The following is a 144,179-nucleotide window of genomic DNA, read 5'->3' on the forward strand; positions in this document are numbered from 1 at the left end:
ACCCAATTTTTGAATTTTTACAAGGGGTAAAAGGAGAAAATGTATACTTATATTTGTAGCCCAATTTCTCTCGAGTAAGGACATACCTCATATGTCTATGTAAATTGTTCGGCGGGCGCAGTAGAGGGCTCAGAAGCGAAAGAGCGACAAGGGGATTTTGGAGAGTACGTTTTTCAGAAATGATTTTTGGGGGGCATGTTGCATTTAGGAAGCCCCTATGGTACCAGAACAGCAAAAAAAAAAAAAACACATGGCATACCATTTTGGAAACTAGACCCCTTGGGGAATGTAACAAGGAGTAAAGTGAGCCTTAATACCCCACAGGTGTTTCACGACTTTTGCATATGTAAAAAAATATATATATTTTTTTCACTAAAATGTGTGTTTCCCCCCAAATTTCACATTTTTGCAAGGGTTAATAGCAGAAAATACCCCCCAAAATTTGTAACTCCATCTCTTCTGAGTATGTAGGTACCCCATAAGTTGGCCTGAAGTGCACTACGGACGAACTACAATGTTCAGAAGAGGAGGAGTGATATTTGGCTTTTTGAGAGCAAATTTTGCTCGGGGGGCATGTCGCATTTAGGAAGCCCCTATGGTGCCAGAACAGCAAAAAAGAAACACATGGCATACCATTTTGGAAACTAGACCCCTTGAGGAACGTAACAAGGAATAAAGTGAGCCTTAATACCCGACAGGGGTTTCACGACTTTTGCATATGTAAAAGAAATAATTTTTTTTCACTAAAATGTGTGTTTCCCCCCAAATTTCACATTTTTGCAAGGGTTAATAGCAGAAATACCCCCCAAAATTTGTAACTCCATCTCTTCTGAGTATGGAGGTACCCCATAAGTTGACCTGAAGTGCACTACGGGCGAACTACAATGCTCAGAAGAGGAGGAGCACCATTGAGCTTTTGGAAACAGAATTCGTTTGGAATGGTAGTCAGGGGCCATGTGCATTTACAAAGCCCCCCGTGGTGCCAGAACAGTGGACCCCCCCACATGTGACCCTATTTTGGAAACTACACCCCTCACAGAATTTAATAAGTGGTGCAGTGAGCATTTACACCCCACTGGCGTTTGACAGATCTTTGGAACAGTGGGCTGTGCAAATGGAAAATTAAATTTTTCATTTTCACGGATCACTGTGGGGCGTAAATGCTCACTGTACCCCTTATTACATTACATGAGGGGTGTAGTTTCCAAAATGGGGTCACATATGGGTGAGGTCCATTGCTCTGGTACCATGGGGGCTTTGTAAACACAAGTGGCCTTCAATTCCGGACAAATTTTCTCTTCAAAATCCCAATGGCGCTCCTTCTCTTCTGAGCATTGTAGTGCACCCATAGAGCACTTTACATCCACATATGGGGTATGTTCTTACTCAGAAGAAAATGGGTTACAAATTTTGGGGGGCTTTTTTTTTATTTTCCCTTGTGAAAATGAAAAATTTTAGTGGAAAATTTTTTTTTTTTCATTTTCCCATCCAACTTTAATGAAAATTTGTCAAACACCTGTGGGGTGTTCAGGCTCACTATACCCTTGTTACGTTCCGTGAGGGGTGTCGTTTCCAAAATGGGGTCACATGTGGGTATTTATTTTTTTGGGTTTATGTCAGAACCGCTGTAAAATCAGCCACCCCTGTGCAAATCACCAATTTAGGCCTCAAATGTACATGGTGTGCTCTCACTCCTGAGCCTTGTTGTGCGTCCGCAGAGTATTTTACGCCCACATATGGGGTATTTCCGTACTCAGGAGAGATTGTGTTACAAATTTTGGGGGTCTTTTTTTCCTTTTACCTCCCGTGAAAATAAAAAGTAAAGGACAACACCAGCATGTTTTCTTTTTTTTACACTAACAGGCTGGTGTAGACCCCAACTTTTCTTTTTCATAAGGGGTAAAAGGAAAAAAAAGCCCCCCAAATTAGTAGTGCAATTTCTCCCGAGTACGGAGATACCCCATATGTGGCACTAAACTGTTTCCTTGAAATACGACAGGGCTCTGAAGTGAGAGAGCGCCATGCGCATTTGAGGACTAAATTAGGGATTGCACAGGGGTGGACATAGGGGTATTCTACGCCAGTGATTCCCAAACAGGGTGCCTCCAGCTGTTGCCAAACTCCCAGCATGCCTGGACAGTCAGTGGCTGTCCGGAAATGCTGTGAGTTGTTGTTTTGCAACAGCTGGAGGCTCTGTTTTGGAAACACTGCCGTACAATACGTTTTTAATTTTTATTGGGGGGACAGTGTAAGGGGGTGTAAATGTAGTGTTTTACCCTTTATTATATGTAAGTGTAGTGTAGTGTAGTGTTTTTAGGGTACGTTCACACTGGCAGAGGTTTACAGTGAATTTACTGCTAGGAGTTTGCGCTGCGGCGAAATATTGCCGCAGCTCATACTTGAAGCAGAAAACTTATTGTAAATCCGCCAGTGTGAATGTACCCTGTACGTTCACATGGGGGGGCAAACCTCCAGCTGTTTCAAAACTACAACTCCCAGCATGTACTGACAGACCGTGCATGCTGGGAGTTGTACTTTTGCAACAGCTGGAGGCACACTGGTTGAAAAACGTTCAGTTAGGTTCTGTTACCTAACTCAGTATTTTCCAACCAGTGTGCCTCCAGCTGTTGCAAAACTTCAACTCCCAGCATGTACTGATCGCCGAAAGGCATGCTGGGACATGTAATTATGCATGTAGTCTCCCTGGTGCCAGGGTTCGGCATGTGGTGGAAAGGGTGGACAAATTACTAGGGGGGGGGGCTGGGGATGACCCAGCTGTCGTGGTCCATGTGGGAACCAACGACAGAATATATGGTAGGTGGAGGTCCTTGAAGAATAATTACAAGGAACTAGGTGCCAAGCTGAAGGGAAGGACCTCTAAGGTTGTGTTCTCTGGAATACTTCCTGTGCCATGCGCATCGCAGGAAAGACAGCGGGAGCTTAGGGAGTTAAATGCATGCTTAAGTCGTGGTGTAAGGGGGAAGGGTTTGGGTTTTTAGAGCACTGGGCTGACTTTTCATTGGGGTACAAACTCTATTCGACGGATAATTTGCACCTGAATGGAAGGGGGTCCGCTGTGCTGGGGGAGAGAATCCTGGAAGGGGGGGCAGAGTATTTAAACTAGGCGAGTGGGGGGAGGATAATAAAGCAAAGAAAGCAGACAGTGGGATGGATAGGTTAGAGAGGGATCAGGACATAATGGTGGGTGGAGAGGAGTCCTGTGGGGGAGGTTAAGAGCAGTGGATAAGGAGATCCATGGGTTACAAACCAGCCGTAAAAATAAATGTAGCCCGAAAAATTGTAATCCCAATAATTCAAAAAATTCCATTAGCCCCAATAACTCAATAACTACAATAAGCCCCATTAACTCAAAAAATCCCATTAGCCCCAATAACTTAAATAATAACGTTAGACCCAATAACTCAAAAAATCCCATTAGCCCCAATAACTTAAATTAGCCCTTATAACTCAAAAAATAACATTAACCTCAATAACTCTGAAAATCCCATTAGTGAGACTATATGTGTAAAACTTAATGGAAATATAAAGTGTATGTTCACAAATGCCAGAAGCCTAGCAAATAAAATGGGGGAGCTGGAGGCCTTGATACTGGAGGAACATATTGATATAGTTGGAGTCACTGAGACATGGCTGGACTTCTCGCATGACTGGGCTGTCAATCTGCAGGGGTTTACATTGTTTCGCAAGGATAGAATGAACAGAAAAGGTGGTGGAGTCTGTCTGTATGTTAGGAGTGGTATGAAAGTCAGTGTGAACGATGCCATAGTGTGAGATGATTCATTGTGGAATCATTGTGGGTAGAATTACAAAAGGAGGAAAATATTGAAAAAATAGTATTTGGTGTAATCTACAGACCCCCTAATATCACTGAAGAGATAGAAGGTCAACTGTATAAACAAATAGAGAGGGCCGCCCGGGCAGGTACAGTGGTAATAATGGGAGATTTTAACTATCCAGATGTAGATTGGGGCCGGGGGCTGGCTAAAACTACAAAGAGGAGAAAATTCCTAAATTTATTGCAGGATAATTTTATGGGCCAGTTTGTGGAGGACCCAACAGGAAGTGATGCCTTGTTGGATCTGATCATTTCCAACAACGCAGAGCTGGTTGGTAATGTAACTGTGAGGGAAAACCTTGGTAATAGCGACCACAATGTAGTTACTTTTGACTTAAAATGTAGAAAACAAAGACAGACGGGGAAGGCAAAAACATATAACTTTAAAAAGGCAAATTTCCCTGGGCTGAGGGCTGCACTACAGGACATAGACTGGGGGGAGGTGTTCTCAAATACTGATACAGAAGGTAAATGGGACATCTTTAAATCAACTCTAAATAACTATACAGCTAAATATATACCAAAGGGGAACAAATATAAACGATTAAAACTAAATCCTACATGGCTGACAAATGATGTTAAAAGAGCAATAAACAACAAAAAAATAGCCTTCAAAAAATACAAATCTGATGGGTCAGCTATAACATTTAAACAGTACAAAGAGCTTAATAAAATCTGTAAAAATGTAATAAAAACAGCAAAAATTCAAAATGAGAGACAGGTGGCCAAAGAAAGCAAAACTAATCCTAAATATTTTTTTAGATATATAAATACAAAAAAAACAAGGACAGAGCATGTAGGACCCCTTAATAATGATAATGGGGAGGTTGTCACGGGCGATCAAGAGAAGGCGGAGCTACTGAATGGGTTCTTTAGTTCTGTATACACTATGGAAAAAGGAGCTGACATTGGCCAGGTCAGTGCTGGTAACACATCATGTAATGTACTGAACTGGCTTAATGTAGAGATGGTACAAGGTAAGTTAAGTAAAGTAAATGTAAGCAAATCTCCAGGGCCGGATGGACTACACCCAAGAGTTCTTAGAGAGGTAAGTTCAGTAATATCTGTACCCTTGTTCATGATATTTAGAGATTCTCTGGTGTCTGGTATTGTGCCAAGGCACTGGCGCAAGGCTAATGTGGTACCAATCTTCAAGAAGGGGTCTAGGTCTTCGCCAGGCAATTATAGACCGGTAAGTCTAACGTGCATTGTGGGTAAATTGTTTGAAGGACTTATAAGGGATTACATACAGGAATACATAGGGGATAATAGTATTATAAGTGATAGCCAGCATTGGTAGAAGTTGTCAAACCAATTAATTTGCTTTTATGAAGAGGTGAGTAGAAGCCTTGACAGAGGAATGGCTGTGGATATAGTGTTTTTGGATTTTGCTAAAGCATTTCATACTGTCCCTCACAGACGTCTGACAGGTAAGTTAAGGTCTTTGGGCTTGGAAACTTAAGTTTGTAACTGGATTGGACACTGGCTCATGGATCGTACCCAGAGAGTGGTGGTCAATGATTCATACTCTGATTGGTCCCCGGTAATTAGTGGTGTACCCCAAGGTTCAGTACTTGGCCCGCTGTTGTTTAATTTATTTATCAATGATATAGAGGATGGCATTAACAGCTCTGTTTCTATCTTTGCAGATGACACCAAGCTTTGTAGCACTGTACAGTCTATAGAGGATGTGCATAAGTTACAAGATGACTTGGATAGACTAAGTGTCTGGGCATCCACTTGGCAAATGAGGTTCAATGTGGATAAATGTAAAGTTATGCATCTGGGTACTAATAACATGCATGCGTCGTATGTCTTAGGGGGGATTAAACTGGCAGAGTCACTGGTAGAGAAGGATCTGGGTGTACTTGTAGATCACAGACTACAGAATAGCATGCAATGTCAGGCTGCTGCTTCCAAAGCCGGCAGGATATTGTCATGTATAAAAAGAGGCATGGTCTCTAGCCACAGGGACATAATACTCCCCCTTTATAAAGCATTGGTACGGCCTCACCTAGAATATGCTGTTCAGTTTTGGTCACCTGTCCATAAAAGGGACACTGTGGAGCTGGAAAGGGTGCAGAGATGCGCGACTAAACTAATATGGGGCATGGAACATCTTAGCTATGAGGAGCGATTAAAGGAGTTACAATTGTTTAGTCTTGAGAAGAGACGTTTAAGGGGGGATATGATAAACGTATATAAATGGCCCATACAAAAAATATGGAGAAAAACTGTTCCAGGTTAAACCCCCCCCCAAAGGACGAGGGGGCACTCCCTCCGTCTGGAGAAGAAAAGGTTTAGTCTAAAGGGGCGACACGCCTTCTTTACCGTGAGGACTGTGAATTTATGGAACAGTCTACCTCAGGAACTGGTCCCAGCAGGAACAATTAACAGCTTTAAAACAGGGTTAGATACATTCCTGGAACAAAATAACATTAATGCTTATGAAGAAATATAAAACTACATCCCTTTACCTTATCGCCTTACACCCTTCACTTCAATTCCCTGGTTGGACATATGTCTTTTTTCAACCATACTAACTATGTAACTATGTAACAGCTGGAGGGGTCGCAACTACAACTCCCAGCATGCAGAGACAGCTGTTTGCTGTTTAGGCATGCTGGGAGTTGCAGTTTTGCAACACCTGGAGAGCTATAGTTTAGAGACCACTGCACAGTGGTCTCCAAACTGTGGACCTCCAGATGTTGCAAAACTACAACTCCCAGCATGCCCAGACAGCAAACTGCTGTGTGGGCATGCTGGGAGTTGTAGTTTTGCAAGATCTGGAGGTGCACAGTATAGAGATCACTTTGCAGTGGTCTCAAACTGTAGACCTCCAGCTGTTGCAAAACTGCAACTCCCAGCAAACCTAAACAGCTCTCTGGGCATGCTGGGAGTTGTAATTTTGCAACATCTGGAGGGTTACAGTTTAGGGACCACTATAGTGGTCTCAGACTGTAGCCCTCCAGATGTTGCTAAGTAACTCACCGGCTTCCGTCGGATCCAGGAAGCTGCGTCGCCGTCCTCTTCTTCCGCCGATCGTCGCCCGCTGCCGTCGCCGATGGGTAAGTAGATCTTCGGCGCCGGTCCCTTTCGGTTTCCCCATCCTGCCCCGCCTATTGTGGGTGGGCAGAATGGGGAAACGAAAGTAAACCCCTCCGCCCACGATCTGCTATTGGTGGTCGCGTCTAGACCACCAATAGCAGAGATAGGAGGGGTGGCACCTCTGCCACCTAACTCCTATCGCTACAGGGGGATCGTGTGTGTCTAGGACATCCGCGATCCCCTTTATTTTCCAGGTCACCGGGTCACCATAGACCCGTAATCGGCGCAAATCGCAAGTGTGAATTCACTTGCGATTTGGGCATTTGCGCGGGGTGCCTGCTGATAGATATCAGCAGTCACCCCGGCCCGGTCCCCGCCCGGCGCGCGGCGGGGACCGAAATTCCCACGGGCTTACAGGTACGCCCTTGGTCCTTAAGTACCAGGGAGCAAAGGTGTACCTGTACGCCCTTGGTCCTTAAGGGGTTTAATGGGAGAAATTGGGTTTCAAATTTTGGGGTCCATTTTTCCTATCACCCCTTGTGAAAATGAAAAATTTGGGGTAACACCATCAATTTAGTGTTAAAAATCAAATTTTCCATTTTCATGTCCAACTTCAACGCAAAGTCGTCAAACACCTGTGAGGTGTTAAGGATCACTATACCCCTTGTTACGTTCCTTGAGGGGTGTAGTTTCCAAAATAGTATGCCATGTGTTATTTTTTTTGCTGTTCTGGCACCATGGGGGCCTACTAAATGCAACATGGCCCCCAAAAACCATGACAGAGAAATTTGTTTTCAAAACCCTCACAGTTGCTCTTTCCCTCTTGAGTCATGTTGGGAGCCCACAGAGCACTTTATGTCAACATATGAGGTATTTCCGTACTCGAGAGAAATTGGGCTACAATTTTTTTTTTCACCTAATACCACTTTTAAAAATGAAAAAAAAAATGTGGCTACAAGAACATGTTAATGTAAAAAATGCAGATTTAGATTTTTCTCCTCCACTTTGCTGCTATTCTTGTGAAACACCTTAAGGGTTAACAAACTTTCTGAATGTCATTTTGAATACTTTGAGGGGTGTAGTTTCTATAATGGGGTCATTTAGGGGTTTTTTTTCTCACAGAAAGGCCCCTCAAATCCACTTCAAACTTAACTGGTCGCTGAAAAATTCAGATTTAGAAATTTTCATGAAAATTTTGAAAATCGCTGCTATACTTTGAAGCCCTCTAATGTCTTCAAAAAGTAAAAACATGTCAACTTTATGATGTCAACTTAAAGTAGACATATTGTATTTGTGAATCAATATATAATTTATTTGGAATATCCATTTTCCTTACAAGCAGAGAGTTTCAAAGTTAGAAATATGCAAAATTTTCATGAAATTTTGGAATTTTTCACCAAGAAAGGATGCAAGTAATGACGAAAATTTACCACTAACATAAAGTAGAATATGTCCCGAAAAAACAATCTCAGAATCAGAATAATCGGTAAAAGCATCTCAGAGTTATTAACCCCCTTAAGGACCACGGGTTTTTCCGTTTTTGCACTTTTGTTTTTTCCTCCTCACCTTTTAAAAATCATAACCCTTTCAATTTTGAACCTAAAATTCCATATGATGGCTTATTTTTTGCGCCACCAATTCTACTTTGCAGGGACATCAGTCATTTTACCCAAAAATCTACGGCTAAACGGAAAAAAAATCATTGTGCGACAAAATTTAAGAAAAAACACCATTTTGTAATTTTTGGGGGCTTTCGTTTCTACACAGTACATTTTCCGTAAAATTGACATCTTACCTTTATTCTGTAGGTCCTTACGGTTAAAATGATACCCTACTTATATAGGTTTGATTTTGTCGTACTTCTGTAAAAAACAATCATAACTACATGCAGAAAAATGTATACGTTTAAAATTGTCATATTCTGACCCCTATAACTTTTTTTATTTTACCGCTTATGGGGAGGTATGAGGGCTAATTTTTTTGCGCCATGAACTGAAGTTTTTAGCGGTACCCTTTTTGTATTGATCGGACTTTTTGGTCTCTTTTTATAAATTTTTTTCATGATATAAAAAGTGACCAAAAATATGTTATTTTGGACTTTGGAATTTTTTTGCGCGTACGCCATTGACCGTGCGGTTTAATTAATTATATATTTTTATAGTTCGGACATTTACGCATGCGGCGATACCACATATGTTTATATTTATTTTTATTTACATGTTTTTTTTATGGGAAAAGGGGGGGGGAGATTCAAACTTTTATTAGGGAAAGGGTTAAATGACATTTATTAACTTTTTTTTTTTTGCAGTGTTATAGCTCCCATAGGGGGCTATAACACTGCACACACTGATCTTTTACACTGTTCACTGCAAAGCCATAGCTTTGCATTGATCAGTGTTGTCGGCGGTCGATTGCTCAAGCCTGCATCTCAGACTTGGAGCAATCAATCGCCGAAGGGACACGCCAGAGGAAGGTAAGAGGACCTCCACTCGTGTCCCAGCTGTTCGGGACACCGCATTTTCACTGCGTTGGTCCCGATCAGCCCCACTGAGCAGCCGGGCAGCTTTCACTTTCGTTTTAGACGCGGCGTTCAACTTTGAAACCCGCGTCTAAAGGGTTAATAGCGCGGGTCCTGGTTTCAGATACATGCTGGGACCAATCCGATATGACGCGGGGTCACCGCGTGACCCTGCGTTATATCGCGGGAGCCGGCCAAGGACGTAAATATACGTCCTTGGTCGTTAAAGGGTTAATGCATAAAGTGACAGTGGTCAGAATTGCAAAAAAGGGCTGCGTCCTTAACCCCTTGGGGACGGAGCCCATTATGACCCTAAGGACGGGAGCATTTTTTGCAAATCTGACCACTGTCACTTTAAGCATTAATAACTCTGGGATGCTTTTACTTATAAATTTGATTCCGAGATTGTTTTTTCGTGACATATTCGTGACATACTTTATGTTAGTGGTAAATTTTCGTCGATACTTGCATACTTTCTTGGTGAAAACTTCAAAAATTTCATGAAAAATTTGAAAATTTTGCATTTTTCTAACTTTGAAGCTCTCTGCTTATAAGGAATATGGATATTCCAAATAAATTATATATTGATTCACATATACAATATGTCTACTATATGTTTGCATCATAAAATTGATGAGTTTTTACTTTTGGAAAACATCAGAGGGCTTCAAAGTTCAGCAGCAATCTTCTAATTTTTCGCAAAATTTTCAAAATCTGAATTTTTCAGGGACCAGTTCAGGTTTGAAGTGGATTTGAAGGGTCTTCTGGTTAGAAATACCCCATAAATGACCCCATTATAAAAACTGCACTCCCCAAAGTATTCAAAATGACATTCAGTAAGTGTGTTAACCCTTTAGGTGTTTCACAGGAATAGCAGCAAAGTGAAGGAGAAAATTCAAAATCTTCATTTTTACACTGGCATATTCTTGTAGACCCAGTTTTTGAATTTTTACAAGGGGTAAAAAGAAAAAAATCCTCTCAAAATTTGTAACCCAATTTCTCTCGAGTAAGAAAATACCTCATATGTGTATGTCAAATGTACGGCGGGCGCAGTAGAGGGCTCAGAAGCGAAGGAGCAACAATGGGATTTAGGAGAGTGAGTTTTTCTGAAATGGTTTTTGGGGGGCATGTCCCATTTAGGAAGCCCCTATGGTGCCAGGACAGCAAAAAAAAACACATCGCACACTATTATGGAAACGACACCCCTCAAGCAACGTAACAAGGGGTACGGTGAGCCTTAACACCCCACAGGTGTTTGACAACTTTTTGTTAAAGTCGGATGTGTAAATGAAAAAAAAAAAATTTCCACTAAAATGCTGGTTTTTCCCCAAATTTAACTTTTTTACAAAGGGTAATAGGAGAAAATGCCCCCCAAAATGGAAATACCCCATGTTTGGACGTCAAGTGCACTGCGAGCGAACTACAATGCTCAGAAGAGAAGGAGCGCCATTGAGCTTTTAGAGAGATAATTTGTTTGGAATGGAAGTTGGGGGCCATGTGCATTTACAAAGCCCCCCGTGGTGCCAGAACAGTGGACCCCCCCACATGTGACCCCATTTTGGAAACTACACCCCTCACGGAATGTAATAAGGGGTACAGTGAGCATTTACACCCTACTGGCGTTTGACAGATCTTTGGAACAGTGGGCTGTGCAAACATAAAAATTCAATTTTTCATTTTCAGGGACCACTGTTCCAAAAATCTGTCAGACACTTGTGGGGCGTAAATGCTCACTGTTCCCCTTGTTACATTCCGTGAGGGGTGTAGTTTCCAAAACGGGATCACATGTGGGTATTTATTTTTTTGGGTTTATGTCAGAACCACTGTAAAATCAGCCACCCCTGTGTAAATCACCAATTTCGGCCTCAAATGTACATAGTGCGCTCTCACTCCTGAGCCTTGTTGTGCGCCCGCAGAGCATTTTACGCCTACATATGGGGTATTTCCGTACTCAGGAGAAATTGCGTTACAAATTTTGGGGGTCTTTTTTTCCTTTTACCTCTTGTGAAAATAAAAAGTAAAGGGCAACACCAGCATGTTAGTGTAAAAAAAAATTTTTTTTACACTAACAGGCTGGTGTAGACCCCAACTTTTCCTTTTCATAAGGGGTAAAAGGAGAAAAAGCCCCCTAAAATTTGTAGTGTAATTTCTCCCGAGTACGGAGATACCCCATATGTGGCCCTAAACTGTTTCCTTGAAATACGACAGGGCTCCGAAGTGAGAGAGAGAGCGCCATGCGCATTTGAGGACTAAATTAGGGATTGCATAGGGGTGGACATAGGGGTATTCTATGCCAGTGATTCCCAAACAGGGTGCCTACAGCTGTTGCTAAACTCCCAGCATGCCTGGACAGTCAGTGGCTGTCCGGAAATGCTGGGAGTTGTTGTTTCGCAACAGCTGGAGGCTCCGTTTTGGAAACACTGCCACACAATACGTTTTTCATTTTTATTGGGGGGGAGGGAGACAGTGTAAGGGGGTGTATATGTAGTGTTTTACTCTTTATTAGGTGTTAGTGTAGTGTTTTTAGGGTACATTCGCACTGGCGGGTTACGGTGAGTCTCCCGCAAGGAATTTGCGCTGCGGCGAAAAATTTGCCGCAGCTCATACTTGAAGCAGGAAACTTGCTGTAAACCCGCCCGTGTGAATGTACCCTGTACGTTCACATGGGGAGGGGGGGGCAAACCTCCAGCTGTTTCAAAACTACAACTCCCAGCATGTACTGACAGACCGTGCATGCTGGGAGTTGTAGTTTTGCAACAGCTGGAAGCACACTGGTTGGAAAACCTTCAGTTAGGTTCTGTTACCTAACTCAGTATTTTCCAACCAGTGTGCCTCCAGATGTTGCAAAACTAAAAATCCCAGCATGTACTGATCACAGAAGGGCATGCTGGGAGATATAGTTATGCAACAGCTGGAGGTACGCAACTACAACTCCCAGCATGCCGAGACAGCTGTTTTCTGTGTGGGCATGCTGGAATTTGTAGTTTTGCAACATCTGGAGTGCTACAATTTAGAGACCACTGAACAGTGATCTACAAACTGTGGACCTCCAGATGTTGCAAAACTACAACTCCCAGCATGCCCAGACAGCAAACAGCTGTGTGGGCATGCTAGGAGTTGTAGTTTTGCAAGATCTAGAGGGCAGTATAGAGATCACTGTGCAGTGGTCTCTAAACTGCAGACCTCCAGCTGTTGCAAAACTACAAATTCCAGCATGCCCACAGCAAACAGCTGTCTGGGCATGCTGGGAGTTGTAGTTTTGCAACATCTGGAGGGCTACAGTCTAGAGACCACTATAGTGGTCTCAGACTGTAGACCTCTGGATGTTGCTAGGCAACTACTCACCGGCTTCCGTCGCATCCAGGGAGCCGTCCTCTTCTGCCGCACGCCGCCCGCAGATCTTCGTCGCTCCGCTGCCTCCGGAGGGTAAGTGGACTCCGGTGCCGCTCCTCTTCGTTTTCCCCATTCTTCCCCGCCTATTGTGGGAGGGCAGGACGGGGAAAACAAAAGTAAACCCCCCCCGCCCCAGATCTGCTATTGGTGGTCGCGTCTAGACCACCAATAGGAGGGGTGGCACCCATGCCACCTCACTCCTATCGCTTTAGGGGGATCGTGGGTGTCTTAGACACCCGCGATCCCCCTTCTATTCCGGGTCACCATAGACCCGTAATCGGCGCAAATCGCAAGTGTGAATTCACTTGCGATTTACGCCGATCGCCGACATGGGGGGGTCTAATGACCCCCCTGGGTATTTGCACGGGGTGCCTGCTGATAGATATCAGCAGTCACACCAGCCTGGTCCCCGCCCGGCGGGGACCGAAATTGCCACGGGCGTATGGATATGCCCTTCGTCCTTAAGTACCAGGACGCAAGGGCGTATGCATACGCCCTTCGTCCCCAACAGGTTAAAGGGGTACTCCGCCCCTAGACATCTTATCCCCTATCCAAAGGATAGGGGATAAGATGTCAGATCGCCGCGGTGCCGCTGCTGGGGAGCCCCGGGATCCCCGCTGCGGCACCCCGCTATCATTACTGCACAGAGCGAGTTCGCTCTTTGCGTAATGACGGGCGATACAGGGGATGGAGCTGCGTGACGTCATGGTTCCGCCCCTTGTGACATCACGGCCCGTCCCCTTAATGCAAGTCTATGGCAGGGGGCGTGACGACCGCCACGGCCCCTCCCATAGACTTGTATTGAAAGGGGCGGGCCGTGACGTTACAAGGGGCGGAGCTGTGACGTAACGATGCTCCGGCCCCTGTATTGCACGTCATTACGTGCAGAGCGAACTCGCTCTGTGCAGTAATGATAGCGGGGTGCCGCAGCGGGGATCCCGGGGCTCCCCAGCAGCGGCACCGCGGCGATCTGACATCTTTTCCCCTATCCTTTGGATAGGGGATAAGATGTCTAGGGGCGGAGTACTCCTTTAAGGTGAAAAAGGGCTCAGTCCTTAAGGGGTTAAGGTCAAAATGGGTATGGTCCCCAGGGGGTTAATAAAACCTGTTGCAGAGATAACGTTAACTAGTTGCCCGTAGCAACCTATCAGATGGCTTCTTTTATTTTTGAGAGGCTTTTTTAACTCCTTAAGGACCAAGGACGTACAGGTACGTCCTTGGTCCTGCTCCCGTGATATAACTCGGGGTTACACGGTAACCCCGCATCATATCACGGCGGGCCTGGCGTCATAGTGAAGCCGGGACCCGCCGCTAATAGCGGCTAAAAGTGAAAGTAAAAGCTGCCGGTTAACTCAGTGGGCTGTTCGTGATAGCCGCGGCATCCCAACAGCTTACAGGACAGCGGGAGGGCCCCTACCTACCTCATCGCTGTCCGATCGCCGAATGATTGAGCAGTCAAGCGGCAGAATCATCGATCACTGGTTTCCTATGAGAAACCAGTGATCAATGATGAAGATCAGTGTGTGCAGTGTTATAGGTCCCTATGGGAGCTATAACACGGCAAAAAAAAAGTGAAAAAAAAAAAAAGTGAATGAATATCATTTAACCCCTCCCCTATTAAAAGTTTGAATCACCCCCCTTTTCCCATAAAAAAAAAAAAACAAAGGGAAATAAAAATAAACATATATGGTATCACCGCGTGCGGAAATGTCCGAATTATAAAAATATATCGTTAATTAAACCGCTCGATCAACGGTTTACGCGCAAAAAAATTCCAAAGTCCAAAATAGTGCGATCAATAAGTCCTATCAATGCAAACATGGTACCATTAAAAACTTCAGATCATGGCGCAAAATATGAGCCCTCATACCGCCCCATACACAGAAAAATAAAAAAGTTATAGGGGTCAGAAGATGACTATTTTAAACGTATTAATTTTCCTGCATGTAGTTATGATTTTTTCCAGAAGTACAACAAAATCAAACCTATATAAGTAGGGTATCATTTTAATCGTATCCTACAGAATAAAGATAAGGTGTCATTTTCACCGAAAAATTTACTACGTAGAAACGGAAGCCCCCAAAAGTTACAAAACAGCGTTATTTTTTCAATTTTGTCGCACAATCATTTTTTTTTCCGTTTCACCGTAGATTTTTGGGCAAAATGACTGACGTCATTACAAAGTAGAATTGGTGGCGCAAAAAATAAGCAATCATATGGATTTTTAGGTGCAAAATTGAAAGAGTTATGATTTTTTAAAGGCAAGGAGCAAAAAACGAAAATGCAAAAACGGAAAAACCCCGGTCCTTAAGGGGTTAAAATTAAAAAAGCAATCTGACTGGTTGCTATGGGCAAATGATCCACTTTTCCAACGCACAAGCTTTGATAAATCTCCCCCTAAGGATCTATGTATGCCCTAAAAAAGAAACCAACCTCAGGTTTTATAGTGGTGTAGGTAACCAGCCAACCTAAACTACCAATAATCAGAACCCAGTACCCTCCTCACCAAGCCTTCCGCAATACACTGCTCGTTTAAAGTGGGCGGGCAAATGCGGAAGCGACGTTGGCGCTGGGTCTGTCACGTGAGCATAACGTCATTAAGCTCCTTCAGCTCGATAGGAAGTAGTCGTTACCGATCTAGCAGGCTAGAGAAATCTATGGTGTGGAGTGTGTGAAGCGCAGAGCCTTCGCTGCTTCGTCCGGCACGCTGACCATGAGACACGCCATTTTCCTGCCCCTCAGTGACCCGGCCTGCGTCCTAGTGCTTCTGGTGAGTGGCCCATGTCTTGACCTGTTTTCCAGCAACTAATGTCAGAACTGTGCTTTCCATAGTGTTGGGTGCTGGAGTCCATGCCTCTCTCTAGAATGGATGGTCAGATAACATGCTCCGATAAGGCACTATTTGTGGATTTTGAATCGATCGCTCCTGCTTCTCTCCCGGCGTGCACTGCGCTGTATTACCATTATTTTATTATTCACAGTAGTGGTGTAATGGTACAGCGTTTACTGCGGTGGTTCCGTCCCTACACTTGCTAACGTATATCACACAAACATGCTCCTTCCCCGGGCCCACTGCACCCCCGGCCCTTGGTCTCATGGTTCCCTCCATTCATCCAACCACAGACCGGTTTTCTGAAGTCTTGTGTTGTGTCTCCATGTGATTGGCTGATAACCCGGAACTCCATCCTGCGCCGGCTCTGCGGCCTGTTTGTGGAGCTGCTGCTTCCTCTAGTGGGTGTATTGTACGTATTGGTCTTCTAAGTAATATATGGAGAAAAGAAAATGTTTGTAACTGAAGGCGCTTTCATATAACGACTCTGCTGAGCCTAGTATTTACTGAACCGAGAACTCTGTAGCGTCTAGTGAAGACTCTAGGAGACTTCAGCTGCATGTATGGGCTCTCTTCTACCATGGTATGCAGTGGCCCAAACCTGTGACTCTCTAGCTGCTGCAAGACAACTCTAAGCATGCCTTGATAGTTGTAGCTTTGCAACAGCTGGAGAACCACAGATTGCAGAATGCTGCTATTAGTGCAATGTTATTTCAGTAGTGAGTCAGATGGTACCACCCAAACCCACATATGTCTTCACTGTCTCAAGCCAAGCTCTGCAGTTAATTTGTTTTTCTATTAATTTTTTTTAACCCCTTAAGCACGCAGGGTTTTTCAGTTTTTGCACTTTTTGTTTTTCCTCATCACCTTCTAAAAATCATAACGCTTTCAATTTTTCACCTACAGTCCCATATATGGGCTTGTTTTTTGCGCCACCAGTTTAACTTTGTAATGACATCAATCGTTTTACCACCCAATCTATGGCAAAACGAAAAAAATATATATTTGTGGGACAAAATAAAAAACACCAATTCTATTAATTTTTAGGGGCTTCTGTTTCTACGCAGTGCACTTTTCAGTCAAAATGACACCTTATCTTTATTATGTAGGTCCATATGATATACGTTTGAGTTTGTCTTACTTAACCTCTTAAGGACGCACAGCGTATGTATACGCCCTGCATTCCGAGTCCTTAAGGACGCAGGGCGTATCCATACGCCCGTGGGAATTCCGGACCCCACCGCTAGCCGGTTGGGGACCGGAGTCGGATGCCTGCTGAAATCGATCAGCAGGCATATCGCCCAGGGGGGGTCATTATGTCCCCACATGTCGGCGATCGCAGCACATCGCTCATCAATTCAGATGAGCGATGCGCTGCGGTTCCGTTCCTCGCCGGGCGGGGATCGGAGCCGGATGTCTGCTGATTTCTATCAGCAGACATACCGGCGATCGCTGCAGGACGCCGGTAACTACTAACCGGCGTTCTGCAGCGGTTCCGGTTCATCAGGGTCACGTGTGACCCTGTGACCCGGATATAGCTGGTGACTGGTGGTGTAGTATACACCACCAATCACCATCCATGCTGTACTGGGGGCTGGCATTGTGGCCACCCCCCTCAGTACAGTTGTGATTGGGTGGCCAAAGTGGCCACACCAATCACAATGTAATGGGAGGGGATCTGGTGGGCTAGGAGCATGTTGATCCGTTCTGCCCGCCATTTCACAGAGATCTGGTGTGCAGGACGGAGCCCCGTGCTGCCCACCATCCCCTCAGTAAAAAAAAAAAATGTGCCCCTTGCCCCCTTTCTGTGGCCCCTTGGCACAGAAATCCCCAGGGATAGCTTTACCTCAGTGGGTGTCCGTGGGTCCGTAGCACCTTTAGCTGCGTGACTCCGGCCCTGCTGGGTCGCTGCGGTCTGCCGCCAGCCTTTTTTTTGGCGCAGATCTTTTTTTTTTTTTTTTTTTTCCTAAGCGTGTGTGCGGACCCTCTTGGTTATAAAAGAGTGGTCCGTCACCGTTTGTTAAAGCCCACCCGCCGCTGATCAGTCCCGTAGTACTGATCATCGTTGTTTTTTTTTGTGGTGCCGTCGCTTTTTTTTTCGCGTTTTCTAGCGTTTTTTGCACCCATAGGCGTGTACTGTGTGGCCGGACCTTACCTGTGTGTGTGCGGCGTGCCTCACCGCTGTCAGTGATTTATCACTGATCAGCGTTTTTTTTTTGTGCTAAAGGCACTTTTTTCGGTTAATGCGTTTTTTTTTTTTTTTTTTTTTTTGCACCCATAGGCGGTCCGTGCCACCAGTAGCAGGCGTGTACTGTGTGGACGGACCGTACCTGTGTGTGCAGCCTGTCCCACCGCTGTCAGTGATTTATCACTGATCAGCGTTTTTTTTTTTGGGTTCAGGTGGGTGCATTTTTTCGGGGTTAAGCGTTTTTTTTATTTTATTTTTCGGGTTTTTTGTGTGGGGGTCTGTGTACAAGCCACCAGCCACTGTTCTGGGCTGAGTGGCCGGACCCCCCACTGACTTCTGCGCCCCCTGCCGCCACAAGCGCTAATCAGTGCGCACACCACTGATTAGATAAATGCTTTTTTTGGCGTAGGGCTTTTTTGCGCTAAAGTCCCTTTTTTGTTTTTCAAAAAAAGTCCCCTTTTTATTTTCTGTTTGGGCGGGTTAGTTTAGTTAGGTTAGGGCGGGTTAGGGAGGTAATATCGCACCACACCACACGCAGCACACACACCAATAAAGTTTCACACACACACACACATACCCGTATCCCCATTAGAGTAGGGAAATGGCCCGCAGAGCGTTTTCGGCAGAGGAGGCATATGCCATAATTGCCTCAGACACCGAGAGCTGCTCAGAGGACTATGAAGACCCCACCTTCCTTATTACATCGTCCTCCTTATCATCTAGTTCAGATGATGAGCCACCAAGGCGGCGGACTCGCCGCCGTGCGGCGCCGCAAACCTCCTCTGCCCTTGACCCTGTGCCCCATGCTAGTATGAGTCCCCCTGTCGCTCATACTAGTGAAGCCCCCCAGCCAAGGTCACTGGTACCTCGTACCGGAGAACTTGTCTGGGCTGAGCCAGCGGACCACGAGCCCGTGATTCCTGTGTTTGTTGGCGACTCAGGAATCAAGTTTAACATCGCCGGGTTCACTGAAAAGGACTTTTTCGGTCATTTTTTCAGTGACGACTTTGTTAATCTAATGGTTACACAGACGAATCTGTATGCCCAACAGTTCGTCGCCGCTAACCTGGGCTCACTTTTAGCTAGACCCGGCGGCTGGACTCCAGTCGATGCAGCCGAAATGAGGACCTTTTGGGGCCTCGTGCTGCATATGGGTCTAGTTAAAAAACCCAGTGTCAGGCAATATTGGAGTGGGGACATCCTGTACCAGACCCCGCTGTACAATGTGGCCATGACACGTCCCCGGTTCGAGGCCATTCGGAGATGTTTGCCTTATGCTGATAATGCGGCATGCCCCCCCCCCCCCCCCGAACTGATCCCGCGTATGACCGCCTGTATAAAATCAGGCCGGTCATCAATCACTTCGGGGCCAGATTTTGGGAGGCCTATGTCCCTGGAAGGGAGGTCGCTATTGATGAGTCTCTCATCAGCTTTAAGGGGAGACTCAGCTTCCGGCAATACATCCCGACCAAGCGAGCGCGGTATGGCGTGAAGATGTATAAAATTTGCGAGAGTACCTCCGGGTACACTTGCAAGTTTATGGTGTATGAGGGACGAGATTCCCACATTGAACCCACAGATTGTTCCCTCACTCTGGGTGTTAGCGGGAAAATCGTTTGGGGCCTTTTGCACTCATTGCTAGATAAAGGTTACCACCTTTACGTGGATAACTTTTATACTAGTATCCCTCTCTTCACGTCACTCGCCGCCAGATCCACGGTCGCTTGTGGGACAGTCCGGAAGAATCAAAGAGACCTTCCTTCCTATCCCCTGCAGACTCCTATCCCCCGGGGTGAGTTCTGTGCCTTTACCCATGAGAACCTGTTGTTGGTCCGGTATAAGGACAAGAGGGATGTCCTTATGCTCACCACAATTCATGGGAATGGCAGCACCCCTGTCTCTGTGCGAGGTACCGTGGGACCGGTCCTCAAGCCCGATTGTATTCTGGACTACAATCGGTATATGGGGGGAGTTGCTCTTTCTGATCAAGTCCTCAAGCCATATAATGCCATGCGGAAAACACGCGTATGGTACAAAAAAGTTGCGGTCTACATGGTACAGGTTGCCATGTACAACGCTTTTGTACTGTACAAGTACGCCGGCAACACAGGGACATACCTGCAGTTCCAAGAGGAAGTTCTAAAGGCCCTCATCTTTGGTGACCGCCAAAGAGCGGGTCAGAGCACCTCTGGAACTTCAGGTCCCCGGATCGTCCCTAGCCAACACTTTCCAGGTGTGATCCCCCACACTGGAAAGAAGGGACGATCTCAGAAGAAATGCAGAGTGTGTCGCAAGAGGGGGATTCGGAAGGGCACCACCACTCAATGCGACACTTGCCCCGATCATCCGGGCCTCTGCATAGGCTGCTTCAGGGAGTATCACACTTCCATGAAGTACTAAATTTTCCATCCTTTGCCCTAATTTCCATTCCCCAAAATTCGACTCCAATGTACCAGTCCAGAGTACATGGTCTTCCAAATTTTATACCAACCCCCCCCCCCCCCCCCCCCCAAAAAAAGACAAAAAACACCTTTTTCACAATACCCCCAATATCTTTATTTCTTCCCCCTAAAAAATGGGTCATGGGACACAGTCAACAGCATTGGAGGTTTGCAGTTGCCTCAAATGCGCAACGCTCTCTCTCCCCACCTGAGCGGGTTGCGCATTTGAGGTAACAGAATAGGGACGGCCCCACACATCCCCTTCCCAGAATGATGATTCAGAGTATAGGGTTTGGGGCGGGCATCCTTTTTACTTTTGGCTGTACTCTGGGTCATCATTCTGGGAAAATAATTGGCATATCAGTACTAAAATTGCAATTTTCTTCCCCCCCCCCCCCCATAGTACTCTTCATCCATTCCTGGAAAATAAATGAAGGGAACATACGTCTGTTCTAAATCTCCACTTCACCCTATACACCTTCCCCAGGGGGTGTACTGTTTGTAGTATTCTCACATGTGGGTGTTCCTTTCTTGTATTTTCCTCTGAGTGTATGTAACTGTTAGGTCCGTAACAAACATCCGCCTCAAATGCGAAGAGTTCTCGCTGAGCTCTGTCGTATTTCCAGGCGACAATTCGGAGTCACATGTTAGTTGTTTCCAGAAAAATGAAGCAGAGCATAGGTTGAAAATTGCAATTTTCAAAAGCTACCCTTCATCCATTCCTGGAAAATTAAATTTAGGAAACACCTGTGCGTTCAAAATGTCCTCTTTTTTTTTTTTAAACATATTTTTATTCAAAATTTTCCAAATTTTATAAACTTGTACACAGGGCATTCCTGTGAAATAATGTGTAGTATAGAAATATTAACTATAACAACAAGACATATTACGATACAGCATTATCAAATCAATCTAGTATCCCGTACCCCTCCCCCACCCCATCCTAATCAGTAATCAGAACGCCAACCGGCGTAAGTCATTCAGGAGAGTATCATGATACTATAGGTGAGATCCCCTCGCATCGGATACCCAGAAGCCAATAAAGAAATACGAATCAATGTCAAACAGGAACTCGAAGCCGGCCCAACGAGCCGGAAATGGATCTAGTAAGATACCAGGTCGTGTCTGTAAATGGTTGCATCAAAGAAATCAATTCCTCATTCGAATAAAAGGCCAGCATGAACGTTTTCCATTTCTTAAAAAACCATTTAGCCGATTTCTCTCTTGTTCTTAAAATTTCAAGGCGATCTAGCATCAGATATTTTTTCACTTGCGCTATAACTTCCATAGGCGAGGGCATGTAAGCCGACAACCAATGAGTTAGGAGACACCGCTTGGCTCCCAGTAGAATCGTGTGGTGCAATAATGTCAGAGAGACATCCTCCGGCGGTATGTGTAGGACTATAAGTAAGGGGGTCAAAGGTAAAGCGACTTTTAGTTTCCTATCTATCAGCGTGAAGAGAGCAGTCCAGAAATCCTGAGTCTTAGGGCAGGTAACTAAGCCGTGCAATAAATCAGTAAAGGGGGCATTACAGTTAGGGCATTCAGTCAGTCTGTCAGGTCTGTCAGGTGTCCGGGGTATGGTGAATCCGTAGGTAGCGTGGTGTAATATTTTAAATTGCGTTTCCCTCCAATTTTCGTTAATTACAGCCTTGCGTACCTTAGCCCATCCCTCCAGTATTGGCACAGAGGAGTCAGAGATCCCGAGTGTGGTTTCCCAGTATCTGAATAGAGAGGCAGAAGCAATCCCACTCCCCTTTCTGGTCAGATGTCGGTACAGTGTAGAGAGAGAGTGAGATGGATTGGCTGAGGTCACCAGACTATCAAAAGAGGTAGTTGAGCTTATTCGAGAAAGGTCAGCCAATCTTGGTGTTAGAAAGGACAGAACCTGTCGGTATGACAGATGCTGACCTGGACCAAGACCATATTGGGCACTCACTTCGGCAAACGAGAGATATCTACGTTCGGTAGGGTGCAGTAGTTGGCCAACAGATTGAAGGCCAGCTGATCTCCACAGGGCAAATAAACTGTTCTCCGAACCTTGTGGGAATTCAGGGTGGGACCATAGGGGCATGTACTTAGACAGGGAAAAGGGCAGGTGCATAAGGTCCCTGCCTATTTTCCACGTGGCAATTGTGTCCCTTATAATAATGCTATTTTTTATATGTGTTGGCAAGTTCTGGAGTTTGGAGTGAAGAATTCCAGCCAAGGACCACGGTGCGACCATGGCTGACTCCAGTGCAATGTTAGAGTATGTCGATTCACCCCTAAGCCAGTCTATGCAATGCCTATATATACATGCCACATTATAGTGCCTCACATCCGGGAACCCCACCCCCCCTTTCTCTTTAGGAAGCATCAACTTTGATAAGGCAATACGGGGTCTCTTATTGGCCCAAATAAATTTAGTAAATGCTGACTGAAGTGACTGGATATCAACCCTCTTAAGGAGGAGTGGAATCATTTGAATGGGGTAAAGCATCTTCGAAAAGCTAAGCATCTTTAGTAGGTGGCATCTGGCTAGCAGGGAAAGCGGTAGAGACATCCACCTCTGCAACTCTCCTATTATTTTGCGGAACAACGGAGTAAAGTTAAGAGAGTAGATTGAAGAGGGGGACCTCCCCACCAATATTCCCAAGTACTTAAAGGAGGATCTGGTAACTAGGATCGGGAATGGCATTGATGCAGAACTGTGAGACAGGGGAATAGGAGAAATGTCCAGTAGGACGCTTTTTTCTACATTAACTCGGAACCCTGATACCTCCCCAAAATCAGATAGGATGGTAAACACCCTCGGTACAGTCCTTACCGGATCAGATAAGAAAAAAAGGATGTCATCCGCAAATAAAGTATGAGAAATTCTTTGGGAACCCATCTGTATACCTAATGATCCCCTTTCCCTCTCAATGAGGAGAGATAATGGTTCAATGGCCAGATCGAAAAGAAGAGGGGATAGGGGACATCCCTGCCTAGTCCCCCTCTCAGGAGTGAAGAGTTCAGATAAGAAGCCCATAGTGTGGAGACGTGCTCTAGGTGAGGCATAAAGGGAGCGTAAGTAACCGAGAAAGGGCCCTCCGAACCCCATTGCCGACAGTACTTCCCACAGCCATTCCCAGCGAACACAGTCAAAGGCCTTTTCGGCGTCAATCGATAACAATGCCGCTGTGGGATGTCTGTGGGGCCGTAGATTTACCTCATCCAGTACAAAATGTCCTCTTTACCCCTATACCCATTCCCCAGGGTGGGTACTTTCTGTAATGGTGTCACATGTGGGTGTTTCATTTTTGTGTTTTCCTCGGAATGTATGTAACCTCTATGACTTCTGAGCCTTGTTGTGCGCCCGTCCAGCACGTTACCCCATATGTGGATGTATTTTTATAGTCAGGGGGAAAAGCCCTCCAAAATTTGTAACCCAATTCCTCATATTACCCCTTGTGAAAATGTAAAAAATTGGGTAACCCAAGCATTTTACTGTAAAAAAAAATCTAATTTTTCAATTTATGGCCCACTTTTCAAAACCTGTGAGGTGTTATTTCCCGCTGTAACCCCTTGTTATGTTCACTGAGGGGTGTAGTTTCTAAAATGGTGTCACATGTGTTTTTTTTTTTTTTTAATGTTGGGTGCTTTATAAATGCACATGACCCCCGACTTTAATTTCAACAAAATTTTCACTCCTTCTATTCTGAGCATTATAGTGCGTCCACAGAGCAATTTACATCCACATATGGGGTATTTTTTTTCTCAGACAAAATTGTTCTTCAAATTTTGGGGGCCCTTTGCCCTATTACCCAATGTGAAAATGAAATATTTGGGGTAACACTATCAATATAGTGCAAAAAAATCAAATTTTTCACTTTTATGGCCCACTGTTCAAAAAACCTGTGAGGTGTAAGTACTCACTGTAACACTGTTACATTCCCCCGAGGGGTCTAGTTTCCAAAATGGTATGCCATGTGTGTTTTTTTTTTTTTTTTGTTTTTGTTTTTTTTTTTTGCTGTCCTGGCACCATAGGGGCTTCCTAAATGCGGCATGCCCTCAGAGCAAAATTTGCTTGCAAAAAGCCAAATGTGATTCCTTCTCTTCTGAGACCTGTAGTGCGCCAGCAGAGCACTTTTCACCCCCATATGGGGTGTTTTCTGAATCGGGAGAAATTGGGCTTCAAATTTTGGGGGGTATTTTCTGCTTTAACCCTTTGTAAAAATGTAAACTTTTTGAGAAACCAAGCATTTTAGGTAAAAAATATAATTTTTTACATATGCAAAAGTTGTGAAACCCCTGTGGGGTATTAAGGTTCACTTTACCCCTTGTTACATTCCCCAAGGGGTCTAGTTTCCAAAATGGTATGCCATGTGTTTTTTTTTTTTTTTTTGCTGTTTTGACACCCTAGGGGCTTCCTAAAGGTGACATGCCCCCCCCCCCCCCCCCCCAAAACCATTTCAGAAAAACGTACTCTCCAAAATCCCCTTGTCGCTCCTTCCCTTCTGAGCCCTCTACTGCACCCGCAGAACAATTAACATAGACATATGAGGTATGTGCTTACTCGAGAGAAATTGGACTACAAATATAAGTATAAATTTCTCCTTTTACCCCTTGCAAAAATTCAGAAATTGTGTCTACAAGAACATGCGAGTGTAAAAAATTAAGATTTTGAATTTTCTCCTTCACTTTGCTGCTATTCCTGTGAAACTCCTCAACGGTTCAAACACTTACTGAATGTCATTTTGAATATCGTATTTATCGGCGTATAACACGCACTTTTTAGGCTAAAATTTTTAGCCTAAAGTCTATGTGCGTGTTATACGCCGATACACCCCCAGGAAAGGCAGGGGGAGAGAGGCCGTCGCTGCCCGCTTCTCTCCCCCTGCCTTTCCTGGGGTCTAGAGCATTGCTGCCGGCCCTTCTCTCCCCCTGGCTATCAGCCAGGGGGAGAGAAAGGGCAGCGGCACCCATTGCCGCTGCCCCGTTGCCTCCCCCCATCCCCGGTGGCATAATTACCTGGGACGGGTCCGCACTGCTGCAGGCCTCCGGCGTGCGTCCCCGGCGTCGTTGCTATGCGCTGCACGGCGCATGACGTCAGTGCGCCGCGCCGTGCATAGCAACGACGCAGGGGACGCGCGCCGGAGGCCTGCAGCAGCGCGGACCCGACCCAGGTAATTATGCCCCCGGGGATGGGGGGAGGCAACGGGGCAGCGGCGCCGGCAATGGGTGCCGCTGCCCCTTCTCTCTCCCTGGCTGTCGGCACCGCTTCTCTCCCCCTGGCTATCGGCGCCGGCAATGGGGCGCCGACACCGATAGTCAGGGGGAGAGAACGGGCAGCGGCGCCGATAGCCAGGGGGTGAGAAGGGCCGGCAGCAGCGCTCTAGACCCCAGGAAAGGCAGGGGGAGAGAAGCGGGCAGCGACGGCCTCTCTCCCCCTGCCTTTCCTGGGGGTGTATCGGGGTATACACGCGCACACACGCACCCTCATTTTACCATGGATATTTGGGTAAAAAACTTTTTTTACCCAAATATCCTTGGTAAAATGAGGGTGCGTGTTATAGGCCGGTGCGTGGTATACCCCGATTAATACGGTACTTTGGGGGGTGCAGTTTTTATAATGGGGTAATTTATGGGGTATTTCTAATATGAAGACCCTTCAAATCCACTTCAAACCTGAACTGGACCCTGAAAAATATCGAATTTGACAATTTTGTGAAAAATTTGAAAATTGCTGCTGAACTTTGAAGCCCTCTGGTGTCTTCCAAAAGTAAAAACACGTCAATTTTATGATGCAAACATAAAGTAGACATATTTTATATGTGATCCAAATTAAAAATATAGTTTGAATATCCATTTTCCTTACAAGCAGAGAGCTTCAAAGTTAGAAAAATACAAAATTTTCATTTTTTTCATAAAATTTTGGGATTTTTCACCAAGAAAGGATGCAAGTTACCACTAAATTTTAAGTAAAATATGTCACGAAAAAACAATCTCTGAATCAGATTGCTAACTAAAAGCATTGCAGAGTTATTAATGTGGTCAGAATTGCAAAAAAGGGCTCAGTCCTTAAGGGGTTAATCATAACTAGATGCACAAATTTTCTGACCCCTATAAGTTTATTTTTTTTTCCTGCATATGGGGCAGTATGAAGCGACAACCAATAGCAGATCTGGGGCGTGGGGGTTAACTTTCGGTTTTCCCGTTCTGCCCAGAATGGTGAAACCGTCAGGGACCGGCACCGGAGGTCCACTTACCCATCGACGGCGGTAGCGGGTGATGATCGACGGCAGAACAGGACGGCAATGCGGATCCCGGGATCCTACAGAAGCCGGTGAGTTGCCTAGCAACGTATGGAGGGCTACAGTTTAAGACCATTATACAGTCATCTCTAAACTGTAGCCCTCCAGATGTTGCAAAACTACAACTTCCAGCATGCCCAGACAGCTGTTTGCTGTTTGGGCATGCTGGGATTTGTAGTTTTGCAACATCTGGAGGGCCACAGTTTGGAGATCACTGTGCAGTGGTTTCTATACTGTAGCCCTCCAGATGTTGCAAAACTGCAAATCCCAACATGCCCAAACACCAAACAGCTGTCTCTGCATGCTGGAAGTTGTAGTTGCGTACCTCCTGCTGTTGCATAACTACATCTCCCAGCATGCCCTTCGGCGATCAGTACATGCAGGGAGTTGTAGTTTTGCAACAGCTGGGGGCACACTGGTTGGAAAATATTCAGTTAGGTTCTGTTACCTAACTCAATATTTTCCAACCAAACTGAAGATTTTCCAACCAGTGTGCCCCCAGCTGTAGCAAAATTACAACTCCCAGCATGCACGGTCTGTCAGTACATGCCGGGAGTTGTAGTTTTGAAACAGCTGGAGGATTTCTCCTCAAACCCCCCCCCCCCCCACAGGGTACATTCACACAGGTGAGTTTACAGTGAGCACAAACTCCTAGCGGGAAGCTCACCGTAACCCGCCAGTGCGAATGTTTGCTCTCCGAAAATCACATTGTCTCTCTTTCTCTTCTGAGCTCTCTAGTGCACCCCCAAATCACTTGAAATCCACATATGAGGTATTTCCTTACTCGAGAGAAATTGGGTTAAATATTTTGGGGGTCTTTTTCTCCTTTTACCCCTTCTAAAAATAAAAAATGAGTCTACAAGAACATGTTAGTGTAAAAAATGCAGATTTAGAATTTTTGCCTCCACTTTGCTGCTATTCCTGTGAAACATCTAAAAGGTTAACAAACTCTCTGAATGTCATCTTGAATACATTGAGGGGTGCAGTTTTCATAATGGGGTCCATTATGTGGTATTTCTAACATAAAGACCCACAAATTCACTTCAAAACTGAACTGGTCCCTGAAAAATTCAGGTTTTGAAATTTATTTGAAAATTGCTGCTTTATTTAGAAACCCTCTAATGTCTTCAAAAAGTAAAAACATGTCAACTTTATGATGCAAACATGAAGTAGACAAATTGTATATGTGAATCAATATATTTTATTTCGTATGTCCCTTTTCCTTACAAGCAGAGAGCTTCAAAGTTAGAAAAATGCAACATTTTCAAATTTTTCATAAAATTTTGGAATTTTTCACCAAGAAATGAGGCAAATATTGACGGAAATTTACCACTAACATAAAGTAGAATACGTCACGAAAAAACAGTCTCTGAATCAAATTCATAAGTACAAGCATCCCAGAGTTATTAATGCTTAAAATGACAGTGGTAAGAATTGCAAAAAAATGCTCTGGTCATTTTAGGGTCAAAATGAGCTTTGTCCCCAAGTGGTTAAGATGCTGTATTGATCAAAGGTTCTGAATGGTTAATGGTGGCCATCAGCGTGATCCCTTCATAGTCTGTACATCCTGGTGTGCCAAGTACCAGACAGCAAGGGTGTACAGGTACAAGATTTAGGGTGCGTTCCCACAGGGTGTATACGCAGCGTATTTGACGCAGCGCAAAATTTATGGCAGCAGCGGGAAATACGCTGCGTATTCCTTGCTCACTATAAACACAGGGTTTTCTGGCAGCAGCCCTATGTGTGTAGTGAGTTTGAGAGGCGGGGCCGTGTTCCTGCGTGTCCAAAACTCACTGCACACATAGAGCTGCCGCCGGAAAGCCCTGTGTGTATAGTGAGCAAGGAATATGCAGCGTATTTCCCGCTGCTGCCGTAAATTTTGTGCAGCGTCAAATACGCTGCGTAAACTCCCTGTGGGAACGCACCCTTAATGGCCTAATGTACATAGCCATGCTGCTAATGTGTGTTGTATGGATCATATGGTGCCCTTACTGTACCTTTGTTCGTATATTACTTCATATGTAGGTAGAGTATTAATCCGCTAGGGAAAAATAAGCGGCATGCTTCCTTCCAAGCCATATCACAGATATTCTCTCCAAGAAGTGTAATTTCTAGGGTGGAATAGGGTGACTCGCAGAAGCCCCATACTTTGCCCTATGTGTTTGTGAGAATAATCTTGTGTTGATTTAAGTGACAGTAATTTGGTTGGCTAGTGACAACATTTTTCAAACATGTATTAAACCCTAGAGAGAGTGCAACGTACATGTCGCTGCTGCCTGGTCCTTAGTGCAGTGACATACATGTGCATCGCATTGTACAGTGAGTATGTGATAGAGCTTGACAAATTCCAGGAGCCAGGTTGTTACGGCAAGAATTTCATGGTGGTGCACAGGTTTTTGTCAACAATGTCCTTACTTTGAAAAAACATGGGGTGAGATTTATCAAAACCTGTGCAAGGGAAAAGTGAAGCAGATGCCCATAGCAACCAGTCAGATCACTATTTATAATTTAAAATTTTCAGTGTCTTTTTATTTTCAGTGTTTGGCGGGACTTCCTGCACCAGGACGTACATTTGCGTCCTGTGTATGACCGCGAGCATCGGAAGGGTGCTCGCGTCATACACGGCAGGTTCCGGCTGCTAGCAGCAGCCGGGGACCCGCCCGTAATGGCCGACATCCGCGATTGCGCGGATGTCCGCCATTAACCCCTGAGATGCCGTGATCAATACAGATCACGGCATATGCGGCATTGCCGTACTTTGATTGGATGATCAGATTGCCCGCAGTGCTGCCGCGGCGAACTGATCATCCAGCATGGCGGCCGGAGGTCCCCTCACCTGGCTCCTGCCGTCTCCCGGGGTCTTCTGCTCTGGTCTCCGATCGAGCAGACAAGAGCAGAGGATCACCGATAATACTGAGCAGTGCTGTGTCCTTTGCATAGCACTGCACAGTATTAGCAATCAAAGGATTGCTATAGATAGTCCCCTAAGGGAACATAAAAAGTGTAAAATTTAAAAGTTAAAAAAGGTAAAAATAAAAAGTGAAAAATCCCCTCCCCAATAAAAAGGAAAATTGTCCGTTTTTCCCATTTTACCCCCAAAAAGCGTAATTTTTTAAAATAAACATATTTGGTATCGCCGCGTGTGTAAATGTCCGAACTATCAAAATATAATGTTAATGATCCCGTACGGTGAATGGCGTAAACGTAAAAAATAAAAAAAGTCCAAAAATGCTGCTTTTTTGTCACATTTTATTCAAAAAATGTAATAAAAAATGATCTAAAAGATTTATATATGCAAATGTGGTATCTAAAAAAAAAAAAGTACAGATGACGGTGCAAAAAATGAGCCCTCTTACCGCCCTATATACGGAAAAATGAAAAAGTTGTAGGTGGTCAAAATAGGGCGATTTTAGATTACTGATTTTGTACAAAAAGTTTTAGTTTTATTTTATTTTTGCGGTACAAAAATATAAAAGTATCATTTTAATCGTATTGACCCACAGAATAAAGACATGTCATTTTTACCGTAAATTGTACAGTGTGAAAACAAACCCCTCCAAAATGTGCAAAATGTTGGTTTTCATAAAAAAAATTTGGGGGGGGGGGGGGGGGTTCGCCGTATATTTTATGGTAAAATGAGAGGTTTCATTACAAACTGCAATTGGTCACGCAAAAAACAAGCCCTTAGATGGGTCTGTAGATGGAAATATAAAAGCGTTATGGATTTTAGAAGGCGAGGAGGAAAAAACGAGTGCAAAATGCCCCCCGAGCAAAATTTGCTCTCAAAAAGCCACATGGTGGTGTGTTTGTTTATTTATTTTTTTATTTTTTAAAATAACAATCAGCCACCCCTGTGCAAATCACCTCAAGTGTACATGGCGCACTCTCCCTTCTGGGCCTTGTTGCGCTTTGCGCCCACATATGGGGTACTCAGGAGAAATTGTGTTACAAATTTTGGGGGGCGTTTTTCCCTTTTACCTCTTGTGAAAATGAAAAGTATAGGGCAACACCAGCATGTTAGTGTAAAAATGTTTATTTTTTTACACTAACATGCTGGTGTAGACCCCCAACTGTTCCTTTTCATAAGGGGTAAAAGGAGAAAAAGCCCCCCAAAATTTGTCAGGCAATTTCTCCCGACGATTACCCCATATGTGACCCTATTCTGTTGCCTTGAAATACGACAGGGCTCCAAAGTGAGAGCGCCATGCGCATTTGAGGCCTGAATTAAAGACTTGCATAGGGGTGGACATAGGGGTATTCTATGCCAGTGATTCCCAAACAGGGTGCCTCCAGCTGTTGTAAAACTCCCAGCATGCTTGGACAGTCAATTGCTGTCCAGAAATGCTGGGAGATTTTGTCTTGCAACAGCTGGAGGCTCCATCTTAGAAACACTGCTGTACAACATGTTTTTCATCTTTATTGGGGAAGGGGGGTGGTAGGGGGGGGGGCAGTGTATGTGTGTATATGTAGTGTTTTACTCTTTATTTTATGGTAGTGTAGTGTTTTTAGGTTACAATTACACTGAGTTTCCCGCTAGGAGTTTGAGCTGCAGCGGAAAATTTTCCACAGCTTAAATTGGAAGCGGGGAACTCACTGTAATCTGCCACCAGTGTGAATGTAGCCTGTACATTCACATGGGAGGGGGGTCAAAACTACAACTCCCAGCATGCACTGACAGACCATGCATGCATGGGAGTTGTAGTTTTGCAACAGCTGGAGGCACACTGGTTGGAAAACCTTGAGTTAGGTTCTATGACCTAACTCAGTATTTTCCAACCAGTGTGCCTCCAGCTGTTGCAACACTACAATTCCCAGCATGTACTGATTGCGGAAGGGCATGCTGGGAGATGTAGTTATGCAATGGCTGGAGGCACGCAAGTACAACTCCCAGCATGCCAAGACAGCCTTATGCTGTTCCTGAATGCTGGGAGTTGTAGTTTTGCAAGATTTAGAGGGGTTCAGGTTGTAAATCACTGTCCAGTGGTCTCAAAACTGTGGCCCTCCAGATGTTGCAAAACTACAACTCTCAGCATGCCCAGACAGCAAACTGCTGTCTGGGCATGCTGGGAGTTGTAGGTTTGCAACATCTGGAGGGCCACGGTTTAGAGACCACTGTAAACTGTGGCCCTCCGGATGTTGCTAGGCAACAACTCACCTAGCAGGACCCGGAAGTATTGCTGCTGCTGCTGCCGCACATGGGGTGATCCCCGCATGGAGGATCGCGCTCCGGGATCCAGGTAAGGGATGTTCGGCACCGACCTTCCCTGGACAGTTCCCCCGTTTTGCCCGGACACCGATAGTTCCCCCGCCGGTCTGCTATTGGTCGGTCGCTCGGCCGACCAATAGGAGGGGTGGCACCCCTGCCACCAAACTCCTATCCCTATCCCCCGATCCCTCTTATTTTCCGGGTCACCAGTGACCCGTATGACCCGGCATCGTGCAGATCGCAGGTCTGAATTGACCTGCGATTTGCGCCCATCGCGGTCATGGGGGGGGGGGGGGGCTCAGGATCCCCCTCGGCGATGTGCCGGGATGCCTGCTGTTAGATAACACCAGTCATCCCGGCCCGGTCAACGCTACCGGTGACGCGGCGCTCCCGGAACCCCGCGACATACATGTACGTTGCTGCATGCCAAGTGACACTTCGTGGCGCCGTACATGTACGTTGCTCGTCGTGAAGGGGTTAAACATACACATTTTTGGTAAAAGTTTTGTTCTTTTAAAAGTAGTTCGAGAATAGAGAAGCATGCAAAGATGTGTATCCATTTAGTTGTATTGACCACAGAATATGGTAAAACAGAAATGTTTTCTTTAAAGTGCACTGCACTGCTTAAAAACAAAGTTACAAAATAGCTGTTTTCAATCTCCCACCATAAATAATTAATTTTGGTTGCAACGTTTTTTTATTGTGAAATTAAAGGTATCATTAATTACATAGTACAATTAGTTGCTCAAAAACATATGCGTCTGTAGATGGGATAATAAGTTAGGCTATGTTCAGACAAGCAATGTCCACACCGAAAATTTCCATGTGGATATTGACCCGACAGTGGATCGCTGGCAGAACATGCCAGCGCTAGGACCGCTTTGAAATAGACAGCAGTGCATTTCCATGCGAACCTTGTCTAGTCTTTCTGTGGCCTCTCGAATCGGGATTTCCTCAAATTCCATTAATAAGACTCTGCTGCAGAATTCCGCATGGAAATTCCATTGTGTGAACTAGGGATTGACCAATTATCGGTTTGGCCGATATTATCGGGCGATAATCACGATTTTGGGCATTATCGTTATCGGCAATTACCTTGCCGATATGCCAATAATGCCCCCACCGCACCGCGACCGCCCCGGCCCCATTGCCTCCCCCATCCCCGGTTTTATAATTACCTGGGGTCAACGCTACTTCTGGCTCCTGCTGCATCCTGCGTTACGCTGTGCGCAATGACGAGTGACGCGAAGTGACATCACCGACAGTGCGCACAGTGACGGCTCAGGAGGACGCCACCGGAGCCAGATGTAGAGTGGACCCCGGGAACAGGTAATTATAAAACTGGGGATGGGGGCGGTGCGTGGGTGATAGGACTCAGGACCCCCGGACATGCAGGGGGAGAGAAGCGGGTGGCGGCGGCAGTCTATTGCACCGCAAAAGCCGCTGCAGTTCATTGATTTAAAGCGCCCGCTTTAAATCCATGATCTGCAGCGGTGTTGGGGTGGGGGGGGAGTAGGGTGTAAATAGCCGATAACTTATACCGGAATATTGGTATAAGTTATCGGCTATCGGCCCTAACCTCCACAGATTATCGGTATCGGCCCTAAAAAAAAAATAAAAAATCCAAAGGATAGGAGATAAGATGTCAGATCGCCGCTGCTGGGGAGCCCCGGGATCGCAGCTGCGGCACCCTGCTATCACTACTGCACAGAGCGAGTTCGCTCTGCGCGTAATGACGGGCGATACAGGGGACAGAGCAGCGTGATGTCATGGCTCCGCCCCCGTGACATCACGGCCCACCCCATTAATGCAAGTCTATGGCAGGGGGGCGTGATGACCGCCACGCCCCTCCCATAGACTTGTATTGAGGGGGCGGGCCGTGACATCACGAGGGGCGGAGCCGTTACGTCATGATGCTCCGGCCCCTGTATTGCCCGTCATTACGCGCAGAGCGAACTAGATCTGTGCAGTAATGATAGCAGGGTGCCGCAGCGGAGATCCCGGGTGTCCCCAGCAGCGGAACCCCGGCGATCTGACATCCTATCCCCTATCCTTTTGGACTTAAAGGGGTACTCCGCCCCTAGACATATTATCCCCTATCCAAACTGGGCTTTGTCCTTTTTAAAGGGGTACTGTGCCCCTAAAAATCTTATTCTCTATCCAAACGATAGGGGATAAGATGTCTGATCGCGGGGGTCTGGCCGCTTGGATCTCCAGGCCGGATGTACTGAACACGGAAGCTTGGGGTTTTAGGATTCGTGACATCACGCTCCCTCCATTCAAGGGAGGGGATGGGATGGCTAGTACAAAGCAATCATGGCCCCTCCCATAGACCTAAATGGAGAGGGTGTGACAGCAGTGGTTTGCTCCATGCGCTGGATTATGGGGTTCTGCATTGGAGATTTCTGTTGGTCCCAGCAGCCAGACTCCCTGCATTCAGACAACTTATCACCTATCCTTTGAAAGAAAGGGAAAGGACTCAGTACCAGTACGTCCTTGGTCCTTAAGGGTTAAAAGGTAACTGTCACTTCTGGCATGTCATGTTGAGATGGCTTGTCACCAGACCTTGACTAAATGCTAAAACATCTGAGATTTTCTATGAATTCGTGCAAAGCACACTTAGTTTTCAAAGTTTATTTAACTGGGCTCAGATTTTAAAACATTGTTTTATGTCACGTCTGTGATATGTGTGTGTGCTGTGAAGTAAAAAGCTTTATGAACTTCTTACAGAATAAATTATGGAATCGCCACACCTGGGAGTTGTATTCAAGCCAGGAGGCTGGAGCTGTAATCCTTATCAACATGTTTCCTCTAGCCTGTCAGCCTTATTCAAATAAAAAATAAAAATAAACTCTTACAGATTGGAAGTGTAGAAGATGCCTACAGTGGCCAGGTGATGAAAGCAATTGGTAAATCCCATAAGGTTTAAGCCCTGAGTAAAAGATAATGTCAATCTGGATTATCGAAATGTTAAATATGATTTTAAGGCATAAAAATATTTTTCAAATTTTTTAAAATAATTTAGCTCTAGTTTGCCATTAGCTAAAGTGTGTGGCAGATATATTAGTTAATGGTAGCCTGGGTACATTTTCTAGAGGATTAATAACTTGAACTGATTGAGGAAAAACCCTTAAAGTAAGAAAAAAAAAAAAAAAACCTTAATGTTAACACTTAGCTAGTTGATACATGTAGCAATGTTAGAAGTTTGAGGTCTCGTGCATATGACTATTTTACAGCCATGGAACAAAGAATACCAATGATTAATCATTGTTTTAAAGGGGTACCGTATATACTCGAGTATAAGCAGAGTTTTTCAGCACTATTTTTCGTGCTGAAAACTCCTCCCTCGGCTTTTACTCGAGTGAAAACAAAAAGTCGCTTCAGGAATACAGGTGGGGGTGGGCCGTCCATCTTTGCTGCAGGGTCCGTCCGCATTAGGGTGGGGAGGGTGAGCCAGTCCGGGCTGTCCATCTTCATCAGGAGGTCCTCTTCTCCACTCCGGGCTGGCCCTGGACTAGAGAGACGCTGCATTGACCCTGCCGCGCAGGGATGTCCATGTGCGGCTTCAATGCAGCGTCTCTAGTCCGGGGCCAGCCCGGAGTGGAGAAGAGGGCCTCCTGGTGAAGATGGATGGCCCGGATTGGCTCATCCTCCCCACCCTAATGCGGACGGACCCTGCAGCAAAGGTGGACAGCCCACCCCCACCTGTATTCCTGAAGCAACTTTTTGTTTTCACTCGAGCATAAGCCGAGAATCTATCAACCTTGTAGAAGACCGTATACATAGACATTCAAACCATTGCAAGCATCCGGTTGAATATGTTTTTGGTCGTGTATGATTTATTTTTTGTTTCTTCTCATTAACCCCTTAACGACGCAGGACGTAAATGTACGTCCTGGTGAGGCGGTACTTAACGCACCAGGACGTACATTTTACGTCCTAAGCATAACCACGAGCATTGGAGCGATGCCCAGATCATGCGCGGCAGGTCCCGGCTGCTGATCGCAGCCTGGGACCCACCCGTAGTGGCAGACATCCGCAATCCCGTGGATGTCCGCCATTAACCCCTCAGATGCCGTGATCAATACAGATCATGGCATCTGCAGCATCGCGGTCACTAAAATGGATGACCGGATCGCCCGCAGCGCTGCCTCGACGATCCGATCATGAAACACGGCAGCCGGAGGTCCCCTCACCTGGTTCCGCTGCCTTCCCGGTGTCTTCTGCTCTGATCTGCCTTCCCGCAGACTAGAGCAGAAGATGACTGATAACACTGATCAGTGCTATATCATAGATAGATATATATATTAATCTCTCTCTATAAATATTCCCTATTCACCCCAAAAAGGTATTACAAATTTTTTTTTTATATACATATTTGGTATCGGCGCGTGCGTAAATATCTGAACTATTAAAATAAAATGTTAATGATACCGTATGGTGAACGGCGTGAATGTAAAAATAAAAATAAGTCCAAAATAGATGCTGTTTTTATTTATTTATTATTATTTTTTTATAACCTTTTAGTCCCCAAAAAATGTATTAAAAAATGGATTAAAAGTGCTATAAAAGTAAATATGGTATAAATAAAAAGTACAGATCACGGCGCAAAAAAATTATCCCTCATACCGCCGCTTATATGGAAAAATGAAAGTTATTGGCCTTCAAAATTGGGGGATTTTAAATTTACTAATTTGGTTTAAAAAGTTTGCGAATTATTATTATTTTTTTGCCCCAACAGTAATAGAAAAGTATGATATCATGGGTATCGTTTTAATTGTATTGACCCAAAGAATAAAGAACACATGTAATTTTTACCTTAAATTGTACGGCGTGAAAATGAAACCTTCCAAAATTAGCAAAATTGCATTTTTCTTTTTAATTTCACCACACAAATAGTATTATTTTGGTTGCGAAAAAACAAGCCCTCATACTAGTCTGTGGATGAAAATATAAGTTATGATTTTTTGAAGGAGAGGAGGGAAAAACAAAAACTTTAAAATAAAATTGTCTGCATCCTTAAGGCCCAAATGGGCTGCGTCCTTAAGGGGTTAAAGGTGTTATCCAGGAATTGAAAAACTGAGAATTTCTATCGAAGACTGATCCCTGTCTCCAGGTTGGGTGTGCTTCTGTAGCTCAGTTCCATTAAAGTGAATGGAGCCAAGTTGTAATTCCACACCCAACCTAGAGACAGACAGGGAGTGATCTTTGAAAGAAAATAGGTATGTTTTTCGATTCCTGGATAACCCCTTTTAAGATTTATTTATTAAATATAAATCCGGACTGGATGGTCAAACCATTGCATTCAGATCAGGACAATGGAGCGAATGAGTCTTTTAACTTAGTGTAATGTGCGAAAATACCAATAAAGATTGCACTTTTAACTAGGGTGTACGGGAAAGCAAGGTTTTTTTTTTTTTTTTTTTTTTTTTTTTTTTGGGTTGCCTAAGGGTAACCTTTCAGTAAATTGAATTAATTCTCCACTCTCCATACACCTGTCTCAATTAAGGTATATTAATTTTTTTACGCTTTTTGGGGGGGGTAAAACGGGAAAAACTTTACTGGGGAAGAGGATTTTTCTTTTTTATTGGGGGAGATTTTTCCCCTTTTTTTTTCTTTTTTTTTTTCTTTAAACTTACTTTTTATGTCCCCATAGGGCACTATTCATAGCAATCATTTCTAATACTGTTCAGTGCTATGTATACGGATAGCAGCCAGGACCTGCTGGGCATGACGCGAGCACCACTCCGGTGCTCGCGATCATGGCGGTGCGTAAATGTACGTCATGGTGAGCTAAGTACCACGTCACCATGACGTACATTTACGTCCATAGTCGGTAAAGGAGGACTGAGACTTAACAAACATAAACAGCAAGGTCGCCTCAAGGGACCTAGAGACTGAGGTTCCTGTAACCACACGGATTATACATAACATGGTAGACTAAAAGGCATTCAAGGAAGGACAAGATCACCATATGCGTCATGGTACCCACAGAGAGGCCACAGCACCAACAGGTATCAGGAACCGTGGGGTACCATTGGTGTAGCTGAGCGGGCACCTGGTACCAACGAGCAAGAATTTTGAATTTGGTTTCCAGATATGTTAGGAATCACTTATTTATGGGAAAGGAAGAAACATTTCTGCCATTGGGCAGGGGTAAAGTGCTTATCCAGTTCTTCCTACAAAGGAAAAAGAACCTGGGGGAAACTCTGCTTGATCAGTAACTGGGAGGAGAGGACTCATGGAATCAATCATAGATTTACATGACAAGGAAGTGCAAAGGCCTGAGTGTCTCCACAGATGTATAGGAGATGGAGGCAAGGGTGCGGTGGCCAAATCCAAGGCAGCACAGGTAATGAGTCAACTGCAATCAGAAGCTATACACACCCATAGTTTAGAGGCGTAGTCGTGCAGCAAATCTAAAAGACGTGTGTAATGTAGTGTTGAATGAATAAGTCTGAACCAAAAAGAGGTTTTGGCAGAAGGGTCATCTTAATGATATTAATTATACCAACCATGAGAAATCCTTCCTATTCTAGGAGTCCAGAAGGGTTGAAGAAGAGGAAAAATTATGGAACAGCTGGGAGAGATTGTAAGGAATCTTGATGACACATTAAAGGGAATTTTATTTTATTTTTATTTTTATTTTTTAAATCAACTGGTGCCAGAAAGTGAAACAGATTTGTAAATTACTTTTATAAAAAAAAAAAAATCTTAATCCTTCCTGTACTTTTTAGGGGCTATATACTACAGAAGAAATGCTTTACATTTCGGATCTCCCTGATGTCACGACTACAGTGCTCTCTGGTGACCTCTGCTGTCCATTTTTTGAACTGTCTAGAGCAGGAGAAAATCCCCAAAGAAAACATATGCTGCTCTGGACAGTTTGTAAAATGGACAGTACAGAGGTCAGCAGAGAGCACTGTGGTCGTGACATCAGAGGAAAAAAAGCATTTCCTCTGTAGTATACAGCGCATAAAATGTAGTGGAAGGATTAAGATTTTGTAATAGAAGTAATTTACAAATCTATTTAACTTTCTGGCACCAGTTGATTTAAAAAAAAAAAAAAAAAAAAAAATTCCACAAGAGTACCCCTTTAATTTTAAATTGGTCCAAACTCTGCATTCAAGGAGGGACTAGAGACGTGAGAATTGGTGATATACACAGAGATAATCTGCGAAGGCTGAACATTTATATTCACAATGGTGATGCCGGATATGTCCGGATTCGGACGAATAGCTGCCAGAAGGTGTTCCATAAGAAGGACATATAAAAGGGGAACAAGGGGCAGCCCTGACGGGTTCCATTGTACATATCAAAGGGTTGGGATAAAGAACCTTAATCTTTAAGAGGGCAGAGGGGACTTGGTACAAGGACATTATTTTCGAGGTGAAGTTAAAACCAATGTGCTAAAGAGTGCTGGACAGGGACGACCATGAGATGCGGTGAAATGCCGGTCAGCATTCAGTGAAAGAACCATAAGGGGGCGTGGAGGAAAAGAACCATAAGGGAGACCTTGGGCATAGTGAATAATGTCCAGGGTCTTAACATGTACACCCCTGGGGAATTTCAGACCGGGATGACTGCTGATATCGATCAGCAGGCACTCCCCTGTCACTCACCACCCCCCCCCCCCCCCCCTGTCGGCAATCGCCGGTGAATTCACACCTGCGATATGCGGCTATTCCTGGTCATACGGGTCTATGGTGACCCGGAAAATAAGGGGGATCGGGGTTGTCAAAGACTCCCACAATCCCCCTGAAGTGATAGGAGTGTGGTGACAGGGGTGCCACCCCTCATATCCCTGCTATTGGTCGTATAGAAGCGATGGCCAATAGCCGATCGGGATGGGGTGGTTAACTTTCGGTTTCCCCATTCTGCCCACCCACAATAGGTGGGGCAGAACGGGGAAACAGACAGAGGACTGGCGCCGAAGTTCACTTACCCATCGGTGGAGGCTGCGGGTGGGGTGATCGGCGGGCGGCAATGTCGTGCAACTGGATCCTACGGAAGCTGGTGAGTTGCCTAGCAACATCTGGAGGGCTACAGTTTGAGACCACTATACAGTGGTCTCTAAACTCTAGCCCTCCAGATGTTGCAAAACTACAATTCCCAGCATGCCCAGACAGCTGTTTGGGCATGCTGGGATATGTAGTTGTGCAACAGCTGGAGGTCTACAGTTTAGAGACCACTGCACAGTGATCTCTAAACTGTGGCTCTCTAGATCTTGCAAAACTACATCTCCTAGCATGCCCACACAGTTTGCTGTCTGTGCATGCTAGGATTTGTAGTTTTGCAACATCTGGAGGGGCACAGTTCGGAGATCACTGTGCAGTGGTCTCTAAACTGTAGCCCTCCAGATGTTGCAAAACTGGAAATCCCAGCATGCCCAGACAGCAAACAGCTGTCTCGGCATGCTGGGAGTTGTAGTTGCGTACCTCCAGCTGTTGCATAACTAGATCTCCCAGCATGCCCTTTGACGATCAGTACATGCTGGGAGTTGTAGTTTTGCAACAGCTGGAGGCACACTGGTTGGAAAATACTGAGTTAGGTAACAACCTAACTGAAGGTTTTCCAACCAGTGTGCCTCCATCTGTTGCAAAAGTACAACTCCCAGCATGTGCGGTCTTTAAGTACATGCGTGGAGTTGCAGTTTTGAAACAGCTGGAGGTTTGCCCCCCCCCCCCCATGTGAATGTACAGGGTACATTCACACGGGCGAGTTTACAGTAAGGTTCCTGCTTGAAGTTTGAGCTGCAAATTTTTCGCCGCAGTGCCAACTCCTAGCCGGATACCAGCTGTAAACCTCCTCCGCCAGTGCGAATGTACCCTAAAAACACTACACTACACTACACTACACTAACACATAATAAAGGGTAAAACACAACATATACACCCCCTTACACTGTCCCCACCAATAAAAATGAAAAACGTATTGTATGGCAGTGTTTACAAAACGGAGCCTCCAGCTGCTGAAAAACAACAACTCCCAGCGTTTCCGGACAGCCGCTGACTGTCCAGGCATGCTGGGAGTTTAGCAACAGCTGGAGGCACCCTGTTAATCAGAAGGCGTAGAATACCCCTATGGCCACCCCTATTCAATCCCTAATTTGGTCCTCAAATGCGCATGGCGCTCTCTCTCACGTAGAAATGTTGTATTTCAAGGAAACAGTTTAGGGCCACATATGGGGTATTTCCGTACTCTGGAGAAATTGCACTACAAATTTTGGGGGGCTTTTTCTCCTTTTACCCCTTTATGAAAAGGAAAAGTTTGGGGCTACACCATAGGGATGGACCGATTATCGGTTTGGCTGATATTATCAGCCGATATTCACGATTTTGGGCTTTATCGGTATCGGCAATTACCTTGCTGATAATGCACCACCCACCGCACCGTGACCACCCCCCACCGACCGACCCCACCACGCTGCACCGCTTCGCACACCGCTCCGCCCCGGCCCCATTGCCTCCCCCATCCCCGGTTTCATAATTACCTGTTCCCGTGGTCCACGCTACTTCTGGCTCCTGCTGCGTCCTGCATTACTCTGTGCGCAATGACGAGTGACGTGACGCGACGTCACCGTCAGTGCGCACAGTGACGGCTCAGGAGGACGCCATCGGAGCCAGATGTAGAGCGGACCCCGGGAACAGGTAATTATAAAACCGGGGATGGAGGAGGCAATGGGGCCGGTGGGGGGTGAGGTGCAGTGCGGGGGGCGGTGGCGGTGATAGGACTCAGGAGGACCCCCGGACAGGCAGGGGGAGAGAAGCGGGTGGCGACGGTGGCCTATGGCACCGCAAAAGCAGCTGCAGTTCATTGATTTAAAGCGCCCGCTTTAAATCAATGATCTGCAGCGGTGTCGCAGGGGGAATAAATAGCCGATAATTAGTTATCGGCTATCTGCCCTTACCTCCACAGATTTATCGGTATTGGCCCTAAAAAATCTATCCCGACTACACCAGCCTGTTAGTGGAAAAAAAAAAAAAATAAATAAACATTTTTACACATGCTGGTGTTGCCCCATACTTTTTATTTTCACAAGCGTTAGAAGGGGAAAAAACAAAACAAAATTTGTAACACAATTTCTTTTACGGAAATATCCCATATGTGGGCGTAAAATGCTCTGCGGGCGCACAACAAGGCTCAGGAGTGAGAATGCGCTATGCACATTTGAGGCCTAAATTGATTTGCACGGGGGTGGCTGATTTTACAGCGGTTCAGACATAAACCCAAAAAATGAAATACCCACATGTGACCCCATTTTGGAAACTACACTCCTCTATGAACGTAACAAGGGGTATAGTTACGTTCCTTGAGGGGTGTCGTTTCCAAAAACAGTGTGCCATTTTTTTTTTTTTTGGCTGTTCTGGCAGCATAGGGGCTTCCTAAATGCAACATACCAAATGTGACTCCTTCTCTTCTGAGCACTTGACGTCCACATATATTATTTCCATACTCAGAAGAGATGGGGTTACAAATTTTAGGGGGCATTTACTCCTATTACCCCTTGTAAAAATTAAAAATTTGGGGGGAAAATTAGCATTTAAGTAAAAAATAAAATAATTTACACATCCAATTTTAACGGAAAGTCGTCAAACACCTGTGTGGTGTTAAGGCTCACTGTACCCCTTGTTACGTTCCTTAACCCCTTAAGGACCAGGCCATTTTACACCTTAAGGACCAGAGTGTTTTTTGCAATTCTGACTACTGTCACTTTAAACGTTAATAACTCTGGAATGCTTTTAGTTATCATTCTGATTCCGAGATTGTTTTTTCGTGACATATTCTACTTTAACTTAGTGGTAAAATTTTATGGTAACTTGCATCCTTTCTTGGTGAAAAATCCCAAAATTTGATGAAAAAAATGAAAATTTTGCATTTTTCTAACTTTGAAGCTCTCTGCTTGTAAGAAAAATGGATATTCAAAATAAAACATTTTTGGGTTCACATATACAATATGTCTACTTTATGTTTGCATCATAAAATTTATGAGTTTTTACTTTTGGAAGACACCAGAGGGCTTCAAAGTTCAGCAGCAATTTGGAAATTTTTCACAAAATTTTCAAACTCGCTATTTTTCATGGACCAGTTCAGGTTTGAAGTGGATTTGAAGGGTCTTCATATTAGAAATACCCAATAAATGACCCCATTATAAAAACTACACCCCCCAAAGTATTCAAAATGACATTCAATAAGTGTATTAACCCTTTAGGTGTTTCACAGGAATAGCGGAAAAGTGAAGGAGAAAATTAACAATCTTCATTTTTTACACTCGCATGTTCTTGTAGACCCAATTTTTGAATTTTTTCAAGGGGTAAAAAGGAGAAAATTTTTACTTGTATTTGAAACCCAATTTCTCTCGAGTAAGCACATACCTCATATGTCTATGTTAATTGTTCGGCGGGCGCAGTAGAGGGCTCAGAAGGGAAGGAGCGTCAAATGGTTTTTGGGGGGCATGTCACCTTTAGGAAGCCCCTATGGTGCCAGGACAGCAAAAAAAAACACATGGCATACCATTTTGGAAACTAGACCCCTCAGGGAACGTAACAAGGGGTAAAGTGAACCTTAATACCCCACAGGTGATTCACGACTTTTGCATATGTAAAAAAAAAAAAAAATTTTTTACCTAAAATGCTTGTTTTCCCAAAAATGTTACATTTTTAAAAAGGATAATAGCAGAAAATACCCCCCAAAATTTGAAGCCCAATTTCTCCCGATTCAGAAAACACCCCATATGGGGGTGAAAAGTGCTCTGCTGGCGCACTACAGGTCTCAGAAGAGAAGGAGTCACATTTGGCTTTTTGAAAGCAAATTTTGCTCTGGGGGCATGCCGCATTTAGGAAGCCCCTATGGTGCCAGAACCACAAAAAAAAACCACATGGCATACCATTTTGGAAACCAGACCCCTCGGGGAACGTAAAAAGGGGTAAAGTGAACCTTAATACCCCACAGGTGATTCACGACTTTTGCATATGTAAAAAAAAAAAAAAAAAAATTTTTACCTAAAATGCTTGTTTTCCCAAAAATTTTAGATTTTTAAAAAGGGTAATAGCAGAAAACACCCCCCAAAATTTGTAACACAATTTCTCCCGAGTACGGCGATACCCCATATGTGACCCTAAACTGTTGCCTTGAAATACGACAGGGCTCCAAAGTGAGAGCGCCATGCGCATTTGAGGCCTGAATTAGGGACTTACATAGGGGTATTCTACGCCAGTGATTCCCAAATAGGATGCCTCCAGCTGTTGTAAAAGTCCCAGCATGCCTGCACAGTCAGTGGCTGTCTGGTAATACTGGGAGTAGTTGTTTTGCAACAGCTGGAGGCTCCGTTTTGGAAACAGTGGCGTACCAGACGTTTTTCATTTTTATTGAGGAGGGGGGCTGTGTAGGGGTATGTGTATATGTAGTGTTTTTTACTTTTTATTTTATTTTGTGTTAGTGTAGTGTAGTGTTTTTAGGGTACAGTCGCACAGGCGGGGGGTTCACAGTAATTTCTCGCTGGCAGTTTGAGCAGCGGCAGAAAATTTGCCTCAGCTCAAACTTGCAGCCGGATACTTACTGTAATCCTCCGCCTATGAGTGTACCCTGTACGTTCACATTGGGGGGGAGGGGGGGGGGGAAACATCCAGCTGTTGCAAAACTACAACTTCCAGCATGTAGGGTCTATAAGTGCATGCTGGGAGTTGTAGTTTTGCAACAGCTGGAGGCTCCGTTTTGGAAACGGTGGCGTACCAGACGTTTTTCATTTTTATTGTAGGGGTATGTGTATATGTAGTGTTTTTTTACTTTTTATTTTATTGTGTGTTAGTGTAGTGTTTTTAGGGTACAGTCACATGGGCGGGGGGTTCACAGTAGTTTCTCGCTGGCAGCTTGAGCTGCAGCAGAAAATTTGCTGCAGCTCAAACTTGCAGCCGGATACTTACTGTAATCCTCCGCCCATGTGAGTGTACCCTGTACATTCACATTGGGGGGGGGGGAACATCCAGCTGTTGCAAAACTACAACTCCCAGCATGTACGGTCTATCAGTGCATGCTGGGAGTTATAGTTTTGCAACAGCTGGAGGCACACAGGTTGTGAAACACCGAGTTTGGCAACAAACTCAGTGTTTTGCAACCAGTGTGCCTTCAGCTGTTGCAAAAGCTACAACCCCCAGCATGTACGGACAGCGGAAGGGCATGCTGGGTGTTGTAGTTATGCAACAGCAGGAGGCATACTACTTTGGCTGGGGATGCTGGGGATTGTAGTTATGCAACAGCTGGAGACACACTGGTTTGCTACTTAACTCAGTGTGCCTTCAGCTGTTGCAAAACTACAACTCTCAGCAGTCACCGACAGCCAACGGGCATGCTGGGAGTTGTAGTTATGCAACCAGCAGATGCACCACTACAACTCCCAGCATGCACTTAAGCTGTTTGTGCAAGCTGGGAGTTGTAGTTACACAACAGCTGAAGGTACACTTTTCCATAGAAAGAATGTGCCTCCAGCTGTTGCAAAACCATAAGTCCCAGCATGCCCATAAGTGCATGCTGGGAGTTGTGGTGGTCTGCCTCCTCCTGTTGCATAACTACAGCTCCCAGCATGCCCTTTTTGCATGCTGGGAGCTGTTGCTAAGCAACAGCAGGAGGCTGTCACTCACCTCCTGCTGCTGCTTGATCGCCGCACAGGTCAGTCCCGCCGCCGCCGCCGTCGTCGCTCCTGGGGCCCCAATCCCAACATTAACGCCGGGGATCGGGGTCCCCAGCACCAGGGGTGCACGTCCCGCACCCGCTCACGTCCTCCGGAAGAGGGGCGGAGCGGGTGCGGGAGTGACACCCGCAGCAGGCGCCCTGATTTGTCGGCCGGTAATCCGGCCGACGAATCAGGGCGATCGTGAGGTGGCACCAGTGCCACCTCACCCCTGCAGGCTCTGGCTGTTCGGGGCCGTCTGACGGCCCCGATCAGCCAGTAATTCCGGGTCACTGGAGACCCGATTGACCCGGAATCGCCGCAGATCGCTGGACTGAATTGTCCAGCGATCTGCGGCCATCGCCGACATGGGGGGGCATAATGACCCCCCTGGGCGATATGCCGCGATGCCTGCTGAACGATTTCAGCAGGCACCGGCTCCCCTCTGGCTAGCGGCGGGGGGCCGGGAAAGGACAGGACGTACTCCTACGTCCTCGGTCCTTAAGGACTCGGAAACGGGGGCGTAGGAGTACGTCCATTGTCCTTAAGGGGTTAAGGACCGGGGTTTTTCGTTTTTTTTTGCATTTTCGTTTCTTGCTCCTTGCCTTTAAAAAACCATAACTTTAAATTTTGCACCAAAAAATCCATATGATGGCTTATGTTTTGCGCCACCAATTCTACTTTGTAATGACGTCAGTCATTTTGCCCAATGACACCTGATATTTATTCTGTAGGTCCATACGGTTAAAATGATACCTTACTGATATAGGTTTGATTTTGTCGTACTTCTGTAAAAAATCATAACTTCATGCAGGAAAATTAATACGTTTAAAATTGTCATTTCTGACCCCTATAACTTTTAAATTTTTCCGTGTATGGGGCGGCATGAGGGCTCATTTTTTGCGCCGTGATCTGAAGTTTTTAATGGTACCATTTTTGCATTGATAGGACTTATTGATCATATATAAATATTGATATAAAAAGCGACCAAAAATGCACTATTTTGGACTTTGGAAATTTTTTGCGTGCATGCCATTGACCGTGCGGTTTAATTAAAGATATATTTTTATAATTCGGACATTTCCGCATGCGGCGATACCATATGTTTGTTTTTATTTTTATTTACACTGTTTTTTTTTTTTTTTTTTTATGGGAAAAGGGGGGTGATTCAAACTTTTAATAGGGAAGGGGTTAAATGAGATTTATTCACTTTCTGCTTTCTGCCGCTTGACTGCTCATGCCTAGATCTCAGGCACTGAGCAGTCATTTGGCGATCGGACAGCGGGGAGGCAGGTAGGGACCCTCCCGCTGTCCTGTAAGCTGTTCGGGATGCCGCGATTTCGCCTCGGCTATCCCGAACAGCCCACTGAGCTAACCGGCATGGTTTCAGTTTCACTTTAGACGCGGCGTTCCACTTTCAACGCCGCGTCTAAAGGGTTAATAGCGCGCGGCACAGCGATCAATGCCACATGCTATTAGCCACGGGTCCCGGCCTGCTATGACGCAGGGCCATGCCGTGGCCCCCGTGTTATAGATCGGGAGCCGACACATGACGTTCCAGTACGTCATGTGTCCTTAAGGGGTTAAGGGGTGTAGTTTCCAAAATAGCATGCCATGTGTGTTTTATTTTAATTTATTTTTTTTCTTCTTGCTGTTCTAGCATCATAGAGGCTTCTTAAATGTGACATGCCTCCCAAAAACCATTTCAGAAAAACTCACTCTACAAAATCCCACTGTCGCTCCTTCCCTTCTGAGCCCTCTAGTGCACCCGCCGAACACTTGACATACACACATGAGGTATTTCCTTACTCGAGAGAAATTGGGTTACACATTTTAGGAAGATTTCTCTCCTTTTTACCCCTTTTTAAAAATTAAAAAATTGGGTCTACAAGAACATGCCAGTGTAAAAAAAAAATGAAGATTTAGAATTTTCTCCAATTTGCTGCTATTCCTGTGAAACACCTAAAGGGTTAACAAACCTTTTGAATGTCATTTTTAATACTTTGAGGGGTGCAGTTTTTACAATGGGGTCATTAATGGGGTATTTCTAATAAGAAGGCCCTTCAAAACTATTTAAAAAAATGAACTGGCCCCTGAAAAATTTCGATTTTGAAAATGTTGTGAAAATTTGGAAAATTGCTGCTATGCTTTGAAGCCCTCTGATGTCTTCCAAAAGTAAAAACATGTCAACTTTATGATGCAAACATAAAGTAGACATATTGTATATGGGACTCAATATATAATTTGTTTGGAATATTAATTTCCCTTTTATAAGCAGAGAGCTTCAAAGTTAAAAAATAAAAAAAAATTTAATTCATCAAATTTTTTAATTTTTCACCAAGAAATGATGCAAGGATCGACAAAATTTTACCACTAACAAAGTAGAATATGTCATGAAAAACATTCTCTGAATCGGAAAGAAAAGTAAAAGCGTCCCAGGGTTATATAGTAGGAATGAAATATGGCAGCAATATTCAGATTGGTGTGGACAAGAGAGCCACCTGGTTTTAATGCTGGGAATATGGGATCGGGACAGCCGTTCTGAGTGCCTTGGCCAACATACGCCCAACTTTTATTACCAAACTCATAAAACTTTCTATGGAGAATGTGCTTTAAGTAAAGGCCAAGCAGACACCTTGCCTCCTGATGTGCACATTGGAGGTCTCCAAGAAGAGGGTCCAAAAGTGCGTGTTTGTGAGCCAGCTCCAAATCAAAGACCCGCCGAAGGACCTTGGTCAAAGCATGAGCTTTCTCTTGAGGCGAGAGCCCTGTTTGAGAGAACCTTGCAGAACACATTTAATAGCCTCTCACTTTACCATGGGGAGAGGCGTGATCAAGGGTAAATAGTCTAATCCACACCTGCATTACTAACCGGATCAAGCAGGAGGGACTCGTTCAGGCACCAAGTCCACTCACCCCCCTCCTGTTAAGAAAGGGCAAACCCAAAGTGCAAACCACAGGGGTGTGATCAGACCATCGTATACTCCCGATAGAAGTTGAAACCACCCAGGACAGGGCATTGTGCTGCAAGAGGATGTAGTCTATCCTACTATAGGAATCATGTGGGGAGGAAGAAAAACTATAGTCCCTGTCCATGGGATGGAGCAATCACCATATGTTACAGAATTGGAGGAGGGCAAAGGCATGTTTTAGCTTTTTTTTTATAGCGGAATAGGAGATAGCAGAGCGACCAGTGGAGCTATCGAGGGATGGGTCAAGGGCAAGATTAAGGTTGCCACAGAACGGCACTATTCCCTGTACCAAAGGCATGGCCACATCAACAAAGTTTACCAGATATGAAATTTGGGCAAGAGCCCCGGGTCCAGGCAAGTTCACTGAGTCTTGGATGCTGGCGGGGAATGGCGCTGTTGTGGCCGTCTGGTAGGGAGAGATGACTTAGTCGGCCAATCTGGAAAAGCAATATCTTGCCAGTCCAAGTCCTGAAGAAAGCTTGGGAGGTCATCTGGGGAGCGCAAAGTGTAGGTACACCCTTCTTTCCATGGAGAAAGGCAAACCCCAAATGTAGTGGAGGTCCTTGTCACGAAGGACTGCCAGGAGGGGCTTGAGAGCTGCATGTTTGGTAAGGGTATGGCGGGAGCAGTCAGGAAAAAGTTGGATCAAAATGTCCTTGATTCAACGGTCTGTCTGTCGCTGCCTCGCACTTTAAAGGATGTCTTCTTTCAGGGCATAAAAATTAGGGATTGACCGATATCGTTTTTTTAGGGCCGATACCGATAATCGGTGGAGGTTAGGGCTGATAGCCGATAACTTATACCGATATTCCGGTATAAGTTATCGGCTATTTATCCCCCCGCGACACCGCTGCAGATCATTGATTTAAAGCGGGCGCTTTAAATCAATGAACTGTAGTGGCTTTTGCGGTGCCATAGACCGCCGCCACCACCCGCTTCTCTCCCCCTGCCTGTCCGGGGGTCCTGAGTCCTATCACCGCACCGCCCCGGCCCTATTGCCTCCCCCATCCCCGGTTTTATCATTACCTGTTCCCAGGGTCCACTCTACATCTGGCTCCGGTGGCGTCCTCCTGAGCTGTCACTGTGCGCACTGTCGGTGACGTCACGTCGTGTCAAGTCACTCGGCATTGCGCACAGGAGCCAGAAGTAGCAGCAGCAGGAGCCAGAAGTAGCGTGGACCCCGGCCCCCGGGAACAGATAATTATAAAACCGGGGATGGGAGAGGCAATGGGGCCGGGGTGGGGGGTGCGGTGCAGCGGGTCGGGAGGTCGTGGTGCAGTGGCAGGGAATTATCGGCTTATCGGCAAGGTAATTGCAGATACCGATAATGCCCAAAATCATCATTATCGGCCGATAATATCGGCCAAACCGATAATCGGTCGATCCCTAATAAAAATTGAATTTGGCAGATGACTTCACAAGGGTGCTGGTTGTCCACACTCGGTGGGCGCAATGCTCTATGATCCCTGTGCATCTCTTTTGTGGGCGGTCCAGAAGGTCATTGAATATAGTGGTCAAGGCCTCCCAGAGCTCCCCAGGGCAGACAGATTCAAGGAGTCCACGTATATGTACATTATTTATCTCATTCCTATTTTTAATGTCATCCAGGTGTTGTTGAAACAAGGAGAGTTAAGTAGCTTGCTGACTGACCTGAGATTGTAAAGCTTGGACAGAGATTGAGGTCGACTTCTGAGTGGTTTCCATAATGTCCATCCTTACTTTAAGGGTAGACAGTCTGAGGAGCCGGACGACTAGTGAGAAGATGGCGGACCAATAGCATGATCCTGGTCTTGCTGGGCTGCGACACCGTTATATAAGTGAGGTCCATGATAGGTGGGGGGGGGGGGAGGGGGTCGGGCACCAGGTTTCCCCTGCAGTTTTTTGGACGATTTCCCCATGTAAGTGCACCAATTATGCGTGAAGGGAAGGTGGCAGCCAGGAGCTCCAGCAAAACATGTCTTCACACTGCCATATTTTTTTAAATTAACTTTTTATTTTTAAGTCAATGGGTCTACAGTGGCATGCTGTTTTTGGGATATGTGTTTTTCTTTCACATGGCAAACCACGCCTACTTTCTTTGGAATTTCAATTAAAACAATCAAAGTGTTAATGAAAAACTGATGCAACCGGACATCTAAATTCAAAACGCATACAATTTAAAACTGTATGCAGTTTCAATTTATACCATATGTTTGCATACAGTTTTGTCGTTTAAAAATAAATAAATACAATTAAAAAAACTAATGTAAAACTGTGGCAAAATCGTGATGTGAATGTAGCCTTACCCAGGAAACCGTGATCCAGTGAGCTAATCCCATTTCACTACCTTGAAATAAAGCCAGTTCTATTGGGTGAAGTGAGCTGGCAGACATTTAACCCCTTAAGGACCACAAGTTTTTCCGTTTTTGCACTTTCGTTTTTTCCTCCTCACCTTTTTAAAAATCATAACCCTTTCAATTTTGCACCTAAAAATCCATATGATGGCTTATTTTTTGCCCCACCAATTCTACTTTGCAGTGACATCAGTCATTTTACCCAAAAATCTACGGCGAAACGGAAAAAAATCATTGAAGAGAGAACGCAATTTTGTAATTTTGGGGGCTTCCGTTTCTATGCAGTACATTTTTCGGTAAAAATTACACCTTATCTATATTCTGTAGGTCCATACGATTAAAATGATACCCTACTTATATAGGTTTGATTTTGTCATATTTCTGTAAAAAATCATCTACATGCAGAAAAATGTATACGTTTTAAAATTGTCATCTTCTGACCCCTATAACTTTTTTTTATTTTTCCACATATGGGGTGGTATGAGGGCTCATTTTTTACGCCGTGATCTGATGTTTTTGCGGTACCATTTTTGTATTGATTGGACTTTTTGATCGCACGCGGCGATACCACATATGTTTATATTTTTATTTACATGTTTTTCTTTTTTTTTTCCTGGTGCTAGAAAGACAGCTTTGTAAATTACTTTTATTAAAAATCTTTATCATTCCAGTACTAATCAGCTGCGTTATACTACAGAGGAAATTCTTTTCTTTTTTTTATTTTTCTGTCTGACCACAGTGCTCTCTGCTGACACCTCTGTCCTATAGCAAACATATCCTGCTCTGGACAGTTCCTGACAGACAGAGGTGTTAGCAGAGAGCAATGTGGTCAGACTGGAAAGAAATTCTAAAAGAAAAGAACTTTCTCTGGAACATTCAGCAGCTGATAAGTACTGGAAGGATTAAGATTTTTTTAATAGAAGTAATTTACAAATCTATGAATTAAGTGTCTGCGCTAAAAAATTATGATATTGGTGATGGTGGTTTATATATTGTTGGTTTATATATTGTATCTATTGCATGAAATGTGACAGTATGTAGCAATATAACAATGTAAACATGTTACTGTGCTCGCTTTCTATTATCTTCTTAAATGGTAAACTGCAGTCTTCTGGCAGACCATAGAAATAGATTGCCAATGACAATGTAGTAAATAAAAATCAAATCGCCCTCTTCCCATTCTACAAATAAAAGGAAAAAAACTAAACGTATTTGATGTAGCCGCATGTGGAAATGTCTGAATGGCTTAAGCATAAAAAATTACCAAAGTTTAAAAATGCTGATTTTTGATATCCCATACCAGAAAAAATGGAATAAAAAGTCACAAAGTCACATATATGCAAGTTATAACTACAGATCACAGTGCAAAAAATGAGCCCTCATACAGCCACATAGGGGGAAAATAGGAAAATTTACAGGGGGCTAGAATAGGGCACAGAGTACCTGTCAACAAATAAAACTATAGTGTTCCTTGTATAATTAGCAGACACTTTCCCATTCACTTGCTTTTAAAATTAACAACATAAATATGTTTAAAATGTAATAGAAAAAAACAGCAACAAGGTTGCTCTGTTCTGTTCCCTGCCACAATTAATACAGGTAGTTTGGTCTCCTCCCGGCCTGGCAGAAGGCCAAACTCAGGAAATGTTTCTCTGCACTGAGCTTGCTTGACAGCTGTACAGAAAGTGAAAGCTCCACAGATTCTCACAGAAAGCTGCACAGACTGAAACCTGGAGGAGAGCCTCACTGATGGCAACACAGACTGAAACATGCACAGAGTCTGAGGTCTTCTATTCATCACGGCACTGGAACCATGTGAGGGCGGAAGCAGTCCCCTAGCAGGCTTCAGTGATGTCATGCCTGCTGGGAAACGTCCACTTTCTCCTGCTGGGAAAATGTGAGCAAGAAGGATGGGAAGATACACAGCTTTTTAAAGCTCTGAATGTTTTTTATTTTTTTTTAAGGGTGGGATGAGTGTTAGGAAGAGTTAGGGAACATAGCCTAAGTTAGTTTAGAACAGTTTATTTGGCGACAGGTACTCTTTATTCATGCTTTTTGTTAAAAAAAATAAAAATAAAAAATAAAAATACATTTTTTGTTTCGGTTGCACCATACATTTTAGGGTGAATTGAAAGGTGTCATTTGAACTTTGTGATTACATCACTTGTTACCACCAAATCTACGGTGAAGCAAAAAAAAATTTGTGAGGCAAAATTGAAGAGGCAAACACACCATTTAGTAACTTTTTGGGGACTTTAGTTTCTATACAATGCACTTGTATGCACAATGCACTACGATTATGACAATAACACATTTATGTAAATTTTACTACTTGTTTTACTGCTTTAAAAAATGTATATGTACCAAAATTAGTTTGCTTAAAATAAAGGGGATCTGCGAGCCACCTAGTCCACTCAGACATCGCAGAACAGCTGTGATGTCTGAGTACACTGTACATGCGCAGTGCATGCAGATATCGCGGCTGCTCCGCGATATCAGAGTGCACTCGTTACAAATGTTGTGGGTCTTTTTTTCTCCTTTTACCTTTTGTGAAAATGAAAAGGTATGGGGCAACACCAGCATGTTAGTGTAAAAAAAAATTTTTTTATTTTTTTTTTTACACAAATATGTTGAAGCCCTCAAGTTTTTCTTTTCATAAGGGGTAAAAGGAGCAAAAGTGCCCCCAAAGTTTGTAACACTATGTTTCTCCCAAGTACGGAAATAGCTCATAGGTGGCTCTAAACTGTTGCCTTGAAATACAACAGGGCTCCAGAGGGAGAGATTGCCATGCTCATTTGAGGCCCAAATTAGGGATTTGCACAGGGGTGGCAGACAGTTGTAGAGATTGTTGAGGGTCTTTCATGAAGGGAGTGTGCCGGGGGCACACCCTCCTCACATCTGACTTTAGGGCTGACTTGCAGCAAGTAAAGTTGCAGTAATATACACTTTCTCTATAGGTGTAATATATTTCGGTAACTGGCGCAGGGCAGCCAGGAAGCCGCTGAACTTAGTGAGAGGTGAGCCCTTTTCATGGCCATACGGTAAAATGGGGTGTTTTTCAGAACACCCCCCACTCCATTGTTGCCTAATCTTTTTTTCTTCTAGGCCCATATGTAGGATGAGGCCCTGATATGTCCTCATCTTCACTGCATTGATGGGGGTTCATTCATTGGGCCTAGCCAAAAAAGCATTGGGGTGCTGGGCCAAAAACTGTTGGGTGTACAAGTTTTTTTTTTTTTTTTTTTTTTTTTTTTGAGCCGCCATCAAATAGTCCTCGCTGGGGTATGAGTGGGTGATTGGTGGGTAGAAGGTTACTTCTATGCACTGCCTTACGTAGTCTCTGCTCTCCTAGAGTTCTATTCACTGGTAAACCTCAGGGATTCCACCCACAATTGGAAGTGCCTCTATTGGGACTGTTGCGTTACTGGCTTGGATTTCATAAGGGGAATATGTCCTCGCTGGGGAAAAAATTAAACTTTCATTTCCATTTCAGGTCATCACTATGGGGTCAATTTGGATTTCTGGGTGGCCAACAAACCCAGAGGGGGTGGTCATCATGTTCTTTCTTTCCTTTTTTCTTTCTTTCTTTCTTTTGGGCGATATGCTGGCTGTGCAGCTAGCGGTGGCGATCGGAAAACACCCTGCATCCTTAAAGGGGAACTCCGGTGGAAAACTATTTTTTATTATTTTTTTCATATTAACTGCAGGGGTGTGGAAATAAAAAAAAAAATAAAAAATAAAAAAACACTACTTGTCCAAGTGACTTAAGCGGAACACTATCTACTTGTCCCTCAAGAAAATCCACTTGTCCTGGTAGATAAAATAATTTCGACCAAAATAGTACGATTCACCCCACTAGACCACCAGGGATGGTTATAAGATCCCTTTAGACACTGCTGTCAACTTAGGTGATCTAATGGTTTAATAACCGGCCACGGTGATCGCAGCATGCCTGGCTATTAGCGACGGGAGAGTTGTAGCTCCTTTTACGCCTGAGGCAAGCCCAGAAAACTCCTAGATGTAACTTTTTGATCACCATAAAAAATTTCTTATCTGAAGTGACCAAAAATGAACAATTCTGGACTATTCTTTTACATTTACACCGTTCACCATACGGTTTAATTAACATCATATTTTAATAGCCTGGACATTTCCACATGCAGCGATACCACTTATGTTTATTTTTGTACATTATTTTTATTTAAAGAAAATTGGAAACTTTTATTAGGAAAGGGGCTTATTCACATATATACGCACTTTTTAAAATATTTTAATCACTATTTTTCAGTCTTCATAGGGACTTATGTGTTACTGGGGGTTGTTCTGCTTCTCCAGTTTGTGCTGCATTTTGTGTCTATGGTTGTGTGGGTGTTTCAGCATGTTGCACTGTATAGTAGGACAGTTAATGTTATTGTGTAACATGCTGGGAGTTGTAGTTTTGGTTTGTGTCAGCTGTAGAGCCATAGGCTGTGTCAAGGAATACTGGAAATTGCAGTTAGTAACTACAACACCCAGCATGCCCTGATGCAGCCTATGGCTCTGCAGCTGACCCGAACCAAAACTACAACTCCCAGCATGTTAAACTTTATAGTTCTACAGTTTAGGTTATGGTGCAACATGCTGGAAGTGGTAGTTTTGGTTTGGGTGTGTCTGCGTGCATCCGTGGGGCTCTTGGTCGGCGGGTGAGAATGAAGGGGCCGGGATTCTGGGGGTGCAATTTAGTGCGGGTAGCCAGAAAGCACTAAAAATAAATAAAATTAGATGGCACAACTGGCGACGGCAGTGTCCCCCCCCCCCCCCCCCCCCACATCATACATTACATACACACATCACAGATACATCATACACATATACTGTACACTCACACCATACATACACCCGCCACTGCCCCCCCACATCATATAATACATACAGACATCATTCACACATACACTATACATATACACACACATCATACATACACCGCTGCCCACCCCACATCATACATCACATACATACACACATCACACATAGACAGACATCATACACACATCATACATTACATAGACATCACACATAGACAGACATCATACACACATACATTACATACACATCACACATAGACAGACATCATACACACATTATACATTACATACACATCGCACACAGACATTATACACACATCATACATTACATACACATCACACACAGACATTATACACACATCATACATTACATACACATCACACACAGACATTATACACATACTCACACCCTACATAGACAACCACCCTTCCTGTCGCAACCGCCTGCATTCTCTGCCTCCTCACCTGAGCTGTCCATGAGTGGACATCAGAGCTGTAGTCCCGGCCGGTGTGAGGTTGCATGGGTTTGAAAATATCACCTCACACCGGACGTCCTCTCCTCCCTCCACCCCCCTGCTCTGTTTTTTCCCTGTGCAAACATGCAACCTCCCCGTGGTGGATTAGGTCCTGTGAAGAAAGAGGAGGGGGAGGGATAGAGCTGTGTGCCGGGCTGTGGACATCCTTTCTCTCCCCCGGTGGTCTTGTGTTATGTGTAGCTGCGTCCTCCATCCTCCGGGAGGATTAGATAAGGGGGCGTGGCTCAATTATGTAATGCGAACGTGCGACCCCGGGCTCGGCCGCCGCCCCCTCCATACACTCTGAGCGCCGGTGTGAGGTGCAGACATGCATCCGCTCCTGCGCCTCACACCGGCAGCAAAGAAAAATAAGGGGGACGTCGGTCTGTCCCTGCTAGCCCGATACAGGGCTAAATCTATAAGCAATTCACCTGCCCAGCGTTCAAAACTACTTGTCCCGGGCTTCGGCGATAGGATTTCCACATCCCTCTAACTGGTGCCAGGAAGTTAAACAGGTTTGTGATATTAGTGTTGTAATTAGGAGATAACAAAGGGTGTTGTGGATGAATAGACAGGTTAGTCTATCGGTCTCTGTTCACATTAGGCAACTGAAACCGCTGGCAAGAAATAAATACATTGTATATGGTCAAATATATTTCTAATTCAGAAATCAACGTACAAAGACCTAATGTATCTGTTTTAAAAGCATGAACAGATAATTACAAAACAGACAGGCAGGTTCATATATTAAGAAGATATAAACAAAGAATAAAGAGGCAAATGTAATTGAGTGCATATATAGTCAAAATTTCTATATAAAAACAAAAAATTTGAATGTTGTACAAATACTGGTAAAATAATAGCAAATGGAAAGTAAGAATGGAAAAAAAAAATAGTGAATAGAAATGCGATTGATAATAAAGATAAATAAATATAAAAATAGAGATAAAATAAAGAAAATAAAAAAATAACAGATGTGTGAATTGAAAAGGGTAATAGTGATTAGACAAGAGGGAAACATATGGATTATGTTAGAAGTGAGAGAATTGAGAATCATAAAGAATGATGATATAAAGAAACAGCAGAGGCGCACAACAGTATTCTTCTTGGGACAATAAACGGTGTACATGAGTTACCATAGAGCATGGTATCGGCTAGAGGGGGCACCCTTTTTTTGGGGATAGGGATAGCCACTAGAACAGAGGACATACTCTATAGAAATCCAAATAATTCAAAGCTGGAATTCAATCCACCTGGTTCTAATGTGGCAAATTCAAAAACATTTTTTACTTTTCAGCTCGGGACATTTTTATCAAATAACTGCCTCACCTCCAGTCGTGTCAAAAGTATTGAAGACCTATAAAGGAGAATGAACTACTACGATTATGTACTGATGTAAAGTGAGCTGAGAGTGGATGTTTTAGATTACCATTTTTAATATTATACAAATGTTCTGCTAGGTTATTTGGTCTTCTATGTTCCATTTAAAGGAGTTAACCTGTGAGGTAATAGAACGTTTTCCTAGGACCTTTTATTTTGGTACAGTCGGGGCATATTTCACATCTTATAAACCCTTTGGTGTTTAGCCAAATGGATGGTGGTTTACAGTGTTCCGGTGGTTTAATGGATGGCGCAGGGAGTTGATAGTTATAAAATAGTCTTACCTTTCAATACCATCTATAAAAAGATAGAAAAACTGATAAACAAGCATTGGTATCTAGTTAGACAAGATCGAGATATTTGTGGGCTATTACCAGTTCGCCTGCCTAGTCTATACTAGAGCCCCCAATCTGGGAATTACAGTTGCACCGACCATTAAACCTCTGGAACACTGTAAACAACCATGCACTTGGCTAAACACCAAAGGGTTTATCGGATGTGGCATCTGCCCAAACTGTACCAAAATAAAGGTTCCTAGGAAAAGGTTATTTGTTACCTCACAGGTTAACTCCTTTAAATGGAACATAGAGGACCAAATAACCTGTAACACAAAAGGAGTAATCTAAGTGTGTGTGTGTGTAAAAAGCAATATATAGGTCGAACAAAGAGGCCTTTAAAAACACACATAGCAGAACATTTGTACAATATTAAAAATGGTAATCTGAAACATCCACTCTCAGCTCACTTTACATCAGTACATGATCGTGATAGTTCATTCTCCTTTATAGGTCTTCATTATGTTAGAACTGGAGGGGAGGCAGTTATTTGATAAAAATGTCCCGAGCTGAAAGTAAAAAATTTTTTATTTTTTTTATTTGCCACATTAGAACCGGGTGGATTGAATTCCAGCTTTGAATTATTTGGATTTCTATAGTGGGTCCTCGGCTCTAGTGGCTATCCCTGTTCCCACAAAAAGGGTGCCCCCGCTAGCAGATACATTCTCTATGGTAACTCATGTACACCGTTTATTGTCCCAAGAAGAATACTGTTGTGTTCCTCTACGGTTTATTTATATCATCATTCTTTATGATTCTCAATTTTCTCACTTATAACATCCATATGTTTCCCTCTTTTGTCTAATCACTAACCCTTTTCCTTTTTAAATTCGCATATTTTTGTTGTTTGTTTTTTTCTTTTTATTCATCTTTATTTTTATATTTTTACTAGCTGAGTACCCAGCGTTGCCCGGCTTTTTCTTCCTAATCCTTGTTGGGAAGGAAAATAAACAAAGGAGGAAGCTTTTGACTTCATATCCCGTCCTCCTATATTATTGTCATATCCCAACCCCATATCTCGTCCTCCTATCTCGTCCCGTAATGTGTATCAGGTATTGAAATATCTCCAGCCGTACTGAAGTTATGTGGGAACATACATTTCCCATAGACTTGTATAATCAAAGGCGAATGACCAGGGAGTCAGGAGTTTGTCTGGCGCAGAGAGGAACCATCAGACAGCCAAATAAAATCAATGGATTTATTAGATGCAACGCGTTTCGCTGCGCATGCGCAGCTTCATCAGGCAACACACTCACATAGACTTGTCACTCACATAGACTTGTATGGGACTTTAAACAAAAACCCCGCCCCTGGCAAATGGGGTCGAGTAAGGGTTAAATTACCTATCCTATGTTTGTTGACAAGTAACGTGTGTCAAGTTTCATGTTAATATCTTCAGCCGTTTGGATGTGATGCTGGAACATACACACACACACACACACACACACACACACACACACACACACACACACACATACAGACATACATTGAGTTTTATATAGATAGATTTCTTCTCAATCGCATTTTTTATTAATTTTTATAAAAAAAAATTTCATTCTTACTTTCCATTTGTTATTAATTTACCAGTATTTATTTGTACAATATTCTAATTTTTTCAGTTTTTATATATATGTATATATGTGTATATATATATATATGCCTTTATTTATTATTTTTTTTTTTTTATACTTTGTTTAAATCTTTCTAAATATATGAACCTGCCGGTCTGTTTTGTAATGTATCTGTTTTAAATACATAGATAATTATGTGTTTGTACGTTGCTTTCTGAATTAGAAATATATTTGACCATATACAATGTGTGTTTTTGCAATTAAAATGACTTTTTATTAAAATAAAAAAAATCGGCTTAATTGAAGCACGGTCTTAAAAATATATAAAAAAAATCATTATATCCTACTCTCCTTGAGGTTGTACTATTTTTGCACAATGTATTTTTTTTTTTTTGGGCACACTTCCGTTCTACAAAGCATGCTTCGTAGGAGCTGATCACTCTTCATAACAGGTTAGTCCTGACTGCAGTTAGCAGCCGGGACCTGTGACTAATGGGCTGATGGCCAGCATTAACCCCTTAGATGCCGAGATCATGGGTCGAAGTCCCAAAAACTGCTTGTCTGTAGCTGATACGACACCAGCAGTGAAATCACAGGGTCCTGATCAGCTGTTAGGATGAAGGGAACTTTTTTTTTTTTTTATCATTTGTTGTTCCACTGTAGAGTAACAGAAAAAGATATCCGACACTGTTATGATTCCTTCCTAAAATGTAAGCATATGCTGCTGATTTAATGCTATAAGTCCAAAGATCAATGTTGGTGGTGCTTCACGCTGAGATAAGGCAAGTGAATAACTGAACACATAAGAAAAAGAATTACGGAGCAGCTCATCAGTTCCAGGAGATCAGACATGTGGCATCGCGGTCGGGCGTTGGGAGAACGGGGAGGCTGAGATGTTACGGGGGGAATCGGACGTCAGGGCCACAGCCGTATCGCACCCTGTGGTGCTTCGTCAGGCCCCTGTGACGACATCATGTTCTCTCTGGTGATTTTAATTATCTGCTGTGCCATGTGATGCAGGTAGTAGGTGGAACCTGCAAAATTAACTCTCAAGTGCTCAAAAAAGGTGAGTGAATTAAAATCAATTAGAGAGAAGAACAAAACTGTATGTGAACAGGGACTTAAGCAAAGTGATTCATATTAATGCTCCTAATTCATTTTTATCATTTAGACCTATTGGTCCTGCTGCATTTAAGTGGAGGATCCATCTAGCTTCTTTCAATATGAGTGTTTGATGTCTGGTTTTTCTTGGAATAGGTGTTTCTATTCTTTCTAACGCACCAAACTTTAAAGCAGATTTATTACCATTATGAACGGTCACCATATGTTCAATAAATCATGCCTTTTTTTTAGTAATTAGTGATCTTACATGTTCTCGAATCCTGTGGAATAGTGGTCTCTTAGTTTGTCCTATATAGAAAAAAACGCATGTACATATCATGCAGTATACAACAAAGTCTGACCTGCAGGTAATAGGTTGTTTAACGTAAACTGTGTAATTTCCCAATTTTATGATGTTACTTTTTAGATTCATGTTACAAAAAGAACACATTCCACATGCATGGTTGCCTATAGATCTTGTGTCTGTTAGCCATTGCGTAGAAGGTTTTTCGGAAGATTTTTTAATTTTAAGATATTCTTGAATAGTTTTATTGCGTTTTTATGTAATAGGCTTTTCTTTAGTGATTTCTGTGATGTCAGGATCTGTCTGCAGAATATACCAGTTTGAATAGATGGCTTCTTGAATTTTACTGTTCATTGGAGTATTTTTAAAAATAAGAGGCTCTTGATGGTTTTTGCTGGTTTTTTTCTATTTCGCTCTCATAATCTCTAGTCCGCCATATGACTGCTTCCCCACCTTTGTCAGCCCTTGATATAGTAATATCTGTTCTCTTTTTTTTTTAACCAGTCAAGAGCATGTTGTTCTTTTGAAGAGAGATTGTTCACTGCTTTGGGGTAGTGAAGTGCTTTGATTTCTCTTAATACTGCTTTATGGAACAGATCAATGGGGGTGCCTGGTGGGATAGGAGGTGTAAAAGTGGATGGATTTCCATCTGCAAAATAATTCCATGTTACATCTTCCATATTGTCCCCAAAAAAAGTTTCATCTTCTGAAAAAAGCGAAAAAAGATCTTTAGTAACATTGTAATCAGCTGGACTGCCTTCTTTTATCATCCAAAAACCTAATGGCCCAATGATGCATTGGTTTTTCTCCCTCTAATTGTGTGGTGTTTTTAATCGGTTTATTTTGTATTGTAGCAAAATATTTTTTCAAATTGACTTTTCCAATCGCTTTAAATAATTCCTCCTCAAAACTGGTGTAATTAAATTCCTCCTTTAATCCAAAATTAAGACCTTTATCCAAAACAGTGATGCATTCCATAGGTAATTCCACGGTGGTGAGATTAATTACTAAACTCTGCTGTGCGGGTCTCTCCAAGAGACCGTTTTTCTTTTGGGATTCTTTTTGGTTGTTTTTCCTCCTCCGTCCTCCTCGTCTTGTGTGGATCCTCTTTGGGGGGGAAATTGGTCCCCCGAATTTCGACTTGTAGATTGTTGGTCTGATTCATCTGGACTGGATTCAGATTCAGTGGTGAAGTAGTCTGTAGCTCTAGTGTTTTTTTTTCTCCAATTCCCATAAGATTTGTATTTTCTGTTTTTTTTCATTACTGCAGAATTTTGTAAAGCCAAATTAGAATCTAAAACTCGCATATCGGAGGAAAAGTTTGCTGTATTTTTTAAAAAATATGGAAAAAAAGCTAAATACACTACAAATTACTATAAAAGAGATTAAACAGGATAATTTATTAAGAGATAAAAAAGACTTTGAAAATAAACAGATATTCACTTGGAGTAAAAATAAAGCACAGCAGATGGGAAAAACATCTACAATAAACAGAAAATACAAATCTTATGGGAATTGGAGAAAAAAAACACTAGAGCTACCGACTACTTCACCACTGAATCTGAATCTAGTCCAGATGAATCAGACCAACAATCTACAAGTCGAAATTCGGGGGACCAATTTCCCCCCAAAGAGGATCCACACAAGACGAGGAGGACTGAGGAGGAAAAACAACCAAAAAGAATCCCAAAAGAAAAACAGTCTCGTGGAGAGACCCGCACAGCAGAGTTTAGTAATTAATCTCACCACCGTGGAATTACCTATGGAATGCATCACTGTTTTGGATAAAGGTCTTAATTTTGGATTAAAGGAGGAATTTAATTACACCAGTTTTGAGGAGGAATTATTTAAAGAGATTAGAAAAATCTATTTGAAAAAATATTTTGCTACAATACAAAAAAAATCTATTAAAAACACCACACAATTAGAGGGAGAAAAACAATGCACCATTGGGCCATTAGGTTTTTGGATGATAAAAGAAGGCAGTCCAGCTGATTACAATGTTACTAAAGAGCTTTTTTCACTTTTGTCAGAAGATGATGAAACTTTTTTTGGGGACAATATGGAAGATGTAACAGGGAATTATTTTGCAGATGGAAATCCATCCACTTTTACACCTCCTATCCCACCAGGCACCTCCATTGATCTGTTCCATAAAGCAGTATTAAGAGAAATCAAAGCACTTCACTACCCCAAAGCAGTGAACAATCTCTCTACAAAAGAACAACATGCTCTTGACTGGTTAAAAAAAGAGAACAGATATTACTATATCAAGGGCTGACAAAGGTGGGGCAGCAGTCATATGGTGGACTAGAGATTATGAGAGCGAAATAGCAAGGCAGTTGAATGACAGTACCACATATACAAAATTATTAGGAGATCCAACTCTAAAGAGTATGGATAAAGTGCGTACATTAAGGAAATATGTTGAAAACAATATTTTAAGTGTAAAAACTGCCGAAAAACTGCCAGTCAATCCATCTAAACCCCATATATACGTACTCCCAAAAACGCATAAACAAAAAAAACCTCCCCCTGGCAGACCAATAGTTGCAGGGATTGGATCCCCAACCCAATTCCTTCAAAGTTATGTGGAATGGTTAATCTCTCCTCTCCTTTAAAACAATTCCTACTTTTTTGAGAGACAGTAGTGACCTTATTACAGCATTAAACAATTTCCAATGGCAGGAAAATTAGTCTTGCATCCATAGATGTGGAGAACCTATTCACCCGCATTCCGCATGACGCGGGTGTGGAGGCTCCCCAATCTTTTTTATAACCACTGAAAAATCTGAGACTTTTGTTAATTTTGTTGTGGAATCTATGACATTGTTCCTCACTAACAATTGTTTTCAACACAATGGAGAATGGTATAGACAATTACAGGGGTCCGCAATGGGGACCCCGGTGTCTTGTTCTTACGCAAATATTTTTCTTGCTATTTTTGAGCAACATTATATTTTTACACCTTTAAATCCATTTCTCAAACATATTGTTAAAATACTTAGATTTGTAGATGATATTTTTATTATTTGAGCAGGGACCCCCCCAACAATTTAAGGAGTTTGTCTCGTATCTAAATGATATAAATGACATGTACATGTTCTTTACGTTTGGAGACAAAAAACTAGATTTCTTGGACGTGAGGATTACTATAGACAACCAACAAATTAATACGTCGGGTTTCAGAAAAGAAACCGCTCGTAATGCTTTTCTTCATTACAAATCGTTTCATCCTATTAGAACAAAAAATAGTATCCCATACAGCCAAATGATACGTTTTTTGAAACGTATAAACAATAATCCAATAATTTTGTCCCAGCAACTGGATGATTTATCTACCCAGTTGTTGGAACGAGGTTATCCCTATGGGGTAATGAACCAAGCCAGAAAACGTATTGATAAAATCCCCAGAGAATCACTCTTTATTGAAAAATCAGCAAAAAAAACAGCAAAAACCATCAAGAGCCTCATTTATTTTTTAAAATATTCCGATGAACAGTAAAATTCAACAAGCCATCTATTCAAACTGGTATATTCTGCAGACAGATCCTGACATCACAGAAATCACAAAAGAAAAGCCTATTACTTATACAAGCAATAAAACTATTCAAGAATATCTTAAAATTAAAAAATCTTCCGAAAAACCTTCTACGCAATGGCTAACAGACACAAGATCTATAGGCAACCACTCATGTGGAATGTGTTCTTTATGTATCATGAATCTAAAAAGTAAAGTCATAAAATTAGGAAATTACACAGTTTGTTAAACAACCTATTACCTGCAGGTCAGACTTTGTTGTATACTGCATGATATGTACATGCAGTTTTTTCTATATAGGACAAACTAAGAGACCACTGTTCCACAGGATCCGAGAACATGTAAGATCACTAATTACTAAAAAAGGTTCAGCAATATTTATTGAACATATGGTGACCGTTCATAATGGTAATAAATCTGCTTTAAAGTTTGGTGCGTTAGAAAGAATAGAAACACCTATTCCAAGAAAAACCAGACATCAAACACTCATATTGAAAGAAGCTAGATGGATCCTCCGCTTAAATGCAGCAGGACCAATAGGTCTAAACGATAAAAATGAATTAGGAGCATTAATATGAATCACTTTGCTTAAGTCCCTGTTCACATGCAGTTTTGTTCTTCTCTTTAATTGATTTTAATTCACTCACCTTTTTTGAGCACTTGAGAGTTAATTTTGCAGGTTCCACCTACTACCTTCATCACATGGCACAGCAGATAATTAAAATCACCGGAGAGAATATTATGTTGTCACGGGGGCCTGACAAAGCACCAAAGGGTACGATACGGCTGTGGCCCTGATTTCTCCCACCGCCTGACCGCGATGCCACATGTCTGATCTCCTGGAACTGGTGAGCTGCTCCGTAGTTCTTTTTCTTATGTGTTCAGTATTTTTTTATCATCTTTCCTGCTGTCTGATCAGCACTCCAATCCTGCAGGTGGCCTCAGCAGCCTGCAGCAATGGAGAGCCGTTGAAACTCATAGAAGGCGAGAGAAGTTCAAAAATTCAATTTAAGTTAAAAATTTTTGTTCTTTACAGTATTAATCTTTTCAACCTCATTTTTTTTTATATATATATATATATATATATATATATATATATATATATATATATTTTGCAATTTTTTTCTTATACTGATATGTTGCTATGGAAATGCTAGCTTAAATATACCTAGTTTCTTAATTAATGAGGCATAGCAATAAAACTTTCAGACACAGTGTTCAGGCAACCTACTGAAATTACTGATCATGGAGAAAATTACGCTGATGATATAGCCAGGATTTCAAAAGTGACCATCTCTCCTGGCGGCATTGTAAAAGAAGTACCTTGATGTTTGGTTTGCAAAAAAAGTATACTTTCGGCGTACGTGTCGTGTTTATTTCAAAACCCAGATTAAGCAAGGCATATGATGTCAAAGTTTGAACTGTGTTTTATTGCAGCTCAGAATTGTATTTGTGGACTTTTTAAGTGTAAATGCAAATGTTCAGTTAGTGCTGGGCGGTATGAACCGGATACCGTTTTTTTTTTTTTTTCTCCCACGGTATGGATTTTTGCCCATACCGGTCGGGCCCCTCCCCCACCCTCCGGATGAATTGTAGCGCACAGCGCGCGCCCTCACTTGTCCCGGTGTGCTTTTGTGGCCCGATTCCGAGAGCGGAATCGGGCCACAGAAGCTAATCCATTTACTGTGTCCCCCCGTTGCACCTGTCAGCTAGTGTCCCCGCGAGCACGATCAATCCCCACCACTAGCGGGGTCCTTGTGCCCACTAGCGGTGACACAAGAATGCCGAGCGCGGCTCTGTGCCCCGTCCCTGTCAGCTCTCAGGCTACGGGAACAGATTTAAAAGCCTCGCGTGCGGCTAACGTAGTACTGCGCAGGCGCAGCACTACGCAAATAGCGTAGGGCTAATGTAGGCAGCGCTAGGAGCCTAGCATTAACCCTACGCTATTTGCGTAGTACTGCGCGCGAGGCTTTTAAATCTGTACCCGTACCCTGAGAGCTGACGGGGAACAGAGCCGCGCTCGGCATTCTTGTGAAACCGCTAGTGGGTGATGGTAACGCTCGCGGGGGGGGGGGGGGGGGCACATTTGACACCGCTAGTGGGCACAGGGACCCTGCTCGTGGGGGGGGGGGGGGAGGGGACAGGCCGGGAATACCGCGATAATAAAAAAAAATACTGTGATATTCATTTTAGGCCATACTGCCCAGCACTGCGTTCAGTCTCCAAGGGCATGCAGTTTAATAGTGTGTTGTATGTGTATCAAATAAAAATGTCAGATCACTTTAACAACGATAATACTATGTTTTTGCAGGCAGCATGGGCTTGCACTCCAACAAAAGGTGACATCATAAACTTAGAAAGTGGCAATATAGATGACATTTTAGGTAAGTGATACCTTAAACCTTATACATGCGCATATATATTCCATTATAGAGTACCTGTCTTGTTCTTGATGATTTTTTTTATCCTCCCAGTTCACTCACCCATGATAAACCAGCCCCTGCATTTATTAGTATTTTTTTTTTGTCTTCTTCTACCTTGACTGTTCTGTATCTTTTGCTCAGTCTTAGTGAGCTCCACAGACTCTGAATTGGTGTTCTCCATCAGGCGTGACCTCATTTGAAGCCCTGCTGGGGAGAATTTTCTCCCTCGCTCTGCTACACACAGCCGAGAACAGTTTAGTCCAAGATGGGCTGTGATTGGCTCAGACCGCTCACACCCCCTTCAGCTCTCTGTATTGAAATCTGCAGTGTGTCACCTCTGCCCAACAGCTGCAAAAGGTAGCCAAAATATTCAACTCTATTCACTGTGCTGAGCTGAGGTTTCACCTGCAGTTCCTGCCTTTAGTCTCTGCCAGACTGCTGCGAGAGACCATCTGCAAGCAGGACTGCAGGCAGAACCAGAAGGAGAGCCCCTGGTGGCCAAACATTTTGGAGTTAATTTAACACATAGTTACAAAATTTTATAAAGAAGTATATTTAAAAAAAAAAAGTAGTTCAAATTGGCTAAACTAGAACATATACATTTTTCATTACTAATGATAGGTACCATTTAACTCCTAACGGTAGCAAAAGGAGACCACCATTTGTCAGCTTGGAAAAACTCAGAGCCAGCATAACTGCCCCAGGGATCAAGCAGGCAGAGGATTTCAGCACTTTTTGATACTGGAGATTCTGCAGATAATTGTGCATGCATTTACTTCCTGCACAGAAGTGGTTGCAGCAAGGAAAGGGGAAGGGTGGGAAAGAAGCATATATTCTGACAAAAACAGGCCGTCGCCAGACACTCTGTGACTGTGTGCGTGTGTTTTAAACAGGGAAAGAAATGAACATTCAACATATGTTTAGTCAATACATGTATTCCTTTTAAAATAACAATACTGGAGCATTTTTACTTTGTATTTTACAATTCATATGTTTTTTCCTTGGAGAGATGAAAGAAAAAAAAATACCTTTCCCTTGGTTAATTTTAAGTGTGCCTTCTGTATCTGGCAGCACATGGACAAAAGTGGAGCTGCTTCCCCCCTCTCCCTTTTTTGCCTATTCTTGTACAATCCCTCTTGTCAAAATAATTGGCTAAAAGAATATTTGCCATAAAGTGCAAGAGATAATACTTGTAATGGAACCCAGCAAAATGGGTGTAGAAATGATAATCTCAGGTGCTCGCCCGTGCATAGAAGATTAGAGAAACAGGATAAATAAAACAGTGGAAATAGATAATAAATACTGATTTATTGCAGTATTAAAAACACAAGGCACTACGTGTTTCAAGGGGTGGGACCCCCTCTTCCTCAGGTCTAAGAGGGGGTCCCACCCCTTGAAATACTGCAATAAATCAGTATTTATTATCTATTATTTCCACTGTTTTATTCGTCCTGTTTCCCTAATCTTCTCTGCACGGAGTGCCTGAGATAATCATTTCTACACCCATTTTGCTGGATTCCATTACAGTTGTTCAAGACCGTCAGGTGGAATTTCCTTGCGACTGGATAGAATAAGGCAGCACACCGTCTCTCCTACCACGAGGAGTGGATCATATAAATTCTACAAGGTGTTGTGCTCTAAATAAAACACCTAAGGGTGAGCACTAGAGATGAGCGAACTTACAGTAAATTCGATTCGTCACGAACTTCTCAGCTCGGCAGTTGCTGACTTTTCCTGCATAAATTAGTTCAGCTTTCCGGTGGGCTGGAAAAGGTGGATACAGTCCTAGGAAAGAGTCTCCTAGGACTGTATCCACCTTTTCCAGCCCACGGGAGCACCTGAAAGCTGAACTAATTTATGCAGGAAAAGTCAGCAACCGCCAAGCCGAGAAGTTTGTGACGAATCGAATTTACTGTAAGTTCGCTCATCTCTAGTGAGCACATCTAGATCACCTACTCACATACAGTGGTGCGAAAAAGTTTTGGACAGACACAAATTGTGCAAGTTCTCCCACTTAAAAAGATGAGGCCAGTAATTTTCATCATAGGTATACCTCAACTATGAGAGACATAATGAGAAAAAAAAATCCATAAAATCACATTTGTTTGATTTTTAAAGAATTTATTTGCAAATTATGGTGGAAAATAAGTATTTGGTCAATAACAAAAGTTTCTCTCAATATTTTATGTACCGTTTGTTGGCAATGACAGAGGTCTAACGTTTTCTGTAAGTCTTCACAAGGTTTTCACACACTGTTGCATTTATTTTGGCCCATTCCTCCATGCAGATCTCCCCAGAGCAGTGATATTTTGGGGCTGACGCTGGGCAACATGGACTTTTAATTCCTTCCAAAGGTTTTCTATGGGGTTGAGATCCGGAGACTGGCTAGGCCACTCCAGGACCTTGAAATGCTTCTTACAAAGCCCGTTGCCCGGGTGGTGTCTTTGGGATCATTGTCGTGCTGAAAGACCAGGCAACGCTTCATCTGCTCTTGCTGATGGAAGGAGGTTATCATTCAGTCTCACGATACATGGCCCTTATTCATCATTTCTTTTACACAGATCAGTTGTCCTTGTCCCTTTGCAGAAAAACAGCCCCAGTAGGTATGGTATTCTTTGGATGCAACTCAGCATTCTTCCTCCTCCAAACACGACGAGTTGAGTTTTTACCAAAAAGTTCTACTTTGGTTTCATCTGACCATATGACATTCTCCCAATTCTCTTCTTTTGCTCACCGTTCTTGTAATCATTTTGACACTTTGGGGTGAGATCTTGTGTGGAGCCCCAGATCGAGGGAGATTATCAGTGGTCTGGTATGTCTCAAGGGGTGACACGCCTTCTTTACCATAAGAACTGTGAACTTATGGAACAGTCTACCTCAGGAACTGGTCACAGCAGGAAAGATTAACAGCTTTAAAACAGGGTTAGATACATTCCTGGAACAAAATAACATTAATGCTTATGAAGAAATATAAAATCCCATCCCTTCCCCAATATCACGCCACACCCATACCCTTCAATTCCCTGGTTGAACTTGATGGACGTATGTCTTTTTTCAACCGTACTATGTAACTATGTCTTCCATTTTCAAATAATTGCTCCAACAGTTGATTTCTTCACACAAAGCCACTTGCCTATTGCAGATTCAGTCTTCCCAGCCTCGCGCAGGTCTACAATTTTGTTTCTGGTGTCCTTTGACAGCTCTTTGGTCTTGGCCATAGTGGAGTTTGTAGTGTGACTGTTTGAGGTTGTGGACAGGTGTCTTTTTATTGATAACAAGTTCAAACAGGTGCCATTAATACAGGACTGAGGAGACTCTTAAAGGGTATTCCAGGAATTTTTTTTTATTTGACTATGCTACAGGGGCTGTAATGGAATATAGTTCATAATATAGTGTCTGTACCTGTGTGATTGTTTTCTCACAATTGTGTTATTTTTAATTCAATATTTATGTTTAATAGCATTCAAAAGGACGCTTGTCTCAGATTTTTCTCAGGCTCAATGCGGCCTGACAATGAGACCTGACAGCACTAGTCAGCTGATGACAGGGTACCTGTCTGCTTCAATGTGTGGAGCGATCACTTGGTGGTAGAGAGAGAAATCTACAACTAATTGTATTTTTGCAACAGCTGTAGGTACTCAGATTGAGAAACACAGGTCTTATGAATGGATGCAGCTCATTTTGTTTCAATGGGTGGCTGATGTGTGGGAGGGAGGAAAATGGAATTATTGGATTTGTAGGCAAAGAAGGAAAGTCAAACAGGAAATACCAGTTCACAGAAAGCTAGCCACAGTGTTATGGTAATCTCCCAACATAGCCATTTAGCACTAAGACAAGTGCAGATCCTTCCTAAGCATGTCCATTACTGTCTGGCAGGTACGTACTAAAATCACCTAATGGTGGATAATCCCTTTAACCCCTTAACAACAATGGACGTAACTGTACGTCATGGTGACGTGGTACCATGACGTACATTTACGCGCCACTATGATCTCGAGCACCGGAGCGGTGCTCGCGTCATGCGCGGCAGGTACTGGCTGCTGTCAGCAGCCAGGGACCTGCCAGTAATGGCAGACATCCATGATTGCACGGATGTCCGCAATTAACCCCTCAGATGCCGTGATCGATGCAGTTCGCGGCAATCCGATCACCTAGCATGGTGGCCGGAGGTCCCCTCACCTGGCTCCGGCCATCTCCCGGGGTCTTCTGCTCTAAAATAAAAATGTGAAAAATCCCCTCTCCCCCCCCCCCCCCCCCCAAAAAAAAAAAAAACACGTCCGTTTTTCCCATTTTACCCCCCAAAAAGCGTCCACAAAAAGTCCAAAATTGCTGCTTTTTTTGTCACATTTTATTCCAAAAAAATTTATTAAAAATGTATGAATAGTAAAACCTAAGCAAAAGTGATACTGATAAAAACTACAGATCATGGCGCAAAAAATGAGCCCTCATATCGCCCCATATACGGAAAAATGAAAAAGTTATAGGTGGTCAAAATAGGGCAATTAAAAAAACTAATTTTGTTAAAATGGTTTGAGATTTTTTTTTAAGCGGTACAATTATAGAAAAGCATATAACATGGGTATCCTTTTTAATAGTTATTGACCCACAGAATAAAGAAAACATGTAATTTTTACTGGAAAGTGTACAACGTGAAAACAAAACCTTCCAAAATTTGCTAAATTGCGGTTTTCTCTTCAATTTTCCCACATAAATAATATTTGGTTGCGCCGTACATTTATGGTAAAATAAGTGATGTAATTACAAAGCCCTCATATGGGTCTGTGGATGGAAATATAAGAGTTATGACTTTTAGAAGGCAAGGAGGAAAAAACAAAAATGCAAAAATAAAATTGTCTGGTCCTTTATGCCAAAATGGGCCAAGAAGTTACTGGTCTGTGAGAGCCAGAAGTCTTCCTTGTTTGTAGGGGTCCAAATACGTATTTTCCACCATAATTAGCAAATTCTTTGAAAATCAGACAATGATTTTATGGATTTTTTTTTCTCATTAGGTCTTAGTTGAGGTATACCTATGATGAAAATGACAGGCCTCTCATCTTTTAAAGTGGGAGAACTTGCACAATTGGTGGCTGACTAAATACTTTTTTTCCCCCACTGTACTTATTACCTGTTGAGTAATGGCACATAGTTGCGCTTCTGTCTTTCTTTTTCACAATACTTAGCAAATCCCTTATTACTCCTGCGAGGTTCCTTTGGTAGTACATACAGTGGGGATCAAAAGTTTGGCCACCCCAGGTAAAAATTTGTATTAATGTGCATAAAGAAGCCAAGGAAAGATGGAAAAAATCTCCAAAAGACATCAAATTACAGATTAGACATTCTTATAATATCATACCAAAGATAGGGCCATGTAAATGTATATCAACAGCTGGTGTGTTGCTACAATAGACAAATTCCCATAAACACACCAGGACAATAAATCCAAATAAAAATGAATCTTTATTAGACATACAGATATACATGATTAAAAACATTAAAACACAGGACAGCAACAAAACAGACAAATCATGGTTGCTACAAAGGTAAGTAAATGAAAAATGTGCAAATAAATAAGCAGTGTCAGCTAGTGAGCTGAAAAATAAATTACCACAGCAGAGTGATAGATCAGACCATACTAAACATATCCCTATGCAGCACGCCAGACCCCAATGCCGTTTTGCCGTGAAGGCTTCCTCAACGGCTTCCACTCCCTGAAAAAGCCTTCACGGCGAAACTGCGTTTGGGTCTGGCGTGCTGCATAGGGGTATGGGTTTACTATGGTCTGATCCATCACTCTGCTGTGGTAATTTATTTTTCAGCTCACTAGCTGACACCGCTTCTGGTGTGGTTGGCTCTTTCCCTTGCCCTATGACATCCTTAGGTGTTTTCTTTTGCCCTGCTCAGTGACGGATCAGCTCAGTGCAGGCCTATTTATGGTCCTGCTTTTTTCCACTGCGTCACTTTATGTGCAATATTATCTGGATGTGGCCAGAATACCTACTGTTTACATATTGAAGTGGTTAGTTTATATCTATTATATGCAGCATCTTTTGCAGCCATATAGATTGCACAAGGCACTTTAATACAGTAATTACTCTTTGCACAAAAATGTATTTGCACATTTTTCATTTACCTACCTATGTAGCAGCCATGAATTCTGTTTTTGTTGCTTACCCCGTGTTTTAATGCTTTTAATCATGTATGTCTAATAAAGATTAATATTTATTTGGATTTATTGTTCTGGTGTGTTTATGGGAATTTATTCTTATAATATGTCAACAAAAGTTAGATTTTATTTGAATCATTTACACTTTCAAAATAACAGAAAACAAAAAATGGCATCTGCAAAAGTTTGGGCACCCTGTAGAATTTATAGCATGCACTGCTCCCTTTGCAAAGCTTAGACCTGCCAGTGTCATGGATTGTTCTCGATCATCTGGGAAGACCAGCTGATGTCAATCTCAAAGGTTTTAAATGCCCAGACTCATCTGACCTTGCCCAACAACCAGCACCAAGCAGTTGTCTAGAAATCTGAAACTGAAAATAGTTGACTCTCACAAAGCTGGAGAAGGCTATAAGAGGGCAAAATGTCTTCAGATGTCAATATCATCTGTTCGGAATGTAATTAAGAAATGGCAGTCATCAGGAACAGTGGAAGTTAAAGCAAGATCTGCAAGACCAAGAAAAATATCAGACAGAACAGCTCGCAGGATTGTGAGAAAAACAATTCAAAACCCACATTTGACTGCACAATCCCTCCAGAAAGATCTGGCAGACGCTGGAGTTGTGGTACACTATTGCACTATAAAGAGATACTTGTACAAATGGAAGAGTCATCAGAAGAAAACCCTCTATGTCCTCACCACAAAAACCAGCGATTGAACTTTGCAAATGAACATATAGACAAGCCTGATGCATTTTGGAAACAAGTTCTGTGGACCGATGAGGTTAAAATTGAACCTTTTGGCCGGAATGAGCAAAGGTACGTTTGGAGAAGAAGGGGAACAGAATTTAATGAAAAGAACCTCTGTCCAACTGTTAAGCATGGGGTTGGATCAATCATGCCTTGGGGTTGTATTGCAGCCAGTGGCACAGGGAACATCTCGCGAGTAGAAGGAAAAATGGATTCAATAATGTCAGCAAATTTTGGATGCTAACTTGATGCCATCGGTGTTAACCTCCCTGGCGGTATGATTCTGTCTGGAAATTTGTACCAAAAGCGGTACAATTTTTTTAACTGAATTTCACATCTCCCTTCGTCCATTTCACATCTCCCCTGTCACATTCCCCCTCTCCCTTGTCACATCCCCCGAAACATTCTTCCCCCTCCTTGTCACATTCTCCCCCCCCCTCATTGTCACATTCTCCACCCCCTCCTTGTCACATTCTTCCCCCTTGTCACATTCCCCTCCTTCATGTCACATTCCCCTCCCCATGTCACATTCCCCTCCCCCCTGTCACATTCCCCTCCTTCATGTCACATTCCCCCCCTTCATGTCACATTCCCCCCCTTCATGTCACATTTCTCCCCTTCATGTCACATTTCTCCCCTTCATGTCACATTTCTCCCCTTCATGTCACATTTCCCCCCTTCATGTCACATTTCTCCCCTTCATGTCACATTTCTCCCCTTCATGTCACATTTCCCCCCTTCATGTCACATTCCCCCCCCCCCCCTTGTCACATCCCCCCCCTTTGTCACATTCATCCCCCCCCTTGTCACCTTGTTCTGCAGCAGCATACACTAGGTTTGCCGGGCAGATTTCAAACCTAGTGTATTTGCTGCAGAACAAGTCTTTTCCCCTTCAGCCAATCACAGGCTTTACACCACTGCGGCCTGTGATTGGCTGAAAAGTGAAAGGTCCTAAAAGATGAATAGTGAAGAGAGGACACCCCGGACCGCACGGAGGGGAACAACATCTGCAGGGACCGGGATTAGGTAAGCAAATTTTTTTTTTATTTTACTACTTCTTTCTTTTACACTTAGCTCAGTGTTTTTCTAACAGGGGGCCTCCAGCTGTTGTGAAACTACTACTCCCAGCATGCCCGGACAGCCTTTGGCTGTTCAGGCATGCTGAGAGTTGTAGTTTTGCAACAGCTGGAGGCCCCCTGGTAGGGAAACACTGACTTTTAGTATTTTTCTTTACCTGCTCTGGCCGGCCCCCGCAACGGGAGCCGACCAGAGCAGATAATCGCATGTTTTCCCGGGGGCCGCATCGCTATATCGCATTGCTTTTGCGATATATCGTGCAGCCAGGCCGGGAACTCTGTAATTCTACCCCGAGCGTGACTCGGGGTTACCGATCCTGGCAGGGAAAATTAACCCCGAGTCACGCTCGGGATTACCGCTCAGGAGGTTAAAAAGCTGACGTTAGAGAGGATGGCTTCTACAAATGGATAATGATCCTAAACACACCTCTAAATCCACGGGGGATTACATCAAGAGGCGTAAACTGAAGGTTTTGCCATGGCCTTCACAATCTCCTGACCTCAACATAATTGAAAATCTATGGATAGACGACTTTAAAAGAGCAGTGCTTGACACAGCCCAGAAATCTCAAAGAACTGGAAGACTTTTGTAAGGAAGAATGGGCAGAGATATACTTCAAACAAGAATTGACTCTTGGCTGGCTACAAAATTCATTTACAAGCTGTGATACTTGCCAAAGGGGGCAGTACAAGATATTAACTCTGCAGGGTGCCCAAACTTTTGCAGACTCCATTTTTTTTTTGTTTTCTGTTATTTTGAAAGTTTAAATGATGGAAAGAAAATCTAACTTTTGTTGACATATTATAAGAATGTCTAATCTGTAATTTGCTTGGAGAAGGATAAAAAACACAGGGGGCGCTCCCTGATAAGGGGTATCTGCTGATGTGTGCCCTTCACCACACCACAGTGAGATACCCACCTTGTATAGCCATGAACTTAATGGTACGGCAATAAGCACGGGCTGGGTCTATGGTATTAGTTGGCTGCTGCGCTCCTACCGGTATCGGGCCCCAATAATGGGGGCCGATGGTAATGGTAGACAGATGAGGCGTAAAAAAACGGTTTTGCGGAGGCGCTGCACAACAAGAACATGAATCGAGGACTCGAGCAGCACAGGACAATAAAATGTTTTATTGGTATAACGGGGACAATGCGTTTCTGCATGAACTCATGCATTCCTCAGGTCCACTTACAGTGCCCAAGTAGATTCTTGTGGTAGTACTGTAGAGCTGGTCAGAGGTCCTGTGTGCGTCTCTGCTGCCGCTGGTGGCAGCACAGATGCACACAGGACCTCTGACCAGCTCTACAGTACTACCACAAGAATCTACTTGGGCACTGTAAGTGGACCTGAGGAATGCATGAGTTCATGCCGAAACGCGTTGTACCCGTTATACCAATAAAACATTATATTGTCCTGTGCTGCTCGAGTCCTCGCTTCATGTTCTTGTTGTGCAGCGCTTCCGCAAAACCGTTTTTTTACGCCTCATCGGTCTACCTAATCTGTAATTTGATGCCTTTTGGAGATTTTTCCATCTTTGCTTCGCTTCTTTATGCACATTAATAGACTTTTTTTTACCTGGGGTGCCCAAACTTTTGATCCACACTGTACTTGTCTTTGTTTATTTGGCTGCAGTCATAATGTGCCTTTTTTTTTTTTTTTATATCTTTGTAAGTTCTGCAGCCAATAGCCTTGTGCCATACACTGCTAGGGCCATGGTTTCACAGATGTCAACAAATTTGACATTGGTGGCATAACCTAGTGGTATGTTACCCTGGAGAGGAGACTGACTGACTCCTTTTTTATATTACACTACTACAATATTTTTCTAATATAGTGGTGCTGAAATAGGCACTATAATTTTCACAAACTTCTTATATAATGTAGACAATACCATTTGTATATTTGTGATATACATTTGGTTAAAAATGTGTGTACCGTATTTGTTGGTGAAGACATTGCTCTATTTTTACCCCTAAGGGTCCCTCCACTATTCAGAATATGATCTGGTCTCTGCAGCTATTGCCTGTTTGTCTCTGTGCAGAGACAAAATACAGGACAAGCAGGGCACTGTGCATTCTCCTGGCTTTTCAGTCAGCCAGATACAGAGCCTCAGTGCACAATGCAGGCATTATTCAGTTCTAAGGAGTGAGGGAGAAAGTGCCCACATAAGATATATAAGGGCAATTGTTATATAGGAAATGCCCCTTCCTTCTCGGTGTATTCCGGAATCCTGTTTCTTGCTTGAGGCTAGCCCATTGACTAGAGTTTAGCTGGCATTCTAGTCTACATGTAAAGATACACAATTCAATCTTTCCTTGAAGCAAGTGCAGCCAGGTAACTAAGTCTGCTGTTCTCTGAGCAGGTAATATACTTAAAAGGAAAGTTAGTGTTTGTTTGTTTTTTTAATATAGTTTGTTTTATTTATAAAGCAGTAATTTTCTTTCTTGTTGCAGGTAATGCAGATGTCGCTTTAGTAAATTTTTATGCTGACTGGTATGTTACCAATTTTTTACTTCTGCTTTTACATGTATTTTGAACTTTTGTATAATTGTATAATTACACCTTAATAATTAAAAATGCTATATGATTTAGAAAGTAAGAAATTGTATATTCATTTTGGTTGTTTCCATGGGTTCTGTTACAAAATTTTTTTTTTAATTTTTACATGTGGCGTATTAACATTTTTGTTACTGAAAATTTGTTCCATAGAATAGTCACAGAAATGTCTGCAGCAAATTTACCATGGACTTTAGAGGATAAAGGGAAGTCCTAGATGCGGCTGATTATTTCTGCCGCAAATCCCATGTAATACATGTGCAGAATGAACTCCTGTACATTGAAGAGGTGAAATCCATTGTGAAAATCTGCTGTATTTCTTGCAACAGAATAAACCTACTGGTTTGTGTGCAAAAGCTTTGTTTTTCCATGAAAAAAGCTTAAAGAGGTACTCCGGTGGGTGTATATATCTATCTCATGTAGAGAAGAATGAATCGGAGCACTCACCCAGTAGAAGTATGCAAAATCTTCAGGCTTTATTCAGTATTGGAGCAGGTAACAAACACAGTGCAGGAGAGAGGGTTGGCGTGGGGGGTTGGGCAAACAGACCGTGTTCGCGCTTCGTCAGGCCACTAGTGTGCTTCCGTGCAGTAGGTGTTATATAACACCTGAAGCTTGTTACCATGGCAAAGGATGTAAACAAACCAAACACAGAAAGAACAAGGTAACAAAGCATAAGGTAGATTAAAAACAACTCTAAAACATGCATGTGAATGCGATATAACAGGGATAGGTATGATAGCAATAAATACAAATGTATAAAAAACATGCTTATTTTAAACGGTTTACAGAACAACTTCAGATCTGTCATTTAACCCAATCGGGCCCGTAGCATTTAATTTAGCTATCCACCTTGCTTCCCTAATGAGAAGCTGTCGGTGTCTATTACCTCCCCTTCTGGACTGATTAACTCTTTCAAGGGCTGCAAAACGCAATGCTTTCGGATTGCCGGTGTGAACAGTCCTTACATGGTCGATTAATCTCGTGGCTCCTATACCACTAGTTATGGATTTAACATGTTCGCGAATGCGGTGGTATAGGGGGCGAATAGTTTTGCCTATATAAAATAGGCCACACTCGCAAAATATAGTGTATACCACGAAATTTGATCGGCACGTAAGGAATTGCTTAATATTAACTGTTTCACCTCCCAAATTTTATTTCTTTTGCTTTACTATTTAAAGGACAAAATGGGCAATTACCGCATGAATAATTGCCTACTGGAATAGATGCAGATAACCAATTTTTCTTTACTTGACTTTTTTTTATTACTTTTCATCTTTAAATAATCGTGAATTGTTTTATTCCTTTTATAGGTAATTATTGGTTTATTTTTTGTAGAATCTTTTAATTCATTATCATGTTGAAGTATGTACCAATTTTGGTGTATAGCTCGTCTAACAGCTGAATTCATAGGGGTATTATTAAACGCAAAAATGAATCGGTCTTGTTTTTGTTTTTTGTTTTTTTCATTTTGACTTTTGGTTTGAGCAAGTCAACCCGGGAGACCAACTCAACTCTCTGTTTAGCTTCTTCAAGAATATGTTGAGGGTACCCCCTCCTTCTTAATCTTTTACATAAATCCTCTACCTGTTCTTGATAAATATTATAGTCATTATTGATGCGTTTCAATCTGATCATTTGACTATAAGGTATGCTATCTCTAGTCTGTGGAGGATGTGATGATTTGTAATGTAATAGGGAGTTTTTAGATATTGATTTCCTGTATCCAGATGTAACAATTTTATTGTCGATAATATTAAGTTGGACATCTAAGAATTCCAATGTTTTGTTGCCAAACTGAAACGTGAAAGCCATATTCACTGTATTGGCCTGATTGAGGTAGTCAACAAAACCCTGGAATTCATTTTCATTACCACTCCATATTACAAACACGTCGTCAACAAATCTCCAGATTGCTTTGACGTGTGCAATATGGGGATTATCTGGAGAAAATATGTAATTTCTTTCAAATATGGCAAGGAATATATTAGCGAAACTGCAAGAGATGGGCGTCCCCATAGCAGTTCCGCTAATCTGTCTATACCATTGAACGTTATATTGAAATACATTATTCGATAAAATTAAATGAACCGCTTCTGTAACAAATTCTATGAATTCTTCAGATTTGTTTGTGCTTGATAGAAATTCACCCATGGCTTGGGTTCCAGCAGACCAAGGAATTCGAGTGAACAAACTTTCCACATCAATGGAAGCAAGCTTATAATCATTATGCCATTCAAATTGATTCAGTGCTGAAATTAAATCTCCGGTATCTCGGAGATATGTGGGGATAAACTTCAGTAGGGGAGAGACCAACCACTCAATATAACTAGATAGGTATTCTGTTGGGGCCCCTATGCCCGCTACAATGGGGCGTCCTGGTGGTGGGTTTCTCCCCTTGTGGAGTTTAGGGAGGATGTACCAATGGGGTTTTATTGGATCTGTTGGGAGTAATTTTTCTGCTAACTTAGTTGTAAGAATACCTTTCTCAGTCGATCTGCGCAAAAATACTCTGTTTGTCCATGACTTTAGTCATTGGATCATATGAAAGTTTTTCATACACCCTATTGTCATTCAACTGGGAAAGAGCTTCATTTTCGTAATCTGATCGGTTCCATACAATAGCGCCGCCCTTATCTGCCTTCGAGACCACAATGTCACTGCGGGCTCCAAGCCAGTCAAGGGCTTTTTTCTCCTCTATTGTGACATTGGATTTAGCTTTAGGATAAAAAATTGCTTTAACATCTCTACATACAGCTTTTTGAAATAGATCAAGACTGCTACCAGGAACTATCTGGGGGTTAAACCTGGAGGGGTTACCTCCTCTAAACTCCTCCCTATTTTCATTCATGTCTGGCATGATTTGTTCTTCCCCTGTTAAAGAAATCAGCGTGTTAATATTCTCATAATCTACATCAGTGCAATCCTTAATAGGTCTAAATCCTAAGGTGCCAATCATACACTGCGTTTCGCCTTCTCTTCGTGAGGATTCATTTTTATTTGATTTTGTAGCTGATGTGAAAAACTTTTTTAAATTAATTTTGCGCAGTCCTCGTAGAAAGTCCTCCTCAAACAGATGGTACTGAAAATCCTCATGTAATCCGAAATTTAATCCTTTATTCAGGACAGAAATGCAGGGTTCACTCAATTCTACATCGGTCAAATTGGCTATGAGCGATTCATCTGTTATTGTCTCCATGTTACCGTTTTCTTCCTCTTGTATGCTTGTGTTGGATTTTTTCCTCCTACCGCCCCGTCTGGTTTTGCTCCTAAAGGGGCTTGAGATCCAAGTTGAGGTAAATTTGTTGTGGTGTCCCGTGTTCCCTCATCAGAGGTTGTGGAATCCGATTCAGTGGTTAAATAGTCCGTTTTGTTGTATTTCTTTTGTGTTTTTCTTATATTCTTGCGTCTTGTGTTTCTTTGCTGCATTTTTTGTTTTTGCCATGTGAAGATATGGTTAGTATCAAAGTCACGTTTATCCCGTAAAAATTTATCACGTTTTGATTCTCTTAGAGTGATTTGCAGAGTTGTAAGTTTTCTTTCCAAGTTTTGCATGTACTGAGTGAATTTGTTATCATTCAATCTTGTACGTAATTCCACTTTTGCTTTAGATAATTCTGATGCAATTTTTTCATATTCTGTAGTATTTTTCTCTATTACAAGTTGTTGTAAATTGATGGAATGCTGAAGGTGGCAAGCATCCCATTTTTTTACAAAGTCCAGGTCATCAATAAATTGGGAAGGATTTTTGTATGCACGTAATCCCCTTGGGGTGCGTAAGTTGTCAGCATAAGCTTTTAATGAGTTTATGGTCCAGAAGGTTCTCATTTCCCTTTCTGCTAGAGAGCTCACTTTAAATTCAAGAGCCTTAGTGCTCAATACTTGGAGCTCATCCAGAGATTCACATGTCTGGAAGAACCCCCCCACATCCACTCTCCCGTCACTGATGGCTGTTGATATTGTTTGGGCAGATATATCCATGTCCATTTTGCAGAATGGTTATGGAGGATTCCTGGGTAGCGTGCTCTAAGGGATGGTAGCAACAAGTTCAATATGCAACATATGAGAGAGAAAGCACCTTGGCACCGCTGGAATTCCTAGATTCAAATGCCCACTGCAACAGCTGTGAATATCCTGAACTCCTCATGTAAAGCTAAGGGTGGTGCTGCACGAACTGATATATAACATTGGCAATAGCATGTAGAGAAGAATGAATCGGAGCACTCACCCAGTAGAAGTATGCAAAATCTTCAGGCTTTATTCAGAATTGGAGCAGGTAACAAACACAGTGCAGGAGAGAGGGTTGGCGTGGGGGGTTGGGCAAACGGACCGTGTTCGCGCTTCGTCAGGCCACTAGTGTGCTTCCGTGCAGTAGGTGTTATATAACACCTGAAGCTTGTTACCATGGCAAAGGATGTAAACAAACCAAACACAGAAAGAACAAGGTAACAAAGCATAAGGTAGATTAAAAACAACTCTAAAACATGCATGTGAATGCGCTATAACAGGGATAGGTATGATAGCAATAAATACAAATGTATAAAAACATTTGTATTTATTGCTATCATACCTATCCCTGTTATATCGCATTCACATGCATGTTTTAGAGTTGTTTTTAATCTACCTTATGCTTTGTTACCTTGTTCTTTCTGTGTTTGGTTTGTTTACATCCTTTGCCATGGTAACAAGCTTCAGGTGTTATATAACACCTACTGCACGGAAGCACACTAGTGGCCTGACGAAGCGCGAACACGGTCCGTTTGCCCAACCCCCCACGCCAACCCTCTCTCCTGCACTGTGTTTGTTACCTGCTCCAATTCTGAATAAAGCCTGAAGATTTTGCATACTTCTACTGGGTGAGTGCTCCGATTCATTCTTCTCTACATGCTATTGCCAATGTTATATATCAGTTCGTGCAGCACCACCCTTAGCTTTACACGAGGAGTTCAGGATATTCACAGCTGTTGCAGTGGGCATTTGAATCTAGGAATTCCAGCGGTGCCAAGGTGCTTTCTCTCTCATATGTTGCATATATATCTATCTCGCTCTCTATCTCTCTATATATCTCTCGCTAGCTCTCTCTCGCTAGCTCTCTCTCGCTCGCTAGCTCTCTCTCGCTCGCTAGCTCTCACTCGCTATCTCGCAGCTTTTTGCATGGAAAAACAAAGCTTTTGCAGACAAACCTGTAGATATATAGATATAAATAGATGTACCGTATATACTCGAGTATAAGCCGAGTTTTTCAGCCCGATTTTTCGTGCTGAAAACACCCCCCTCGGCTTATACTCGAGTGAACTCTCCACCCGCAGTGGTCTTCAACCTGCGGACCTCCAGAGGTTTCAAAACTACAACTCCCAGCATTATGAAGGGGGGGTGTGGGATGATGAAGGGGGGTGGGGATGATGACAAGGGGATGATGAAGGGGGGTGGGGATGATGACAAGGGGATGATGAAGGGGGGTGGGGATGATGACAAGGGGATGATGATGAGGGTCTGGATGATGACAGGCGGTGATGAGGATGTTAATGACAGGGGTCTGGATGATGACAGGGGGGGATGATGTATTTCCCACCCTAGGCTTATACTCGAGTCAATAACTTTTCCTGGGATTTTGGGTTGAAATTAGGGGTCTCTGCTTATACTCGGGTCGGCTTATACTCGAGTATATACGGTAGATATATAAATCTAAAAAAAAATTTTTAAATCAACTGGTGCCAGAAAGTTAAAGATATTTGTAAATTACTTCTAATAAAACAAAAAACAAAAAAAAAAAAACTTTATCCTTCCAGTACTTATTAGTTGCTGTATACTACAGAGGAAGTTCTTTTTGGATTTTTTTTTTCTCCCTGTCCACTGTGCTGTCAGGAACTGTCCAGAACAGGAGTAAATCCCCATAGCAAACCTGTGCTGCTTTGGATAGTTCCTGATACAGACAGAGGTGTCAGCAGAGAACACTGTGGACAGAAAGAGATCCAAAAACAAAAGAACTTTCTCTGTAATATACAGCCGCTAATATGTACTGGAAGGATCAATTTTTTTTTATTTTAATAGAAGTAATTTACAAATCTGTTTAACTTTCTGGCACCAGTTGATAAAAATAAAAAATAAAAATTCCACCATAGTACCCCTTTTTAACCCCTTAAGGACCAAGCGTTTTTCAGATTTTGCACTTTCGTTTTTTTTCCTCCTTCTTATATTTTAAAAATCATAACCCTTTCAATTTTGCACCTAAAAAATCAATATGGTGGGGTTTTTTTTTTTTTTTTTGCACCACCAATTCTACTTTGTAATGACATCAGTCATTTTACCCAAATATCTACAGCGAAATGGAAAAAAATATTGTGTGACAATTTATGAAAAAATGCCATTTTGTAACTTTTGGGGGCTTCCGTTTCTACACAGTATATTGTTTGGTAAAATTGACTGCTTATCTTCTGTAGGTCCATATGATTAAACTGATATCCTACTTATATAGGTTTGATTTTGTCGTACTGGAAAAAAAATCCTAACTACATGCACGAAAAGTAATACGTTTAAAATTGCCATCTTCTGACCCCTACAACTTTTTTATTTTTTTTCCCCACGAACGGTACCGATATGGTTTTTATATCACTTTTATTCATTTATTTTAATTTTTTTTAATGGTATAAAGTCACCAAAAATACACTATTTTGGACTTTGGAATTTTTTTGCGTGTACGCCATTGACCGTGCGGTTTTATTAACTATATATTTTTATGTTTCGGACATCTACGCACGCGGCGATACCACATGGATTTTTTTTTTTTTTGTACACTTATTTTTTATTTTTTTTAATGGGGAAAAGGGGGGTGATCCAAATTTTTTATCTCCCTTTTTAAATGCCATGATCATCATTGATTGCGGCATCTAAAGGGTTAATACCTGACATCAGCCCGATCGGCGATGTCGGGTATTAGCCGCGGGTCTTGGTTGCTGATAGTAACCGGGACCCCGCAGATACGAAGCGTGCTCAGCTTCTGAGCGTGCTTCACAGATCGGGAGCCGGCCATGGACGTAAATATACAGCCGTATAGCAAACCTATCCTGCTCTGGACAGTTTCTGACATGGACAGAGGTGTCAGACAGAAAAGAAATTCAAAAAGAAAAGAACTGCACGTGGAACATACAGCAGCTGATAAGTACTGGAAGGATTAAGATTTTTAAATAGAAGTAATTTACAAATCTGTAACTTTCTGGCACGAGTTGGTGATTAAAAAAAAAAAAAAAAATAGTTTTCCACAGGAGTAGCCCTTTAAAGGAAAATGGTCATCCTGTTCACCCACACTAAACCCAATTCAATAGGGTTATAGTGTGGGTGAAAAGGATGTGACCATTTTTCCTTTAAGCTACTTGTACATTATTAATTTTATTAATCAGTTATGTTTATCTGATTGCTATGGGCAACTAGTTAACATTTTCCTCTGCACAGAGGAGAAATTTGTTCCAATGTGTATAAAATCTGCCCCCCAAAAAATCCTTTTTTCAGTGTGGTTTATTTTAAATAAGCTGAAAATAACCTTTTTCTAAAACATATATACTTTAATGGTATGCTTTAAAAATGAGAATAACTAAAGCAAAAATAATCTATAATTTGTGACCTATAAGTGAAAAAATATATAATAACGAGACACAGGTCCTATGCCGCCGGTGATTAAGGAGTGCGCTTATCGTGGCGCGCGGTATCCATTGTTGGTACAAGGCGGGCATGAGATAGTGTTTCTTCTATGAAGATGCAGTACAATAGACTGTCCATTGTTTATCGGCCATGAGAGTGGTGTCAATCAAGTTATGGCACCTACTGCATCAGAGACAATCTAAAAACACCAGAGACAAGTTTATTTTTATGACTGTTGATTGTATCCTATTAGTTCCTTGAGAAACCCCACAAGTTGGGGGGGAAACGCGTCGGAACGGATACCAAATTGTAACATTTTATCTTATCACCTTTCTCACGTGGTGTGGGGAGAGGTCCTAGATTATGAGTAGCACCATTGAGTATATATGAGAATGTATTTAATTGTACCACTGACATATCCGCAGTGACTGACAATTGTGGTAATAGGTACATTATCTCTCTCATAGGGTGCTGTCTATCTAACAATAGGACCTGTGTCTCGTTATTATATATTTTTTCACTTATAGGTCACAAATTATAGTTTATTTTTGCTTTAGTTATTCTCATTTTTAAAGCATACCATTAAAGTATATATGTTTTAGAAAAAGGTTATTTTCAGCTGCTGTACATAGAGAGGAACCTTTAATCTGATAGTTTTTTGTTGCTGTGAAAAATGGTTTATTTTAAATAACCCAAAAATGTGTTTTGTGGTGGTTTCAAACAAAAGCCTATTTAAAAAAAGTGGAGTGGAGTTTTCTTTGTGGGCTTAAATTCCCTACAATTTTTTTCCACAGTTTCACTAAGGTTTCCCTACATTTTACTTTATTTTTTTTTTTATTTTTTTTTTTACACGTGCTCTGATTTTTTTTTTCCAGCTAAAATACACAACATTTTCTGTGGAAACTAAAGTAAATATGTTGGTTTTTTGTTAGTGTCGGACACGCCCACTTTTCCCAATGCCCACGCCCCCTTTTCAGGTTTTCTCAGTAAAATGGAGTTAGTTGGGTTTTTTCAATTTTGGCGCAGACAGAATTTCTGGCGCACAACCCAACAAAACATGTCTGGTTTACAATAGTAAATGAGGGTCAATGTTTTTAGGAGAAAAAAATGCATGGTTTTGCCTTGTTGGAAGCCGTAGATTTTTTTGTGAAATAAGTGTCATTACAAAGTACAACTGGTCCGGCATTAAACAAGCCCTCATGTGGCCTTCTTAGTGGAAATTTGAGTTACAGCTATTCAGAGAGAAAAAAAATACTGTAAACCACAAAAATGTAAAATCACTGTCATTAAGGGGTTAGCAATAAATCTGATAAGAATTTTAATGCTTGAACAACTTGCCAAACAAGCTTTGTTGTAGTAGGACCATATTACATGGTACTATTCAGTAAAAGAGTGCCAATCTAGAACATAGGCACTCATATCAGACAGGAGCCGAGTTGTGTAAGGGTGCATTCACACCACATTTTGTACATACGGGTGCCTGATCCGGCGGAGGGAGGGGCAAACCGGGCGTTCCCGTACCCCGGCTGGATCAGCCCTTGACTCAATTTACTTTAATGATCCGACCGGAGTCAAACGGTGACTGCGGTCGGCTCAGTTTTGACCCGTATACTACGGTTTTAGGTCCGGTCCAAAACCGCATACGGGTCAAAACTGAGCCAACCGCAGTCATCGTTAGACTCCGGTTGGATCATTAAAGTAAATGGAGTCACGGGCTGATCCAGCCGGGGTACGAGAGCACCCGGTATGTAGCGCATATATAATCCTGCAATATTAGAATATTTAAACACAAAGCAAAAAGACAAAGAGCAATTGCTACTGAAAAAATACTCAATATATTGTCACCCGGAATTTCTCAAGGGATGCTACTGGGTGACGAACGTACGTTGGGACCGTGTGGACAAGTGCTAACCATGGGTAAGTGAGGAGGTCTTGCATCATCTGACGGTCTATTTAGGATGCAGTGTATTATGCACTATGGAGCAGCTAGCATAGACTGTTAGGGGCTGGCAGTTTGAACCCCCTTTGCTTTACACTGCATACCACATAGAGACTTTAACTATTGCTTCCACCTCACTTGTTATACTGTTTACTATTACGACTGGTACATTTTCCACTTGTCTCACCAACGTATTAGGGTTGATTCTGTTCATACTCATTTTATTGCTTTATACACTGCAGTTGGTATTTTGTCTCATTACTTTTTAGTCACATATGTTGACCTATTTAATGTATTGTATTCTAATAAAACTTTTAGTATTTTTATTCAGTAGCAATTGCTCTTAGTCTTTTTGCTTTGTGTTCAAGTTAGTTATGGCGCTATACTGATTTACTATTGGTTAGATCCTCAGCATTAGTACGTATAAAATGTGTATTGCAGAATACACTAGCATTTTGATACTGTACTGTCTTGTGTCTAATATTAGAATATTGCATTCAAATAAGTTTTTTGACTGTAACCCATTTCATTCCATTGTGTGAGCTCCACAGAGAAAATCTGCCATGTATTGGGTATTTCTTCTTCCCTTTTTTTTTTCCCCTCGAAATGTCTGTCATAGAATTTGCATTGAATAGTCTGTGTAAACATAGCCTAATGGTGAACCTGGATTCAGTTTCCTGTATTCTGTTGAATTATTAAACTATTTAATATCTAGAAATTTATTTTTTCCTCATTTTAGGTGCAGATTCAGTCAAATGTTGCACCCTATATTTGAGGAAGCTTCAAATATCATTAAAGAAGAATATCCTGACAAAAATAAAGTTGTATTTGCCAGAGTGGACTGTGATCAGCATTGTAAGTGGCAGCTTCATTATTTCAATATACCATTTTTCTAATTTTATTTAAATTTTGTACTATTTTTTTACTTATATGGGTTGTGTTAGCAATTAAGTATATGGAAATAAAAAAGGAAACTGTCAATTGCTAAAGGGTAACCCCATGTAAATAAGCTTATATGACAAGGAATGCTCCTCCTGAATCTCTTCACAGTTGCTCTTTGCTCTGGCTAGTAGTAAACAGGACAGCAGTGAAGAAGCTTTAAAAAGCTATAAAGAAAAATGTAAAATGTGTTAAAAAAAAAAAAAAAAAAAACAGATAAAAGCTGCAAAAATAGAGATAAAGACTCCTTGCCAAAGAGAGTAAAACTAACCCCAAATTGTTCTTTAACTATATAAATGGCAAAAAGATCAAAATTGAAAGAGTAGGCCCTTTAAAAAAATGAGTAAGAAATTAGACTGGATCAGGAAAAAGCTAATATTATTAAAAAAAATTCTTCTCCACTGTATTCACCGAGGAAAATAAAATGCCAGGTGAAATACAGCGAGATAAGGTAAACTCCCCAGTATAGGTCAACTGTCCTAACCCAGGAAGTAGTACAGTGCTGCCTACAAAAAATCTAAATGGACAAATCACCAGGTCCAGATCGCATTCCACTCTCATGTTCAAAGGAATTAAATATTAAAAATAGGGAGTCTGACAGGGAAGGTTCCCCAGGACTGGTGCATAGCAAATGTGGTGACAATATTTAAAAAGGGGTCAAAAGGTGACCCCGGGTATTATAGACCTGTTAGTTTAACCTCGGTTGTATGTAAATTGTTTGAGGGTTTTCTAAGAGATGCTATTTTGGAGTATCTTGATAAAAATAAATGTATGACCCCATATCAGCATGGGTTTATGAGGGATCGGTCCTGTCAAACTAATCTGATCAGCTTTTATGAGGAGGTGAGCTCCAGACTGGACCAGGGGCAATCGCTGGATGTCATAAATCTGGATTTTTCCTAAAGCATTTGATACAGTGCCACATAAAAGATTGGTGCATAAAATGAGAAGGATTGGGCTGGGGGAGAATGTGGGTAAGTAACTGACTCAGTGATAGGAAACAGAGGGTGGTTATTAATGGTACTTATTCTGATTGGGTGACTGTTACTAGTGGGGTACCACAGGGGTCAATCTTGGGTTCTATTTAATATATTTATTAATGACCTTGTAGAGGGGTTGAATAGTAAAGTAGCAATATTTGCAGATGATACTAAACTCTGTAAAGTGGTCAACACAATATAGGACAGTGCACTGTTGCAAATGAATCTGGATAGGTTGGAGGTTTGGGCTGGGAAATGGCAGATGAGGTTAAACACTGATAATTGTAAGGTAATGCACATGGGGAGGAAAAATCCAGGCTGGGATTATGTATTAAATGGGAGAACACTTGGGACGACTGTCATGGAAAAGGACTTGGGAGTCTTAGTTAACAGTAAATTTAGCTGTAGTGACCAGTGTCGAGCAGCTGCGGCCAAGGCAAATAAAATCATGGGGTGCATCAATAGGGGCATAGATGCCCACGACAAGGAAATAATTCTACCGCTGTACAAATTACTAGTCAGACCACACATAGAATACTGTGTACAGTACTGGGCACCAGTGTACAAGAAAGATATAGTGGAGCTGGAGAGGGTTCAAAGACGGGCAACCAGAGTAATATGGGGAATGGGAGGATTACAGTACCCAGAAAGATTATCAGAATTAGGGTTATTTAGTTTAGAAAAAAGAAGGCTTAGGGGAGACCTAATAACTATGTATAAATATATCAGGGGACCATACAGAGATCTCGCCCATGATCTATTTATACCCAGGACTGTATCAATAACAAGGGGGCGTCCTCTACGTTTAGAGGAAAGAAGGTTTCTACACCAGCTCTGACAGGGATTCTTTACTATTAGGGCAGTGAGACTATGGAACTCTGTCAGAGGAAGTGGTCATGGTGAACTCTGTAAAAGAGTTCCAAAGGGGTCTGGATGCATTTTTGGAGAGTAACAATGTCGCTGGTTATGTATACTAGATTTATAGGGACAGAACGTTGTTGTTTTTTCTGACTGCCATATTGGAGTCAGGAAGGAATTTTAACCTCTAGTATGAGGGTTTCTTGCCTTCCTCTGGATCAACTCAGTAGGGACTCATTAGGGATATAGGTTGAACTTGATGGATTCTGGTCTTTTTTCAACCTTAGGAACCATGTTACAATGTTGGGCCCCCAAGTGCCTTTCAATGAGACATATTGACAAGGGTTGTCACTCTAAAACACTGACAGTTATTTCAAATATTAAGGCAGTATAGATGGCCGATATTTGGTTATGAACAAGGCCTTTTAAAGTTTGGCCTTCATTTAGCATACCGCCCTCTTCAATGACCCAGGTGTAGCATGGAAGTTTTTATGCCTTGGCTGAAATTTTTTTTTTAATTAAGTCCTAAATTCCCATTAGTCTGCAATATTTTATAATAAATAGTAGTTTGGGCATCACCTTGGAAAATCTAATGAGGTTTTCTTTGACATAAAAGAATTACCCCGATCCAATACCTGCTATAGATATCGATGGGAAAAAATTCATGCTGAATAAAATATCTGGTGAAACTTGGCCCCAACATTTTCTAGTTGTCAGTTACATTGTGCACAATTTTCTCCATTCTCTGCCATCCCACTGCACATAATTTTCTATGGTTTACCTTGGTATCAAATGTAAACTGTAGATGAAATCTCTACCAGCTCAAAGAATCTTTTAGCGAAGGTGCAAAGACGGCCTCAGATGTGCAGGGATTTATATAGAGGCGAGCGCCTGTACGTAAATCCAGTGAGTCCCACGCGCTGGTGTGAGATAGTTTTAACGGAAAGGAAGGCACTCACTGTTTTCTTCTGCCAAGTGTAACGTGTTTATTAACACAGTGCAAGTAGATGCTTTTCGGCCAAAACCGTTCTCAGTCTGAGAAAGGCTTTGGCCGAAATGCATCTACTTGTACTTGCACTGTATTACTAAACACGTTACACTTGGCAGAAGAAAACAGTGATTGCCAGGATTTCTTTCTTTTCCGTGTATTGCCTTCCGTGTGCACCACTATGGGTCTCGAGTGCCGTCTCTACCTGTTGTCATGAGATTGTTTTAATACCGACATATAAATGCCCTTCTTAACTCCACAGCTCTGTTATTTTTCACAAATATTTGCAGGACTTGCGTTTAGTGAAAAATGTGTACATTTTAGGTATTTGTAATCTTTCTAAATTTACTCTCAATGTATAGCGGACATAGCACAAAGATATCGGATAAGCAAGTATCCCACATTGAAGATGTTTAGAAATGGAATGATGATGAAGAGAGAATATAGAGGTCAACGTTCAGTAACTGCAATTGCAGACTACATTAGACAACAAAAAAGTGATCCAATACGGACAATTGGAGATTTGGAGGAACTGAAAACCATTGATGTAAGTATTTTTCAGGGAGTAGTAGATTTTTTATATTTTATGTACCCCCACAAGAGTAGTTCACATGACATTTGAATGCATACGTCCTAGCGATCTCCGTCACTGCTGCGGGCAGTGCAGGAGATCAGCCACAGGACCTGGCTGTTAATCACAGCCGGAGTCCCGCCGCAGCTGCCGGAGCCGCGATCGTGCCGGTCCCGACTGCATCTATGATATTGACAAGGGGCAGCGCTCTCCCCATGTTCAGCAACGGCAACACCGCGATAAGATCGCGGGTCGCAGTTGGTTGCTATGGCAGCAGGAGGTCAGTTCATGACCTCCTGTCTGCCTGCTACGGAAGCTTGTGAGATCCAGCCAGAGGCTGGATCGCACAGGCTGTAGTGTGTGCAGCTCATCGGGTCATACAAATGTATTGCAGCATAGTATAACCTGTAAAAAGTGTTAAAAAAAAAAAAGTAATAAAGCAAAGAATTCGCCAATTTTGGTACAAATAGCGGAATAAAAAGGTAGCACGTAGCACAAAAATTATACCAATAAAAAGTACAGCTCATCCCTTACTCAATGGTGTCAGACGTAAATTAAAAAAGTTACTGCTGTTGGAAAATGAATGTCAGAAAAATAATTTTGCTCAGAAAAGGAAAAAACATAGAAAGCTATATAAAATGGGTATCGCCATAATCGTACTGACCCACAGCATAAATATATCACTTTTACCGCACAGTGTACACCATTAAAAAAAAATCTAAATATTGTGAAAAAATTTCTTGCGTTTTTGCGTTTTTCACAAAAAATGCTGCATGTGTCAACAAAAATGCACCACTTGTATTGCGTACAAGATGTCATGGAAAAAACTAGCTTAGAGTCGCTCTGCTCGGAAAAAGCGTTATAAAGTTATTACCATTTAAAGAGATACATGTCAAATAAAAAGAGCCTGGTCATTGAGGTAAAAAAAAATGGGTCCGTCCTTAAGGTGTTAAAGGAGTACTCCGGTGGGCATTTACCGTATTTATCGGGGTATACCACGCACCGGCCTATACTATAACACGCACCCTCATTTTACCAAGGATATCTGGGTAAAAAAAAGTTTTTTACCCAAATATCCATGGTAAAATGAGGGTGCGTGTATACCCCGATACACCCCCAGGAAAGGCAGGGGGAGAGAGGCCGTCGCTGCCCGCTTCTCTCCCCCTGCCTTTCCTGGGGTCTAGAGCCCTGCTGCCGGCCCTTCTCTCCCCCAGGCAATCGGTGCCGCTGCCCGTGCTGTCCCCCTGACTATCGGTGCCATCGCCCCATTGCCGGCGCCGATAGCCAGGGGGAGAGAAGCGGCGCCGACAGCCAGGGGGAGAGAAGGGGCAGCGGCACCCATTGCCGGCGCCGCTGCCCCGTTGCCTCCCCCCATCCCCGGTGGCATAATTACCTCCAGTGTGCGTCCCCTGCCTCGTTGCTATGCGCTGCACAGCGCGGCGCATGACGTCAGTGCGCCGCGCCGTGCATAGCAGCGATGCAGGAAACGCACGCCGGAGGCCTGCAGCAGCGCGGACCCGACCCCGACCCCGGCAACCGATAGTCAGGGGGACAGAACGGGCAGCGGCGCCGATAGCCAGGGGGAGAGAAGGGCCGGCAGCAGGGCTCTAGACCCCAGGAAAGGCAGGGGGAGAGAAGCGGGCAGCGATGGCCTCTCTCCCCCTGCCTTTCCTGGGGGTGTATCAGCGTATAACACGCACATAGACTTTAGGCTAAAAAATTTAGCCTAAAAAGTGCGTGTTATACGCCGATAAATACGGTATTTTTTATTATTTTTTTAAATGAACTGGTGCCAGAAAGTTACAGCTTTGTAAATTACTTCTATTAAAAAATCTTTACCCTTCCAGTACTTTTGAGCTGCTGTATGCTACAGAGGAAATTCTTTTCTTTTTGAATTTCTTTTGTCTTGTCCAGTGCTCTCTGATGACCCCTCTGTCCATGTCAGGAACTGTCCAGAGCAGCATAGGTTTGCAATGGGGATTTTCTCCTGCTCTGGACAATTCCTGATACAGGCATCAGGTGTCAGCAGAGAGCACTGTGGACAAGACAAGAAGAAATTCAAAAAGAAAATAAATTCCTCTGTAGCATACAGCTGCTATAAGATACTGGAAGGGTAAAGATTTTTTAAAAGTAATTTACAAATCTGTTTAACTTTCTGGCACCAGTTGATAAAAAAAATAATAATAATAATAATTTTTCCCCCGGAGTACTCATTTTAAGAGTGGTGCTGATTCCAATGCAGTTTTTCCTATGTGGCCGTAAATCAAAATATGCAAATAAGGCGCTTTGGTGCACAAGGGTTTTCCCAGCCACCTTGTGCCATCTGACTCTTGTGCAATGTCGACTACATATATATTTTTGGACCTGAGCTCCATTTTATACATTTTAACATTTGACCTACACATAATTTTTTAAAAGTTAATATACAGGGTGGGCCATTTATATGAATACACCTTAATAAAATGGGAATGGTTGGTGATATTAACTTCCTGTTTGTGGCACATTAGTATATGTGAGGGGGGAAACTTTTCAAGATGGGTAGTGACCATGGCGGCCATTTTGAAGTCGGCCATTTTGAATCCAACTTTAGTTTTTTCAATAGGAAGAGGGTCATGTGACACATCAAACTTATTGGGAATTTCACAAGAAAAACAATGATGTGCTTGATTTTAACATAACTCTATTCTTTCATGCGTTATTTAAAAGTTTCTGACCACTTGTAATATGTGTTCAATGTGCTGCCCATTGTGTTGGATTGTCAATGCAACTCTCTTCTCCCACTCTTCACACACTGATAGCAACACCGCAGGAGAAATGCTAGCACAGGCTTCCAGTATCCGTAGTTTCAGGTGCTGCACATCTCGTATCTTCACAGCATAGACAATTGCCTTCAGATGACCCCAAAGATTAAAGTCTTAGGCAGTCAGATCGGGAGACCTTGGGGGCCATTCAACTGGCCCACGACGACCAATCCACTTTCCAGGAAACTGTTCATCTAGGAATGCTCGGACCTGACACCCATAATGTGGTGGGGCACCATCTTGCTGGAAAAACTCAGGGAACGTGCCAGCTTCAGTGCATAAAGAGGGAAACACATCATCATGTAGAAATTTTGCATATCCAGTGGCCTTGAGGTTTCCATTGATGAAGAATGGCCCCACTATCTTTGTACCCCATATACCACACCATACCATCAATTTTTGTGTTCCAACAGTCTTGGAGGGATCTATCCAATGTGGGTTAGTGTCAGACCAATAGCGGTGGTTTTGTTTAACTTCACCATTCACATAAAAGTTTGCCTCCTCACAGAACAAAATCTTCTGCGTAAACTGAGGGTCCTGTTCCAATTTTTGTTTTGCCCATTCTGCAGCACCTGAAACGATGGATACTGGAAGCCCGTGCTAGCATTTCTCCTGCAGTGTTGCTATTGGTGTGTGAAGAGTGGGAGAAGAGGGTGGCATTGACAATCCCAACACAATGGGCAACACATTGAACACATTTTATTAGTGGTTAGTAAATAACTCATGAAAGAATAAAGTTAGGTTAAAACCAAGCACATCATTGATTTTCTTGTGAAATTCCCAATAAGTTTGATGTGTCACATGACCCTCTTCCTATTGAAAAAACAAAAGTTGGATTCAAAATGGCCAACTTCAAAATGGCCGCCATGGTCACCACCCATCTTCAAAAGTTTCCCCCCTCACATATACTAATGTGCCACAAACAGGAAGTTAATATCACCAACCATTCCCATTTTATTAAGGTGTATCCATATAAATGGCCCACCCTGTATATTAATTATAGATATGTTCCACTCACGTGATCACCATCATCACAGGTCCTTCAGCCACATTCTCTTCTATTCTGCACTGGTGATCTTCGACCAGGTACTACTCTTTATCTGCTTCATGCTGAAGAAGTGGAGGTCACATGTTCCCTGTATAGAGCCAAGCTGGGCAGGCAGAAGAGTGCATCTAGGGGCTGTAATCCCCCCCCCCCCCCCCATGAACCAAAAGCACCATATTCACATATTTGGATTTTTGGGCCTAATTTGGGACTGGAGCCATATATGGGGGAAAAAGGTAAACAATGGCCCTCATTTACTATTCTAAACCAGACTTGTTTTGTCAGGTTTTTTTGGCGCATCTTTGTCTGCGACATGTCGCAGACATCGTGCGCCAGTCTGCAACACGATGCAACATTTTTTTCCCGACGGACCCGATGTGGATTCTCCCAAACCCGAAAAAGGGGCGTAACTCGACATTTCTGAGCTTTCCTATGTATTTATAAAGGTTTCCAACCCGAATTTGTTGAATTGTTGTGGATTTTTTCCCGACAACTCAGGAGTTGGAAACCAAAACCAACAAAACCCACGTGCACAAACAGGATGCGACATAATAATAAATACCAGGGGAAAAAAGCAGTCAGGTAAGAAAGCAAGATAGACTTACAACCCGATTTTCTAAGAAAATGAGGGCCAATGTTGGAATAAGTGGCAGACTCACTAGAACCCTGTACCAGCAGGTGACACTGACGGATTCTGTGTCCCCTGTTTAAATGAACCAGTCGTCAAGCATGAATTCTGCTTCTCAATAGAATTGTAAAACACCCAGTGAGTTCTGTGCACAAGCTCTATTCTAATTAGCAGGACTCATTCACAGAACTAATTAGGTGTTATATGGTTGCCTCAGCAACTTATATGCCCAGTGTGAGCTGCATCTTTCCACCTCAAACTGAGGAGAGCACACCGGACCCCACCACTAAAGTGACACTTCAACAAGTAAATGACAAATGTTGACACTTGCAACCTCCAATAGCAAAAAAAAGTATTGCTCACCTCTACCGTGCATGTGAATACGGTCTTCTTTAACCATTAGCAGGCAGAATCCAAAAGCAGAAAGGTGAAATCACAGCACTGGCAGTTAAAAAAAAAATCACCTTTATTCCATCATCTTATAAAATCATGATACAAAAACAAAGTGTGGTGCAGAAAACATAGGGCAAGACCATGGTGAGTTGTTCCTCCTACTGATCTGTTTCTGCCCTACCACCATTGATTTTTATTTTTTTTAACTGCCAGTGCTTGTGATTTTCCCCTTTTCACTTGCAACCTCCACACCTACATTACTTACTAATTTTGCCATGCTCTGGGTTACGCCATAGTGAGTGGCTGTTCTGGTGATATTCCTTTTATGGTGCCCTTTCCCATTTCTGTTGTTGGCTTCTTATAATCTAGAATAATCTTTTTATAGCGCCAACATATTCTGCAGCACTCTTACAATTAGGGTAAAACATGAAACTGCATGAACCAGTCACCAACCATTATGTACAGTGTGTGTATAGATAAAGTGCTTGGAGTGTGGGGATCTTGTTAAATACAGGGGTGAGGGTGAGTAGTAAAAGGACCTATTAGTCAATGTGCTAGACCTGAGGACATATTCACACACAGGTTTTTTTCAAGATGTATTTTGAGATTTAAAACGGTCATACTATGCCTCTGGATACGCCTGTTTTTCTATCTTTTTTTTTTCTCTTCTCCATTAAATTCAGTGGGAAAATGCTGCATGGTTTACTTTTTTCTTAGCCTTAATTATGGCCGTAAAAAGAAGTACCAAACCTGTTTTGGGTATATATAACTGCAGATGATTTCTATAAAAAGGACATACAATTTTCTTATGACGTATATTAGAAAAGTTAATGTACAGCAAACAAAAGTTTTTCAATCAGACGGTGCCCATTTATACTGCAAGCAGAATCTGATTTTGAATAAAGCGGTCCAAAAAGCAATTCATTATCACAAAAAAAAAATGTAAAAAAAAAAAGTCTTGACACTTTGTTTCGTTTTTGCTTGTAATAATTAAATTTTGTCATGGCAGAGAAGATAAGATCGCATCACTGAGTCATAAATGAATTTTGATCCTCAAAATGCATGGTGTAAACATATTAGGACATATAAGACCATGTTCACACTGCGTAATTTGTGCAGAATGTCCACAGAAACCAATTTTGAGAATTTGCAAAATCCCTCTGACCCTATACAGGGTGTTTTTTGCCTGTTCAGCTCATTATCACCCTGTAGGTAGGACCCTAAAGCTATGTTCATATGGCAGATTTTCCAGTGAATTCAGTGTGATTCTGCTGTGCACATGGCAGCACTTTCTGATGTGGAAATTTTGATTCTGCTGTCCGCAGAAAGAATGGACATTGGTCAATTTTTTCTGCGGACTCCTCACGGAATGCATTGCTATGAGACTGCACATTCCCATGCGGTCTGCAGAATGTCTGAACTGAGAGTTTCCATGCGGACATTCTGCTATGTATACCCGGCCTAAGATGTGTTTATAGGGCAAGCTTAAAATGATGAATGTTGGGAAGAAAGTGGGAGGTTTCAGTTTATGAAGGTTATTTAATTTTACTTAAATCATTAGCAGAACACAGTGCATGGGTGTGGTGGAGACTCAGGGAGGTGCAGCATTGTGGAAATTCTACTTGCATACAAATATGATAGATTAATTATAGTTGGGTATTGCATTTATTCACATAGAAAAACTTAATCTACAAAAGTGTTCTATTAATCCTCAAGCCAACCAGAACAACCTGAAGAACAAGCTTTGCAAATATAAAGTTAGGCTGGGTTGATGCATGCAAATCTGGGGAAAACACTTTTGTTTTTAAACTGGAAAGACCTGCTTTGTAGAAACTAGCATCCTATCTGACATGGCATCTACAGAGTGTTTATACAAAGACAGCCCTTACTGAAATAACTAGACTGATGCAAATCTGCTGTATCTGCAGTGCAAAAGCAATAAAGCACAAAGATGCAGTAACATTCTGTACTGCAACTTGGAATTAAGTGTTTTGAAAAAAATCTATGGACAGTGTAATATTTACTGTACTTATCAAATTGTTTGCACTCACTAGTTGCTATGCTTGAATATGCAAAGAAAGATGGGTGTTTTTGTAAAAAAAATTATTTTAAAGATGATGTGGCTGTCATTTAGATGTCCCATGATACCAGATTACTAATATTGCTGGTGGGGAATTCATGACAGTTGTCAAACACAAAGACTGCCTTTGTCACCGTAAGCAGTCACAGTGCGGTTTTCATTTTTTTTTTAAAGTGCTTTTGAAAAATGAAAGCTGTGCTTTGATTGCTAGGGGCACCAAAGAAAATTTTTCTAAAAGACCCTTTTTATGAGAGCTGTCCCTTGTATACAGTGGATAGTTTCTATTAAAGTATCTGCAAAAAACAACAAAATAGTTATATTTACTCTACCCAAAGTGTATTGTTTAAGAAGTACTAAAAGGAAGTTAAGAATTGTTGAGGAGGATGCCATCTTCCTCAGGCTTCCTACCTGCAGCTGGTGAGTGGTCCTGCAGGGGAAGGATCACAGCCCAAACCTCTCTCGGTTATTCCAGCGTCTTGTTGCTGCTAGAGAGCCTGACCTCTCCCTCTGCTCCAACCCCTGCTGCCTCTGCTCTCCTGCGCTCTGCAGCCTGAATCACATGTGGGGTGCAGTATCTTCTGGCGGACTTACCACGGGACAGCCTGCAATGACAGGAAGCACCGCTTCACTGCTCTGGCTACTACAGAAGGCTAGTTTCCCTAACCTGGTCCCCTGCTCCACTGTTCTGTTCTCCTACACAGAGCCAAAGCACAGTTACCCAGGAGGAGTGTATACAGTGTATACTTTGCTGTCTGCTGTGATCCTACAAGCATGGGGGGCTCTCATGGAGGAAATAAGAGGATAAGCCTTCCATGGATGACGTGTCTAGAAGGAGGAGGGCTCCTCTGATGAGTATAGGTCCCACTCCAGTAATTCGCCTAAGAGTGCTTCCAAGTCCAGTGCTCTGGTTTCCCAGGTGAAAGGCTAATGCCACTAAGAAGCTTACTCACTTCTCCAGTTCCCCAGAGTATCATGGTGACTTGTCGAACCATCCTCTCTCTGTTTGAGCATGGCTGGAACTTATAAAGCCTTCAATCTCCTGAACATTTTAAATAAATTTTAAATTAGAAAACACACTGCTGAGATGGAGCGGTGGGTTTTGGAGGTGGAGGATACTGTACACCCCCTACCCTTTCATATCCCTCCTCTACAATGGCAAGTTAGGGCTGCTGCTGATTGTGCGGATGACTTTGAAAATCATTTAAGATGAAACAGTATTCGTATTGTGGGCCTTCCGAAAAAAAGCTGAGGGAGCAGCTGCAGTCAACTTTCTTGAAAAGTGGTTCAAGGAGCTCCTTCCTGCATCCACCTTCTTCCCCTTCATCGTGGAGCAAACTCATTGGATCCCGGCCAAACTGAATCCTCCTGGGCGTTCCCCACCTGGCAAGATTGCTTAAATTGCTGTGACCATGATGCTATCCTTAGAGCGGTCTATGAAGGATGAGGTACTCTTCAATGACTGTAGTGTCCTTTTTTATCACGCTTTTTCTGTGGAGATCCGCAAGCAACGCACCCAATTTACAGATGCCCGGGCTAGTCTTTGGGGAAAAAGGCGACAAGTATGCTATGCTGTTTTCTGCTCTCCTTCAGGATGTTGTTGGTGCCAACACATTTTTCACTTCACTGGCATAGTCCTTACAGTGGATTGAGGCTGGCCATACAGTATCACATGTCTAAGCAGTACTGTGATTTCAAGACTGTTTTCTCTTCTTAAGGCTAATGCTACTCCTTCTGATTCTGATATGATGGGATGCATACAAGGCCACATTTCGAGAGGCTTTCATTGCGGGGGTTGGCAGGTCAGAGAGCCATAGGGAGGTGCAGAGACTGGGAAGTGCAGCTTGGGGAGGTTTTTAGAAATCCCATTCCGGAGACTGAACATGTTTGAGCTAAGGCGCAGAGGGCCCCTTTTTAATAGTGAAAAATAGTGGGTGCAGAGTTCAGGAAAAAAAACTGCGGACATTGAGACAGACTTATCTGAGTTCAGGAATAAGCATGGTCACCTTTTGGCATAACTTACAAGAACCATTGGACCCTTTACTTCCATTCCATGTATTTTGAAAGTGTACAAGGGGGCTGTCAATAACTGACCTGTACTAACAAGGTTTTCCAGGACTTCTACCGGGATCTGTCCTCTTCCTGAGGAGCTAAAGGAGGTTCAGGCTAATAGTTTAGAGAGCCATTTGAGACCTGCTGTTGGGGAAGACCCTGGGACTAGATGGTGGAGTCGTGGATGACTCAAATTGTGGTGAAATTTTAGTTTCTAGACTGCAGACTACGAACAGGGGATGTCTCCAATATTTATATGCGAGGTAAAAAAAAAAATTGTGGTCCTGTTAAAGCCTGGTAAGGGTCCATCCTTGCTGCATTCAAACAAATCAATTTCTTTTCTTAACTTTGATATAAAGGTATTGGCTAAAATACCTTGCCTGGTCAGAATGAATTAGGGAAAAGGAAAATGTAACACCCAGTGCCTGCATTTAAATATTGCTGATGCCACATTAGATACTTCCTGGGTTTATGCTTAATTTTGATGTCTATAAAGCATTTCTGTGGAATGGCAATGTCTTTGGAGCCTATTGGACCCTTTACGGTTTGGCCCTCAATTCCATGTGTGGGTTCATCTGTTGTATGGCTTGTATCCATACCAATTTAGATCTCTGAGCCTTTTTTCCTTTTGGTAAGGGAATGCGGCAGGGAGCCTATGGTTGTAGCCGCTCGGGCAACCCCCTCTGTGTTTGGTATCCCCCAAGGTGCTTTGGTAGGAAAAAATGTTCCTTATGTGCTGACTGCACCCTGGTATAATTGGTGGATGCTGAGCAATCCTTTTTTATTTTTAAATTTTTTTTTTTTTTTTTTTTTTTTTTTTTTACTCTTTTTGCTCCAGCCTCAGAAATGCACAGAGTTCCTGTTGACAGACTATCTGCAGAAAGACCAGAAAGGACTGTGGGAGTCAAACAGATTAGATACCTGGAGGTTGAGGTGACTCCTACATCCCTCTTAACTTAGACCCTCTCTTGATTAAAACCAAGCTGCAGCTCCAAACTTAATATGTTCTCTTGGGTACACCTGGGGCGAAAGAAGCGTCCGCAGTGACGAGAAACTAGTAGCCTATCAGTGGTGTGCCCCGCGTCTGAGAGCAGTGTCGGCTCTCGCTCCCCGCCACAGACTTGTATGTCTTAACATGCCTGCCGCAGTCTTTTTGTAATAAAACTCCTTATGGTGAAGCTGAAGTCCGGGTGAGTGTAACTTATTCCCGTCTTTGCTACATAATATTAATCTGTTCTCCCATTGTCATTAGTGAATAGTTAATATATTTAGGATGGCATCTCCCCAAATGTTTTTTTTTCATGTCTCCCCCGTGTTGGTGTGTGTGTGTGTGTGTGTTTGTGTGTTCTGTGCTTTATTATTGGGACCACAGGTTGTTTTTTTGTTGACTTCAGCCCCCTGCTAGAACCCCTGGCTGCCCCTCGGACCTTTGCCTGATACTTAATGGACATTTATCTCCTTTATTCTGGGACCTTTTCTACAACCATTGTCTGGACGTGTGATGTTAACATATATTGTAGCACTTCTTTTTGTGGTACATGTGGGGTTTACAATTTTGTTTACGGTTTTGCTTTTTTTCTGTTATGCAAAATTACAAATATTTTGATCGATCTTATGATCTGGCATAGCTTTCATTGTGAACAGTTATGATGCAAAAGCAAACTTTTTCGAATAATTGTATATTGTCCTATTTATCAATCACAAGCCACCTTTCTTTAGGAAGCATTGTCTTAAATATTTTAGAAAGTCCTTGTTTTAGTATATATATTTAGTGGAGTACAGATTTTGTGTAGGCTAGCCTAGTGTACTACAGATGCAAACCTTGAAGGCATTTTTTTTCCTCTCCTCCTCTCGGATAACATCTTAAATATCTTCCTCCAAATAGTAGGGCTCTGTCAGGATGAACAAAGTGGCTTAATGCATTAAGGCTATGGATAATTAAGCATATGTTTATTTTTTTCTTTTTCTTTCATCTCTCCTACTTATCTCACAAATTTTGGTGTCTGACTAAGCTTCTAAAGATTTTTATGTATCTAGATAGAATATTTCTGTATGACAAAGTTGAGTACATATAGAGAAAAATTTGTTTGTTTATTTCTACAATGTAAACCCGTTTTTTGCTTTTAACAATGTAAAGTAATCGTCCTGTGTTTTATTACAGCGCAGTAAAAGAACGATAATTGGCTTTTTTGAAACCCAGGCGTCTGACAACTATCGCACATTTGAAAAAGTATCAAACATTTTACATGATGATTGTGTATTTATTGCTGCTGTGGGGTAAGAAATGTATAGTAGAACATCTTATTTGTGTGTACTGGTGTATTAAAATGTGTTTTTAGCCAAGAAAATTAAAAATGTCTTCTTGTTTACCCTTCTCTTCAGAGAGATTTCCAAACCAGAAAGGTTTAGTGGAGACAATGTTATCTACAGACCCATAGGAGTAAGTATAATTTTTAGTTTCACTCACTCAAAAGCTTTATCTGTGATAATCGAATGAATCATATACTAAGTATATTTCCGTTTGGCCAGCTTTAGTAATTAAAAAAATGTTCATGAAGAGCAATGTATTTTCTTTTACCTACAGTAGTTTTGGTTCCAATCACCCCAGTTCAAAACTTTTACTGTGTTTCTAAATGGAATAATTAGTGTTTTCTGATCTGTTCCTACAAAATGAAAAACTGTTCCCTTGAAGCCATATATGTAATCAATAAACTTATGAATTAGAGTCTGGGTGCTGCAAATATTAAACCAATGGTATATGCAAAATACCATTTTTATATACAGTGATAGAAAAATCAAGGAAACCTAAACTTTGTGGTGTTTTTTTTTCCCTAAAGGAAAGTGCTCCAGATATGGTATATTTGGGTTCACTCACCAACTTTGATTTGGCATTTGCTTGGACACAAGATAAATGTGTGCCTCTTGTACGGGAAATAACATTTGAAAATGGAGAGGTAAAGATGAAGCTTTTTTTTTTTTTTCCATGATATCTATAATGTCTTTCTCACCTTTTTATTAGTCTTTTATTATATTGTGGATAATATATGTATATTTGTAACATACATTGGTTAAAAATATGTATGCTTTTGGGTAAAACAAGTGCTGTCTTCTCCCTGCAGCATTTGCGGTGGGTGTCTCGCAGCTGGTACAAAATACAGGAAGTGTTGGTGGAAAAAGCAGGGCTATGTGCTGGCTTGTGGCTTAGGCTGGGTCCACACTACGTTTTGTCCCATACGGGAGCGCATACGGCAGGGGGGAGCTAAAAGCTCGCGCTCCCGTATGTGACCGTATGCGCTCCCGTATGCCATTCACTTCAATGAGCCGACCGGAGTGAAACGTTCGGTCCGGTCGGCTCACTTTTGCGCCGTATGCGCTTTTACAACCGGACCTAAAACCGTGGTTGACCACAGTTTTAGGTCCGGTTGTAAAAGCGCATACGGCGCAAAAATGAGCCGACCGAACGTTTCACTCCGGTCGGCTCATTGAAATGAATGACATACGGGAGCGCATACGGTGACATACGGGAGCGCGAGCTTTTAGCTCCCCCCTGCCGTATGCGCTCCCGTATGGGACAAAACGTAGTGTGGACCCAGCCTTATTAATCAGCCTGCTATGTGAGCCAGGGGCATGGACATCTGCCGATAACACGGAGCTGCGCCATATTCCCTTCACCCAACCCATGACATGTTCAGATAGATGTAGTGTTTTGAAAAAAAAAGTAAAAATACAAAAAGCAAGCAAGCTAATATTCTAGCACAGTATCAGTTGTTTTATCCAAGACTGCTTTCCAACATAAAAAAAAGTTTTCTCTTGTAGTGTCATAATGTGAAAATAAATGTGCTGTAATTTCAAGTAAATTGTTTACTCATTCTTTCCTGGCATAAAGTGTTTTAAATCTGCCAGGCTGCAGGAGGCTCCTCCCCCTTCTAAGTCGCACAGTTTTTGAAAAATGGTACAGGGGGCGAATAAAGTATCAAATGTTTGTGCCAAACACATCCAGAAACTGTTCTACAGCATTCATAAACATCCCCTGCCTTCCTATGTGTTTTAGGAATTGACTGAGGAGGGTCTTCCATTCCTTATACTTTTCCATATGAAAGATGATCTGGAAAGTTTAGAAAAGTTCCAACAAGAAGTTGCTCGTCAGTTAATTAGTGAAAAAGGTATGTTTTGGATTTAGAGAGTTCCTGACTATATGCTTTTAAAGTTTTGTTTTTAAGTAAAATTGAGTTTGCACTGAAATGCAGTTCTAAATAAAATTGGTGAGAAACAGTGTACAAATTTATAATAAAAATAAAACCTGGTCGACATTATAAATCTTATGTATCATTTTCTAGTCCAACTAGACTCATGTTATTGGGGTGAAGCCTGTTCTCAAGGTGGTTTCTGTGGAAAGCGGCATGGTGTCATCTACTTCACAGACCAATGTGCATGTACAGAGCAATTGGGGAGGAAGAAATTGTAAGATGCTGTTTCCTGCCTTCTCTTGTGGTTAAGGCACCCAATCTATATGGCTTTTTGACATTCTGTGAAGCTGCTATCCCATAATGCTGTCAAAACACAGTGCACTAGAATAAAGCCCCTCAGGAGTATTGTAGGAAAGTGTGGGGGGGGGGGGGGGAGTAGCAACCTGCCCATTAACGCCTTAAGGACTCAGGGCGTACCTGTACACCTGTGGGAATTTAGGGCCCCGCCGCTTGCCGACAAATCAGGACTCCTGCTGTGGGGGGGGTCACTAACGGCACCCACTCCGCCCCTACTCCGGAGGGCGAGAACGGGTGCCTTGGAGTATGTTCCTCGGGGGGGGGGGCCCGGTCCCCTGCATGGGCGGAGGGATCGGGGCCCCCGGAGCTGAGACAGCTGTGGCGGCAGGCAGGCAGGATCCGGCAGAGCAGCAGCAGGAGGTAAGGCTGCTTAGCAACAACTTCCAGCATGCACAAAAGGGCATGCCGGGAGTTGTTATGCAACAGCAGAAGGCACTACTACAACTCCCAGCATGCCCTTTCGTAGTTTGTGCATGCTGTGTATTGTAATTATGCAACAGCTGGAGGCACATTTCTTCTGAGTGTGGAAATACACCTTGTGTGGACATAAAGTGCTCTGCGGCGCACTACAATGCTAAGAAGAGAAGGAGTGCCATTGGGCTTTTGGAGAGAGAATGTTTCTGGAATGGAAGGCCATGTGCGTTTATAAAGTCCCCATGGTGCCAGAACAGTGGACACCGCTCCCCCCCCCCCCCCCCCAAACACATGCGACCCCATTTTGGAAACTACACCCCTCACTTAATGTTTCAAGAATTTTTTTAACAGTGGTCCACGAAAATGAAGAATTAAATTTTTCATTTGCACAGCCCACTGTTCCAACGATCTGTCAAGCGCCAGTGGGGTGTCAAGCGCTCAGTAGTTTCTGAAATAGGGTCACGTGGGGGGGAGGGTCAACTGTTCTGGCACATGTGGGCTTTGTGAATGCACATGGCCCACGACTTCCATTCCAAAAGCCCAATGGTGCTCCTTCTCTTCTGAGCATTGTAGTTTGCTCGCAGAGCACTTAACATCCACATATGGGGTATTTCTCCCCATTTACTCAGAAGAAATGGGGTTAAAAACTTTAGGAGGCTTTTTCTCCTATTACCCCTTGTGAAAATGAGAAATTTGGGGTAACGCCAGCATTTTAGTGAAAAAAATCTAATTTTTCATTTTCATGTCCAACTTTAGTGGAAATTTGTCTAACACCTGTGGAGTGTAAAGGCTCCTTGTACCCCTTGTTACGTTCCTTAAGGGGTGTTTCCCAAATAGTATGCCATGTGCGTTTTTTTTTTTTCCCGTAAAACACCTGTGGGGAGTTGAGGCTCATTGTACCCCTTGTTATGTGCCTTGAGGGGTGTAGTTTCCAAAATAGTATGCCATATGGTTTTCTTTTATTTATTTTTTGCTGTTATGGCACCATAGGGGCTTCCTAATGCGACATTCCCCCCAAAATCCATTTCAGCTAAATTGACTCTCCAAAATCCAATTGTCACTCCTTCCTTTCTGAGCCCTCTAGTGCACCCACAGAGCACTTTACGTTCACATATGAGGTATTTCCTTACGCGAGAGAAATTGGGTTGCACATTTTGGGGGGCTTTTTCTCCTTTTACCCCTTGTAAAAATTCAAAAACTGGGTCTACAAGAACATGTTACTGTACATGTCACTTTGCTGCTATTCCTGTGAAACACCTAAAGGGTTAACAAACTTTCTGAATGTCATTTTGTATACTTTGAGGGGTGCAGTTTTTATAATGGGGTTGTTTATGGGGTATTTCTAATATGAAGGCCCTTCAAATCCACTTCAAAAACTGACCTGGTCCCTGAAAAATTCCGATTTTGAAAATTTTGTGGAAAATTGCTGCTGAACTTTGAAGCCCTCTGATGTCTTCCAAAAGTAAAAACATGTCAATTTTATGATGTAAACATAAAGTAGACATATTGGGGGGGATTTATCAAAGCTGTCTATTTCCCGCATCAATATAGACAAAACTACAGAGCATTAGGCTGGTCTATTGTGTGCCTAATTTATCAAAAGTCGCACAGCCGTTGATAAATTCTGCGCACTGACTTCGGAATCTAGGTTTTAGACTGTATTTATACCTGCTTCAGTATGGTCTGACATTTCAGCGTATTTTCGCCCGATGCAAATTTCCCCCCAAAAGTCGCAATTGATAAATTCAGCACCAAGGCATTTTCCATCTAAAACAGCCTAGAATGCATCATGTACTAAAAATCCTCTAAAGAAAAAGTTGCACGTATTTGGACTGCGACTTTCTGTGCGACAATTTTAGATGGGAAAAACCAGTCTATATCCTTTGATAAAGGAACGGCTTAAACGTTTAAAAAAATAATAATAATTTTTAAAAAGTCCAAATTGATGCTTTTTTGTAAGATTTTATTCAAAATTTTTTTTATAAAAAGTTAAATAGAAGCAAAAGTGGTATCAATAAAATCTACAGATCTGGGTGCAAAAAATGAGCAAATCATACTGGCGCTTATACAAAAAAATTTGAAAGTTATAGGTGGTCAAAATAAGGCAATTTCAAACATACTAATATTGTTTAAAAAAATCACATACTATTTTAAGTGGTACAATTTTATAAAAAGGCATATAAAATGGGTATCATTATAATCATATTGACCCACAGAATAAAGAAAACATGCCATTTTTACCGGAAAGTGTACAGCGTGAAAACAAAACCTTCCAAAACTTGCAAAATTGCGGTTTTCTTTTCAATTTCCCCACATAAAAAATAATTTTTAGTTTCACAGTATATATTTTTGGTAAAATAAGTGATTTAATTACAAAGTAAAATTGGTGACTCAAAAAACAAGCCCTCATGGGTCTGGGGATGGAAATATAAAAGTTATGATTTTAAGAAGACGAGGAGGAAAAAATTAAAATGCGAAAATAAAATTGGCTGTGTCCTTAAGGCCAAAATGGGCCTGATCGTTAAGGGGTTAATATATTTAAAAAAAATAAAAATTTCCTCCTGCCACTCCCTCTGTTCTTCAATTGTCCCACTGCGGTTCCCAGTGCGCTCCATTTTCTGGTTTCCTGTGATCAATACGTGATACTGTGACTCAGCAAATCGCTGGCCGCAGTCATGCCCTGCCTCATCAAGTTATTACCCAAACGGCAATGTGAAATATTGAGCTCCGGCACCAGGATGAAGACCGGTGCTGGTGCACAACATATTACATGGCTATTCAGACACTCAGTGGCTGAGACTGCACTTATTGACCACAGGGAACCAGAAAGTGGAACGAGACAATAGAGGCACTGGGAGGTTATTAGATGTGTTTTTTGTTTATTTTTATCTTTTGTGTAACACAACTGGCAGAATGGAAATGTTGCTGAAAACCCCCTATCATGAAGTATACATTTTTATTATTGCTATAAACCATGTATCATTTGGTCATTAAGGGGTTCACTTTTTTTTTTAAATACATATTTACAACAGTAGAAATGTTTAACTTTCATTTTTATTGTTTGTTTTTTCCAGGAACAATAAACTTTCTTCATGCAGACTGTGATAAGTTTAGACATCCACTTTTGCATATTCAGAAAACTCCTGCAGATTGCCCAGTAGTAGCAATTGATAGTTTTAGACACATGTATGTCTTTTCAGATTTTAAAGATTTATCGTAAGTATTATATGCTATAATAACAAACTTTAATTTAAAATTATTTTTCTGTAAACTGATGTAAAAATGTTGTGTAGGCGATCCAAGAAACTGTTTACAGTGTACAAGTGTCTGAAATATAATATGTTGGCTACTTAAAAAATCTTTCACAACAATCTGTTCCTTTTGAAAATTGTATTAGCAGTTTCAAAAACTCATTACCTATCAGACAGGAGAGAGAGCTCAGCGGCGTGCTATCAGACAGGAGAGAGAGCACAGAGGCGTGCTGTCAGACAGAGCACACAGGCGTGCTATCAGATAGGAGAGAGCTCAGAGGCGTGCTGTCGGACAGGAGAGAGAGCACAGAGGCGTGCTATCAGATAGGAGAGAGCTCAGAGGCGTGCTGTCGGACAGGAGAGAGAGCACAGAGGCGTGCTATCGGACAGGAGAGAGAGCACACAGAGGCGTGCTGTCAGACAGGAGAGAGAGCACACAGAGGCGTGCTGTCAGACAGGAGAGAGCACACAGAGGCGTGCTATCAGACAGGAGAGAGAGCACAGAGGCGTGCTGTTGGACAGGAGAGAGCACAGAGGAGTGCTATCCCACCCTCACTTACTGGACTTTGCCCATGCCTGTGCTTCAGTTTGGACAAAGCCAACATTTTCTTATGAAGTAAATTAGAAAGGTTAATGTTTTTCCAAGATGTACAACATATAAAACGTTTCTGTATCTGACAATGCCAATTTAAAGTGGTAGAAGCCCTCTTTTAATATACAAGAACTCTAAATGCAAAACCCCAGTCCTGTCAGGACAGCAGTTGTTGCAGGCAGCTACCATGTAATGTTTTTCCACGTCTCCTGCATAGACATGGGGAAAAACATTACATGGTATCTGCCTGCACCAGCTGCTGTCCTGACAGGACTGGTGGGCTGGATTACAGGCCACACTCTGCCACTTAACGTGGGCTACTCCCTGTGTCCTGCTTAATTGTTGCTTACAATTAATCTGATGCTTTAGGTCTGGAAATCTGTCAAATTTCTTCTGAAAATGTCCGGTTGTACCTCGTTCACACTTCTTTGGAAAAGTCTCAAGTAAGGATAGGGATATTCTCCAGTTTGCCACATTGTAGGAGACTTACAACCTCCCACAAGGGGCATTTTATAAACCTCCTCAGCTGCAGCATGCTTTTAGCTCTCAGGTGGGTTCTTGTCAGTTAAATCCAACCATTCTCTCATGCAAGAGATTGGTGGAAGGATGTCCAAACGGGCAGCTATCTTCTTTGCATGCTCAACTGTTACTGGAATATCTCTCTCAATATCCACTCGCAGTGCAGGAAAAATGGGCTATTGAGGTGGGCGAAATTACTGATTTTCAATGGTCTGACCTACTGGAATCTATTCTTGGTTTTTCTCTCTCTGGTTTCTGTCTTGTTCTGCTATGTTTAGATGGCAGAAGTTCCGCATAGATGCATGAATTCCATGGCAGCATTAATTAGTCCACAATTCTGCATCTTTCAATCATATGCAGAATTCATGTAGAATTTCTGCATGAATTCCACATGAATACAGTGCATGTAAATAAAAAAAAGTGCCTGTATTCAAATCCAATTGATAAATTTCACACGGAATCTCTGCAAAATGTATACCACATCCGCATTTAGTGGAGAAAAAAAGCCCCATTTACTTCAATGGGCTTCCGCAGCTGAAGTCTGCAAAAATTTAAGACATGACTTATATTTTTGTGGAATTCAGAATTTTAGCTTCGGAACATCCACAGCAAAAATTCTGCTGTGTGAATGGGACTGCAGAATCCCATTGAAGTAAATAGGCTTGATACAAATGCAAAATGTTCACATGGAAATTCTGCAGTGTGAACATAGCCTAAGGGAAAGGTAGTGAGCCTCACTATCTGGCTATCTGGTGCATGAGTGTATAGGACTCCTGTTTTTCTATGTAAAATAGGGCTAAGGCAGTATACCTCATGTCCTCGATGCCATAGGGACAATGCCCATCTTTTCCATATGTTTTGGAGCTGTCTGGAGCGTTGTGTAGTATTGACAGTGGGTTGATTAGAGAGGTGTATGCTGTATATCTTGAGTTTTCGCTTCATACCTCTGTGCTGGGCTGTCTTGAGCAAAATCTTGACTGGTTATGCCTCTTTTGGGATCAGGTGGATCTACAGGTTGGGCCATTTATATGGATACACCTTAATAAAATGGAAATGGTTGGTGATATTAACTTCCTGTTTGTGGTACATTTAGTATATGTGGGGGGGAACATTTCAAGATGGGTGGTGACCATGGTGGCCATTTTGAATCCAACTTTTGTTTTTTCAATAGGAAGAGGGTCATGTGACACATCAAACTTATTGGGAATTTCACAAGAAAAACAATGATGTGCTTGGTTTTAACATAACTTTATTCTTTCAGGAGTTATTTACAAGTTTCTGACCACTTATAAAATGTGTTCAATGTGCTGCCCATTGTGTTGGATTGTCAATGCAACCCTCTTCTCCCACTCTTCACAAACTGATAGCAACACCGCAGGAGAAATGCTAGCACAGGCTTCCAGTATCCGTAGTTTCAGGTGCTGCACATCTCGTATCTTCACAGCATAGACAATTGCCTTCAGATGACCCCAAAGATAAGTCTAAGGGGGTCAGATCGGGAGACCTTGGGGGGCCATTCAACTGGCCCACGACGACCAATCCACTTTCCAGGAAACTGTTCATCTAGGAATGCTCGGACCTGACACCCATAATGTGGTGGTGCACCATCTTGCTGGAAAAACTCAGGGAACGTGCCAGCTTCAGTGCATAAAGAGGGAAACACCTCATCATGTAGCAATTTCACATATCCAGTGGCCTTGAGGTTTCCATTGATGAAGAATGTCCCCACTATCTTTGTACCCCATATAACACCATACCATCAATTTTTGTGTTCCAACAGTCTTGGAGGGATCTATCCAATGTGGGTTAGTGTCAGACCAATAGCGGGGACTTTGTTTGTTAACTTCACCATTCACATAAAAGTTTGCCTCATCACTGAACAAAATCTTCTGCGTAAACTGAGGGTCCTGTTCCAATTTTTGTTTTGCCCATTCTGCAGCACCTGAAACTACGGATACTGGAAGCCTGTGCTAGCATTTCTCCTGCGGTGTTGCTATCAGTGTGTGAAGAGTGGGAGAAGAGGGTTGCAATGACAATCCAACACAATGGGGAGCACATTGAACACATTTTATAAGTGGTCAGAAACTTGTAAATAACTCATGAAAGAATAAAGTTACGTTAAAACCAAGCACATCATTGTTTTTCTTGTGAAATTCCCAATAAGTTTGATGTGTCACATGACCCTCTTCCTATTGAAAAAACGAAAGTTGGATTCAAAAGGGCCGCCATGGTCACCACCCATCTTGAAAAGTTTCCCCCCTCACATATACTAATGTGCCACAAACAGGAAGTTAATATCACCAACCATTCCCATTTTATTAAGATGTATCCATATAAATGGCCCACAGTGTATTAGTAGGCATGTAAAACCATTATTTCACTCTGCTTCCTCATCCCTCATAAATGTAAATATAGAATGAATGCCATTAGACAGGAGAGGGATGTATACCTAAAACTTACATTTATCTGTAAGTTTTAACAAATATGCGGAAAGTGGTTAGACACTCATGCTGTTTAATGGTATACTTTTACAAATCTGTAGGAATCCCCTCCAGATGTTTGCCGACACATTTATGCATTAACTCCTGTTAAATGTAAGATGTGCTGTTTCTGGTTGTATTTCCCCCTCCCGTATTGTATCCTAGTTTATTAGTTTTATCCTGGGTTTGCATTTCTGTATATGCCCTGCTATGTTTTTGTTGAATAATCACACAGATATTTTTTGTTTATTATTGCTTTTTTTTTTCTCCCCCTTTTTCTTTGTTTTGGTGGTACATCAAAACGTGTATGCCTGTTCTTATGTCTATACACCATTGTTGTGTTTTTTGTTTTAAGTGTAAAAGTCTTTCTTTTCAATAAAAAAAAAAATTGATTTAATGGGGTACTTCGGTGGAAAACTTTTTTAAATCAACTCATGCCAGAAAGTTAAACGTTACTACTTCTATTTAAAAATCTTAATCCTTCCAGTACTTATCTGCAGCTGTATGCTCCAGAGGAAGTTCTTTCCTTTTTTGAATTTCTTTTCTGTCTGACCACAGTGCTCTCTGCTGACACCTCTGTCCTTCTCAGGAACTGTCCGGAGCAGGATAGGTGTTCTATGGGGATTTGCTCCTGCTCTGGACAGTTCCTTACATGGACAGGTGTCAGCAGAGAGCACTGTGGTCAGACAGGAAAAAAAATCAAAAAGAAAAAAATCCAGTGGAGCATACAGCAACTGATGAGTACTGGAAGGATTAAGATTTTTAAATAGAAGTGATTTACAAATCTGTTTAACTTTCTGGCACCAATTGATATAAAACATTTTTTTAATAATAAAAATATTTCTACTGAAGTACCCCTTTAAAGTAAATTTTTAGCATTATACAGTTAACCTCAGTGTACCTCAGTTCGGTTCCATGAGCTGCAACTCTGACTGCTTTATGCTTCCTGGCCACTTCAGGGGCTAAAATGCTGAAATTAGGACAAGGGAATACACCTAAAAGGGGTTATCCACCATAAGGTGATTTTAGCACATACCTGCACTGGTTATTTCCTGTTGAATTTCATTTTCTAAACTACACATCCCACAGTTCCATGCTTGTAAGAATGAGATCACTTTCCTTCCTCCCACACATCTGCCACCCAACCCATTGAAACAGTGTTTCTAATCAGAGGGCCTACAGCTGTTGCAAAATTTAAGCAGGACAGGCTCCCTCTGATCACCTGACTATTGATGTCAGGTCTCAACCTACTGCAACCTGGGAAATCCCAAGACATAGAGTAAATGCTTTTAAAAATAAATATTGGGGCAATAATCAATAGTGCTGGGCGGTATGGCCTAGAATAAATATCACAGTATTTTTTTATTTTTTATTTATTATCGTGGTATCACGGTATTACCGCCTGTCCCGTCCCCTCCCCTACTGCATGCGCAGTACTACGCAAATGGCGTAGGGCTAACGCTAGGCTCCTAGCGCTGCCTACGTTGGCCCTATGCTATTTGCGTAGTGCTGCGCGCGAGGCTTTTGAATCTGTTCCCGTACCCTGAGACCTGACGGGGACGGGGAACAGAGCTGCGCTCTGCATTCTTGTGACACTGCTAGTGGGCACAAGGACCCCGCTAGCAGTGGGGATTGTTCGTGCTCGCGGGGACACTGGCTGACAGGCGCAGCGGGGGTACACAGTAAATGGATTAGCTTCTGTGGCCTGATTCCGCTCTCTGAATCGGGCAACAAAAGAACACCGGGACAAGTGAGGGCGCCGCGCTGGGCTCTACAATTCATCTGGAGGGTGGGGGAGGGGCCCGACCGGTATAGCAGTATGGGCAAAAATCCATACCGTGGGAGAAAAAAAAACGGTATCCGGTTTATAGCGGTATACCAACAAACACTAATAATCACATAAGAATTGTGAGACCACAGTCACACTCAGGTACAGACACTATATTATGAACACTAGCTTTACAGCCCCTGTAGCATAGTCAAATAAAAAAAAATTTAATTTCCTGGAATACTCTTTAAGAGACATTGGAGGTAAAGGTAAGTCCTGGTCAATATGTATGTCAGCAGCCGATAAACGGTAATGGCAGACCTAGTCGATCGCTTGCTATTTTGTCCACATTGACTGAATATAACCATTTTTATTAATTGTTCTCTGCTATTCTGTAATGTATGAAAAACATTGTACAACTTAATCGGTTAACTGTTCTTTTTCAGAATTCCTGGTAAACTAAAACAGTTTGTTTTAGATTTACATTCTGGAAAATTGCATAGAGAATTTCACCATGGACCTGACCCAACCGATGTTGCACCAGGACAGGTATATAGTATTTGTAGATTGAATGATTTTTTTTTTTTTTTTTTTTGGGCCAAAAGCCAAAGCCAGAAATAGATCCATCAGAAATGAGAAGTATAAGTGTTTTAACTTATTTTCCATTTCTTTTGATTATGCTTTTTTCAGAGAAACTGAATGGAAAAAAAAAACTGTTTAAGCAACCCTTAAAGGGATATTCCCAGAGATAGGAATTATATAGTTATGTTCCCATTCTCAAAAACTGTGTGCATCCAGCAGTCTGCTCTGCAATGATGAGCTTATTATCCCCTTCCCATAGGAAAGGGGATAACAAGCTGAGAAGAGAAATACCTCTTTAACCCCTTAACGACATAGGACATAAATGTACGTCCTGGTGCCCTGGTAGTTAACACACCAGGATGTACATTTACGTCCTATACATGACCGCCAACACTGGAGTGGTGGTGTTGTCATGCGTGGCCAGTTCTGGCTGCTATCAACAGCCAGGCACCCGCCGGTAATGGCGCACATCGGCAATTGCTCTGTGTGCGCCATTAACCCCTCAGATGCCGTGATCAATACAGATCATGGCAGTGCGGCACTTAATATGGATGATCGGATCGCCCACAGCGCTGCCGCGGGGTTCCGATCGTCCAGCATGGCGGCCAGGGGTCCCTTCACCTGCGTCCAGCCGTCTCCAGGGGTCTTCTGCTCTTGTCTGAGGTCGAGCATATCAGAGCAGAAGATAGCCGATAATACGGAACAGTGCTATGCCCTATGCATAGCACTAAACAGTATTAGAGTATTAAAGTATTTAAAAAAATAAAATAAAAAAAAAATTTGAAAAATCCCCTCCCCCAATAAAAATGTAAATCGTTCCGTTTTTCCCATTTTACCCCCCAAAAAATAATAAAAAAAATAAAAATGTATAAATGAATTTATCGCCGGATGTGTAAATGTCCGAACTATCAAAATGTTATTGATCCCGTACGATGAGTGCATGAACGTAATTAAAAATAATTAATCATAATCAACATAATCAAAAAAAATGAATGAAAAGCTTAATATATCCAAATGGGGTATCAATAAAAAGTACAGATCACGGTGCAAAAAATGCGCCGCTTATGCGAAAAAATAAGTTTGATAGGTCGTCAAAATTAAGGGTTTTTAATGCACTAATTTTGTTAAAAAGTTTGAGAGTTTTTTTTAAAGCGGTACAATAATAAAGTATGTAATCATGGGTATCATTTTATTCAAATTAACACACAGAATAAAGAAAACATGTCATTTTTACGGTAGATTGTACGGCGTGAAAACAAAACCTTCCAAAATTTGCTAAATTGTTGTTTTCTTTTCAATTTCCCCACACAAATAGTATTTTTTAATTTTGCCATTCATTTTATGGTAAAGTGAGTGATGTCATTATAAAAAAACAACTGGTCGTGCAAAAAAAGCCCTCCTACTAGTCTGTGGATGAAAATATAAAAGTTATGATTTTTAGAAGGCGCAGAGGAAAAAACAAACGCAAAAACAAAATTGGCTGAATCCTTAAGGCCAAAATGGGCTGTGTCCTTAAAGTACTCCACTGGAAAAAAAAATTTTAAAATCAACTGGTGCCAGAAAGTTAAACAGATTTGTAAATTACATTAATAAAAAAATCTTAATCCTTCCAGTACTCATCAGCTGCTGTATGATCCAGAGGAAGTTTTTATTTTTGAATTTTCTTTTGTCTGACCACAGTGCTCTCTGCTGACACCTGTCCATTTCAGGAACTGTGCAGAGCAGGAGAAAATTTCTATAGCAAACTGATCCTTCTTTAGACAGTTCCTAGAATGGACAGAAGTGTCAGCAGAGAGCACTGTGGTCAGACAGAAATTAAATTTAAAAAAAAAAGAACTTCCTGTGGAGCATATAGCAACTAATAAGAACTAGAAGGATTAAGATTTTTTTAATGGAAGTAAATTGCAAATCTGTTTAATGTTCTAGCACCAGTTGATAAAAAAAAAAAAAAATGTTTTCCAGGGGAGTAACCCTTTAAAGGGTTGAAGTCTCAATCCCAATCAGTACAGGAAAAACCTATAGGGGATACATTTTAGATCGTGGGGGGTCTGTGCGCAGTTTCCCCTAGCAATTTTCTGTACGGAGCCCCGGGCAGATTGGAGCATCACAACCCTGCCCTCCTGCGGACAGGGGATATGTTCTTCTGTAATATTCTGGCATGAGACTTCTCCTTTAATTTGTATCAAGCAGGCAGTGGCCCAACCAAACGGAATTGCAGAAAAAAGCGATGTCCAGGACCAGGTGGCAAATAAACATCCAACTTTATTTTATTGAAGGCAGAGCCTAGTTGTTTAGGTGTTTCGGGTAATGATGCCCTTAATCATGGCATAAAAGACAATAAAAAAGGAACTCTTATGTCTTGTAAAACGTCATAAGGGCGTCTAACTTTCTCAATCCCTGTAACTCATAATGACTGCACATTGCCTGCGCTAAACTGGTTGTTCTTAGTATCCCATATATGCCTACGTATTCTAGATGTAAGTGTATTTTTTGTGCAGCCCACATATTGACATTTGCATAATTCGCAAGAGGCCAAATAAATTACAAAACTGGTTACAATTAATATCATCTTTTATATTCTAGGTTTTATGGTTGCTATAGGAACAAAACTGGTTACAAGTAGTGCAGATCCCATGACCGCATTTCCAGTTACCCACATGCTGTTACCATGTGGGTGCTTTTTGAGTTATCCCATTGCCAGGTATACTCAGGGACAGTATGATACCAAAGGAGGGACCCCTTTTTGGATACCATTTTTAGATCTCCTGAGACAATATCCTACAGACGCTACCTATTTTATGATAGTCTGCTGTACCATGTAACCTAAAATGGGCACAATTTACTGTTTTTACTCTGGGCAATTTGTGTCGGAGTTCTTTTACTTTGTGACAACAATCCTGGTCTATCTAAATTCCTAGCTGTTTTCTTCTTTGTGTAACACCCAGTTTTGTAATTTATTTGGCCTCATGCAAATTATGCAAATACCAATGTGTGGGCTGCACCACAGATATGATGTAAGATAAGTTTGTTTTTCAGCTCACCATTAGATGTATAACCAGGCTCCTGGACAAATGTGTATGGAGAGCACAGATAGCGGAGAGGGGCTGTATCCCGGAAGTAAATTTGAAGAGAAAAGTAATGTGCCTCCAGCTCTTTCCACCAGTTAGCGTGTCATCATAGCAGTTAAAACATAGACTTTTAATGCATATGCATTAAAAATTATTGGACATAAATAGTGATCTAAAATAGAAAGTGAATCGCCAACGTGTTTCGAGCTACTTGTAGCTCTTAATCTTTTCAAGGTAAAACTTGCAAAGTGCCCATTTATGTACTTGCAGAATAAGCAACATATCAATTGATGTAAGGACCCCTAAGGAGAAGGCAAATTTCCCAGGTCATGCTAGGTTTGCCACAAAAAGCCATAAAACATGGAATGGAATAACAATGTATTTGGCCTCATGCGAATTATGCAAATGCCAATATGTAGGCTGCACAACAAATACACTTACAACTAAAATACGTAGGCTTATATGGGATACGAAGAACAACCAGTTAAGCGGATCTGCATTATCAAAATATTTTAGAGACGTGCATGTAGGCAATGCGCAGTCGTTGGGTTATGGAGGTGGAGAAAGTTAGACGCCCATCCCGGAAAGGGATACTAGTAGAATTTTTTAAATTAGGAATCTCTCTTTGGATGTTTCTTTTGGATACTAGGGAAACCTAATGTATTGAACTTAAGAAAGGATTAATTCCTAACATATTAGTATGGGTTCTATATGTGCAGTTTGAAGTATGCACACATGATGTATGCCAAATGAAACTCTATACTGTATAATATGTATTGTTATGAGTTGTTGTACTTCCATATAACGTGCACATAAAGATTAAGGGGGAGGTTTATCAAAACCTGTGCAGAGGAAGTGTTGCCCATGTCAACCAATCGGATTTCATCTTTCGTTTTTAACAAAATGAAAGAAGTAATCTGATTGGTTGCCAAGGGCAACTGGGCAACTTTTCCTCTGCACAGGTTTTGATAAATCTCCCCCTTATAGTAAAGTCTGACTCCATGCTGGTCTTTGTAGAACCTTTATGAAGTACTCTAATTAAATCATATGACATATTTCACAAGGTATATGAGTTGTTGTTTTTTTTAATTTTTTTTAACTTTTATGCCATGATTAAGAACATCATTACACGAAACGTGTAGGCAACTACACTCTGCTGAATTATGCTTTGCCCTAAATAAAGAAGGTTGGCTTTTTATCTGCCACCCAGTGCTAGGCATTGAATTTTTTTCTGCACCCATCAGCCTTGATAGATCTCTCCTTGTTTGGGTATAGGGGGAGATCTATCAATGAAGACCGGTGGTGCAGGCAAAAATTTGGGGTTCTTGGATCGTAAAAGTGATGACAGGTTCTCTTTTTTTATATAAAGTGCTTCCACTCTGTGTGGCCAATTTAGACCATAAAAAAAAAAAAAAAAAAAAAGAGTGCAATCCTGATTTGGAGCATTTTTATTGATTGATGTAGAGGAGTGATTGTTACCACTGCTGCCCATGTTGATAACCGAACAGTGGTTATACCGCCCTCTTGGCAATCTAGGCTTTCAGTAGCATGTCAAGTAAAAATGAACAGGGCCAAAAATTGGCAAACACTATGGCCTGAAAAAAAAAAAATGCCTGAATCCACAGAGCAATAGCTTCCCATGAAATCATGATCCCAATATTTTTTTTGTTCTTTTCTGTGTAAGTGCGCTCTGGTGAGACGTGTCTCGGGAACCACCCAGTTTAGAAGCAAATCCCCATAGCAAACCTCTTCTACTCTGTGCAGTTCCAGAGACAAGCAGAGATGTCAGCAGAGGGCACTGTTGCCAGAAAGAAAACAACTCCACTTCAGCAGCTGATAATTATTGAGAGGATTGAGATTTTTTAATAGAAGTAATTTACAAATCTGTTAAACGTTCTGGAGCCAGTTGATATATATAAAAAAGTTTTTTCCTGCAATACCCCTTTTAAGTATTAACTATTTCTAAATTTTACTAATTAAAAAACTGTTTATTTGTTGTCTTATCATCATTTATTCATTTTCTTTTTTTTTTTTTTTTCTGACAGCAAACTCAAGATTTGGCAAGTAGTCCCCCTGAGAGTTCTTTTCAAAAATTAGCCCCAAGTGAATATAGGTACACTATACTAAAAAGGGATCGTGATGAGCTTTAGTAAATTTAGAAATGCCATGGAAGCCTTAAAGTTTGATCAAGCCGAATATGGTAAAACAAAAACTTAGCCTATATTTTCATAATTGTATTTTTTATTTGGGATAAACAAACAATATTGGATTATTTTTATTTGCTCCCACTGTTTGTAAATATGTCTGTGTTTAGTGGTTTCTTTCTGTACAGACTTTTAAATTGAAAATACAAACATAGAATTCTCGAATACCAACGGTCCTGTTTTATAACTACTAATGTGTCATGACATTATGCATAAGTTGTAAAATTGCACTTCCCTATTAAATTGGATTTTTGGATGTTTTCTGTGAATTCTTTCTTTATTTAAATTAGGCATAACAGATAAGGCTAGGTTCACACAACTGACAGGTCCCATAGACTTGAATGGAGTCTGTCAGGGATCCGGTATTTTATACAAGTTCTGGTATTTTACAGAAGTGCAGCAGTCCTACGGACTGACCGACAGAGCTCCATTTACCAGAACACAATGTTCGTGTGAACAAGCCCTAAGCCAAGAGATAGCAGTAGAAATTAAGTTTACATAAAAGAGCATAATTAGTATATTTTATAGATTTTTTTTTTATGTTTGCACTGGGAGCTGACTTTTCATAGAGCACCTTTGATTATGTCACTTCACGACATCTACACAGATTCTAAAATACTCACTAGACATAGAGTAAAGACTAGGCCGGCTCCTAGAATAGCATTATGGGTGATGTCATATCATGCACAGAACCCACCCCATGTAAGACAAATAGAGGATATGGCTGTCATGCTATTAAGGTCCGGAAGGGCAGAGCGTACTGCCATACACTCGTTCCAGAGTGGCGATGGTCCAGACAGTGGAGGGTCCGAGGAGCATGGTGAACAGGAGTAGAAGGTCTGAGGAGCACAGTGAACAGAAAGGGGCAGTCCAGAGCTGCAGTAAGCAGATCTCATGAGCAGCAAGGAGAAGGTCTAAGAAGTCAGTCAGGCCCTGTAATGACTCTTGGTCCTGTAATGATTACAGGCATATGAGTTATTACAGGGTCTGACTGGCAAACACAGATACATTATAAATTAATAAAATTAACATACCTTACTTCACACAATAAAATTGTAATATAACTAATGTAATTTGTGTATTTAATTTTTAACTTATGTAATGATTTTATGCAAATGGTACGTGTTACTTTTTTATATTAGGTGCATAAAAATCATAAACCGAAGAGAAAGCTGTATCCCCAGCTGTTAAAAACCATATATTTGTAAATATAACAGGTTTTACGCTTGGAGGAAATATATATTTATATATAATATGGTCAGTACTTTCCTCGGGGAGAGGACACCTCTTCAGGTGTAACGGAGATTCAAGTTAGGTCATATAGCACTCCGCGGGCTTCTGGGTAAAAAAAGATACTGCAACATTTGATTTGCAACTGCATCACTGGACTAACACGGCTACTCAAATTTACTATATAATAATTCGAAATTCACGGCATAATCCCGCGGCACCCCGGGCAGTGCCCCCCATTGGGAATCACTGGTGTAGTGTTTGCCCTTGGTTACTGTGGCTTAGCGCTGCCAAACAGCGGATGGGCGGGGCCGGCGGGGGTGCATAGGTTGCCAGGTTAAACCAATAACTTTTTGTGAACCCCATAGGGTCAGTTTATTCCTGATCCATCCAGCCTGACAATATCATCATTGGGACACTGGTTGTTTAAGAGGCAGCCAGGTCCAGTCTGTTGTTGATTATTGGTAGAAAGGGGGACTACAGGAGACTATACACATTTACTTCCAGTTTCCTTTTAAATTTCAAGGCACAAATTGTATATTACACTATACGATTACACTGTACTATATTAACACAGTGATTCTGATAACAACTGTCCTCAGGAAAGTATGGAGGGCCTAACTACTATACGGGGGCAGTGGGGAGTCTTATTACTTTATGGGGGCAGTGGGGAGCCTAATTACTTTACAACGGTAGTATGAGGCCTAATTACTATATGGGGGCAGTAGGGAGTCTTATTATATGGGGGCAGTGGGGATTCTTATTACTTTATGGGGGCAGTGGGGAGCCTAATTACTATACAAGTGTAGTATGAGGCCTAATTACTATACAAGGGTAGTAGGAGGCCTAATTACTGTATGGGGGCAGTATGGAGAGCCTAACTACTATATGGGGATAGAGTAGGGAGGCCACAGGACTCTAGTTACGCCTCTGGTGTCACATTTTTATAATTTACTACCTGAAAGGCATTCTTAGGGAAGATGGCCATGTGTGCCCTACACTGGAGAAGGGGATACAAGGTTCATATTGTTTTTTTTTTTTATTTATTTTCTTTTTTTATTTAGGAAGCAGGCACAGAGGGGGAGATTTATCAAAACCTGTGTAGAGGAAGAGTGGAGCAGTTGCCCACAGCAACCAATCAGATCGCTGCTTTCATGTTTCAGAGGCCTTTCTAAAAATAAAAGAAGCGATCTGATTGGTTGCTATGGGCAACTGCAACTGCTTTGATAAATCTCCCCTATAGTCTTTGTTGAATCTTGTGTTGACTAACATAGCTCTTTAGTTGACTATTCTACAAAAACAATGTTGCAACCTATTGATGTATATTGCCCTGTATATCCTTTAGAAGTGAAAATGGGAGAGTCATAGAAACCATGGATGCCAAGGCTTATTTTTATGCTTATTTTTTTCTAAGTTGTTTTTCTCTTAAGATGATGGTTGGACTTGATGGACGTATGTCTTTTTTTCAACCATACTAACTATGTAACTATGTAAGAAAAATGTGTTATGAAGTATCCTGCATATAATACATCCTTCAAAGTGAGGAGGATATTTAGTCTAGAAATCTGCATTTTTCTGGACATTCTCATTGTGGAAGTCGCGTTGGGAAGCATTTATTTACTGAGAAGGGTTATTTATATTAGAGGTGCCACTAGGAGTTAAGATGTATCCTGGCTCTTGGCCCGCCAACCTCCATCCCACATGTATCCATAGAGAGCACCTAGGCCCACTGCCAGGTACCCACTGAGGAGGAAGAGCAACTGGCCCACAGCCCGTATGATTGTTTTAGATAAGGAGCTCAATGCTGTGTTTCCTTAATCTCTCTAGCTGATTATTTTCAGCATTCTGACAGCTGAGAACTCGGTGTGAGCTTCCTCCACAGCTATCCTGTGTTTGACCTAGGATCAGGCCAAGAGGATGGCCAGCACATGTGGAATGAGCACTATGTGAGACAAAGTGTAACCCTTAAAGGGGTACTCCGCCTGTAGACATCTTATCCCCTATCCAAAGGATAGGAGATAAGATGTCTGATCATGGAGGTCCCGTTGCTGGGGACCCCTGCGATCTTCCTGCTGCACCCGGCATTGAGGGGCCGTAGCCGTGACATCACAAGCCTCCGCCCCGCATCGTACCAGTCATCCGGTACGGAACTAAGTTCCCTCCATGCACCAGATGACTAGGGTGCCGCAGCCGAGATATGGGGACCCCCGCGATCAAACATCTTATCCCCTATACTTTGGATAGGGCATAAGATGTCTAGGGGCGGAGTACCCCTTTAATGGGAAGATCTTGTTAGACTGCACTTGATTGCTCCTTCAGACACGATCCTGCCCTGGAATATATGTGTAATGGGCAGCGGATGTGGACATGCTGTGCCAAGGGCATTGTCTAAGTTTCACCCTTTAAGTCTCTTCAAGATGGGCCTGGCTTTGCAGCAGTGGATTACCAAGTGGCAGCTGGCAACAGATGCTCATGCAAGGCACTAGGAGGTTAAGCAGAGACAAATGGGGGTACTAAAAGAGGTTTTGGGCAGGCAGACTTGTGTACAGGCAAACAGGTCATGGCAGGCAGCAGCAGAGCAGACACTGACCTCATGCCAATTTGGCCGTATTGTTGGGTCTGTCTACAGCTGTATATAGTGAAGTGGCAAATCTACTCTGCAAGAATCTCCCGTATGGTGGAAGTTCATGCCCCGGCAAAGAAGGCTTCAATATCTTGATGGGGCCCTACCTACCAGGATTCATCTACCTGTCTTACAAGTAAGTATAAATCCGTCTAGTAAAAGCACCACAAATCCCAGCAAGGCAACAGGGCTCCCAAGGGGTTACGCTTCACTCTTACACCTAAAGCCATCTGTCTGTTTAATATCATCTGCACCAGCTCAGTAAAGACAGTAATCCGTCGGTGTGTTCATATACTCCCCGGGTCTGGTCCAGCAGAAGCTGTCTCCAAACTTGGACCATGTATAGGACAACGGTGCCCTGGCGTCACAAAGTGATCAGGTATTTCCACTAACACCCCCAAAGCTGTGTCCCCCAAAGCTACGCCACTATACCTAAAAGTGGCCCTGTGTATACCTCTTTATGTCAACTGTATTCCTCAAAGGTCAAGATAGTTCAGTAAAACCTGTACTGTGCGACAACTTGTTGTCCCTGAAGGTGGGTGTTCTGCGTCCAAACGGCTACTGTAGATTCTAGAGTAGATCTAGATTCCAAGAAGAGGGAAGCAGCACTCCAAATAAAAGAAAAAGGTGGCTTTATTCACCTAATGAGACCTTTCTCAAGCAATCACTTCCTTTTTATAGGGCATTCACCGGTAACATCTTCAGATAGATAAATTTACATATTGTATATATGAACAAATCTAATTCAGTAATCATGATGTCATAGCCCCACCCCTAATGACATCAGGGGGCGTGAGGTCATGAGGGGCCAGGGCTATAACATCACAAGCTCCTGGCGCCGGCTCCAGCGTTCGGAACAGTTTGTTCCAAACGGTGAGCAGCGGAGTACCCCTTTAACCAATGGGTATAAATGGCCTCCCCATGACAGCACTGTGCAAATTCCCCTGCAGATGGCGCTATGCAGTACCCATCTACAGGAAAATTACCAGTGACCACACAGATATAATTGTTGACATACTGGTAGTGGTCCCATGTCTCAAGTGTCATATATTTTGGCTTTGTTAGACGACAGCGGCCACCTGGTCTCATTTACCGCAAGATTTGGCCATAACCTTTTAGATTGTTTTGGAACTTTCTCATAATCGGCATTTTGTTACTGTAGAAATGGGAATATGCTTGAATTGATGTCAGCATATTCCAGATTACACAATTTAATGTTTTTTTTTTTTAAGTGATCTCTGAGCAGTTTAAACTTCATATAGAGATGTCTTGTCCGAGACAAAATGGAGTCTTACCTGTTGGACTTAGCCCAATATCTCCGACATTGCTGAGAGTGGACAGGGATCAAACAGGCTCTGAGGTTACACAGACGCTCGGAAATGGGCTGACTGGGTGAGACAAGTCATCTCAATATCTAACAGTTTAATATTAGTAACTGAGTCCTAAGTACTTTATTTTTTTACAAAAACACACATAAGTCAACAGAGGTTACAGAGTGGCCCATGAGGTGTCACTTGGGTGACAGTATATCTCTGATAGATGCCAAACTTTTGAAAATCAAAGCTTAAAACAAACTTCATGCCAGGAGTGACTTGACCCAACCTCCGTTCCCACATGTGGGTGCGGTGTGGTGGTTGCAGAGTGCAGAGACACTATGAAGCTGGTGGGTTTTCTTAACCTGAGGTGAGGGGTGGGCTGGTGGAAAGATCACGAGTATACGGATGCCCAGAACTGCCATATAAAGTCTATTGTCCTATAATGTCATTTTTATACATTTGGCTTGTATAATGTATATGTGATGGCAGATACATTAGGAGAGCTGAACCCCCAATTCACACTGCACCTTTTGTATACACGAAGAAATGGTCTTGACGGATATACCAACTAAACCGATTAACCTGTTCAGGACCCAGGGCGTAAACTTACGCCCTGGCGTTTTCCGGTCCCTGCCGCACGCCGGGCAGAGATCGGAAGCGGATGCCTGCTGAAATGCTTCAGCAGGCATCCAGGGCAAACGCCGAGGGGAGCCATGTAGGCCCCCATGTCGCCCTTGCGATCTGCGGCGATACCGGGCTGATCGGGTCTCTGGGACCCGACCGCCGGGAATTTTGCATGATCCCGGTTGTCACAGACAGCCAGGACCATGCTAAAGTATAGGAGCGAGGTGGCAAGCCTGCCACCTCCTCCTATCCCCTGCGATCCATCGGTTACTTCCTCCCGCCCTGCCCGGCCCCTGAAAGTCCGGAGAGAACGGGAGGAAGACCGGAGGACGCGGCGGGGGACTGGGGAGTGCTGGGGACCGGCCCCGGTACTTACCTCATCCCTGAAGGATCCCGGCGATGAAGATGGCGGTGACAGGTGAGTTCCTCTTCAGCCGCAGTCGGGCCCTTTACAGCAATGCACGTCGACGTAAAGCGACATGCTTTGCTGTAATGGGACCCTGTATACTGCAACTCCCAGCATGCCCAGACAGCCCTTGGCGTCTGGGCATGCTGGAAGTTGCAGTTTTGCAATATCTGGAGGTCCACAGTTTGGAGACCACTGTGCCCTTCCAGATGTTGCAAAACTACACATCCTCAGCATGCCCTTACTGTCCAGGCATGCTGGGAGTTGTAGTTCTGCAACATCTGAAGGGCCAGATGTTACAGAACTACAACTCCCAGCATGCCTGGACAGTTTTGGCATACTGGGAGTTGTAGTTTTGCAACATCTGGAAGGGCACAGATTGGGAACTACTGTATTAGTGGTCTGCAAACTGTAGTCCTCCAGATGTTGAAAAACTACAACTCCAAGCATTCTGTGAGTTGTAGTTCGGCAACATCTGGCTCTAAAGATGTTGCCGAACTACTACTTCCAGCATGCCTGAGAGTGTTTGGGAGTAGTGATTTTGCAACAACTGGAGGCACACTGGTTGGGAAACAGTTTCCTAACTCAGTGTTTCCCAACCTTTTTTGGAGCAGCTGGAGACCCCCCCCCCCCCCCCCTTGAATGTACAGGGTACATTCACATGGGCAGGGGGCTTACAGGGAGTATCAGGCTGCAAGTTTGCGATGCAGCAAATTTTGCGCTGCAGCTCAAACTCGCAGCAGGAAACTCGCTGTAATCCCCGCCCGTGTGACTGTACCCTAAAAACACTGCACTACCATAAAATAAAAAGCACTACATATACACATACCCCTACACAGCCATCCCTCCCCAATAAAAATGAAAAATGTCTGGTACGCCACTCTTTCCAAAATGGAGCCTCCAGCTGTTGCAAAACAACAACTCCCAGTATTGCCGGACAGCCGTTGACTGTCCAAGCATGCTGGGAGTCTTGCAACAGCTGGAGGCACCCTGTTTGGGAATCGCTGGTGTAGAATACCCCCTATGTCCACCCCTAGGCAAATCCCTAATTCAGGCCTCAAATGCGCATGGCGCTCTCTCACTTCAGAGCCCTGTCGTATTTCAAGGCAGCAGTTTAGGGCGACATATGGGGTATCGCCGTACTCGGGAGAAATTGCCTAACAAATTTTGGGGGGCTTTTTCTCCTTTCACCCCTTATGAAAAGGTGAAGTTGGAGTCTACACCAGCATGTTAGTATAAAAAAAAATAGTGTAAAAAATTTAACATGCTGGTGTTGCCCTATACTTTTCATTTTGACAAGAGGTAAAAGGGGAAAAAAAGCCCCCAAAATTTGTAATGCAATTTCTCCCGACTACGGAGATACCCCATATGTGGGCGTAAAGTCCTCTGGGGGCGCACAACAAGGCCCAGAAGGGAGAGTGCACCATGTACATTTGAGGTGATTTGCACAGGGGTGGCTGATTGTTACAGCGGTTTTAACAAACCCCCCCCCCCCCCCCCCCCAAAAAAAAAAAAAACACACATGTGACCCTATTTCGGAAACTACACCCCTCACAGACACCAGTGGGGTGTAAATTCTCACTGCACCCCTCATTACATTCAGACAGATCTTTGGAATAGTGGGCTGTGCAAATAAAAAATGTTGTACAGCCCACTGTTTCAAAGATCTGACAGACACCAGTGGGGGGGGGGGGGGGGGGGGTAAATGCTCACTGTACCCCTTGTTACGTTCCTCAAGGGGTCTAGTTTCCAAAATGGTATGCCATGGGGGGTTATTTTGCTGTCCTGGCACCACAGGGGCTTCCTAAATGCAACATGCCCCCCGAGCAAACTTTGCTCTCAAAAAGCCAAATATGACTCCTTCTTCTGAGCATTGTAGTTTGCCCATAGTGCACTTCTGGTCAATTATGGGGTACCTCCAAATTTTGGGGGGTAGTTTCTGCTATTAACCCTTCCAAAAATGTGAAATTTGGGGGAAAACACACATTTTAGTGAAAAAAATTATATATTTTTTTTACATATGCAAAAGTCGTGAAACACCTGTGGGGTATTAAGGCTCACTTTATTCCTTGTTACGTCCCTCAAGGGGTCTAGTTTCCAAAATGGTATGCCATGTGGCCCCCCATCTGTTCTGGCACATAGGGGCTACCTAAATGCAACATGCCCCCCAAAAACTGTTTCAGAAAAACGTACTCTCCAAAATCCCCTTGTCGCTCCTTTGCTTCTGAGCCCTCTACTGCGCCCGCCAAACACTTAACATAGACATATGAGGTATGTGCTTACTCGAGAGTAATTGGGCTACAAAAATAATAAATTTTCTCCTTTTACCCCTTGTAAAAATTCTAAAATTTGGTCTACAAGAACATGCGAGTGTAAAAAATAAAGATTGTGAATTTTCCCCTTCACTTTGCTGCTATTCCTGTGAAACACCTAAAGGGTTAAAATGCTGACTGAATGTAATTTTGAGTACTTTGGGGGGGGGGGGGGGGTGCAGTTTTTATAATGGGGTCATTTGTGGGGTATTTCTAAGATGAAGACCCTTCAAATCCACTTCAAACCTGAACTGGTCCCTGAAAAATTGTGATTTTGGAAATTTTGTGAAAAATTGGAAAATTGCTGCTGGTGTCTTCCAAAAGTGAAAACACGTCAATTTTATGATGCAGACATAAAGTAGACATATTGTATTTGTGAATAAAAAAAATTATTTGGAATATCCATTTTCCTTACAAGCAGAGAGCTTCAAAGTTAGAAAAATGCAACATTTTCAAATTTTTCATCAAATTTTGGGATTTTTCACCAAGAAAGGATGCAAGTTACCACAAAATTTTACCACTATGTTAAAGTAGAATATGTCACGAAAAAACATTCTTAGAATCAGAATGATAACTAAAAGCATTCCAGAGTTATAAATGTTTAAAGTGACAGTGGTCAGATGTGCAAAAAATGGCCGGGTCCTAAGGTGTAAAAAGGCTGGGTCCTTAAGGGTTTAAAGGGGTACTCCGCCCTTAGACATCTCATCCCCTATCCAAAGATCTCGACTACAGTACCCGAGACATCCGATGCACGGAGCAAACTTCGCCAACGCCCCCTCAATGCAAGTTTATGGGAGGAGGCGTGACGGCAGACTTGCATTGAGGGGGCGTGGCTGAGACGACATAAGCAGGGTGTGTCCGTGGCGTCACGAGCCTCCGGCTCTGCACCCGACGCTCTAAACGAACGCCGGGTGCAGCAGGAAGATCGCAGAGGTCCCCAGCAGCGGGACCCCCGCGATCAGACATCTTATTCCCTCTCCTTTAGATAGGGGTGGAGTACCCCTAATGTCAGGTCCTCCTAATGTCAGGTGAGAATATTGCTACCAATTATGATTATAGAACCATTCAGCAAAAATGGAGAAAACTCATAGATAAGTTTGGTTGTTACCCCTGAAGATTTTCCCGGTTTACACAGTAAATATGTGCATCGAGCCGGAAGAGATAATAAATAATCGATAATAAATAAATCGAGTTAGCTCTGAATATTACCCCCAAAATTCTGATTTGTCTGAGTTTTATAGGATTCCTTTAGACAAATGGCATACAGGAGCAGGGAGGAGTCCCTGCTACTGTTCACTGAGCAGAGAGTCATAAAGATCCCATTAACTTTATTGAACTGACTGACGCTTTTTTATTCTGCGCAGGTGCCTGCCTCACTATAAAGCCATTAGAGGGGAGGGGGGGTTCACCATACTTGTGTGAACTTGCCTTATGGATGTTTTTCACCCTTTAGAGACACCATTAAAAGAACATGAAGGTTCTGCTAAAACCATCACCACATCTTTCATGGTCATATAGCAGCCTAGCCACCCAGTGGAGGTGAGCTGCTATACAATACATAACCTGAAGTCAAGTGTGGTGCTGTTTTTTTTTTTTTTTTTTTTTTTTAAGAAGAAAGCAGCCATGATTTCCTAATCCAGTATAAGCCTTTTAAGCTGGCCGTATACATTGGACCTCTTGGATCCTGATAAGGAAGGGTATGTTTCACACAGGGTACATAGCTAGGGTTGCCACCGGTATTTTGGCCACCCTGCCAGTATTTTTTATATCGAAAATACCTACCATTGCAGGTATTTATCCAACCAATCCTCCAACTCCCTGAATGTTACACCATATACTATACTAGTGTTTCCCAAACAGAGCGCCTCCAGCTGTTGCAAAGAGCACCTCCAGCTTCTTCCCCTCCCCAGTCCACTCACATTCCAGACCTAGGCAAAGTAGCGAGGTTGGAGTAATCAGGTAAAGGCAGCAATAACAGCAAAGTGGGCAACAGGGGCTGGAACAGGACACAACAGGGGCTGGAAACAGATGTGCGTGCCTACGCGGGACGTGGCTGCCTCCATCAGCCACTGCACCTGCCATAGTCCCTTCCCTCCAAGCGGCCTGAGAAGAGGCAGAGCTGCCAGAACAGCAAACTTAAATTAGTAAATAAATAAAATAAGCTGAAAAAATTATTGCAATGAGTTAGGCTGACAGCCCACTGGACTGCTTGCTGTGCCCGATGGTCAATCCGGCCCTGATTAAAGGGTACAGGCATGCTATTTTGAAATGGTTTGTGCATGTTTCCCAGCATGCATTGCATTACATTGTATGCATGTTTATGATGATGATTGGTTGTTAATAAAGTTTTTACAATACAAAAAAAAAAAGAAAGAAACTTGTTTGTGCACCTGCATTGGCTCGTGAGGTCATCGACCAACTGCCACGATGGAGGACACAACAACAACTCCTCTGATGTCCTGTGTTTTCCCTTTTTATTAGGGATTCTTGTGTGGATTTCGTGTAATTTTTCTCTTTCAGATGCCTGACTAACAACACAGATCTACTGTATTCCCTGAACTATCTACAGTAAGTGCTGCTGCACCCAATACACACAGGACAATACATCCACATTGTACATTGAAGGACAGATGGGGGTGCTGTTCATGATAAGGTGCCATATAATTTAGTGACTGCTATAAAACAAATCTGTACATCACATAGATAACATTTGTAATGGCGTCGATGGGGATGTTAAATGAGGTTAAACTGTCATCCCCAAGAAACAGCAGCCAGTAAATTGTACTGTTATATAGCCTCCATTGAGTGAATGGATTGGGCTCTAATCTGCCCCATAGAGAAATATGAACGGCGTTTGGAGGCTGTATAATGAAGACTTATCCAGACATGTAGAAAAATAGTGGTGCAGTTACCATAGCAACCAGATTGCTTCAAGTTTCAGAGGCCTCTTTTTTTTTTTTAAATGAAACAATTTGGTTGCTATGGTAAGCTGACCCACTCTATCTCTACGGGGGTAAGGATAAATCTCCAATTCCTATATGTGTCAAAAAAAATTTCAATTTATAGGCATTATAATGTCCACAGGCCACATTTAAGAAGCGGGAGGGGGGTCTCGGCCGCTCCGACCCAAGAGGACTCGGCCACTTTTAAGAAGGGGAGTGGATCGCAGCGGTCTTGGCCGCTATTAAGAAGGGGAGGGGTTCTCAGCCGCAGCGACCCAAGAGGTCTCGGCAGCCTTTAAGAATGGTTGACCCCCTCCCCTTCTTAACAGGGGCTGAGACCTCTTGGTTTGCAGCAGTCTAGACGCCCTCACCATGAAGGGGACGGAGTCTCGGCCGCTGCGACCCAAGAGGTCTCGGCCGCTTTTAAGAAGGGGAGGGGGTCTCAGCCGCTTTTAAGAAGGGGAGGTGTCTCGGCCGCTGCAACCCAAGAGGTCTCAGCCACTTTTAAGAAGGGGAGGGGTTCTCGGCCACTGCAACCCAAGAGGTCTCGGCCCCTTTTAAGAATGGTTGACCCCCTCCCCTTCTTAACAGGGGCCGAGACCTCTTGGTTTGCAGCGGTCTAGACGCCCTCACCATGAAGGGGAGGGAGTCTCGGCCGCTGCGACCCAAGAGGTCTCTGCCGCTTTTAAGAATTGGAGGGGGTCTTGGCCGCTGCGACCCAAGAGGTCTCGGACGCTTTTAAGAAGGGGAGGGGACTTGGGTCGCTGCGACCGATAACCCCTCCCCTTCTTAAAAGCGACCGAGTCCCCTTTTTAAAAGCGGCCGAGACCTCTTGGGTCGCTGCGACCGATAACCCCTCCCCTTCTTAAAAGCGACCAAGAGGTCTCCGCCGCCTTTAAGAATGGTTGACCCCCTCCCCTTCTTAACAGGGGCGGAGACCTTTTGGTTTGCAGCGGTCTAAACGCCCTCACCATGAAGGGGAGGGGGTCTCGGCTGCTGCAACCCAAGACGTCGAGGTCGCTTTTAAGTAGGGGAGGGGGTCTCGGCCGCTGCGACCCAAGAGGTCTCGGCCACTTTTAAGAAGGGGAGGTGGTCTCGGCCGCTGCGACCCAAGAGGTCTCAGCCGTTTTTAAGAAGGGGAGGGGTTCTCGGCCGCAGCGACCCAAGAGGTCTCGGCCGCTATTAAGAAAGGTTGACCTGCTCCCCAACTTAACAGGGGCCGAGACCTCTTGGTTTACAGCGGACTAGATTCCCTCACCATGAAGGGGAGGGGGTCTCAGCTGCTGCAACCCAAAACGTCGAGGCCGCTTTTAAGTAGAGGAGGGGGTCTCGGCCGCTGCGATCCAAGAGGTCTCGGCCGCTTTTAAGTAGGGGAGAGGGTCTCGGCCGCTGTGACCCAAGAGGCCTCTGCCGCTTTTAAGAAGGGGACGGGGTCTCGGCCGCTGCGACCCAAGAGGTCTCGGCCACTTTTAAGAATGGTTGACCCCCTCCCCTTCTTAACAGGGGCCGAGACCTCTTGGTTTGCAGCAGTGTAGACGCCCTCCTCATGAAGGGGAGGGGGTCTCGGCCGCACCGACCAAAGAGGTCTCGACCACTTTTAAGAAGGGGAGGGTGTCTCGGCCGCTGCGACCCAAGAGGTCTTGGCCGTTTTTAAGAAGGGGAGGGGGTCTCGGCCGCTTTTAAGAATGGTTGACCCCCTCCCCTTCTTAATAGGGGCTGAGACCTCTTGGTTTGCAGCGGTCTAGAAGCCCTCACCATGAAGGGGAGGGAGTCTCAGCTGCTGCGACCCAAGAGGTCTCGGACGCTTTTAAGAAGGGGAGGGGTTCTCGGCCGCTTTTAAGAATGGTTGACCCTCTCCCCTTCTTAATAGGGGCCGAGACCTCTTGGTTTGCAGCGGTGGAGACGCCCTGCCCATGAAGTGGGAGGGGGTCTCGGCCGCTCCGACCCAAGAGGTCTCCGACACTTTTAAGAAGGAGAGGGGGTCTCGGCCGCTTTTAAGAAGGGGAGGGGTTCTCGGCCGCTGCGACCCAAGAGGTCTCAGCCGCTTTTAAGAAGAGGAGGGGGTCTCGGCCGCTGCGACCCAAGAGGTCTCGGACGCTTTTAAGTAGGGGATGGGGTCTCGGCCGCTGCGACCCAAGAAGTCTCGGCCGCTTTTAAGAATGGTTGACCCCCTCCCCTTCTTAACATGGGCCGAGACCTCTTGGTTTGCAACGGTGTAGACGCCCTCCTCGTGAAGGGGAGGGGGTCTCGGCCGCACCAACCAAAGAGGTCTCGGACACTTTTAAGAAGGGGAGGGTGTCTCGGCCGCACCGACCAAAGAAGTCTCGGCCACTTTTAAGAATGGTTAACTCCCTCCCCTTCTCAACAGGGGCTGAGACCTCTTGGTTTGCAGCGGGGGAGACGCCCTCCCCATAAGGGGAAGGGGGTCTCGGCCGCTGCGACCCAAGAGGTCTCGGACGCTTTTAAGAAGGGGAGGGGGTCTCGACCGCTTGCGACCCAAGAGGTCTCGGATGCTTTTAAGAAGGGGAGGGGGTCTTGGCCGCTTGCGACCCAAGAGGTCTCGGATGCTTTTAAGAAGGGGAGGGGGTCTCGGCCGCTTGCGACCCAAGAGGTCTCGGATGCTTTTAAGAAGGGGAGGGGGTCTCGGCCGCTTGCGACCCAAGAGGTCTTGGCCACTTTTAAGAAGCGGAGGGGGTCTCGGCCGCTTTTAAGAATGGTTGACCCCTCCCCTTCTTAACAGGGGCCGAGACCTCTTGGTTTGCAGCGGTGGAGTCACCCTCCCCATGAAGGGGAGGGGGTCTCGGCCGCTCCGACACAAGAGGTCTCGGCCACTTTTAAGTAGGGGAGGTGGTCTCGGCCGCTGCGACCCAAGAGGTCTCGGCCGTTTTTAAGAAGGGGAGGGGTTCTCGGCCGCAGCGACCCAAGAGGTCTCGGCCGCTATTAAGAAAGGTTGACCCGCTCCCCAACTTAACAGGGGCCGAGACCTCTTGGTTCACAGCGGACTAGATTCCCTCACCATGAAGGGGAGGGGGTCTCGGCCGCTGCAACCCAAAACGTCGAGGCCGCTTTTAAGTAGGGAGGGGGTCTCGGCCGCTGCGACCCAAGAGGTCTCGGCCGCTTTTAAGTAGGGGAGAGGGTCTCAGCCGCTGTGACCCAAGAGGCCTCAGCCGCTTTTAAGAATGGTTGACCCCCTCCCCTTCTTAACAGGGGCCGAGACCTCTTGGTTTGCAACGGTGTAGACGCCCTCCTCGTGAAGGGGAGGGTGTCTCGGCCGCTGCGACCCAAGAGGTCTCGGCCGCTTTTAAGGGGAGGGGGTCCCGGCTGCTCCGACCCAAGAGGTCTCGGACACATTTAAAAAGGGGAGGGTGTCTCGGCCGCTGCGACCCAAGAGGTCTCGGCCGTTTTTAAGAAGGGGAGGGGGTCCCGGCTGCTCCGACCCAAGAGGTCTCGGCCACTTTTAAGAAGGGGAGGGGGTCTCGGCCGCTTTTAAGAATGGTTGACCCCCTCCCCTTCTTAATAGGGGCTGAGACCTCTTGGTTTGCAGCGGTCTAGAAGCCCTCACCATGAAGGGGAGGGAGTCTCAGCTGCTGCGACCCAAGAGGTCTCGGACGCTTTTAAGAAGGGGAGGGGTTCTCGGCCGCTTTTAAGAATGGTTGACCCTCTCCCCTTCTTAATAGGGGCCGAGACCTCTTGGTTTGCAGCGGTGGAGACGCCCTGCCCATGAAGTGGGAGGGGGTCTCGGCCGCTCCGACCCAAGAGGTCTCCGACACTTTTAAGAAGGAGAGGGGGTCTCGGCCGCTTTTAAGAAGGGGAGGGGTTCTCGGCCGCTGCGACCCAAGAGGTCTCAGCCGCTTTTAAGAAGAGGAGGGGGTCTCGGCCGCTGCGACCCAAGAGGTTTCGGACGCTTTTAAGTAGGGGATGGGGTCTCGGCCGCTGCGACCCAAGAAGTCTCGGCCGCTTTTAAGAACGGTTGACCCCCTCCCCTTCTTAACATGGGCCGAGACCTCTTGGTTTGCAATGGTGTAGACGCCCTCCTCGTGAAGGGGAGGGGGTCTCGGCCGCACCAACCAAAGAGGTCTCGGACACTTTTAAGAAGGGGAGGGTGTCTCGGCCGCACCGACCAAAGAAGTCTCGGCCACTTTTAAGAATGGTTAACTCCCTCCCCTTCTCAACAGGGGCTGAGACCTCTTGGTTTGCAGCGGGGGAGACGCCCTCCCCATAAGGGGAAGGGGGTCTCGGCCGCTGCGACCCAAGAGGTCTCGGACGCTTTTAAGAAGGGGAGGGGGTCTCGACCGCTTGCGACCCAAGAGGTCTCGGATGCTTTTAAGAAGGGGAGGGGGTCTTGGCCGCTTGCGACCCAAGAGGTCTCGGATGCTTTTAAGAAGGGGAGGGGGTCTCGGCCGCTTGCGACCCAAGAGGTCTCGGATGCTTTTAAGAAGGGGAGGGGGTCTCGGCCGCTTGCGACCCAAGAGGTCTTGGCCACTTTTAAGAAGCGGAGGGGGTCTCGGCCGCTTTTAAGAATGGTTGACCCCTCCCCTTCTTAACAGGGGCCGAGACCTCTTGGTTTGCAGCGGTGGAGTCACCCTCCCCATGAAGGGGAGGGGGTCTCGGCCGCTCCGACACAAGAGGTCTCGGCCACTTTTAAGTAGGGGAGGTGGTCTCGGCCGCTGCGACCCAAGAGGTCTCGGCCGTTTTTAAGAAGGGGAGGGGTTCTCGGCCGCAGCGACCCAAGAGGTCTCGGCCGCTATTAAGAAAGGTTGACCCGCTCCCCAACTTAACAGGGGCCGAGACCTCTTGGTTCACAGCGGACTAGATTCCCTCACCATGAAGGGGAGGGGGTCTCGGCCGCTGCAACCCAAAACGTCGAGGCCGCTTTTAAGTAGGGAGGGGGTCTCGGCCGCTGCGACCCAAGAGGTCTCGGCCGCTTTTAAGTAGGGGAGAGGGTCTCAGCCGCTGTGACCCAAGAGGCCTCAGCCGCTTTTAAGAATGGTTGACCCCCTCCCCTTCTTAACAGGGGCCGAGACCTCTTGGTTTGCAACGGTGTAGACGCCCTCCTCGTGAAGGGGAGGGTGTCTCGGCCGCTGCGACCCAAGAGGTCTCGGCCGCTTTTAAGGGGAGGGGGTCCCGGCTGCTCCGACCCAAGAGGTCTCGGACACATTTAAAAAGGGGAGGGTGTCTCGGCCGCTGCGACCCAAGAGGTCTCGGCCGTTTTTAAGAAGGGGAGGGGGTCCCGGCTGCTCCGACCCAAGAGGTCTCGGCCACTTTTAAGAAGGGGAGGGGGTCTCGGCCGCTGCGACCCAAGAGGTCTCGGCCGCTTTTAAGAAGGGGAGGGGGTCTTGGCCGCTGCGACCCAAGAGGTCTCTGCCACTTTTAAGAATGGTTGACCCCCTCCCCTTCTTAACAGGGGCCGAGACCTCTTGGTTTGCAACGGTGTAGACGCCCTCTTCATGAAGGGGAGGGGGTCTCGGCCGCACCGACCAAAGAAGTCTCGGCCACTTTTAAGAATGGTTAACTCCCTCCCCTTCTCAACAGGGGCATAGACCTCTTTGTTTGCAGCGGGGGAGACGCCCTCCCCATAAGGGGAAGGGGGTCTCGGCCGCTGCGACCCAAGAGGTCTTGGCTACTTTTCAGAAGGGGAGGGGGTTTCGGCCACTGCGACCCAAGAGGTCTCGGACGCTTTTAAGAAGGGGAGGGGATCTCGGCCGCTTGCGACCCAAGAGGTCTCGGATGCTTTTAAGAAGGGGAGGGGGTCTCGGCCGCTTGCGACCCAAGAGGTCTCGGCCACTTTTAAGAAGCGGAGGGGGTCTCGGCCGCTGCGACCCAAGAGGTCTCGGCCGCTTTTAAGAATGGTTGACCCCTCCCCTTCTTAACAGGGGCCGAGACCTCTTGGTTTGCAGCGGTGGAGTCACCCTCCCCATGAAGGGGAGGGGGTCTCGGCCGCTCCGACCCAAGAGGTCTCGGCCACTTTTAAGAAGGGGAGGGTGTCTCGGCCGATGCGACCCAGGAGGTCTCGGCCACTTTTAAGAAGGGGAGGGGGTCTCGGCCGCTGCGACCCAAGAGGTCTCGGCAGCTTTTAAGTAGGGGAGGGGGTCTAGGCCGCTGCGACCTAAGAGGTCTCAGACGCTATTAAGAAAGGTTGACCCCCTCCCCAACTTAACAGGGGCCGAGACCTCTTGGTTTGCAGCGGACTAGATGCCCTCACCATGAAGGGGAGGGGGTCTCGGCCGCTGCGACCCAAGAGGTCTCGGCCGCTTTTAAGTAGGGGAGGGGGTCTCGGCCGCTGCGACCCAAGAGGTCTCGGCCAAATTTAAGAAGGGGAGGGAGTTTCGGCCGCTACGACCCAAGAGGTCTCAGATGCTTTTAAGAAGGGGAGGGGTTCTCGGCTGCTTTTAAGAATGGTTGACCCCCTCCCCTTCTCAACCGGGGCTGAGACCTCTTGGTTTGCAGCCGGGGAGACGCCTGGGGGTCTCGGCCGCTGCGACCCAAGAGGTCTTGGCTACTTTTCAGAAGGGGAGGGGGTTTCGTCCACTGCGACCCAAGAGGTCTCGGAAGCTTTTAAGTGGGGGAGGGGGTCTCGGCCGCTGCGACCCAAGAGGTCTCGGACACTTTTAAGAAGGGGAGGTGTTCTCGGCCGCCGCGACCCGAGAGGTCTCGGCCGCTTTTAAGAATGGTTGACCCCCTCGCCTTCTTAACAGGGGCCAACACCTCTTGGTTTGCAGCGGTGGAGTCGCCCTCCCCATGAAGGGGAGGGAGTCTCGGCCGCTCCGACCCAAGAGGTCTCGGCCGCTTTTAAGTAGGGGATGGGGTCTCGGCCACTGCGACCCAAGAGGTCTCGGCCGCTTTTAAGTAGGGGAGGGGGTCTCGGCCGCTGCGACCCAAGAGGTCTCGGCTGCTTTTAAGAAGGGGAGGGGTTCTCGGCCGCTGCGACCCAAGAGGTCACGGCCGCTTTTAAGGATGGTTGAACCCCTCCCCTTCTTAACAGGGGCCGAGACCTCTTGCTTTGCATCGGTATAGATGCCCTCCCCATAAAAAGGAGGTGGAAGGGGTCTTGGCCGCTGCAACCCAAGAGGTCTCGGCCGTTTTTAAGAAGGGGAGGGGGTCTCGGCCGCTGCGACCCAAAAGGTCTTGGCCGCTTTTAAGAAGGGGATGGGGTCTCGGCCGCTGCAACCCAAGAAGTCTCGCCCGCTTTTAAGAAGGGGAGGGGTTTTCGGCCGCAGCGACCCAAGAGGTCTCGGACGCTTTTAAGAATGGTTGACCCCCTCACCTTCTTAACAGGGGCCGAGACCTCTTGGTTTGAAGCGGTCTAGACGCCCTCACCATGAAGGGGAGGGAGTCTCCGCCGCTGCGACCCAAGAGGTCTCGGACAATTTTGAGAAGGGGAGGGGGTCTCGGCCGCTGCGACCCAAGAGGTCTCAGAAGCTTTTAAGTAGGGGAGGGGGTCTCGGCCGCTGCGACCCAAGAGGTCTCGGACACTTTTAAGAAGGGGTTGGAGTCTCGGCCACTGCGACCCAAGAGGTCTCAGACACTTTTAAGAAGGGGTTGGAGTCTCGGCCGCTGCGACCCAAGAGGTCTCGGCCGCTTTTAAGAAGGGGAGGTGTTCTCGGCCGCCGCGACCCGAGAGGTCTCGGCCGCTTTTAAGAATGGTTGACCCCCTCCCCTTCTTAACAGGGGCCAACACCTCTTGGTTTGCAGCGGTGGAGTCGCCCTCCCCATGAAGGGGAGGGAGTCTCGGCCGCTCCGACCCAAGAGGTCTCGGCCGCTTTTAAGTAGGGGATGGGGTCTCGGCCACTGCGACCCAAGAGGTCTCGGCCGCTTTTAAGTAGGGGAGGGGGTCTCGGCCGCTGCGACCCAAGAGGTCTCGGCTGCTTTTAAGAAGGGGAGGGGTTCTCGGCCGCTGCGACCCAAGAGGTCACGGCCGCTTTTAAGGATGGTTGAACCCCTCCCCTTCTTAACAGGGGCCGAGACCTCTTGCTTTGCATCGGTATAGATGCCCTCCCCATAAAAAGGAGGTGGAAGGGGTCTCGGCCGCTGCAACCCAAGAGGTCTCGGCCGTTTTTAAGAAGGGGAGGGGGTCTCGGCGGCTGCGACCCAAAAGGTCTTGGCCACTTTTAAGAAGGGGATGGGGTCTCGGCCGCTGCAACCCAAGAAGTCTCGCCCGCTTTTAAGAAGGGGAGGGGTTTTCGGCCGCAGCGACCCAAGAGGTCTCGGACGCTTTTAAGAATGGTTGACCCCCTCACCTTCTCAAAAGGGGCCGAGACCTCTTGGTTTGCAGCGGTCTAGACGCCCTCACCATGAAGGGGAGGGAGTCTCCGCCGCTGCGACCCAAGAGGTCTCGGACAATTTTGAGAAGGGGAGGGGGTCTCGGCCGCTGCGACCCAAGAGGTCCGGCCACTTTTAAGAACGGGAGGGAGTCTCGGCCGCTGCAACCCAAGAGGTCTCGGACGCTTTTAAGAAGGGGAGGTGTTCTCGGCCGCTGCGACCCAAGAGGTCTCGGTCGCTTTTAAGAATGGTTGACCCCCTCCCCAACTTAACAGGGGCCGAGACCTCTTAGTTTGCAGCGGTCTAGATGCCCTCACCATGAAGCGGAGGGAGTCTCAGCCGCTGCGACCCAAGGGGTCTCGGACGCTTTTAAGAATGGTTGACCCCTCCTTCTTAACAGGGGCCGAGACCTCTTGGTTTGCAGCGGTCTAGACGCCCTCACCATGAAGGGGAGGGAGTCTCGGCCGCTGTAACCCAAGAGGTCTCGGACGCTTTCAAGAAGGGGAGGTGTTCTCGGCCGCTGCGACCCAAGAGGTCTCGGCCGCTTTTAAGAATGGTTGACCCCTTCACCTTCTCAAAAGGGGCTGAGACCTCTTGGTTTGCAGCGGTGGAGATGCCCTCCCCATAAGAGGGAGGGGGTCTCAGCCGCTGCGACCCAAGAGGTCTTGGTTACTTTTCAGTAGGGGAGGGGGTCTCGGCCGCTTCAACCCAAGAGGACTCGGCCGCTCTTAAGAAGGGGAGGGGCTCTCGGCCGCTGCGACCCAAGATTTCTCGGCCACTTTTAAGAATGGTTGACCCCCTCCCCTTCTTAACAGGGGCTGAGACCTCTTGGTTTGCAGCGGTGGAGACGCCCTCCCCAAGAAGGGGAGGGGGTCTCGGCCGCACCGACCCAAGAGGTCTCGGACACTTTTAAGAATGGTTGACCCCCTCCCCTTCTTAACAGGGGCCAATACCTCTTGGTTTGCAGCAGTGGAGACTCCATCCCCATGAAGTGGGAGGGGGTCTCTGCCGTTGCGACCCAAGAGGTCTTGGCCACTTTTAAGAAGGGGAGGGGGTCTCGACCGCTGCGACTCAAGAGGTCTCGGCCGCTTTTAAGTAGGAGAGAGGGTCTCGGCCGCTTGCACCCAAGAGGTCTCGGCCGCTTTTGAGAAGGAGAGGGGGTCTTGGCCGCTTTTAAGAATGGTTGACCCCCTCCCCTTCTTAAGAGGGGCCGAGACCTCTTGGTTTGCAGCGGTGGAGACGCCCTCCCCAAGAAGGGGAGGGGGTCTCTGCCGCTCCGACACGAGGTCTCGCCCACTTTTAAGAAGGGGAGGGGGTCTCGGCCGCTTTAACCCAAGAGGTCTCGGACGCTTTTAAGTAGGAGAGGTGGTCTCGGCCGCTGCAACCCAAGAGGTCTCGGCCGCTTTTAAGAAGGAGAGGGGGTCTTGGCCGCTTTTAAGAATGGTTGACCCCCTCCCCTTCTTAACAGGGGCCGAGATCTCTTTGTTTGCAGCAGTGGAGACGCCCTCCCCAAGAAGGGGAGGGGGTCTCGGCCGCTCCGACCCAAGAGGTCTCGGCCGCTATTAAGAAGGGGAAGGGTTCTCGGCCGCTGCGACCCAAGAGGTCTCGGCTGCATTTAAGTAGGGGAGAGGGTCTCGGCCACTGCGACCCAAGAGGTCTCGGCAACTTTTAAGAAGGGGAGGGGGTCTCGGCCGCTGCGACCCAAGAGGTCACGGCCGATTTTAAGAATGGTTGACCCCCTCCCCTTCTTAACAGGGGCCGAGACCTCTAGGTTTGCAGCGGTTGAGACGCCCTCCCCAAGAAGGGGAGGGGGTCTCGGCAGCTCCGACCCAAGAGGTCTCGCCCACTTTTAAGAAGGGGAGGGGGTCTCGGCCGCTGCGACCCAAGAGGTCTTGGCCGCTTTTAAGTAGGGGAGGAGGTCTAGGCCGCTGCGACCCAAGAGGTCTCGGATGCTATTAAATAGGGGATGGGGTCTCGGCCGCTGCAACCCAAGAGGTCTCGGCCGCTTTTAAGAAGGAGAGGGGGTCTCGGCCGCTGCGACCCAAAAGGTCTTGGCCGCTTTTAAGCAGGGGAGGAGGTCTAGGCCGCTGCGACTCAAGAGGTCTCGGATGCTATTAAGTAGGGGAGGGGGTCTCGGCCGCTGCAACCCAAGAGGTCTCGGACACTTTTAAGAAAGGGAGGGGGTCTTGTGCGCTGCACCCCAAGAGGTCTCGGCCGTTTTTAAGAAGGGGAGGGGGTCTTCGCCACTGCGACCCAAGAGGTCTCGGACGCTTTTAAGAAGGGGATGGGGTCTCGGCCGCTGTGACCCAAGAGGTCTCGGCCGCTTTTAAGAAGGGGAGGGGTTCTCGGCCGCAGCGACCCAAGAGGTCTCGGCCACTTTTAAGAAGGGGAGGGGGTCTCGGCCGCTGCAACCCAAGAGGTCTCGGCCGCTTTTAAGAAGGGGAAGGGGTCTCGGCCGCTGCGACCCAAGAGGTCTCGGTCTCTTTTAAGAATGGTTGACCCCCTCCCCTTCTTAACAGGGGCCGAGACCTCTTGGTTTGCAGCGGACTAGATGCCTTCACCATGAAGGGGAGGGGGTCTGGGCCGCTGCGACCCAAGAGGTCTCGGCCGCTTTTAAGAAGGGGACGGGAGGGGGAGGGGGAGGGGGTCTCGGCCGCTGCAACCCAAGAGGTCTCGGCCGCTTTTAAGAAGGGGAAGGGGTCTCGGCCGCTGCGACCCAAGAGGTCTCGGTCTCTTTTAAGAATGGTTGACCCCCTCCCCTTCTTAACAGCGGCCGAGACCTCTTGGTTTGCAGCGGACTAGATGCCTTCACCATGAAGGGGAGGGGGTCTGGGCCGCTGCGACCCAAGAGGTCTCGGCCGCTTTTAAGAAGGGGACGGGGTCTTGGTTGCTGCGACCCAAGAGGTCTCGGCCGCTTTTAAGTAGGGGAGGGCGTCTCGGCCGCTGCGACCCAAGAGGTCTTGGCCGCAGCGACCCAAGAGGTCTCGAACGCTTTTAAGAATGGTTGACCCCCTCCCCTTCTTAACAGGGGCCGAGACCTCTTGGTTTGCAGCGGTCTAGACGCCCTCACCATGAAGGGGAGGGAGTCTCGGCCGCTGCGACCCAAGAGGTCTCGGACGCTTTTAAGAAGGGGAGAGTGTCTCGGCCGCTGCGACCCAAGAGGTCTCGGCCGCTTTTAAGAATGGTTGACTCCCTCCCCTTCTTAACAAGGGCCAAGACCTCTTGGTTACCAGCGGACTAGATGCCCTCACCATGAAGGGGAGGGGATCTCGGCCGCTGCGACCCAAGAGGTCTCGGACGCTTTTAAGAAGGGGAGGGGGTCTTGGCCGCTGCGACCCAAGAGGTCTCGGCCGCTTTTAAGAAGGGGAGGGGGTCTTGGCCGCTGCGACCCAAGAGGTCTCGGCCACTTTTAAGAAGGGAGGGGGTCTCGGCCGCTGCGACCCAAGAGGTCTCGGCCGCTTTTAAGTAGGGGAGGGGGTCTCGGCCGCTGCGACCCAAGAGGTCTCGGACGCTTTTAAGAAGGGGAGGGGTTCTCGGCCGCAGCGACAAAAGTGGTCTCGACCGCTATTAAGAAAGGTTGACCCCCTCCCCAACTTAACAGGGGCCGAGACCTCTTGGATTGGAGCGAACTAGATGCCCTCACCATGAAGGGGAGGGAGTCTCAGCCGCTGCGACCCAAGAGGTCTCGGCCACTTTTAAGAAGGGAAGGAGGTCTCGGACTCTTTTAAGAATGGTTGACCCCCTCCCCTTCTCAACAGGGGCTGAAACCTCTTGGGTCGGCCGCTTTTAAGAAGGGGAGGGGGTCTCGGGCGCTTTTAAGTAGGGGATGGGGTCTCGGCCGCTGCGACCCAAGAGGTCTCGGCCGCAACGACCCAAGAGGTCTCGGACGCTTTTAACAATGGTTGACTCCCTCCCCTTCTTAACAGGGGCCGAGACCTCTTGGTTTGCACCGGTCTAGACGCCCACACCATGAAGGGGAGGGAGTCTCGGCCGCTGCGACCCAAGATGTCTCGGCCACTTTTAAGAAGGGAAGGGGGTCTCGGCCGCTGCGACCCAAGAGGTCTCGGCCGCTTTTAAGAATGGTTGACCCCCTCCCCTTCTAAACAGGGGCTGAGACCTCTTGGTTTGCAGCGGTGGAGACGCCCTCCCCATAAGGGGAAGGGGGTCTCAGCCGCTGCGACCAAAGAGGTCTCGGACGCTTTTAAGAATGGTTGACCCCCTCCCCTTCTCAACAGGGGCTGAAACCTCTTGGGTCGGCCGCTTTTAAGAAGGGGAGAGGGTCTCGGCCGCTTTTAAGTAGGGGATGGGGTCTCGGCCGCTGCGACCCAAGAGGTCTCGGACGCTTTTAAGAAGGGGAGGGGGTCTCGGCCGCTTGTGACCCAAGAGGTCTCGGCCACTTTTAAGAAGGGGAGGGGGTCTCGGCCGCTGCTACCCAAGAGGTCTCGGCCGCTTTTAAGAATGGTTGACTCCCTCCCCTTCTTAACAAGGGGCGAGACTCTTGGTTTGCAGCGGACTAGATGCCCTCACCATGAAGGGGAGGGGGTCTCGGACGCTGAGACCCAAGAGGTCTCGGCCGCTTTTAAGAAGGGGAGGGGGTCTCAGCCGCTGCGACCCAAGAGGTCTCGGACGCTGCGACCCAAAAGGTCTCGGCCGCTTTTAAGTAGGGGAGGGGGTCTCGACCGCTTTTAAGAAGGGGAGGGGGTCTCGGCCGCTGCGACCCAAGAGGTCTCAGCCGCTTTTAAGTAGGGGATGGGGTCTCGGCCACTGCGACCCAAGAGGTCTCGGCCGCATTTAAGAAGGGGAGGAGTTCTCGGCCGCAGCGACCCAAGAGGTCTTGGCCACTTTTAAG

At 44.0% G+C, this 144,179-nt stretch overlaps 1 protein-coding gene across 1 annotated transcript; it reads left to right on the forward strand.

Moving 5' to 3' along the window:
- The first annotated feature begins 15,390 nt into the window (after window positions 1–15,390).
- Window positions 15,391–119,879, forward strand: ERP44 (endoplasmic reticulum protein 44). Its single transcript, XM_056520147.1, has 12 exons — window positions 15,391–15,585; window positions 66,632–66,704; window positions 77,185–77,224; window positions 87,604–87,719; window positions 90,992–91,176; window positions 102,358–102,473; window positions 102,579–102,636; window positions 103,034–103,150; window positions 104,248–104,359; window positions 108,229–108,370; window positions 114,211–114,313; window positions 119,460–119,879. The coding sequence occupies exons 1-12, from the start codon at window positions 15,529–15,531 to the stop codon at window positions 119,562–119,564; spliced, it is 1,224 nt and encodes a 407-aa protein (XP_056376122.1). The 5' UTR covers window positions 15,391–15,528; the 3' UTR covers window positions 119,565–119,879.
- The last annotated feature ends 24,300 nt before the right edge of the window (window positions 119,880–144,179 follow it).

Source organism: Hyla sarda, chromosome 5 (assembly GCF_029499605.1).
Source record: "Hyla sarda isolate aHylSar1 chromosome 5, aHylSar1.hap1, whole genome shotgun sequence".
Classification (NCBI taxonomy): Eukaryota; Metazoa; Chordata; class Amphibia; order Anura; family Hylidae; genus Hyla; species Hyla sarda.

What these genes read in the sequence shown, in the direction of transcription:
- ERP44 (XM_056520147.1), top strand. Translation starts at nt 15,529, where the DNA reads ATGAGACACGCCATTTTCCTGCCCCTCAGTGACCCGGCCTGCGTCCTA. An exon ending in CCTGCGTCCTAGTGCTTCTG is followed by an intron (nt 15,586 to 66,631) that starts GTGAGTGGCCCA and finishes ATGTTTTTGCAG; the next exon opens with GCAGCATGGGCTTGCACTCC. An exon ending in AGTGGACTGTGATCAGCATT is followed by an intron (nt 87,720 to 90,991) that starts GTAAGTGGCAGC and finishes CTCAATGTATAG; the next exon opens with CGGACATAGCACAAAGATAT.